The following is a 144,179-nucleotide window of genomic DNA, read 5'->3' as shown; positions in this document are numbered from 1 at the left end:
ACAGCAATTCACAAACTGGCAGAGTAATAAAGGACAACTATCGTCCAAAAATCTGTTGAGGGAAGGCAACGAGGCGGAATTGAAAGCAAGGCAAAATAGCAGGAAACAGATTTCAAGAGGTACGTTGGAATCGCCTTTAAAGCACAGGAAGAGGGGCACAACTTCGACAATGACGCACTTGGCCAAAAAGGGTGTATGCGTTTTCTCCTGAATATATTCAGGAGAAAACGCATACGCCCTTTTTGGCCAAGCAAGCAAGCGGGCAATGCAAATCTGCACTACAAAGAAGTATCACTTCCCACCGGTCAAAAGGGACATCCACAAAATGTGTAAAAACCAGAAAGGCAAGGCAGGACCTGCAGAACAGGGAGCCTTATTATGCTGATGGGCGGGATGTAAATTGCCCACTGCATCACTGGAGGAGAGCATTGTGTTCCCTAAAACAAGTAAACAACAGAGCTACTGAGCCAAGGGCACTTCCAGTCTAGGGAGTATACCTTGGGAAAACTGAAACTCAATAAGACAGAGCAACCCCCAAATTTAGGGCTGCACTGCTAACAAGAACCTCAACTTGGGTACACTTTAAATATCCCAGGAAATATAAAAATGTTTCAAAAAACTGTGGTATTTATGTACGATGGAATATCCCTCAGCCATGAAATAAATGTCATAAGACCAGGAGCAGCAAAGTGAGTGGATTCAGGTACGATGATTCTAAGTGAAATAAGTCACACAGAAAAAGAAACTTATCATAAATTATGACTTATGAAGATCCTGTAAACATGGCTACACATGAACTGAGTTAGGAAAGAGAACAGAGTCTCACATTTAGAAAACACTCTTTTGCCTGCTTAAGGGGAAAGGAGAGGTGGGGTGATGCATAAAACCAGAGTTTGATATAAGCACAGGTACCATTTCTAAAACCAACTGTCGAATAGACAAGAACTACACCTTCCTCAGTGAAAGGGACTCAAAACCCCATATTTCCCGCAGAGGAATAGATCTGACTAGTAAGAATCTTAAAACCTATGTATTGATATGTCTCTGTAAGGGAATCAAGTGTGTCTAGACTGGCATAAACATGGCAGCGAGAATCAGCTCAAACCCACTATAAAAAGGAATTTCAAAAACAAAACCAAAAACCAGGGAGATTCTTTACATTTCCTTCAGGGTCTGTGATGAAACCTGGAATGACCCTATCTACAATGACAGCTGGATGTGGCATAAGGCTGGACACTTGGGACTGAGAGGATTGGTGAGATTGGGTGATCAAATGCAGACCCTTTAAAGCAAAAATGCATGGCCCCCATTCCATGGGTCCCAACTCTCCATGTTGAAGGGAATATTACTACAGTTATAACATGTACGGGAAACCTAGAGAATGGACACACTGTGAATACAAAAGGTTTCTAAAACTCAACGAGTAGTCCCTCTCCTGGTGCTCCGGTTTGACTTTCCAACTGCTTTACTATCAATCTCCCAACTTGGAGAGACAACCCCTTTAACCTCCTGGGTCGCACAGGTTGCCAATTTGGCAGAGGATGGAAGGGAAGAGGGAGAACCAATGAGAGAGTAGCTGTTAGGCATTTGGGTGGGCACATGTCACTCTAATTTCCCGGCAGGAAGAAGAATTCACCAGAGTCTCAGCCAACCACCGGGAACAAGTATAGGTCCTGAACCAAAATTTTGGACTTGGGTACAGCTCACAAAATACGAGTTGAAAAAAGGAGCTCAGGGGCACAGCAATTCACAAACTGGCAGAGTAATAAAGGACAACTATGGTCCAAAAATCTGTTGAGGGTAGGCAACGAGGTGGACTTGAAAGCGAGGCAGAATAGCAGGAAACAGATTTCAAGAGGTACGATGGAATCGCCTTTAAAGCACAGGAAGAGGGGCACAACTTCGACAATGATGCACTTGGCCAAAAAGGGTGTATGCGTTTCTCCTGAATATATTCAGGAGAAAACGCATACGCCCTTTTTGGCCAAGCAAGCAAGCGGGCAATGCAAATCTGCACTACAAAGAAGTCTCACTTCCCACCGGTCAAAAGGGACATCCACAAAATGTGTAAAAACCAGAAAGGCAAGACAGGCCCTGGAGAAGAGGGAGCCTTGATATGCTGATGGGCGGGATGTAAATTGCCAACTGCCTCACTGGAGGAGTGCATTGCGTTCCCTAAAACAAGTAAACAACAGAGCTACAGAGCCAAGGGCACTTCCAGTCTCGGGAATATACCTTGGGAAAACTGAAAATCAATAAGACAGAGCCACCCACAAATTTAGGGCTGCACTGCTTACAAGAACCTCAACTTGGATACACCTTAAATATCCCAGGAAATATAAAAATGGTTCAAAAATCTGTGGTATTTATGTACGATGGAATATCCCTCAGCCATGAAATCAATGTCATAAGACCAGGAGCAGCAAAGTGAGTGGATTCAGGTACGATGATTCTAAGTGAAATAAGTCACACAGAAAAAGAAACTTATCATAAGATATCACTAACGAAGATCCTGTAACATGGCTACACATGAACTGAGGTAGGAAAGAGAACAGAGTCTCACATTTAGAAAACACTCTTATGCCTGCTTAAGGGGAAAGGACAAGTGGGGTGATGCATAAATCCAGAGTTTGATATAAGCACAGGTACCATTTCTAAAACCAACTGTGGAATAGACAAGACCTACACCTTCCTCAGTGCAAGGGACTCAAAACCCCATATTTCCCGCAGAGGAATAGATCTGACAAGTAAGAATCTTAAAACCTATGTATAGATATGTCTCTGTAAGGGAATCAAGTGTGTCTAGACTGGCATAAACATGGCAGCGAGAATAGGCTCAAACGCACTATAAAAAGGAATTTCAAAAATAAATCCAAAAAACTGGGAAATTCTTTCCATTTCCTTCAGGGTCTCTGATGAAACCTGGAATGACCCTATCTACAATGACAGTTGGATGTGGCATAAGTCTGGACACTTGGGACTGAGAGGATTGGTGAGATTGGGTGAGCAAATGCAGACCCTTTAAAGTAAAAATGCATGGCCCCCATTCCATGGGTCCCAACTCTCCATGTTGAAGGGAATATTACTACAGCTATAACATGTACGGGAAACCTAGAGAATGGACACACTGTGAATACAAAAGGTTTCTAAAACTCAACGAGTAGTCCCTCTCATGGTGCTCCGGTTTGACTTTCCAACTGCTTTACTATCAATCTCCCAACTTGGAGAGACAACCCCTTTAAACTCCTGGTCCGCACAGGTTGCCAATTTGGCAGAGGATGGAAGGGAAGAGGGAGAACCAATGAGAGAGTAGCTGTTAGGCATTTGGACGGGCATATGTCACTCTAATTTCCCGGCAGGAAGAAGAATTCACCAGAGTCTCAGCCACCCACCGGGAACCAGTATAGGTCCTGAACCAAAATTTTGGAGTTGCGTACAGCTCACAAAAAACGAGTTGAAAAATGGAGCTCAGGGGCACAGCAATTCACAAACTGGCAGAGTAATAAAGGACAACTATCATCCAAAAATCTTTTGAGGGAAGGCTACGAGGTGGACTTGAAAGCGAGGCAGAATTGCAGGAAACAGATTTCAAGAGGTACGTAGGAATCGCCTTTAAAGCACAGGAAGAGGGGCACAATTTCGACCATGATGCACTTGGCCAAAAAGGGCGTATGCGTTTTTTCCTGAATATATACAGGAGAAAACGCATACGCCCTTTTTGGCCAAGCAAGCAAGCGGGCAATGCAAATCTGCACTACAAAGAAGTATCACTTCCCACCGGTCAAAAGGGACATCCACAAAATGTGTAAAAACCAGAAAGGCAAGACAGGCCCCGGAGAACAGGGAGCCTTGTTATGCTGATGGGCGCGATGTAAATTGCCAACTGACTCACTGGAGGAGTGCATTGCGTTCCCTAAAACAAGTAAACAACAGAGCTACAGAGCCAAGGGCACTTCCAGTCTAGGGAATATACCTTGGGAAAACTGAAAATCAATAGGACAGAGCCACCCCCAAATTTAAGGCTGCACTGCTTACAAGAACCTCAACTTGGGTACACCTTAAATATCCTAGGAAATTTAATAATGGTTCAAAAAATTGTGGTATTTATGTACGATGGAATATCCTTCAGCCAGAAATCAATGTCATAAGACCAGGAGCAGCAAAGTGAGTGGATTCAGGTACGATGATTCTAAGTGAAATAAGTCACACAGAAAAAGAAACTTATCATAAGATATCACTTACCAAGATCCTGTAAACATGGCTACACATGAACTGAGTTAGGAAAGAGAATAGAGTATCACATTTAGAAAACACTCTGATGCCTGCTTAAGGGGAAAGGAGAGGTGGGGTGATGCATAAAACCAGAGTTTGATATAAGCACAGGTACCATTTCTAAAACCAACTGTGGAATAGACAAGACCTACACCTTCCTCAGTGAAAGGGACTCAAAACCCCATATTTCCCGCAGAGGAATAGATCTGACTAGTAAGAATCTTAAAACCTATGTATTGATATGTCTCTGTAAGGGAATCAAGTGTGTCTAGAATGGCATAAACATGGCAGCGAGAATCAGCTCAAACCCACTATAAAAAGGAATTTCAAAAACAAAACCAAAAAGCAGGGAAATTCTTTCCATTTCCTTCTGGGTCTCAGATGAAACCTGGAATGACCCTATCTACAGTGACAGCTGGATGTGACATAAGACTGGACACTTGGGACTGAGAGGATTGGTGAGATTGGGTGAGCAAATGTAGACCCTTTAAAGCAAAAATGCATGGCCCCCATTCCATGGGTCCCAACTCTCCATGTTGAAGGGAATATTACTACAGCTATAACATGTACGGGAAACCTAGAGAATGGACACACTGTGAATACAAAAGGTTTCTAAAACTCAACGAGTAGTCCCACTCCTGGTTCCCCGGTTTGACTTTCCAACTGCTTTACTATCAATCTCCCAACTTGGAGAGACAACCCCTTAAACCTCCTGATTCGCACAGGTTGCCAATTTGGCAGAGGATGGAAGGGAAGAGGGAGAACCAATGTGAGAGTTACTGTTAGGCATTTGGACGGGCACATGTCACTCTAATTTCCCGGCAGGAAGAAGAATTAACCAGAGTCTCAGCCACCCACCGGGAACCAGTATAGGTCCTGAACCAAAATTTTGGACTTGCGTACAGCTCACAAAAAACGAGTTGAAAAATGGAGCTCAGGGGCACAGCAATTCACAAACTGGTAGAGTAATAAAGGACAACTATCGTCCAAAAATCTGTTGAGGGAAGGCAACGAGGTGGACTTGAAAGCGAGGCAGAATAGCAGGAAACAGATTTCAAGAGGTACGTTGGAATCGCCTTTAAAGCACAGGAAGAGGGGCACAACGTCGACAATGATGCACTTGGCCAAAAAGGCCGTATGCGTTTTCTCCTGAATATATTCAGGAGAAAACGCATACACCCTTTTTGGCCAAAGAAGCAAGCGGGCAATGCAAATCTGCACTACAAAGAGGTATCATTTCCCACCGGTCAAAAGGGACATCAACATATGAGAAAAAACCAGAAAGGCAAGACAGGCACTGGAGAAGAGCGATCCTTGTTATGCTGATGGGCGGGATGTAAATTGCCAACTGCCTCACTGGAGGAGTGCATTGTGTTCACTAAAACAAGTAAACAACAGAGCTACAGAGCTAAAGGGACTTCCAGTCTAGGGAATATACCTTGGGAAAACTGAAAATCAGTAAGACAGAGCCACCCCCAAATTTAGGGCTGCACTGCTTACAAGAACATCAACGTGGGTACAACATAAATATCCCAGGAAATATAAAAGTGGTTCAAAAACTTGTGGTACTTACGTACGATGGTATATCCCTCAGCCATGAAATCAATGTCATAAGACCAGGAGCAGCAAAGTGAGTGGATTCAGGTACGATGATTCTAAGTGAAATAAGTTCCACGGAAAAAGAAACTTATCATTAGATATCACTTATGAAGATCCTGTAAACATGGCTACACATGAACTGAGTTAGGAAAGAGAACAGAGTCTCACATTTAGAAAACACACTTATGCATGCTTAAGGGGAAAGGAGAGGTGGGTTGATGCATAAAACCAGAGTTTGATATAAGCACAGGTACCATTTCTAAAACCAACTGTGGAATAGACAAGACCTACACCTTCCTCAGTGAAAGGGACTCTAAACCCCATATTTCGCGCAGAGGAATAGATCTGACTAGTAAGAATCTTAAAACTTATGTATTGATATGTCTCTGTAAGGGAATCAAGTGTGTCTAGACTGGCATAAACATGGCAGCGAGAAGCAGCTCAAACCCACTATAAAAAGGAATTTCAAAAACAAAACCACAAAACAGGGAAATTCTTTACATTTCCTTCAGGGTCTCTGATGAAACCTGGAATGACCCTATCTACAATGACAGCTGGATGTGGCATAAGGCTGGACACTTGGGACTGAGAGGATTGGTGAGATTGGGTGAGCAAATGCAGACCCTTTAAAGCAAAAATGCATGGCCCCCATTCCATGGGTCCGAACTCTCTATGTTGAAGGGACTATTACTACAGCTATAACATGTACGGGAAACCTAGACAATGGACACACTGTGAATACAAAAGGTTTCTAAAACTCAACGAATAGTCCCTCTCCTGGTGCTCCGGTTTGACTTTCCAACTGATTTGCTATCAATCTTCCAACATGGAGAGACAGCCCCTTTAAGCTCCTGGTATGCAAAGGTTGTCAATTTGGCAGAGGATGGAAGGCAAGAGGGAGAAACAATGAGAGAGTAGCTGTTAGGCATTTGGCCGGGCACATGTCACTCTAATTTCTCGCCAGGAAGAAGAATTAACCAAAGTCTCAGCCTCCCACCGGGAACCAGTATAGGTACTGTACCAAAATTTTGGACTTGGGTTCAGCTCACAAAAAAACGAGTTGAAAAATGGAGCTCAGGGGCACAGCAATTCACAAATTGGCAGAGTAATAAAGGGCAACTATCGTCCAAAAATCTGTTGACGGTAGGCAACGAGGCGGACTTGAAAGCGAGGCAGAATAGCAGGAAACAGATTTCAAGAGGTACGTTGGAATCGCCTTTAAAGCACATGTAGAGGGGCACTACTTCGACAATGATGCACTTGGCCAAAAAGGGCGTATGCGTTTTCTCCTGAATATATTCAGGAGAAAACGCATACGCCCTTTTTGGCCAACCAAGCAAGCGGGCAATGCAAATCTGCCCTACAAAGAAGTGTCACTTCCCACCGGTCAAAAGGGACATGCACAAAATGTGTAAAAACCAGAAAGGCAAGACAGGCCCTGGAGAACAGGGAGCCTTGTTATGCTGATGGGCGTAATGTAAATTGCCAACTGCCTCACTGGAGGAGTGCATTGTGTTCCCTAAAACAAGTAAACAACAGAGCTAGAGAGCCAAGGGCACTTCCAGTCTAGGGAATATACCTTGGGAAAACTGAAAATCAATAAGACAGAGCCACCCTCAAATTTATGGTTGCACTGCTTACAAGAACCTCAACTTGTGTACACCTTAAATATCCCAGGAAATATAAAAATGGTTCAAAAAATTGTGGTACTTATGTACGATGGAATAACCTTCACCCATGAAATCAATGTCATAAGACCAGGAGCAGCAAAGTGAGTGATTCAGGTACTATGATTCTAAGTGAAATAAGTCACACCGGAAAAGAAAGTTATCATAAGATATCACTTATGAAGATCCTGTAAACATGGCTCAACAGGAACTGAGTTAGGAAAGAGAACAGAGTCTCACATTTAGAAAACACTCTTATGCCTGCTTAAGAGGGAAGGAGAAGCGGGGTGATGCATAAAACCAGAGTGTGACATAAGCACAGCTACCATTTCTAAAATCAACTGTGGAATAGACAAGACCTACACCGTCCTCAGTGAAAGGGACTCAAAACCCCATATTTCCCGCAGAGGAATAGATCTGACTAGTAAGAATGTTAAAACCTATGTATTGATATGTCTCTGTAAGGGAATCAAGTGTGTCTAGACTGGCATAAACATGGCAGCGAGAATCAGCTCAAACCCACTATAAAAAGGAATTTCAAAAACAAAACCAAAAAACAGGGAAATTCTTTACAATTCCTTCAGGGTCTCTGATGAAACCTGGAATGACCCTATCTACAATGACAGCTGGATGTGGCATAAGGCTGGACACTTGGTTCTGAGAGGATTGGTGAGATTGGATGAGCAAATGCAGACCCTTTAAAGCAAAAATGCATGGCCCCCATTCCATGGGTCCCAACTCTCCATGTTGAAGGGACTATTACTACAGCTATAACATGTACGGGAAACCTAGAGAATGGACACACGGTGAATATAAAAGGTTTCTAAAACTCAACGAATAGACCCTATCCTGGTGCTCCGGTTTTACTTTCTAACTGATTTACTATCAATCTTCCAACTTGGAGAGACAGCCCCTTTAAGCTCCTGGTACGCACAGGTTGCCAATTTGGTAGAGGATTGTAGGGAAGAGGGAGAACCAATGAGAGAGTAGCGGTTAGGCTTTTGGACGGGCACATGTCAATCTAATTTCCCGGCAGGAAGAAGAATTAACCAAAGTCTCAGCCACCCACCGGGAACCAGTAGAGGTCCTGAACCAACATTTTGGACTTGAGTACTGCTCACAAAAAACGAGTTGAAAAATGGAGCTCAGGGGCACAGCAATTCACAAACTGGCAGAATAATAAAGACAACTATCGTCCAAAAATCTGTTGAGGGAAGGCAACGAGGTGGACTTGAAAGCGAGGCAGAATAGCAGGAAACAGATTTGAAGAGGTACGTTGGAATCGCCTTTAAAGCACAGGAAGAGGGGCACAATTTCGACAATGACAAACTTGGCCAAAAAGGGCGTATGCGTTTTCTCCTGAATATATTCAGGAGAAAACGCATACGCCCTTTTTGGCCAAGCAAGCAAGCAGGCAATGCAAATCTGCACTACAAAGAAGTATCACTTCCCACCGGTCAAAAGGGTCATCCACAATATGTGTAAAACCAGAAAGGCAAGACAGGCCCTTGAGAACAGGGAGCCTTGTTATGCTGATGGGCGGGATGTAAATTGCCAACTGACTCACTGGAGGAGTGCATTGTGTTCCCTAAAACAGGAAAACAACAGAGCTACAGAGCCAAGGGCACTTCCAGTCTAGGGAATATACCTTGGGAAAACTGAAAATCAATAAGACAGAGCCACCCCCAAATTTAGGGCTGCACTGCTTACAAGAACCTCAACTTGGGTACACCTTAAATATCCCAGGAAATATAAAAACGGTGAAAAAAATTGAGGTACTTACGTTCGATTGAATATCCCTCAGCCATTAAATCAATGTCATAAGACCAGGAGCAGCAAAGTGAGTGGATTCAGGTACGATGATTCTAAGTGAAATAAGTCACACCGCAAAAGAATCTTATCATAAGGTATCACTTATGAAGATCCTGTAAACATGGCGACACATGAACTGAGTTAGGAAAGAGAACAGAGTCTCACATTTAGAAAACACTCTTATGCCTATTTCAGGGGGAAAGAGAGGTGGGGTGAGGCATGAAAGCAGAGTTTGATATAAGCACAGGTATCGTTTCTAAAACCAACTGTGGAATAGACAAGACCTACACCTTCCTCAGTGAAAGGGACTCAAAACCCCATATTTCCCGCAGAGGAATAGATCTGACTAGTAACAATCTTAAAACCTATGTATTGATGTTTCTCTGTAAGGGAATCAAGTGTGTCTACACTGGCATAAACTTGGCAGAGACAATCAGCTCAAATCCACTATAAAAAGGAATTTCAAAAACAAAACCAAAAAAAACAGGGAAATTCTTTACAATTCATTCAGGGTCTCTGACAAAACCTGGAATGAACCCATCTACAATTACAGCTGGAATTGGCATAAGGCTGGACACTTGGGACTGAGAGGATTGGTGAGATTGGGTGAGCAAATGCAGACCCTATAAAGCAAAAATGCATGGCCCCCTTTCCATGGGTCCCAACTCTCCAGGTTGAAGGGAATATTACTACAGCTATAACATGTACGGGAATCCTAGAGAATGGACACACTGTGAATACAAAAGGTTTCTATAACTCAACGAATAATCCCTCTCCTGGTGCTCTGGTTTGACTTTCCAACTGCTTTACTATCAATCTTCCAACTTGGAGAGACAGCCCCTTTAAGCTCCTGGTTCGCACAGGTTGCCAATTTGGCAGAGGATGGAAGGGAAGAGGGAGAACCAATGAGAGAGTAGCTGTTAGGCATTTGTACGGGCACATGTCACTCTAATTTCCCGGCAGGAAGAAGAATTAACCAAAGTCCAGCCACCCACCGGGAACCAGTATAGGTACTGAACCGAAATTTTGGACTTGCGTTCAGCTCAAAAAAAACGAGTTGAAAAATGGATCTCAGGGGCACAGCAATTCACAAACTGGCAGAGTAATAAAGGACAACTATCGTCCAAAAATCTGTTCAGGGAAGGCAACGAGCCGGACTTGAAAGTGAGGCAGAATAGCAGGAAACAGATTTCAAGAGGTACATTGGAATCGCCTTTAAAGCACAGGAAGAGGGGCACAACTTCGACAATGACGCACTTGGCCAAAAAGGGCGTATATGTTTTCTCCTGCATGTATTCAGGAGAAAACGCATACGCCCTTTTTGGCCAAGCAAGCAAGCCGGCAATGCAAATCTGCACTAAAAAGAGGTATCACTTCCCACCATTCAAAAGGGACATCCACAATATGTGTAAAACCAGAAAGGCAAGACAGGCACTGGAGAACAGGGAAATTTGTTATGCTGATGAGCGGGATGTAAATTGGCAACTGCCTCACTGGAGGAGTGCATTGTGTTCCCTAAAAGAAGTAAAAAACAGAGCTACAGAGCCAAGAGCACTTCCAGTGTAGGGAAAATACCATGGGAAAACGGAAAATCAATAAGACAGAGCCACGCCCAAATTTTGGGCTGCACTGCTTACAAGAACCTCAACTTGGGTACACTTTAAATATCCCAGGAAATATAAAAATGGTTCAAAAAAATTGTTGTACTTATGTACGATGGAATATCCCTCAGCCATGAAATCAATGTCATAAGACCAGGAGCAGCAAAGTGAGTGGATTCAGGTACGATGATTCTAAGTGAAATAAGTCACACAGAAAAAGAAACTTATCATAAGATATCACTTATGAAGATCCTGTAAACATGGCTCCACATGAACTGAGTTAGGAAAGAGAACAGAGTCTCACATTTAGAAAACACTCTTATGCCTGCTTAAGGAGAGGTGGGGTGATGCATAAAACCAGACTTTCATATAAGCACAAGTACCGTTTCTAAAACCAACTGTGGAATAGTAAAGATCTATACCTTCCTCAGTGAAAGGGACTCAAAACCCCATATTTCCCGCAGAGGAATAGATTTGACTAGTAAGAATCTTAAAACCTATGTATTAATATGTCTTAGTAAGGCAATCAAGTGTGTCTAGACTGGCATAAACATGGCAGGGAATATCAGCTCAAACCCACTATAAAAAGCATTTCAAAAACAAAACCAAAAAACAGGGAAATTCTTTCCAATTCCTTCAGGGTCTCTGATGAAACCTGGAATGACCCTATCTACAATGACAGCTGGATGTGGCATAAGGCTGCACACTTGGGACTGAGAAGATTGGTGACATTGGGTTAGCAAATGCAGACACTTTAAAGCAAAAATGCATGGCCCCCATTCCATGTGTCCCAACTCTCCATGTTGAAGGGACTATTACTACAGCTATAACATGTACGGGAAACCTAGAGAATGGACACACTGTGAATACAAAAGGTTTCTAAAACTCAACGAATAGTCCCTCTCCTGATGCTCCGGTTTGACTTTCCAACTGATTTACTATCAATCTTCCAACTTGGAGAGACAGCCCCTTTAAGCTCCTGGTACGCACAGTTTGCCAAATTGGCAGAGGATGGAAGGGAAGAGGGAGAACCAATGAGAGAGTAGCTGTTAGGCATTTGGACGGGCACATGTCACTCTAATTTCTCAGCAGGAAGAAGAATTAACCAAAGTCTAGCCTCCCACCGGGAACCAGTATTGGTACTGAACCAAAATTTTGGACATGCGTTCAGCTCCCAAAAAAACGAGTTGAAAAATGGAGCTCAGGGGCACAGCAATTCACAAATTGGCAGAGTAATAAAAGACAACTATCCTCCAAAAATCTGTTGAGGGAAGGCAACGAGGCGGACTTGAAAGCGAGGCAGAATAGCAGGAAAGAGATTTCAAGAGGTACCTTGGAATCGCCTTTAAAGCACAGGAAGAGGGGCACAACTTCGACAATGACGCACTTGGCCATAAAGGGCGTATGCATTTTCTCCTGAATATATTCAGGAGAAAACGCATACGCCCTTTTTGGCCAAGCAAGCAAGCGGGCATTGCAAATCTGCACTACAATGAAGTATCACTTCCCACCGGTCAAAAGGGACATCCACAAAATGTGTAAAAACCAGAAAGGCAAGACAGTCCCTGGAGAACAGGGTGAATTTTTATGCTGATGGGCGGGATGTAAATTGCCAACTGCCTCACTGGAGGAGTGCATTGCGTTCCCTAAAAGAAGTAAACAACAGAGCTACAGAGCCAAGGGCACTTCCAGTCTAGGGAATATACATGGGGAAAACTGAGAATCAATAAGACAGAGCCACCCCCAAATTTTGGGCTGCACTGCTTACAAGAACCTCAACTTGGGTACACCTTAAATATCCTAGGAAATATAAAAGTGGTTCAAAAAATTGTGGTACATATGTACGATGGAATATCCCTAAGCCATGAAATCAATGTCATAAGACCAGGAGCAGCAAAGTGAGTAGATTCAGGTACGATGATTCTAAGTGAAATAAGTCACACAGAAAAATAAACTTATCATAAGATATCACATATGAAGATCCGATAAACATGGCTACACATGAACTGAGTTCGGAAAGAGAACAGAGTCTCACATTTAGAAAACACTCTTATGCCTGCTTAAGGGGGAAGGAGAGGTGGGGTGATGCATAAAACCAGAGTTTGATATAAGCACAGGTACCGTTTCTAAAACCAAATGTGGAATAGAAAAGATCTACACCTTCCTCAGTGAAAGGGACTCAAAACCCCATATTTCCCTCAGAGGAATAGATATGACTAGTAAGAATCTTAAAACCTATGTGTTGATATGTCTCAGCAAGGGAATCAAGTGTGTCTGGACTTGCATAAACATGGCAGCGAGAATCAGCTCAAACCCACTATAAAAAGGAATTTCAAAAACAAAACCAAAAAACAGGGAAATTCTTTACAATTCTTTCAGGGTCTCTGATGAAACCTGGAATGACCCTATCTACAATGAGAGCTGGATGTGGCATAAGGCTGGACACTTGGGACTGAGAGGATTGGTGAGATTGGGTGAGCAAATGCAGACCCTTCAAAGCAAAAATGCATGGCCCCCATTCCATGCGTCCCAACTCTCCATGTTGAAGGGAATATTACTACAGCTATAACATGTACGGGAATCCGAGAGAATGGACACACTGTGAATACAAAAGGTTTCTAAAACTCAAAGAATTTTCTGTCTCCTGGTGCTCCGGTTTGACTTTCCAACTGATTTACTAACAATCTTCCAACTTGGAGAGACAGCCCCTTTAGGCTCCTGTTTCGCACAGGTTGCCAATTTGGCAGAATAAGGAAGGGAATAGGGAGAACCAATGAGAGACGGGCTGTTAGGCATTTGGACGGGCACATGTCACTCTAATTTCCCGGCAGGAAGAAGAATTAACAAAATTCTCAGCCACCCAGCGGGAATAAGTATAGGTCCTGAACCAAAATTTTGGACATGAATTCAGCTCACAAAAAACGAGTTGAAAAATGGAGCTCAGGGCCACAGCAATTCACAAACTGGCAGAGTAATAAGGGACAACTATCGTCCAAAAATCTGTTGAGGGAAGGCAACGAGGCGGATTTGAAAGCGAGGCAGAATAGCAGGAAACAGATTTCAAGAGGTACGTTGGAATCGCCTTTAAAGCACAGGAAGATGGGCAAAATTTGGACAATGATGCACTTGGTCAAAAAGGGCGTATGCATTTTCTCCTGAATATATTCAGGAGAAAACGCATACGCCCTTTTTGGCCAAGCAAGCAAGTGGGCAATGCAAATCTGCACTACAAAGTAGTATCACTTCCCACCGGTCAAAAGGGACATCCACAAAATGTGTAAAAACCAGAAAGGAAAGGCAGGACCTGGATACCAGGGAGCATTGTTATGCTGATGGGCGGGATGTAAATTGCCAACTGCCTCACTGAAGGAGTGCATTGTGTTACCTAAAACAAGTAAACAACAGAGCTACAGAGCCAAGGACACTTCCAGCCTAGGGAATATACCTTGGGAAAACTGAAAATCAATAATACAGAGCCACCCCCAAATTTAGGGCTGCACTGCTTACAAGAACCTCAACTTTGGTACACCTTAAATATCCCAGGAAATATAAAAATGGTTCAAAAAGTTGTGGTACTTATGTACGGTGGAATATCCCTCAGCCATGAAATCAATGTCATAAGACCAGGAGCAGCAAAGTGAGTGGATTCAGGTACGATGATTCTAAGTGAAATAAGTCACGCAGAAAAAGAACCTTATCATAAGATATCACTTATGAAGATCCTGTAAACATGGCTACACATCAACTGAGTTAGGAAAGAGAACAGAGTCTCACTTTTAGAAAACATTCTTATGCCTCCTTAAGGGGGAAGGAGAGGTGGGGTGATGCATAAAACCAGAGTTTGATATAAGCACTAGTACCGTTTCTAAAACCAATTGTGGAATAGAAAAGATCTGTACCTTCCTCAGTGAAAGGGACTCAAAACCCCATATTTCCCACAGAGGAATAGATTTGACTAGTAAGAATCTTAAAACCTATGTATTAATATGTCTCAGTAAGGCAATCCAGTGTGTCTAGACTGGCTTACACATGGCAGCGAGAATCAGCTCAAACCCACTATAAAAAGGATTTCAAAAAGAAATTAAAAAACAGGGAAATTCTTTCCAATTCCTTCAGGGTCTCTGATGAAACCTGGAATGACCCTATGTACAATGACAGCTTGATGTGGCATAACGCTGGACACTTGGGACTGAGAGGATTGGTGAGATTGGGAGAGCAAATGCAGACCCTTTAAAGCAAAAATGCAAGGCCCCCATTCCATGGGTCCCAACTCTCCATATTGAAGGGAATATTACTACAGCTATAACATGTTCGGGAAACCTAGAGAATGGACACACTATGAATACAAAAGGTTTCTAAATCTCAACAAATAGTCACTCTCCTGGTGCTCCAGTTGGACTTTCCAACTGATTTACTATCAATCTTCCAACTTGAAGAGACAGCCCCTTTAAGCTCCTGGTACGCACAGGTTGCCAATTTGGCAGAGGATGGAAGGGAAGAGGGAGAACCAAAGAGAGAGTAGCTGTTAGGCATTTGGACGGGCACATGTCACTCTAATTTCCCTGCAGGAAGAAGAATTAACCAAAGTCTCAGCCTCCCACCGGAAACCAGTATAGGTACTGAACCAACATTTTGGACTTGCGTTCAGCTCACAAAAAAACGAGTTGAAAAATGGAGCTCAGGGGCACAGCAATTCACAAACGGGCAGATTAATAAAGGACAACTATCTTCCTAAAATCTGTTGAGGTAAGGGAACGAGGCGGAATTGAAAGCGAGGCAGAATAGCAGGAAACAGATTTCAAGAGGTACGTTGGAATTGCCTTTAAAGCACAGGAAGAGGGGCACAACTTCGACAATGATGCACTTGGCCATAAAGGGCGTATGCATTTTCTCCTGAATATATTCAGGAGAAAACGCATACGCCCTTTTTGGCCAAGCAAGCAAGCGGGCATTGCAAATCTGCACTACAATGAAGTATCACTTCCCACCGGTCAAAAGGGACATCCACAAAATTTGTAAAAACCAGAAAGGCAAGACAGTTCCTGGAGAACAGGGAGAATTTTTATGCTGAATGGGCGGGATGTAAATTGCCAACTGCCTCACTGGAGGAGTGCATTGCGTTCCCTAAAAGAAGTAAACAACAGAGCTACAGAGCCCAGGGCACTTCCAGTCTAGGGAATATACATGGGGAAAACTGAGAATCAATAAGACAGAGCCACCCCCAAATTTTGGGCTGCACTGCTTACAAGAACCTCAACTTGGGTACACCTTAAATATCCTAGGAAATATAAAAGTGGTTCAAAAAATTGTGGTACATATGTACGATGGAATATCCCTAAGCCATGAAATCAATGTCATAAGACCAGCAGCAGCAAAGTGAGTAGATTCAGGTACGGTGATTCTAAGTGAAATAAGTCACACAGAAAAATAAACTTATCATAAGATATCACATATGAAGATCCGATAAACATGGCTACACATGAACTGAGTTCGGAAAGAGAACAGAGTCTCACATTTAGAAAACACTCTTATGCCTGCTTAAGGGGGAAGGAGAGGTGGGGTGATGCATAAAACCAGAGTTTGATATAAGCACAGGTACCGTTTCTAAAACCAAATGTGGAATAGAAAAGATCTACACCTTCCTCAGTGAAAGGGACTCAAAACCCCATATTTCCCGCAGAGGAATAGATATGACTAGTAAGAATCTTAAAACCTATGTATTGATATGTCTCTGTAAGGGAAACAAGTGTGTCTGGATTTGCATAAACATGGCAGCGAGAATCAGCTCAAACCCACTATAAAAAGGAATTTCAAAAACAAAACCAAAAAACAGGGAAATTCTTTACAATTCTTTCAGGGTCTCTGATGAAACCTGGAATGACCCTATCTACAATGACAGCTGGATGTGGCATAAGGCTGGACACTTGGGACTGAGAGGATTGGTGAGATTGGGTGAGCAAATGCAGACCCTTCAAAGCAATAATGCATGGCCCCCATTCCATGGGACCCAACTCTCCATGTTGAAGGGACTATTACTACAGCTATAACATGTACGGGAATCCTAGAGAATGGTCACACTGTGAATACAAAAGGTTTCTAAAACTCAACGAATACTCCGTCTCCTGGTGCTCCGGTTTGACTTTCCAACTGATTTACTAACAATCCTCCAACTTGGACAGACAACCCCTTTAACGTCCTGGTTCGCACAGGTTGCCAATTTGGCAGAGGATGGAAGGGAAGAGGGAGAACCAATGAGAGAGTAGCTGTTAGGCATTTGGGTGGGCACATGTCACTCTAATTTCCCGGCAGGAAGAAGAATTAACCAGAGTCTCAATCACCCAGCGGGAACAAGTATAGTTCCTGAACCAATATTTTGGACTTGCATTCAGCTCACAAAAAACGAGTTGAAAAATGGAGCTCAGGGGCACAGCAATTCACAAACTGGCAGAGTAATAAAGGACAACTATCGTCCAAAAATCTGTTCAGGGAAGGCAACGAGGCGGATTTGAAAGCGAGGCAGAATAGCAGGAAAGAGATTTCAAGAGGTACGTTGGAATCGCCTTTAAAGCACAGGAAGAGGGGCAGAACTTCGACAATGACGCACTTGGCCAAAAAGGGCGTATGCGTTTTCTCCTGCATGCATTCCGGAGAAAACGCATACGCCCTTTTTGGCCAAGCCAGCAAGCAGGTAATGCAATTGTGCACTACAAGAACGATCACTTCCCACTGGTCAAAAGGGACATCCGATAAATGTGTAAAAACCAGAAAGGCAAGACAGGCCCTGGAGAACAGGGAGTCTTGTTAGGCTAATGGGCAGGATGTAAATTTCTAAATGCCTATCTGGTGGATTGCATTGTGTTCCCTAAAAGAAATGAAAAACAGAGCTACAGAGCCAATGGCAGTTCCAGTCTAGGGAATATACATTTGGAAAAATGAAAATCAGTAAGACAGAGCCACCCGAAAATTTAGGGCTGCACTGCTTACACGAACCTCAACTTGGGTAGACCTTAAATGTCTCAGGAAAGGAAAAAAATGGTTCAAGAAATTCTGGTACTTACGTACGTTTGAATATCCCGTAGCCATGAAATCAATGTCATAAGGCCAGTAGCAGCAAAATGAGTGGATTCAGGTACAATGATTCTAAGTGAAATAAGTCACATTGAAAATGAAACTTATCATAAGATATCACTTACAAAGGTCCTGTAACCATGGCTACGCATGAACTGAGTTAGGAAAGATAACAGAGTAACAAATATTATCAGAAGTTATCACTCATAAGGTGAATGTACACATGGCTACACATGAACTGGATTACAAACACAACAGAGTCACACATTTAGAAAACAATCTTCTGCCTGCTTAAGGGAAAGCCGAGGTGGGGTGATGCATAAAACCACAGTTTTAAATTAACACAGATACCGTTACCTAAACCAATTATGTAATAGACAACACCTACTCCCCGCACAATGAACTGGACTCAACACCCCCTATTCATTGCAGAGGAATATATCTGACTCTAAGAATTTTAAAACATATGTATTCTCATGTCTTCATAAAGAAAGCATATGTGTGTACAATGGCATGAACAGAGCACTGAAATTCAGCTAAACCCCCTTATAAAAATAAGTTTCAAAAGCAAAATGCAAAAACAGCGAAACAGAGGGAAATCTTAAAAATTACGTTCAGGGCCTGTGATCCAACCTGGATTGACCACCTTTACACCCACAGCTGGATGAGAAATAAGACTGGACACTTGGGGCTGACAAGATTGCTGAGGTTGTGTGAGCAAAAGAACGCCACTTAGAGCAATACTGTGTGCTACCCATTCTAGTGGTCCCAACTCTCCTGGTTTAAGGGAATCTTCCTACAGTTAAAACATGCATGGGAAACCCAGTGGATGGTACACTGTGTAATTGGGAAAGTTTTCTAAAAGGTACCTCATTTTTCCTTTCGTCGTGCTCGGCTTCACCATTCCATCTGTATTACTAAATATCTCCCCACTTGGAGTGTCAGCGCCTTTACCCTCCTTTTATGCACAGTTTGCAAATTGTGCAGAGGATGAACAGGAAGAGGGGAAACAAATGAGAGATTAGCTGTAGGTGTTTGGATGGGCAAATATCACTCTACTTTCCCATCAGGAAGAAGCATTAAACAAAGGCCCAGCCTGAAGCCCTGGAACCAGACTAGGGCCTAAAGCCATCCTGCGGTATTGCAGCCAGCTCACAAATAGGCGATTTGAAAAATGGATATCAGGGGCACAGCAATTCACAAACTTGCAGAGTTATAAAGGACAACTATCATCCAGAAATATATTGTGGTAAGGCCGTGAAGAGGATTTGAATGCAAGGCAGAATTGAAGGAAACAGATTTCAAGAGGTACATTGGAGTCATCTTTAAAGCACATGAAAAGCGACAGAACTCCAACAATGTTGCCCTTGGCAGAAAAGGGAGTATGTGTATTTTCTTGAATATATTCGGGAAAAAATGCATACGCCCTTTTTGGCCAAGCAAGCCATCAGGCATTGAAAATCCACTCTACATAGAAGTGTCCCTTACCTCCAGTCAAAAGGGCCATCCACAAATAGTGTAAAAACCACAAATGCAGGACAGGCCATGGAGAAAAGGGAGCCTGGTTACACCGATGAACAGGTTGCAAATTGCCAACAGCCTCTCTGGAGAACTGTATGTTGTTTTCTAAAACAGAGCTATAGAGCATAGCACACTTCCACTCATGGGCGTGTATTTTTGAAAACTAAAAATCCGCAACACACAGCCAGCGCAAAGTTTAGGGCTGCTCTGTTTACAAGAACCTCGACTTCGGTACACTTTAAATATCCCAGGAAAGGAAAAAAAATGGATATAGGTGTCATGGTACTTATATACAATGGAATGTCACTCAGACATAAAATCAATGTCATAAGGCCAATAGCAGCATAATGAGTGGCTTTAGGTACGATAACGCTAAGTGAAATGAGCCACAAAGAAACAGAAACTTATTGTAATATATCACTTATAGAGGGAATGTAAACATGGCTACACATGAACTGAATTTCAAAAGAGAACAGAGTTACACATTTAGAAAACACACTTATGCCTCCTTAAGGGGAAAGGTGACGTGGGGTGGTGTGTAAAAGCAGAGTTTGAAATTAGCACAGATACCATTCCATATACCAAATATGTAATAGACAAGACCTACTCCTTTCTCAATGAACTGGACACAAAACACCCTATTCACTGAAGAGGAATTTATCTGACTGGTAACAATCTTGAAACCTATGTATTTATATGTCTCCATAATGGAATCAAGTGTATGTAGATTGGCATAAACAAAGATCAATGGAACAGGACAGAAAGCCCAGAGAGAAACCTACATACCTATGGCTATCTCATCTATGACAAAGGAGCTAAGGATATACAATGGAGAAAAGACAGTCTCTTCAGTAATTGGTGCTGGGAAAACTGGACCCCTACACATAAAAGAATGAAATTAGAACACTCCATAACACCATACACAAAAATAAACTCTAAATGGATTAGAGATCTAAATATAAGACCAGACACTATAAAACACTTAGAGGAAACCATAGGCAGAACACTCTATGACATAAATCACAGCAGGATCCTTTTTGACACACCTTCTAGAGAAATGGAAATAAAAACAGAAATCAACAAATGGGACCTAATGAAACTTAAAAGCTTTTACACGGTACAGGAAAACATAAACAAGATGCAAAAACAACCCTCAGAATGGGAGAAAATATTTTCAAATGAAGCAATTGACAAAGGATTAATCTCCAAACTTTACAAGCACCTCATGTAGCTCAATATCACAAAAACAAACAACCCAATCCAAAAACGGCCAGAAGACCTAAATAGACATTTCTCCAAAGGAGATATACAGATTACCAAGAAACACATGAAAGGATGCTGAACATCACTAATCATTAGAGAAATGCAAATCATAACTATCGTGAGGTATCACCACACAGCAGTCAGAGTGGCAATCATCAAAAAAATCTACAAAACAATAAATGCTGGAGAGGCCTTTATTGGAGAAAAGGGAACACACTTGCACTGTGGGTGGGAATGTAAATTGATATGGGCACTAAGGAGAACAGTACGGAGGTTCCTCTAAATAACTATCAATAGAGGTACCATACGACACAACAATCCAACTACTGGGCATTTGCCTTGCGAAAACCATAATTCAAAAAGAGTTAGGTACAAAAAAGTTCATTGCAGCTCTATTTACAATAGCTTGGACATGGAAGCAACCTAAGTGTCCATCGACAGATGAATGGATAAAGAAGATCTGGCACATATATACAATGGAATATTACTCAGCCATAAAAAGAAGCAAAACTGAGTTATTTGTACTGAGGTGGATGGAATTAGAATCTGTCCTACACAGTGAAGTAAGTCAGAAAGTGAAAAACAAATACTGTATGTTAACAGAGATATACGGGATCTAATGAAGAAAAAAAAAAGATGTTGAAGAACCTAGTGGCAGGACAGGATTAAGGACACAGACGTAGAGAAAGGACTTGAGGACACCGGAAGCGGGATGGGTAAGCTGAGACGCAGTGACAGAGTGGCATGGACATAAATACATTACCAAATGTAACACCGATAGCTACTGAGAATCAGCCACATCGACCAGGGAGATCAGCTCGGTGCTTTGTGACCACATAAAGGGGTGGGATATGGAATGTGGGAGGGAGATGCAAGAGGGAGGGGATCTGGTGATATTTGTATATGTATAGATGATTCACTTTGTTATACAGCAGAAACTAACACTCCATTGTAAAACAATTATACTCCAATAAACGTGTAAAAGGAAAAAAAAAAGAAAGCCCAGGGATAAACCTACACACCTATGGTCAACTAATCTATGACAAAGGAGGCAAGACTATACAATGGAGATAAGACAGTCTCTTCAATCATTGGTGCTGGGAAATATGGACAGCTACATGTAAAAGAATGAAATTAGAACACTCCCCAACACCATACATAAAAATATATTCAAAATGGATTAGAGACCTTAATGTAAGACCGGACAGTATAAAATTCTGAGAGGAAAACTTACGAAGGATACTCTGACGTAAATCACAGCAAGATCTTTTTTGATCCACCTCCTATAGTAATGAAATAAAAAAGAAAACTAAACAGATGGGACATAATGAAATGTAAAAGCTTTTGCAAAGCAAAGGAAACTACAAACAAGACGGAAAGACAACCCTCAGAATGGCAGAACATATTTGCCAATGAATCAATGGACAAATGATTAATCTCCAATATATATAAACAGCTCATGCAGCTCAATATTAATAAAACAAGCAACCCCATACAAAAATGGAAGAAGATCTAAATAGACATTTCTTCCAAGAAGACATAGAGATGGCCAGTACGCACATGAAAATCTGCTCAACATCACTAATTATTAGAGAAATGGAAACCGAAAATACAATGAGGTATCACGTCACACCTGTTAGAATGGGCATAATCAGAAAATCTACAAACAACAAATGCTGGAGAGGGTGTGGAGAAAAGGAACCTTCTTCCACTATTGCTGTGAATGTAAATCGATATAGTCTCTATGGAGAATAGTATGGAGGTTCCTTAAAAAACTAAAAATAGAATTACCATATAATCCAGCAATCCCACTACTGGGCATATACCCAGAGAAAACCATAAGTCAAAAAGACACATTCACCACAATGTTCATTGCAGCACTATTTAAAATAGCCAGGTAATGAAAGCAACCTAAGTGCCCATAGAGAGATGAATGGATAAAGATGTGGTACATATATACAATGGAATATTACTCAGCCATACATCGGAATGAAATTGGGTCATTTGTAGAGACCTTGATGGATCTAGAGACTGTCATACAGAGTGAAGTAAGTCAGAAAGAGAAAAACAAATATTGTATGTTAATGCATATATGTGGAACCTAGAAAAATGGTACAGATGAACCAGTTTGCAGGGCAGAGATAGAGACACAGATGTAGAGAACAAACATATGGACACCAAGGGGGGAACGCCATGTGAGGGTGGTGGTGGGATGAATTGGGAGACTGGGATTCACATGTGCACACATAAGTATAAAATAGATATCCAGTAAGAACCTGCTGTATAAAAGAAATAAATAAATTTAAAAAAAATTAAAAATAAATAAATAACATTTAATAAAATAAACCAAAAAAAACGTTTTTCCCTTCACATAGACGTCTTTATATTAATGCATTATTTCCATGTTTATATCTCCAAATTTAAAAATAAAGAGGAATAAATAAAATCTACCTTGAACCAAAAAGAAAAAAAGAAAAAAAAAAACAAAAAACAAACAGAACCCACCAGTTATACAGAGGAAAATCGTATCAGGGCACTTGCTCCAGTTGTAAAAAATTCTTAAGTTGGTCAGAGGTGGGAAATCGTCTCCCATGCAGTGAGCAGCGCTCCTCGCCCCCACAAGGAACATCCTCATTGAAAAGCTGGGGGACTGTGTCGAGGCGTCTGTGAGTAAATGTGAGCTGAGCCCCAGTCCTGCTGCAGCTGAACTCTTCCCACCCTTTAAAGGTAAAACAGCTGAATATGTACAAGAACTTGCAAGCCTAGAGGAAGGGCTGTGGAGCCACACCAGCGACAGCACGCAGGCCGACTTGGTGCCTGCTGGCCAGCCAGGATGGTCCTGGCCCCAGATGCTCTTCTGGAAGCTTTCCATTTCCCTACCTGAGATACCCCTCCTGCCACGGCCCCCACTGCTTTTTTACTTCCTCACCTCTGCCTGGGGAGAAATTCCAGCGGCAGGTATGGGTGACACATCCTCTTCTTTAGCAGGTGGCAGCCTGGCAACTCCTGCAGAAAGTCCAGCAGAGCCCCACTCACACTAGGCCACCCACAAAGCCATGGACCCTCACTCCCTCCCACCACCCCAGCCCCGACACTGCTGACGGGGCAGAGAATATGGCGTCAGGCACAGCTACAGGGGCTCTTGCTGACTGGAGAGGAGTTTATATTGACCTTAACCCAGGCACACCTGGGGAGGGCTGGCAGGCAGTGTCAGGCTGCCCAAATCAGCCAATCCTCACCCCTCAGGGGTTCACAGTTGCAGAAAATGAACCTTGCTAAACAGGCCACGGCCAAGGAACAGGTGTGGGCTCTTGAGAGTCAGGATAGACAAGGGGCTTCAGCTGCGGCTTTTTTTCTCATCATTTTATCTGGTCCATGAGTGGAAAACAACTTCAAGAAGACCCTATACTAATGAGAGGAACCCAGGTGTCAGGGAGAGGAGTGATGGTGGGTGGAGACCGAGGCCTGGTGCCCTGGCTGCAGTGGAAGTGTCTGGAAGACCAGGCCGAGAGAGGCTGCACTGAGTGATAGCCAGGGTCACAGACCTGTCAGGGCTGCTGTTTGTTAGTTCAAGTCCTGCTCTGAGGCGTTCTGTGTCAGCTGTGAGCGACAGGTGAGATGGGGGTTCTCTGCAAGGTGGGCTATGTGCACAGTTCTTGTGTGTCCAGCCCTGCTTGGGTACCTGCCCAGGGGAGCTCCGTATCCTGGGAAGGGCCTGGATATGAGAGCCCAATGGGCTGCTGGGTAACTGCACAGGTGAGCTCCATACGCTGGGAGGGACATGACCACGAGGGCCCCGTGGGCTGAGGGGTGGGGGGTGCAGCCCAGGTGAGCTCCATATCCTGGGATTGGCCTGACCACGAGAGTCCCATTGGCTGCTGGAGACCTGGTAAAGGATATCAGGACAGTCAGTGAAGCCACCGAGGATATACATCCAGTAGCTCCTATTTCCTACACCCTGCTGGTCATTCTACCATCCACCAGGCCATGGCATTCTGTATTAGACTTCAATGATGCCTTCTTCTCTATTCCATTCATCTCAGAGTCACAAGAATTTTTGGCTTGTGAGTGGCAGGACACAACATGCAACCAAAGCAATAATGCTGGGCCATCCTTCCCCAATGGTTCAAAAATACCCACACCATCATTGGGGAAATGTCCTCTAAAGACCTAAAAGTTCTACCTCTGTAAAAGGGAACCCTCCTTCAATATGCAGAGGACATTCTGATCACCAGGCCTACTAAAGACGCCTCTGAACTACCTAGTCAAGAAAGGATAGAAGGTGTCCAAGAAAAAGGCTCAAATATCCCAGGCTAAGGTGACATGCCTGGGCTTCATTGTCACAGATATTCGGAGAAACACATCCCAGGATAGGGAAGAAGCCATTTGCAGCCTTACCTCTTCTAAAACTAGAAGACAGCTTAGGGGTTCCTGGGGAGGCCAAGGCTTTCTGCATCTGCATCCCTAACTACAATCTAATAGCTGGGCCTCTACATGAAACACTGACACGAAAAGATGATGATCCTTTTGAATAGAATCCAGAAGCAGCCTTTCAAGAATGGAAAGAGCAGTCAATTCAGACCCTTGCCCAGGATCTCCCTAATTTAGCTAAACCCTTGGACCTTTACATACCCAGTCATAGGTTAATCGCCCTTGGAGCCTTAGTGCAAAAACTGGGACCACTTGAAATGGAGCAACAAAAGAATGCCCTTCAGGTATGATAAACTATGGTCACCAAGGGCTTTGCCCACCGACTCATCAGGCCAGGATACTGGGGTATCTAAAAAGCTGAATCAGAAGCCTGCAAGGCCAGCTCCCTCCTAAGGGAAAAGGACCCCACGTGGTGATCCTAACCACCCATCATGCCCTGAAGTTGCAGGGGTCGCTCTGTGGACACACTGACCCCGAGTGAGGAGGCCCTCCAACTCCAACCTCCAGAGAGACAAACGGGGGCAACAGGCCCCCAAAATGACTCGTGTGACCATCACTTGACCTGGAGTTTCTCTCAGAAAACAACAAGACTGTGCCCCGAAAGAGCAGACTACTGCTTGCAGGACTTACTGCACCCAGAGGGGCGCTAATAAGCTTGGCGGGGGAAACATATATCATGCTTTCACCATAGAAAGCCCTACAGACACCGCGGTGATGATGGTCAATATGACCGGCTGGAATGCTGGATACTTCTAAAGGCCGTTGACTCAGTGGACGTCATGGTCCTGTATCACCACTGACCCTGGACTGTCTGGGAGTTGTGTGGGCAGGGCTCTGACACATGGTGCTGTTTGTACATTAATTCAGGGACCTAATTAAAGAAAGCACAGACTAGTGGTCAGAGCATCTAGGCTGGCAACAAACATCAGCCTAAGGTCGCCGAACAAATGTGGGGTGGGGTGAAACCTGCCACCGCAGCACTCTGCGCATCTCTTTCCTGGACACTTAAAGGTCATTAGAATCTATAACACTTCCAATGCTGGTGCTCAGGCGGACGAGAAGTGAGGCAGGAGGCCTTGGGACAATCAACCTCACCGGGAGGCTGGTGGGGAGACGTTTTGCCCCTCCCCCCATGTATCAGGGCTCCCACCACAGCATGAAGCAGTCACAAAAGAGGGGTCTGCACCCTCAACACCCCAAGAATGAGGAACGGAACAAAAAGCCGAGGAGGTGTTCATCTCCGGCAACGTTCATTAAAAACTCCTGGGAGATAAAAAGAGAATCTGGGCAATAAAATAAAGTCTAACCTGTTTTTCCTTTGTGCTTTGTCTAATTTCACGTGCTCCTAGGGTTCCGCATGCAGAGGTCCCACACCCGGCACTTCAGACCCGATTTCCTAGTGCAGAATGGCTGGGTCGACACCTCAGCTAGCGGGGTCCCATGCAGACTCCGCGGCATAGAGCCTGAGCTGCAGCCAACCCAGCCCTCGAGAGCTCCATCCCCTCCCTCCCACTGACGCTGCCGGGATCCCTACACAGCAGCCCAGCCCACAGCCCGTGGGGGAGTGCACGCTCTCACCTCTCCTTTCTGTTTTCAAAATAATGTTTCCTTTGCTTCTGAACCAAACTCAGTCTTGATCTGTTGGCTCCAATGACACTGGGCACCGGGACTCCTGTTGGGGTCCACTCTGGAGGATCAGTAACAGAAATTGAGAACATTGTAACTTCAATGAACAGATGTGTGAGCCAAACTGTAGTTAACATAGAGCAGTGTATAACGCTCGGGTAAAATAAGATGTTTCTAAGACTTACATTTGATATTTCCATCACTTTCCTATAAGCAAGTTCAGTGAAGACGTTTGTCTTATTTGTCAGGTCAACATTAGAGAAATGAAGGGATTTATTTCCATGGATGTACATCGAATACTCTTGGCTGAAGCTTCAATCGTGTTTTCAATGCTTTTCCATTGAAAACGATACCTCTCTTTCAGCTCCCCCATTTCTGAGAAGTATAAAATCTTATAATTTATTATTACCAAAGGGGAAAGGTAGGAGAAGGGATAAATTAACAGTTTGGGATTAACACATACACACTGCTATGTATAAAATAGATCATCAACAAGGAACTACTGTATAGCACAGGGAACGACACTGAATATTTTGCAATAACCTACAAGGGGAAATAATCTGAAAAAGAATAGATATTTTTATTGACATCATCTATCAATGACAGATAAAATGTAACCTAAGCAAGGCCAATGGTGAGCGCTTCTGACCCTGAAGATTTCAATCATCTAAAGTTTGGGCTCTGCCTATTTCCCAAGGCCCTTAATGGACATGCGTGTAGCCGTAGCTTAAAAATTCCCCAGTTTGGGGTTCGGGGAGGCACTGATTTGGAAAAATCCCTGGTGTTCTCCTTACATGCACGGGACCCTTCCTACAGCTAAAACATGCCTGTCACACCTAGAGGATGGTACACCATTTGATCGGAAAGAGTTTGGAAAATGCACCTCATCTCCTCCTAGCCTGGTGCTTGGGTTCACCCCTCCAGCATCTTTCCTAACAACCTCCTCACTTGGGCATATCAGCACCGTCAACATCCTGTTGCACACAGTTTGGAATTTGTCCAGAGGATGAAGCGGAAGGATGAGAAAAATTTAGAGACAAGTCTTAGGTATTCGGACAGGCACATGCCACTCTAATTTCCAATCTGGAAGACAAATTCATCAAAGGCTAGAATTGCCCACGGAAACAGAATAGGGCTAGAGGAAATCCCGCTGTTTTGTGTCCAGTTTCCATAAACACAAGTTGAATAATGGAACTCAGGGTCACTAAAATTCATGAAACTGCAGAGTTGAAAATATCTATCGTCGAAAAATGTCTTGAGGTAAGTCACAGAAAAGGACTTGTAAGCAAGGGAGAGTGGCAGGAAACATATTTGAACAGGTAGAAAGGACTCCCCGTTAAAGTACAAGAAAAGGGTCTGAACATCGCCAATGATGCTGTTGGCCAAAAAGGGCGTATGCATTTTTTCTGAATATATTCAAGTAAAGGCCATACACACTTTTTATCCAACCAAACAGGTGGACACTGGAAATCAATACTACAAAATGTATCACTTCACATCAGTCAGAAGGGCCATCCACGTAAAGTGTAAACACCAGAAATGCAGGACAGGGCGAGGAGAAAAGGGAGCCCTGTGAGGCTGATAGTGGAAATGCAATTTGCCAACAGCCACACTGGAGAAGAGTATTGTGTTTGCTAAAACATCTACAAAATGAGCTACAGAGCATAGGGCACTTGCACTCATGGGCGTATACCTTGGGAAAAACAAAAATCAACAGAAAACAGGCACCCCAACGTTTACCACCTCTCTGTTAAAAAGGGCCTCAACTTGGATATAACCTAAATGTCCCTGGAAGGATAAAATGGATAAAAGAGACGGGGTACTTATGTAGAGTGGAATATTACTCATCCAGAAATTAATGAAATAAGGCCAGTTGGAACAACTCTGGAGGAGTTACATACGATCATTCTAAGTGACATATGTCAGAAAGAAAAAGACACATATCATAAGATGTCACTTAAAGGTGGAATCAAAAATGGCTACACATGAAATAAATTACAATACAGAAACATAGTCAAATATGTAGAAAATAGACATAAGGCTGCTAAATGGGAAAGGTGGGGAATGGTGAGGTATTATCCAGGAGGTTGAAATTAGCAAAGATACCATTCCATGTACCAAATTGAATAACTGACAAGGCCTACACGGTACCTCAAAGAACTGCACTCAGCCCACTCAAGTCACTGGAAAATAATTCATATGACTGGTAAGCATCTGAAAAGGAATTTATTGTTGTCTCACAGTACATGAATCAAGTGGATGTACAGGAACAAAAAACAGAGCTTTGAAAATCAGCTGTAACCAATATAAAAATACATTTAAAAATATTTATAAAAAAAGTGAGACAGACAAAAATTCTTACAACTTTTGTTGAAGGTCTACGATGTAACATGAATTGAACACATGTAGACCCACAGCAGGATGATATATAAGGCTGGAAGCTATGCACGCTAAGAGATGTTAGAGAGGCTTGGTGAGAAAATGCAGACCTTTTAAAGTAATACTGCCTGGTACCCATTCCATGGGTCCCAAATCTGCAGGTTCAAGGGAATCTTCTGACAGTGAAAACATGCCTGGGAAACCGAGATGAATGTACACCATGTGCTCAGGAAAAGGTGTCTACAATGCACCTCATTTTTGATCTCCTGGTGCTGAGGTTCGCCATTCCAGCCACATTACTAACAATCTCTCCACTTGGAGAATCAGCACCTTTAACCTCCTGTTTTACACAGTTTTCAATTTGTGCAGAGGATAAATGGGAAGAGGGGGAACCAATGAGAGGTTAGCTGTAGGAGTTTTGACAGGCACATGCCACTCTATTTTCCCATCAGGAAGAAGAATTATCCAAAGGCTCAGCCTTCCTCCCCAGAACCAGAATAGGGCCGGAAGCAATCCAATGGTTTGGCATACAGCACACAAAAAAAGCGAGTTGCAAAATGCAGCTCAGGAGCAGACAATTCAAAGACCTGCAAAGATATAAATGATAACCAACGTCCAAAAATATATTCAGGTAAGGCAACGAAGAGGATCTGAATGAGAGGCAGAATTGCAGGAAACAGATTTCAAAAGGTAGATTCTACTCACATTTAAATCACATGAAAAGCAGCAGAATTTCTAAAATGATGCAGTTGGGCAAAAGGGTGTATGTGTTTTTTTTCGTGAATATCTTCAGGAAAAAAACACAGACAGAGTTTTTGGCCAACCAAGCAAGAGGGAAATGCATATCCGCACAACAAAGAAGTCTCAATTTCCACTGCTCAGAAAGGCCATCCAAAAAATGTGTACAAACCAGAAATGCAGGAGAGGCCATGGGAAACAGGGAGCCAAGTCACGCTGATGGGTGGGGTATAAATATCCAAGAGCCACTCTGAAGAAGTGTATGCTGTTTCCTAAAACATCTAAAATACAAAGCCCCCGAGCAAAGGGGACTTCAACTCATGGGCATATAACTTGGGAAGACTAAATATCAATAAGACACAGGCACCCCAAAGTTTAGGGCTGCTCTGCATACAAGAACCTCAACTTTGGTACACCTAAAATATCCCAGGAAAAAGAGAAATGCATAAAGAACTTGTGGTATTTTGTACAACAGAATATCACTCAGACGTGAAATCAATGTATATAAGGCCAGTAGCAGCATAATGAGTGGATTTAAGTATGATGATTCTAAGGGAAATTAGTCACACAGAAAAAGAATCTTATCATAAGATATCACTTATAGAGGAAATGTCAATATCACAACACATGAAGTGAATTAGGAAAGAGAAGAGAGTCTCACACTTAGAAAAAAAAATCTTATGCCTGCTTCAGGAGAAAGGAGAGGTGGGGTGATGCATAAAACCAGAGTTTGATATTAACACAGGTACCATTCCATAAACCAAATACAGAATAGACAAGACCTACAACTTCCTCAGTGAACGGGACTCAACACCCCTATTTCCCGCATAGGTATATATCTGACTAGTAAGAATCTTAAAACCTATGTATTAATATGTCTTCGTAAGGGAACCAATTGTGTCTAGACCGGCATAAACAAGTCAGTGATAATCAGCTCAACCCCATTATAAACATGAATTTCAAAAACAAAACCAAAAAACAGCGAAATTCTTATGCAATTCCTTCAAAGGTTCTGTTGAAACCTGGAATGACCCTATCGGCAAAGACAGCTGGATGAGACATAAGGCTGGAGACTTGGGACTGAGAGGACTGGTGAGATTGGGAGAGAAAATGCAGACCCTTAAAGTAGTAATGCATGCAACCATTCCATGGGTCCCAAATCTCCAGGTAGAAGGGAATATCACTACAGTTATAACATGTATGGGAAACCTAGAGAATGGACAACCTGTCATGGCAAAAGGTTTCTAAAACTCTCCTAATTTTTCTTCTCCTTGTATTCCAGTTTGGTATTCCAACTGCTTTACTATCAATCTCGCAACTTAGCAGAGTCAGCCCCTATAACCTCCTGGTTCACACAGTTTGCTAATTGTGCAGAGGATGAAATGGAAGAGGGAGAATCTATCAGAGAGTAGATGTAGGCATTTGGATGGGCACATGTCACTCTAATTTCCCGTCAGGAAGAAGAATTAACCAAAGCCTCAGCCACCCACAGGGAACCAATATAGCCACCCCTGGAACCAGTATAGGTCCTGAAGCAAAATTGTGGATTTGCGGCCAGCTCTCAAAAATGGGATTTGAAAATTGGGACTCAGGGGCACAGCAATTCACCAACCTGCAGAGTTATAAAGGACTACTCTCTTCCAAAATCTGTTGAGGGAAGGTAAAGAAGGGGACTTGAAAATGAGGCAGAATTGCACAAAACATATTTCAAGAGGTAAATTGGAATCGCCTTTAAAGCATAGGAAAAGCATCACAACTTGGACAGTGATGCCCTTGGCCAAAAAGGGCGTATGCCTTTCCTCCTGAATATATTCAGGAGAAAACGCATACGCCCTTTGTGGCCAATTAAGCAAGGCACACAATGCAAATCCACACTACAAAGAATTGTCACTTCCCACCGGTCAAAAGGGACATCTGAATATCTGTAAAAACCAGAAAGGCAAGAGAGAGTTGACAAGGGCATGAAGCAATGTGATCCCAATGGTTATGGAGGAATGTGATGACAAGCGCATGGAGCATTGTGATGACAAGATTATGTAGCATTTTGCTGACAAAGGCAAGGAGCATTGTGATGACAAGGTTCATGGAGCACTGTGATGACAAGCGTCACGGAGCATTGTGATTACAGGGATCATGGAGCATTGGGGTGACAAGGGCATGGATCACTGTGATGACAAGTCTCATAGAGCATTCTGATGAAAAGGGGCATGGAGCATTGTGATGACAGTGGTCTTGGAGCATTGTGATGACAAGGACATGAAGCATTAGGATGAGAAGGCCATGGAGCGTTCTGATGACATGCATCATGGAGCTTTGTGATGACAAGGGCATGGAGCATTGTGATTACAGGGTTCTTGGAGCACTGTGATGAAAAGGGTATGGATCATTGTCATGAAAAAGGCATGGAACCTTGTCATGACAGGGTTCAAGGAGCATACTGATGGCAAGTGTCTGGGAGCACTGTGATGACAAGGGTATTGAGAATTGTGATGACAAAGGTCATGGAGCATTGTGATGAGAAGACAATGGATAATTGTTATGACAAGTGTCATGGGGCGTTGTGATGATAAGTGTTATGGAACATTGTGATCACAAGGATTTGGAGCATTGTGATGACAGAGGTCATGGAGCATTTTGATTTCATTGTGATGACAATAGCCTGAACCATTATGATGTTGCACATGGTGCATTGTGATGACAGGGTTCATGGAGCATTGAGATGAAAAGGGGCATGGAGTATTGTTATTACAGGAGTCTTGGAGCATTGTGATGACATGGGCATGGAGCATCATGAATGAGAAAGCCATGGAGCATTCTGATGACATGCGTCATGGAGCTTTGTGATGACAAGGGCATGTAGCATTGTGATTACAGGGTTCTTGGAGCATTGTGATGACAAGGGTCATTGAGCCTTGTGATGACAAGGCTGTGGAACATTGTGATGGAAGTGGTCATGAAGCATTGTTATGACAGGTGTAATGGAGCATTGTGATGAGAAGGGCATGGAGCATTGGTCTGAAATGTTTCATGGATTATTGTGATGAGAGTGGGCATGGAGCATTGTGATGACAAGGGCACTGAACACTGTGATACATGGGTCATGGTGGATTGTAATGACAAGGGCATGGAGCAATGTGATGAGAAGGGCATCGGGCATTGTGATGACAAGCATCATGGGGCTTTGTGATGACAAGGACATGGAACAATGTGATGAGAGTGTTCATGGAGCATTGTGATGAAAAAGACTTGGAGCATTTTGATGACAGGGGCATGGAGGATTGGTCTGATAAATTTCATGGATAATTGTGTTGAGAGTGGGCATGGCACATTGTGATGACAAGGGCATGGAGCATTGGGAAGACAAGGTCATGGAATATTGTGAAGACAGGTGTCTGGGAGCATTGTGATGACATATTTCATGGACCATTGTGATGACAATGGCATGGATCATTGTGATGCCAAGTGTTATGGAGGATTGTGATGACAAAGGTAATGGAACATTGTGATGACACGGGCTTGGAGCATTGTGATGACAAGGGCAATCAGCATTGTGATGACAATGGTCATTGAGAATTTTGATGAAGAGGTCGTGAAGCATTGTGATGACAAAGGCATGGAGGTTGCTATGACAGGGGTCATGGGACATTGCAATGACAAGTGCATGGAGAATTGTGATGACAAGAGCATGTAACATTGTGATGAGAACTGTCATGGAGCAGTGTGATGAGAACTGTCATGGTGCATTGTGATGACAAGGACGAGGAGAATTGTGATAACAAGGGACACGGAGTATTGTGATGATCAGGGCATGGAGCATTGTGATGGCAAGACCGTGGAGCACTGTGATGAGAAGACCATGGATAATTGTGATGACGAGCATCATGGAGCACTGTAATGACAAGGGACATGGAGCATTGTGATGACAGGTGTCATGGAGCATTGTGATGACAGGGGTCAGGGATCATTGTGATGACAAGTGTCACAGAGCATTCTGATGACAAGCTTGTGGAGTATTGTGATGACAATGGCATGGAGCATTGTGATGAAAAGGGCATGGATCATTGTGATGAAAAATGCATGGAGACATGTCATGACAGGTTTCAAGGAGCATAGTGACGAAAAGTGTCAGGGAGCATTGTGATGACAAGTGTATTGAGAATTGTGATGACAAAGGTCATGGAGCATTGTGATGAGAAGTCCATGGATAATTGTGATGACCAGCGGCATGGGGCGTTGTGATGGCAAGTGTTATGGAACATTGTGATCACAAGGGTTTGGAGCATTGTGATGACAGAGGTCATGGAGAATTTTGATTTCACTGTGATGACAATAGCATGAAGCATTATGATAGTGGGCATGGTGCATTGTGATGACAGGGTTCATGGAGCAATGTGATGAAAAGGTGCATGGAGCATGGTGATTACAGGGGTCTTGGAGCATTGTGGTGGCAAGGGTCATGGAGCCTTGTGATGACAAGGCCGTGGAACATGGTGATGGAAGGGATCATGGAGCATTGTTATGACAGGGGTAATGGAGCATTGTGATGAAAAGGCCATGGAGCATTGGGCTGAAAATATTCATGGAGTATTGTGATGACAGGGGACATGGAGCATTGTGATGACAATGGAATGGAGCACTGTGATGACAAGTTCCTGGAGCATTGTGATGAGAAAACCATGGAGCCTTATAATGAAAAGTCTCATGGAACATTCTGATGAAAAGGGGCATGGAGCATTATGATTACAGTGGTCTTGGAGCATTGTGATGACAAGGGCATGGAGCACTGTGATGAGAAGGCAATGGAGCATTCTAACAGGCGTCATGGAGTTTTGTGATGACAAGGGCATGAGCATTGTGATTACAGGGCTCTTGGAGCATTATGATGAAAAGAGCATGGATCATTCTTATGAAAAATACATGGAGCCTTGGCATGACAGGTTTCAAGGAGCATACAGACAACAAGTGTCAGGGAGCATTTTGATGACCAGTGTATTGAGCACTGTGATGACAAAGGTCATGGAGCATTGTGACGATAAAGACATGGAGTATTGTGATGACAAGCACATGGAGCTTGCTATGACAGGGGTCATGGAGCATTGCGATGACAAGTGCATTGAGAATTGTGATGACAAAGCATGTAACAATTTGATGAGAAGTGTCATGGAACATAGTGATGCCAGGAACGTGGAGAATTGTGATGACAGGGACATGGAGCAGTGTGATGACCAGGGCATGGAGCATTGTGATGGCAAGACCGTGGAGCATTGTGATGAGAAGACCATGGATAATTTTGATGACAAGCCTCATGGAGCACTGTAATGACAAGGGGTGTGGAGCATTGTGATGACAGGGATCATGGAGCATTGTTATGACAGGGGTAATGGAGCATTGTGATGAGAAGTGCATGGAGCATTGGTCTGAAATATTTCATGGATTATTGTGATGAGAGTGGGCATGGAACATTGTGATGAAAAGGGCACGGAACACAGTGATACATGTGTCATGGAGGATTGTAATGACAAGGGCATGGAGCATTGTGATGAAAAGGGCATCGAGTAGTGTGATGACAAGTGTCATGGAGCTTTTTGATGACAATTGCATGGATCAATGTGATGAGAGGGTCCATGGATCATTGTGGTGGCAATGGCATGGAGCATTGTGATGCCAAGGGTCATGGAGCTTTGTGATGACAAAGGTCATGGAGCATTTTGATGACAAGGGTGTGGTGCATTGTGATGAGAAGGGCAGGGAGCATTGTGATGACAGGTTCATGGAGCAATTTGATGAAAAGGCTCATGGAACATTTTGATGACAATGGTTATGGAACATTGTGATGTCAGGGGTCATGGAACATTTTGATGAAAACGGTCATGGAGCATTTTGATGACAGGGGTTATGGAGCACTGTGATGTCAGGGGTCATCGAACATTGTGATGATAAGAGCATGTAGCATTGTGATGACAGGAGTCATGGAACACTGTGATGACAGCGGTGAGGGAGTACTGTGATGAATAGTGATGTAACATTGTGATATCAGTGGTGAGAGAGCATTTTGATGAGAAGTGCATGGAGCATTGTGATGACAAGGTATAAGGAGCATTGTGATGACAAGATTGTGGAGCACTGTGATGACAAGCACATGGCACATTGTGATGACAAGGGTCATGGAGCATTGTGCTGACAAGCCCATGGAGCATTGTGATGACAAGGGTCATGGAGCATTGTGTTGAGAAAGGCATAGAGCATTGTGATGACATGGGTCAAAGAGCATTGTGATGAAAACTTCATGGAGCACTGTGGTTAAAAAGTCATAGAGACTGTTGATGACGAAGGCATGGACCATTGTGATGACAAAGGTCATGAAGCATTGTGATGACTGGAGACATGGAGCATTGTGATGACACGGTCATGGAGCATTGTGATGACAAGGGCATGGAGCATTGGCCTAATAAGTTTCATGGATTATTGCGATGAGGGTTGGAATGGCGCACTGTGGTGGCAAGGGAATGGAGAATTGTGATGACAAGGTCATGCAGTATTATGAAGACAGGTGCCAGGGAGCATTGTGATGACATATGTAATGGCCCATTGTGATGACAGTGGCATGGAGCATTGTGATGCCAAGTGTCATGGAGGATTATGATGACAAATATAATGGAGCACTGTGATGACAATGGCTTGGAGTATTGTGATGACAAGGGTCAGGGAGCATTGTGCCAACAAGTACATGGAGAATTGTGATGACAAGGGTCATGGAGCATTCTGATGACAATCTTGTGGAGTATTTTGATGACAATGGCATGGAGCATTGTGATGAAAATGGCATGGGACATTGTGATGAAAAAGGCATGGAGCCTTTTTGTGACAGGTTTCAAGGAGCATTCTGACGGGGAGCATCGTTATGACAAATGTCATGGAGCATTGTGACAATAAGGGCATGGAGTATTGAGATGACAGGCGTCATGGAGAGTTGTGATGACAAGTGTTATGGAACATTGTGATCACAAGAGTTTGGAGCATTGTGATGACAGAGGTCATGGATCATTTTGATTTCAAGGAGCATGGAGCATTGTGATGACAAGGGCATGAAGCAATGTGATCCCAAGTTCCATGGAGGATCGTGATGACAATGGTAATGGAGTATTGTGATGAGAAGTGCATGGAGTATTGTGATGACACGAGCATATAACATTGTGATGAGAAGTGCCATGGAGCACTGTGATGACAAGGACGTGGAGAATTGTGAGGACAAGGGACATTGAGCTGCGAGATGACCAGGGCATGGAGCATTCTGATGGCAAAACCGTGGAGCATTGTGATGAGAAGACCTTGAGTAATTGTGATGACGAGCATCATGGAGCACTGTAATGAAAAGGGGCATGAAGCACTGTGATGACTGGTGTCAGGGAGCATTGAGATGACAGGGGTCATGGAGCATTGTGATAAGAAGAGCATGTAATGTTGTGATGAGAAGTGTCATGTAGCATCGTGATGACAAGGACGAGGAGAATTGTGATGACAAGGGACATGGAGCATTTTGATAACTAGGACACGGTGCAATGTGATGACAGGGGTCAAGGAGCATTATTATGACAAGGGCCATGGTGCATTCTCACATAAGATATCACCTATAAAGGGAATGTAAACATGGCTGAATATGAACTGAATGAGGAAACAGAACAGAGTCTCAGATTTAGAAAACACACTTATGCTTGCTTAAGGGGAAAGGAGAGGTGGGGAGATGCACAAAACCAGAGTTTGATATTAGCACAGGTACCGTTCCATAATCCAAATACAGAATAGACAAGAACTACTCCTTCCGTAGTGAACGGGACTCAAAAACCCTATTTCCAGCAGAGGAATATATCTGACTAGTAAGAATCTTAAAATCAGTGTATTTATATGTCTCTGTAAGGGAATCAATTTTGTCTAGACTGGCAAAAAAAAGTCAGGGATAACCAGCTCAACCCCATTATAAAACTGAATTTGAAAAACAAAACAAAATAAAAAAACAGCAATATTCTTACACAATTCCTTCAAGGGCTCTGATGCAACCTGGAATGACTGTACCTACAACAACAGCTTGAAGAGACATAAGGCTGGACACATGGGACTGAGGGGATGAGTGAGATTGGTGGCGAAAATGCAGTCCCTTTAAAGCCATAATGCGTGCCACCCATTCGATGGGTGCCAACTCTCCATGTTGAAGGTAATATTACTACAGCTATAAAATGTACGGAAAACCTAGAGAGTGGACACACTGTGAATACGAAAGTTTTCTAAAACAAAACGAACAGTCCCTCTCCTGGTGCTCCGGTTTGAATTGCAAAATGCTTTACTATCAATCTCCCAACTTGGAGAGACAGCCCCTTTAACCTCCTGGTTCCCACTGGTTGCCAATTTGGCTGAGGATGAAAGGGAAGAAGGAGGACCAATGAGAGAGTAGCTGTTAGACATTTGGACGGGCACATGTCACTCTAATTTCCCGGTAGGAAGAAGAATTAACCAAAGTCTCAGCCACCCACCGGGAACCAGTGTAGTTCCTGAACCAAAATTTGGACGTGCATACAGCTCAGAAAAAAACGAGTTGAAAAATGGAGCTCAGGGGCACAGCAATTCACAAACTGGCAGAGTAATAAAGGACAACTATCATCCAAAAATCTGTTGAGGGAAGGCAACGAGGCCAACTTGAAAGCGAGGCAGAATAGCAGGAAACAGATTTCAAGAGGTATGTAGGAATTGCCTTTAAAGCACAGGAAGAGGGGCACAACTTCGACAAAGATGCACTTGCCCAAAAAGGGCGTATGAGTTTTCTCCTGAATATATACAGGAGAAAATGCATACGCCCTTTTTGGCCAAGCAAGCCAGCGGGCAATGCAAATCTACACTACAAAGAAGTATCTCTTCCCACCGGTCAAAAGGGACATCAACAAAATGTGTAAAAACCAGAGGGCAAAACAGGCCCTGGAAAACAGCAGCCTTGTTAGCTGATGGGCGGGATGTATATTGCGAACTGCCTCACTGGAGGAGTGCATTGTGTTCCCTAAAAAAGTAAACAACAGAGCTACAGAGCCAAGGGCATTTCCAGTCTAGGGAATATACCTTGGGAAACCTGAAAATCAATATGGCAGAGCCACCCCCGAATTCAGGGCTGCACTGCTTACAAGAACCTCAACTTGGGTACACCTTAAATATCCCAGGAAATATAAAAATGTTTCAAAAAATTGTGGTACATATGTACGATGGAATAACCCTCAGCCATGAAATCAATGTCATAAGACCAGGAGCAGCAAATTGAATGGATTCAGATACGATGATTCTAAGTGAAATAAGTCACACAGAAAAAGAAACTTATCATAAGATATCACTTATGAACAACATGTGAACATGGCTACACATGAACTGACTTAGGAAAGAGAACAGAGTCTCACATTTAGAAAACACTCTTATGCCTGCTTAAGGGGGAAGGAGAGGTGGGGTGATGCATAAATCCAGAGTTTGATATAAGCACTCTACAATTCCAAAAACCAATTATGGAATAGACAACACCGACACCTTCCATTGAAAGGGACTCAAAACCCCATATTTCCCGCAGAGGAATAGATCTCACTAGTAAGAATCTTAAAACCTATGTATTGATATGTCTCCGTAAGGGAATCAAGTGTGTCTAGACTGGCATAAACATGGCAGCGAGAATCAGCTCAAAACCACTATAAAAAGGAATTTCAAAAACAAAACCAAAAAACAGGGAAATTCTTTCCATTTCCTTCAGGGTCTCTGATGAAACCTGGAATGACCCTATCTACAATGACAGCTGGATGTGGCATAAGGCTGGACACTTGGGACTGAGAGGATTGGTGAGATTGGGTGAGCAAATGCAGACCCTTTAAAGCAAAAATGCATGGCCCCCATTCCATGGGTCCCAACTCTCCAGGTTGAAGGGAATATTACTACAGCTATAACATGTACGGGAAACCTAGAGAATGGACACATTGTGAATACAAAAGGTTTCTAAAACTCAACGAGTAGTCCCTCTCCTGGTGCTCCGGTTTGACTTTCCAACTGCTTTACTATCAATCTCCCAACTTGGAGAGACAGCCCCTTTAACCTCCTGGTTCGCACAGGTTGCCAATTTGGCAGAGGTTGGAAGGGAAGAGGGAGAACCAATGAGAGAGTTACTGTTAGGCATTTGGACAGGCATATGTCACTCTAATTTCCTGGCAGGAAGAAGAATTAACCAGAGTCTCAGCCACCCACCGGGAACCAGTATAGGTCCTGAACCAAAATTTTGGACTTGCGTACAGCTCACAAAAAACGAGTTGGAAAATGGAGCTCAGGGCCACAGCAATTCACAAACTGGCAGAGTAATAAAGGACAACTATCATCCAAAAATCTGTTGAGGGAAGGCAATGAGGTGGACTTGAAAGCGATGCAGAATAGCAGGAAACAGATTTCAAAAGGTACGTTGGAATCGCCTTTAAAGCACAGGAAGAGGGGCACATCTTCGACAATTACGCACTTGGCCAAAAAGGGCGTATGTGTTTTCTCCTGAATATATTCAGGAGAAAACGCATACGCCCTTTTTGGCCAAGCAAGCAAGCGGGCAATGCAAATCTGCACTACAAAGAAGTATCACTTCCCACCGGTCCAAAGGGACATCCACAACATGTGTAAAAACCAGAAAGGCAAGACAGGCCCTGGAGAACAGGGAGCCTTGTTATGCTGAACGAAGGGATTTAAATTGCCAACTGCCTCACTGGAGGAGTGCATTGCGTTCCCTAAAACAAGTAAACAACAGAGCTACAGAGGCAAGGGCACTTCCAGTCTAGGGAATATACCTAGGGAAAACTGAAAATCAATAAGACAGAGCCAGCCCCAAATTTAGGGCTGCAATGCTTACAAGAACCTCAACTTGGGTACACTTTAAATATCCCAGGAAATATAAAAATGGTTCAAAAAACTGTGGTATTTATGTCCGATGGAATATCCCTCAGCCATGAAATCAATGTCATAAGACCAGGAGCAGCAAAGTGAGTGGATCCAGGTACGATGATTCTAAGTGAAATAAGTCACACAGAAAAAGAAACTTATAATAAGATATGACTTATGAAGATCCTGTAAACATGGCTACACATGAACTGATTTAGGAAAGAGAACAGAGTCTCACATTTTGAAAACACTCTTATGCCTGCTTAAGGGGAAAGGAGAAGTGGGGTGATGCATAAAACCAGAGTTTGATATAAGCACAGGTACCATTTCCAAAATCAACTGTGGAATAGACAAGACCTACACCTTCCTCAGTTAAAGGGACTCAAAACCCCATATTTCCCGCAGAGGAATAGATCTGACCTGTAAGAATCTTAAAACCTATGTATTGATATGTCTCTGTAAGGGAAACAAGTGTGTCTAGACTGGCATAAACATGTCAGCGAGAATCAGCTCAAACCCACTATAAAAAGGAATTTAAAAACAAATAAAAAAAAACAGGGAAATCCTTTACAATTCCTTCAGGGTCTCTGACGAAACCTGGAATGCCCCTATCTACAATGACAGTTGGATGTGGCATAAGGCTGGACACTTGGGACTGAGAGGATTGGTGAGATTTTGTGAGCAAATGCAGACCCCTTAAAGCAATAATGCAAGGCCCTCATTCCATGGGTCCCATCTCTACATGTTGAAGGGAATATTACTAAAGCTATAACAAGTACGGGAAGCCTAGAGAATGAACACACTGTGAATACAAAAGGTTTCTAAAACTCATCGAATAGTCCCTCTCCTGGTGCTCCGGTTTGACTATCCAACTGCTTTACTATCAATCTCCCAACTTGGAAAGACAGCCCCTTTAAGCAACTGCTTCGCACAGGTTGCCATTTTGGCAGAGGATGTAAAGGAAGAGGGAGAATCATTGAGACAGTAGTTGTTAGGCATTTGGACGGACACATTTCACTCTAATTTCCAGGCAGGAAGAAGAATTAACCAAAGTCTCAGCCACCCACTGGGAACCAGTATAGGTCCTGAGCCAAAATTTTGGACTTGAATTCAGCTCACAAAAAACGAGTTGAAAAATAGAGCTCCGGGGCACCGAAATTCACAAACTGGCAGAGTAATAAAGGACAACTATCGTCCAAAAGTCTGCAGAGAGAAGGCAACGAGGTGGACTTGAAAGCGAGGCAGAATAGCAGGAAACAGATTTAAAGAGGTACGTAGGAATCGCCTTTAAAGCACAGGAAGAGGGGCACAACTTCGACAATGACGCACTTGGCCAAAAAGGGCGTATGCGTTTTCTCCTGAATATATACAGGAGAAAACGCATACGCCCTTTTTGGACAAGCAAGCAAGCGGGCAATGCAAATCTGCACTACAAAGAAGTATCACTTCCCACCGGTCAAAAGGGACATCCACAAAATGTGTAAAAACCAGAAAGGCAAGACAGGCCTTGGAAAACAGGGAGCCTTGTTATGCTGATGGGCGGGATATAAATTGCCAACTGCCTCACTGGAGGAGTGCATTGTGTTCCCTAAAACAAGTAAACAACAGTGCTTCAGAGCCAAGGGCACATCCAGTCTAGGGAATATACCTTGTGAAAACTGAAAGTCAATAAGACAGAGCCACACCCAAATTTAGGGCAGCACTGCTTACAAGAACCTCAACTTGGGTACACCTTAAATATCCCAGGAAATATAAAAATGGTTCAAAAAACTGTGGTATTTATGTACGATGGAATATCCCTCAGCTATGAAATCAATGTCATAAGGCCAGGAGTAGCAAAGTGAGTGGATTCAGGTTCGATTATTCTAACTGAAATAAGTCACACAGGAAAAGAAACTTATCATAAGATATCACTTATGAAGATCCTGTAAACATGGCTCCACATGAACTGAGTTAGGAAAGAGAAAAGAGTCTCACATTTAGAAAACACTCTTAGGCCTGCTTAAGCGGAAAGGAGAGGTGGGGTGATGCATAAAACCAGAGTTTGATATAAGCACAGGTACCATTTCTAAAACCAACTGTTTGATAGACAAGACCTACACCTTCCTCAGTGAAAGGGACTCAAAACCCCATATTTCCCGCAGAGGAATATATCTGACTAGTAAGAATCTTAAAACCTATGTATTGATATGTCTCTGTAAGGGAATCAAGTGTGTCTAGACTGGCATAAACATGGCAGCGAGAATCAGCTCAAACCCACTATAAAAAGGAATTTCAAAAACAAAACCAAAAAACAGGGAAATTCTTTACATTTCCTTCAGGGTCTCTGATGAAACGTGGAATGACCCTATCTACAATGACAGCTGGATGTTTCATAATGCTGTACACTTGGGACTGAGAAGATTGGTGAGATTGGGTGTGCAAATGCAGACCCTTTGAAGCAAAAATGCATGGCCCCCATTCCATGGGTCCCAACTCTCCATGTTGAAGAGAATATTACTACAGCTATAACATGTACGGGAAACCTAGAGAATGGACACACTATGAATACAAAAGGTTTCTAAAACTCAACGAGTAGTCGCTCTCCTGGTGCTCCGGTTTGACTTTCCAACTGCTTTACTATCAATCTCCCAACTTGGAGAGACAGCCCCTTTAACCTCCTGGTTCGCACAGGTTGCCAATTTGGTAGAGGATGGAAGGGAAGAGGGAGAAACAATCAGAGAGTAGCTGTTAGGCATTTGGACGCTCACATGTCACCCTAATTTCCCGGCAGGGAGAAGAATTAACCAGAGTCTCAGCCACCCACTGGGAACCAGTATAGGTCCTGAACCAAAATTTTGGACTTGCGTACAGCTCACAAAAAACGAGTTGAAAAATGGAGCTCAGGGGCACAGCAATTCACAAACTGGCAGAGTAATAAAGGACAACTATCGTCCAAAAATCTGTTGAGGGAAGGCAACGAGGCGGACTTGAAAGCGAGGCAGAATAGCAGGAAACAGATTTCAAGAGGTACCTTGGAATCGCCTTTAAAGCGCAGGAAGAGGGGCACAACTTCGTCAATGACGCATTTGGCCTAAAAGGGCGTATGCGATTTCTCCTGAATATATTCAGGAGAAAACGCATATGCCCTTTTTGGCCAAGCAAGCAAGCGGGCAATTCAAATCTGCACTACAAAGAAGTATCACTTCCCACCGGTCAAAAGGGACATCCACAACATGTGTAAAAACCAGAAAGGCAAGACATGCCCTGGAGAACAGGGAGCCTTGTTATGCTGATGGGCGGGATGTAAATTGCCAACTGCCTCACTGGAGGAGAGCATTGCGTTCCCTAAAACAAGTAAACAACAGAGCTACAGAGCCAAGGGCACTTCCAGTCTAGGGAATATACCTTGGGAAAACTGAAACTCAATAAGACATAGCCGCCCCCAAATTTAGGGCTGCACTGCTTACAAGAACCTCAACTTGGGTACACCTTAAATATCCCAGGAAATATAAAAATCGTTCAAAAACTGTGGCATTTATGTACGATGGAATATCCCTCAGCAGTGAAATCAATGTCATAAGAACAGGAGCAGCAAAGTGAGTGGATTCAGGTACGATGATTCTAAGTGAAATAAGTCACACAGAAAAAGAAACTTATCATAAGATATCACTTATGAAGATCCTGTAAACATGGCTACACATGAACTGAGTTAGGAAAGAGAACAGAGTCTCACATTTAGAAAACACTCTTATGCCTGTTTAAGGGGAAAGGAGAGGTGGGGTGATGCATAAAACCAGAGTTTGATATAAGCACAGGGACCATTTCTAAAACCAACTGTGGAATAGACAAGACCTACACCTTCCTCAGTGAAAGGGACTCAAAACCCCATATTTCCCGCAGAGGAAGAGATCTGACTAGTAAGAATCTTAAAACCTATGTATTGATATGTCTCTGTAAGGGAATCAAGTGTGTCTAGAATGGCATAAACATGGCAGCGAGAATCAGCTCAAACCCACTATAAAGCGGAATTTCAAAAACAAAACCAAAAAACAGGGAAATTCTTTACATTTCCTTCAGGGTCTCTGATGAAACCTGGAATGACCCTATCTACAATGACAGCTGGATATGGCATAAGGCTGGACACTTGGGACTGAGAGGATTGGTGAGATTGGGTGAGCAAATGCAGACCCTTTAAAGCAAAAATGCATGGCCCCCATTCCATGGGTCCCAACTCTCCATGTTGAAGGGAATATTACTACAGCTATAACATGTACGGGATACCTAGAGAATGGACACACTGTGAATACAAAAGGTTTCTAAAACTCATCGAGTAGTCCCTCTCCTGGTGCTCCGATTTGACTTTCCAACTGCTTTACTATCAATCTCCCAACTTGGAGAGACAACCCCTTTAACCTCCTGTTTCGCACAGGTTGCCAATTTGGCAGAGGATGGAAGGGAAGAGGGAGAACCAATGAGAGAGTCGCTGTTAGGCATTTGGACGGGCACATGTCACCCTAATTTCCCGGAAGGAAGAAGAATTAACCAGAGCCTCAGCCACCCACCGGGAACCAGTATAGGTCCTGAACCAAAATTTTGGACTTGCGTACAGCTCACAAAAAACGAGTTGAAAAATGGAGCTCAGGGGCACAGCAATTCACAAATTGGTAGAGTAATAAAGGACAACTGTCGTCCAAAAATCTGTTGAGGGAAGGCAACGAGGCGGACTTGAAAGCGAGGCACAATAGCAGGAAACAGATTTCAAGTGGTACGTTGGAATCGCCTTTAAAGCACAGGAAGAGGGGCACAACTTCGACAATGACGCACATGGCCAAAAAGCGCGTATGTGTTTTCTCCTGAAAATATTCAGGAGAAAACGCATACGCCCTTTTTGGCCAAGCAAGCAAGTGGGCAATGCAAATCTGCACTACAAAGAAGTATCACTTCCCACCGGTCAAAAGGGACATCCACAAAATGTGTAAAAACCAGAAAGGCAAGACAGGCCCTGGAGAACAGGGACCCTTGTTATGCTGATGGGCGGGATGAAAATTGCCAAATGCCTCTCTGGAGAAGTGCATTGCGTTCCCTAAAACAAGTAAACAACAGAGCTTCAGAGTGAAGGGCACATCCAGTCTAGGGAATATACCTTGGGAAACTGAAAATCAATAAGACAGAGCCACCCCCAAATTTAGGGCTTCACTGCTTACAAGAACCTCAACTTGGGTACACCTTAAATATCCCAGGAAATATAAAAATGGTTCAAAAAACTGTGGTATTTATGTACGATGGAATATCCCTCAGCCATGAAATCAATGTCATAAGACCAGGAGCAGCAAAGTGAGTGGATTCAGGTACGATGATTCTAAGTGAAATAAGTCTCACAGAAAAAGAAACTTATCATAAGATATCACTTATGAAGATCCTGTAAAATTGGCTACACATGAACTGAGTTAGGAAAGAGAACAGAGTCTCACATTTAGAAAACACTCTTATGCCTGCTTAAGGGGAAAGGAGAGGTGGGGTGATGCATAAAACCAGAGTATGATATAAGAACAGGTACCATTTCTAAAACCAACTGTTTAATAGGCACGACCTACACCTTCCTCAGTGAAAGGGACTCAAAACCCCATATTTCCCGCAGAGGAATAGATCTGCCTAGTAAGAATGTTAAAACCTATGTATTAATATGTCTCTGTAAGGGAATCATGTGTGTCTAGACTGGCATAAAAATGGCAGGGAGAATCAGCTCAAACCCACTATAAAAAGGAATTTCTGAAACAAAACCAAAAAACAGGGAAATTCTTTCCATTTCCTTCAGGGTCTCTGATGAAACCTGGAATGACCCTATCTACAATGACAGCTGGATGTGGCATAAGGCTGGACACTTGGGACTGAGAGGATTGGTGAGATTGGGTGAGCAAATGCAGACCCTTTAAAGCAAAAAAGCATGGCCCCCATTCCATGGGTCCCAACTCTCCATGTTGAAGGGAATATTACTACAGCTATAACATGTACGGGAAACCTAGAGAATGGACACACTGTGAATACAAAAGGTTTATAAAACTCAACGAGTAGTCCCTCTCCTGGTGCTCCGGTTTGACTTCCCAACTGCTTTACTATCAATCTCCCAACTAGGAGAGACAGATCCTTTAAGCTCCTGGTTCGCACAGGTTGCCAATTTTGCAGAGGATGGAAGGGATGAGGGAGAACCAATGAGAGAGTAGCTGTTAGGCATTTGGACGGGCACATGTCACTCTAATTTCCCGGCAGGAAGAAGAATTAACCAGAGTCTCAGCCACCCAACTGGAACCAGTATAGGTCCTGAACCAAAATTTTGGAATTGCGTACAGCTCACAAAAAACGAGTTGAAAAATGGAGCTCAGGGGCACAGCAATTCACAAAATGGCAGACTAATAAAGGACAACTATCGTCCAAAAATCTGTTGAGGGAAGGCAACGAGGCGGACTTGAAAGCGAGGCAGAATAGCAGGAAACAGATTTCAAGAGGTACGTTGGAATCGCCTTTAAAGCACAGGAAGAGGGGCACAACTTCGACAATGACGCACTTGGCCAAAAAGGGCGTATGTGTTTTCTCCTGAATATATTCTGGAGAAAACGCATACCACATTTTTGGCCAAGCAAGAAAGTGGGCAATGCAAATCTGAACTACAAAGTAGTATCACTTCCCACCGGTCAAAAGGGACATCCACAAAATGTGTAAAAACCAGAAAGGCAAGACAGGCCTTGGAAAACAGGGAGCCTTGTTATGCTGATGGGCGGGATATAAATTGCCAACTGCCTCACTGGAGGAGTGCATTGTGTTCCCTAAAACAAGTAAACAACAGTGCTTCAGAGCCAAGGGCACATCCAGTCTAGGGAATATACCTTGTGAAAACTGAAAGTCAATAAGACAGAGCCACACCCAAATTTAGGGCAGCACTGCTTACAAGAACCTCAACTTGGGTACACCTTAAATATCCCAGGAAATATAAAAATGGTTCAAAAAACTGTGGTATTTATGTACGATGGAATATCCCTCAGCTATGAAATCAATGTCATAAGGCCAGGAGTAGCAAAGTGAGTGGATTCAGGTTCGATTATTCTAACTGAAATAAGTCACACAGGAAAAGAAACTTATCATAAGATATCACTTATGAAGATCCTGTAAACATGGCTCCACATGAACTGAGTTAGGAAAGAGAAAAGAGTCTCACATTTAGAAAACACTCTTAGGCCTGCTTAAGCGGAAAGGAGAGGTGGGGTGATGCATAAAACCAGAGTTTGATATAAGCACAGGTACCATTTCTAAAACCAACTGTTTGATAGACAAGACCTACACCTTCCTCAGTGAAAGGGACTCAAAACCCCATATTTCCCGCAGAGGAATATATCTGACTAGTAAGAATCTTAAAACCTATGTATTGATATGTCTCTGTAAGGGAATCAAGTGTGTCTAGACTGGCATAAACATGGCAGCGAGAATCAGCTCAAACCCACTATAAAAAGGAATTTCAAAAACAAAACCAAAAAACAGGGAAATTCTTTACATTTCCTTCAGGGTCTCTGATGAAACGTGGAATGACCCTATCTACAATGACAGCTGGATGTTTCATAATGCTGTACACTTGGGACTGAGAAGATTGGTGAGATTGGGTGTGCAAATGCAGACCCTTTGAAGCAAAAATGCATGGCCCCCATTCCATGGGTCCCAACTCTCCATGTTGAAGAGAATATTACTACAGCTATAACATGTACGGGAAACCTAGAGAATGGACACACTATGAATACAAAAGGTTTCTAAAACTCAACGAGTAGTCGCTCTCCTGGTGCTCCGGTTTGACTTTCCAACTGCTTTACTATCAATCTCCCAACTTGGAGAGACAGCCCCTTTAACCTCCTGGTTCGCACAGGTTGCCAATTTGGTAGAGGATGGAAGGGAAGAGGGAGAAACAATCAGAGAGTAGCTGTTAGGCATTTGGACGCTCACATGTCACCCTAATTTCCCGGCAGGGAGAAGAATTAACCAGAGTCTCAGCCACCCACTGGGAACCAGTATAGGTCCTGAACCAAAATTTTGGACTTGCGTACAGCTCACAAAAAACGAGTTGAAAAATGGAGCTCAGGGGCACAGCAATTCACAAACTGGCAGAGTAATAAAGGACAACTATCGTCCAAAAATCTGTTGAGGGAAGGCAACGAGGCGGACTTGAAAGCGAGGCAGAATAGCAGGAAACAGATTTCAAGAGGTACCTTGGAATCGCCTTTAAAGCGCAGGAAGAGGGGCACAACTTCGTCAATGACGCATTTGGCCTAAAAGGGCGTATGCGATTTCTCCTGAATATATTCAGGAGAAAACGCATATGCCCTTTTTGGCCAAGCAAGCAAGCGGGCAATTCAAATCTGCACTACAAAGAAGTATCACTTCCCACCGGTCAAAAGGGACATCCACAACATGTGTAAAAACCAGAAAGGCAAGACATGCCCTGGAGAACAGGGAGCCTTGTTATGCTGATGGGCGGGATGTAAATTGCCAACTGCCTCACTGGAGGAGAGCATTGCGTTCCCTAAAACAAGTAAACAACAGAGCTACAGAGCCAAGGGCACTTCCAGTCTAGGGAATATACCTTGGGAAAACTGAAACTCAATAAGACATAGCCGCCCCCAAATTTAGGGCTGCACTGCTTACAAGAACCTCAACTTGGGTACACCTTAAATATCCCAGGAAATATAAAAATCGTTCAAAAACTGTGGCATTTATGTACGATGGAATATCCCTCAGCAGTGAAATCAATGTCATAAGAACAGGAGCAGCAAAGTGAGTGGATTCAGGTACGATGATTCTAAGTGAAATAAGTCACACAGAAAAAGAAACTTATCATAAGATATCACTTATGAAGATCCTGTAAACATGGCTACACATGAACTGAGTTAGGAAAGAGAACAGAGTCTCACATTTAGAAAACACTCTTATGCCTGTTTAAGGGGAAAGGAGAGGTGGGGTGATGCATAAAACCAGAGTTTGATATAAGCACAGGGACCATTTCTAAAACCAACTGTGGAATAGACAAGACCTACACCTTCCTCAGTGAAAGGGACTCAAAACCCCATATTTCCCGCAGAGGAAGAGATCTGACTAGTAAGAATCTTAAAACCTATGTATTGATATGTCTCTGTAAGGGAATCAAGTGTGTCTAGAATGGCATAAACATGGCAGCGAGAATCAGCTCAAACCCACTATAAAGCGGAATTTCAAAAACAAAACCAAAAAACAGGGAAATTCTTTACATTTCCTTCAGGGTCTCTGATGAAACCTGGAATGACCCTATCTACAATGACAGCTGGATGTGGCATAAGGCTGGACACTTGGGACTGAGAGGATTGGTGAGATTGGGTGAGCAAATGCAGACCCTTTAAAGCAAAAATGCATGGCCCCCATTCCATGGGTCCCAACTCTCCATGTTGAAGGGAATATTACTACAGCTATAACATGTACGGGATACCTAGAGAATGGACACACTGTGAATACAAAAGGTTTCTAAAACTCATCGAGTAGTCCCTCTCCTGGTGCTCCGATTTGACTTTCCAACTGCTTTACTATCAATCTCCCAACTTGGAGAGACAACCCCTTTAACCTCCTGTTTCGCACAGGTTGCCAATTTGGCAGAGGATGGAAGGGAAGAGGGAGAACCAATGAGAGAGTCGCTGTTAGGCATTTGGACGGGCACATGTCACCCTAATTTCCCGGAAGGAAGAAGAATTAACCAGAGCCTCAGCCACCCACCGGGAACCAGTATAGGTCCTGAACCAAAATTTTGGACTTGCGTACAGCTCACAAAAAACGAGTTGAAAAATGGAGCTCAGGGGCACAGCAATTCACAAATTGGTAGAGTAATAAAGGACAACTGTCGTCCAAAAATCTGTTGAGGGAAGGCAACGAGGCGGACTTGAAAGCGAGGCACAATAGCAGGAAACAGATTTCAAGTGGTACGTTGGAATCGCCTTTAAAGCACAGGAAGAGGGGCACAACTTCGACAATGACGCACATGGCCAAAAAGCGCGTATGTGTTTTCTCCTGAAAATATTCAGGAGAAAACGCATACGCCCTTTTTGGCCAAGCAAGCAAGTGGGCAATGCAAATCTGCACTACAAAGAAGTATCACTTCCCACCGGTCAAAAGGGACATCCACAAAATGTGTAAAAACCAGAAAGGCAAGACAGGCCCTGGAGAACAGGGACCCTTGTTATGCTGATGGGCGGGATGAAAATTGCCAAATGCCTCTCTGGAGAAGTGCATTGCGTTCCCTAAAACAAGTAAACAACAGAGCTTCAGAGTGAAGGGCACATCCAGTCTAGGGAATATACCTTGGGAAACTGAAAATCAATAAGACAGAGCCACCCCCAAATTTAGGGCTTCACTGCTTACAAGAACCTCAACTTGGGTACACCTTAAATATCCCAGGAAATATAAAAATGGTTCAAAAAACTGTGGTATTTATGTACGATGGAATATCCCTCAGCCATGAAATCAATGTCATAAGACCAGGAGCAGCAAAGTGAGTGGATTCAGGTACGATGATTCTAAGTGAAATAAGTCTCACAGAAAAAGAAACTTATCATAAGATATCACTTATGAAGATCCTGTAAAATTGGCTACACATGAACTGAGTTAGGAAAGAGAACAGAGTCTCACATTTAGAAAACACTCTTATGCCTGCTTAAGGGGAAAGGAGAGGTGGGGTGATGCATAAAACCAGAGTATGATATAAGAACAGGTACCATTTCTAAAACCAACTGTTTAATAGGCACGACCTACACCTTCCTCAGTGAAAGGGACTCAAAACCCCATATTTCCCGCAGAGGAATAGATCTGCCTAGTAAGAATGTTAAAACCTATGTATTAATATGTCTCTGTAAGGGAATCATGTGTGTCTAGACTGGCATAAAAATGGCAGGGAGAATCAGCTCAAACCCACTATAAAAAGGAATTTCTGAAACAAAACCAAAAAACAGGGAAATTCTTTCCATTTCCTTCAGGGTCTCTGATGAAACCTGGAATGACCCTATCTACAATGACAGCTGGATGTGGCATAAGGCTGGACACTTGGGACTGAGAGGATTGGTGAGATTGGGTGAGCAAATGCAGACCCTTTAAAGCAAAAAAGCATGGCCCCCATTCCATGGGTCCCAACTCTCCATGTTGAAGGGAATATTACTACAGCTATAACATGTACGGGAAACCTAGAGAATGGACACACTGTGAATACAAAAGGTTGATAAAACTCAACGAGTAGTCCCTCTCCTGGTGCTCCGGTTTGACTTCCCAACTGCTTTACTATCAATCTCCCAACTAGGAGAGACAGATCCTTTAAGCTCCTGGTTCGCACAGGTTGCCAATTTTGCAGAGGATGGAAGGGATGAGGGAGAACCAATGAGAGAGTAGCTGTTAGGCATTTGGACGGGCACATGTCACTCTAATTTCCCGGCAGGAAGAAGAATTAACCAGAGTCTCAGCCACCCAACTGGAACCAGTATAGGTCCTGAACCAAAATTTTGGAATTGCGTACAGCTCACAAAAAACGAGTTGAAAAATGGAGCTCAGGGGCACAGCAATTCACAAAATGGCAGACTAATAAAGGACAACTATCGTCCAAAAATCTGTTGAGGGAAGGCAACGAGGCGGACTTGAAAGCGAGGCAGAATAGCAGGAAACAGATTTCAAGAGGTACGTTGGAATCGCCTTTAAAGCACAGGAAGAGGGGCACAACTTCGACAATGACGCACTTGGCCAAAAAGGGCGTATGTGTTTTCTCCTGAATATATTCTGGAGAAAACGCATACCACATTTTTGGCCAAGCAAGAAAGTGGGCAATGCAAATCTGAACTACAAAGTAGTATCACTTCCCACCGGTCAAAAGGGACATCCACAAAATGTGTAAAAACCGGATAGGCAAGACAGGCCCTAGAGAACAGGGAGCCTTGTTATGCTGATGGGCGGGATGTAAATTGCCAACTGCCTCACTGTAGGAGTGCATTGCGTTCCCTAAAACAAGTAAACAACAGAGCTACAGAGCCAAGGGCACTTCCAGTCTAGGGAATATACCTTGGGAAAACTGAAAATCAATAAGACAGAGCCACCCCCAAATTTTGGGCTGCACTGCTTAGAAGAACCTCAACTTGGGTACACCTTAAATATCCCAGGAAATATAAAAATGGTTCAAAAAACTGTGGTATTTATGTACGATGGAATATCCCTCAGCTATGAAATCAATGTCATAAGGCCAGGAGTAGCAAAGTGAGTGGATTCAGGTTCGATTATTCTAACTGAAATAAGTCACACAGGAAAAGAAACTTATCATAAGATATCACTTATGAAGATCCTGTAAACATGGCTCCACATGAACTGAGTTAGGAAAGAGAAAAGAGTCTCACATTTAGAAAACACTCTTAGGCCTGCTTAAGCGGAAAGGAGAGGTGGGGTGATGCATAAAACCAGAGTTTGATATAAGCACAGGTACCATTTCTAAAACCAACTGTTTGATAGACAAGACCTACACCTTCCTCAGTGAAAGGGACTCAAAACCCCATATTTCCCGCAGAGGAATATATCTGACTAGTAAGAATCTTAAAACCTATGTATTGATATGTCTCTGTAAGGGAATCAAGTGTGTCTAGACTGGCATAAACATGGCAGCGAGAATCAGCTCAAACCCACTATAAAAAGGAATTTCAAAAACAAAACCAAAAAACAGGGAAATTCTTTACATTTCCTTCAGGGTCTCTGATGAAACGTGGAATGACCCTATCTACAATGACAGCTGGATGTTTCATAATGCTGTACACTTGGGACTGAGAAGATTGGTGAGATTGGGTGTGCAAATGCAGACCCTTTGAAGCAAAAATGCATGGCCCCCATTCCATGGGTCCCAACTCTCCATGTTGAAGAGAATATTACTACAGCTATAACATGTACGGGAAACCTAGAGAATGGACACACTATGAATACAAAAGGTTTCTAAAACTCAACGAGTAGTCGCTCTCCTGGTGCTCCGGTTTGACTTTCCAACTGCTTTACTATCAATCTCCCAACTTGGAGAGACAGCCCCTTTAACCTCCTGGTTCGCACAGGTTGCCAATTTGGTAGAGGATGGAAGGGAAGAGGGAGAAACAATCAGAGAGTAGCTGTTAGGCATTTGGACGCTCACATGTCACCCTAATTTCCCGGCAGGGAGAAGAATTAACCAGAGTCTCAGCCACCCACTGGGAACCAGTATAGGTCCTGAACCAAAATTTTGGACTTGCGTACAGCTCACAAAAAACGAGTTGAAAAATGTAGCTCAGGGGCACAGCAATTCACAAACTGGCAGAGTAATAAAGGACAACTATCGTCCAAAAATCTGTTGAGGGAAGGCAACGAGGCGGACTTGAAAGCGAGGCAGAATAGCAGGAAACAGATTTCAAGAGGTACCTTGGAATCGCCTTTAAAGCGCAGGAAGAGGGGCACAACTTCGTCAATGACGCATTTGGCCTAAAAGGGCGTATGCGATTTCTCCTGAATATATTCAGGAGAAAACGCATATGCCCTTTTTGGCCAAGCAAGCAAGCGGGCAATTCAAATCTGCACTACAAAGAAGTATCACTTCCCACCGGTCAAAAGGGACATCCACAACATGTGTAAAAACCAGAAAGGCAAGACATGCCCTGGAGAACAGGGAGCCTTGTTATGCTGATGGGCGGGATGTAAATTGCCAACTGCCTCACTGGAGGAGAGCATTGCGTTCCCTAAAACAAGTAAACAACAGAGCTACAGAGCCAAGGGCACTTCCAGTCTAGGGAATATACCTTGGGAAAACTGAAACTCAATAAGACATAGCCGCCCCCAAATTTAGGGCTGCACTGCTTACAAGAACCTCAACTTGGGTACACCTTAAATATCCCAGGAAATATAAAAATCGTTCAAAAACTGTGGCATTTATGTACGATGGAATATCCCTCAGCAGTGAAATCAATGTCATAAGAACAGGAGCAGCAAAGTGAGTGGATTCAGGTACGATGATTCTAAGTGAAATAAGTCACACAGAAAAAGAAACTTATCATAAGATATCACTTATGAAGATCCTGTAAACATGGCTACACATGAACTGAGTTAGGAAAGAGAACAGAGTCTCACATTTAGAAAACACTCTTATGCCTGTTTAAGGGGAAAGGAGAGGTGGGGTGATGCATAAAACCAGAGTTTGATATAAGCACAGGGACCATTTCTAAAACCAACTGTGGAATAGACAAGACCTACACCTTCCTCAGTGAAAGGGACTCAAAACCCCATATTTCCCGCAGAGGAAGAGATCTGACTAGTAAGAATCTTAAAACCTATGTATTGATATGTCTCTGTAAGGGAATCAAGTGTGTCTAGAATGGCATAAACATGGCAGCGAGAATCAGCTCAAACCCACTATAAAGCGGAATTTCAAAAACAAAACCAAAAAACAGGGAAATTCTTTACATTTCCTTCAGGGTCTCTGATGAAACCTGGAATGACCCTATCTACAATGACAGCTGGATGTGGCATAAGGCTGGACACTTGGGACTGAGAGGATTGGTGAGATTGGGTGAGCAAATGCAGACCCTTTAAAGCAAAAATGCATGGCCCCCATTCCATGGGTCCCAACTCTCCATGTTGAAGGGAATATTACTACAGCTATAACATGTACGGGATACCTAGAGAATGGACACACTGTGAATACAAAAGGTTTCTAAAACTCATCGAGTAGTCCCTCTCCTGGTGCTCCGATTTGACTTTCCAACTGCTTTACTATCAATCTCCCAACTTGGAGAGACAACCCCTTTAACCTCCTGTTTCGCACAGGTTGCCAATTTGGCAGAGGATGGAAGGGAAGAGGGAGAACCAATGAGAGAGTAGCTATTAGGCATTTGGACGGGCACATGTCACCCTAATTTCCCGGAAGGAAGAAGAATTAACCAGAGCCTCAGCCACCCACCGGGAACCAGTATAGGTCCTGAACCAAAATTTTGGACTTGCGTACAGCTCACAAAAAACGAGTTGAAAAATGGAGCTCAGGGGCACAGCAATTCACAAATTGGTAGAGTAATAAAGGACAACTGTCGTCCAAAAATCTGTTGAGGGAAGGCAACGAGGCGGACTTGAAAGCGAGGCACAATAGCAGGAAACAGATTTCAAGTGGTACGTTGGAATCGCCTTTAAAGCACAGGAAGAGGGGCACAACTTCGACAATGACGCACATGGCCAAAAAGCGCGTATGTGTTTTCTCCTGAAAATATTCAGGAGAAAACGCATACGCCCTTTTTGGCCAAGCAAGCAAGTGGGCAATGCAAATCTGCACTACAAAGAAGTATCACTTCCCACCGGTCAAAAGGGACATCCACAAAATGTGTAAAAACCAGAAAGGCAAGACAGGCCCTGGAGAACAGGGACCCTTGTTATGCTGATGGGCGGGATGAAAATTGCCAAATGCCTCTCTGGAGAAGTGCATTGCGTTCCCTAAAACAAGTAAACAACAGAGCTTCAGAGTGAAGGGCACATCCAGTCTAGGGAATATACCTTGGGAAACTGAAAATCAATAAGACAGAGCCACCCCCAAATTTAGGGCTTCACTGCTTACAAGAACCTCAACTTGGGTACACCTTAAATATCCCAGGAAATATAAAAATGGTTCAAAAAACTGTGGTATTTATGTACGATGGAATATCCCTCAGCCATGAAATCAATGTCATAAGACCAGGAGCAGCAAAGTGAGTGGATTCAGGTACGATGATTCTAAGTGAAATAAGTCTCACAGAAAAAGAAACTTATCATAAGATATCACTTATGAAGATCCTGTAAAATTGGCTACACATGAACTGAGTTAGGAAAGAGAACAGAGTCTCACATTTAGAAAACACTCTTATGCCTGCTTAAGGGGAAAGGAGAGGTGGGGTGATGCATAAAACCAGAGTATGATATAAGAACAGGTACCATTTCTAAAACCAACTGTTTAATAGGCACGACCTACACCTTCCTCAGTGAAAGGGACTCAAAACCCCATATTTCCCGCAGAGGAATAGATCTGCCTAGTAAGAATGTTAAAACCTATGTATTAATATGTCTCTGTAAGGGAATCATGTGTGTCTAGACTGGCATAAAAATGGCAGGGAGAATCAGCTCAAACCCACTATAAAAAGGAATTTCTGAAACAAAACCAAAAAACAGGGAAATTCTTTCCATTTCCTTCAGGGTCTCTGATGAAACCTGGAATGACCCTATCTACAATGACAGCTGGATGTGGCATAAGGCTGGACACTTGGGACTGAGAGGATTGGTGAGATTGGGTGAGCAAATGCAGACCCTTTAAAGCAAAAAAGCATGGCCCCCATTCCATGGGTCCCAACTCTCCATGTTGAAGGGAATATTACTACAGCTATAACATGTACGGGAAACCTAGAGAATGGACACACTGTGAATACAAAAGGTTTATAAAACTCAACGAGTAGTCCCTCTCCTGGTGCTCCGGTTTGACTTCCCAACTGCTTTACTATCAATCTCCCAACTAGGAGAGACAGATCCTTTAAGCTCCTGGTTCGCACAGGTTGCCAATTTTGCAGAGGATGGAAGGGATGAGGGAGAACCAATGAGAGAGTAGCTGTTAGGCATTTGGACGGGCACATGTCACTCTAATTTCCCGGCAGGAAGAAGAATTAACCAGAGTCTCAGCCACCCAACTGGAACCAGTATAGGTCCTGAACCAAAATTTTGGAATTGCGTACAGCTCACAAAAAACGAGTTGAAAAATGGAGCTCAGGGGCACAGCAATTCACAAAATGGCAGACTAATAAAGGACAACTATCGTCCAAAAATCTGTTGAGGGAAGGCAACGAGGCGGACTTGAAAGCGAGGCAGAATAGCAGGAAACAGATTTCAAGAGGTACGTTGGAATCGCCTTTAAAGCACAGGAAGAGGGGCACAACTTCGACAATGACGCACTTGGCCAAAAAGGGCGTATGTGTTTTCTCCTGAATATATTCTGGAGAAAACGCATACCACATTTTTGGCCAAGCAAGAAAGTGGGCAATGCAAATCTGAACTACAAAGTAGTATCACTTCCCACCGGTCAAAAGGGACATCCACAAAATGTGTAAAAACCGGATAGGCAAGACAGGCCCTAGAGAACAGGGAGCCTTGTTATGCTGATGGGCGGGATGTAAATTGCCAACTGCCTCACTGTAGGAGTGCATTGCGTTCCCTAAAACAAGTAAACAACAGAGCTACAGAGCCAAGGGCACTTCCAGTCTAGGGAATATACCTTGGGAAAACTGAAAATCAATAAGACAGAGCCACCCCCAAATTTTGGGCTGCACTGCTTAGAAGAACCTCAACTTGGGTACACCTTAAATATCCCAGGAAATATAAAAATGGTTCAAAAAACTGTGGTATTTATGTACGATGGAATATCCCTCAGCCATGAAATCAATGTCATAAGACCAGGAGCAACAAAGTGAGTGGATTCAGGTACGTTGATTCTAAGTGAAATAAGTCACACAGAAAAAGAAACTTATCATAAGATATCACTTATGAAGATCCTGTAAACATGGCTACACATGAACTGAGTTAGGAAAGAGAACAGAGTCTCACATTTAGAAAACACTCTTATGCCTGCTTAAGGGGAAAGGAGAGGTGGGGTGATGCATAAAACCAGAGTTTGATATAAGCACAGGTACCATTTCTAAAACCAACTGTGGAATAGACAAGACCTACACCTTGCTCAGTGAAAGGGACTCAAAACCCCATATTTCCCGCAGAGGAATAGATCTGACCAGTAAGAATCTTAAAACCTATGTATTGGGCTTCCTTGGTGGCGCAGTGGTTGAGAGTCCGCCTGCCGATGCAGGGGACACGGGTTCGTGCCCCTATCCCGGAAGATCCCACATGCCGCGCAGCGGCTGGGCCCGCGAGCTATGGCCGTGGAGCCTGTGTGTCCGGAGCCTGTGCTCCGCAACGGGAGAGGACATAGCAGTGAGAGGCCCGCGTACAGCAAAAAAAAAAACAAAAAACTATGTATTGATATGTCTCTGTAAGGGAATCAAGTGTGTCTAGACTGGCATAATCATGACAGCGAGAATCAGCTCAAACCCACTATCAAAAGGAATTTCAAAAACAAAACCAAAAAACAGGGAAATTCTTTACATTTCCTTCAGGGTCTCTGATGAAACCTGGAATGACCCTATCTACAATGACAGCTGGATGTTGCATAATGCTGGACACTTGAGACTGAGAGGATTGGTGAGATTGGGTGAGCAAATGCAGACCCCTTAAAGCAAAAATGCATGGCCCCCATTCCATGGGTCCCAACTCTCCATGTTGAAGGGAATATTACTACAGCTATAACATGTACGGGATACCTAGAGAATGGACACACAGTGAATACAAAAGGTTTCTAAAACTCAACGAGTAGTCCCTCTCCTGGTGCTCCGGTTTGACATTCCAACTGCTTTACTATCAATCTCCCAATTTGGAGAGACAACCCCTTTAACCTCCTGGTTCGCACAGGTTGCCAATTTGGCAGAGGATGGAAGGGAAGAGGGAGAACCAATGAGAGAGTAGCTGTTAGGCATTTGGACGGGCACATGTCACTCTAATTTCCCGGAAAGAAGAAGAATTAACCAGAGTCTCAGCCACCCACCGGGAACCAGTATAGGTCCTGAACCAAAATTTTGGACTTGCGTACAGCTCACAAAAAACGAGTTGAAAAATGGAGCTCAGGGGCACAGCAATTCACAAACTGGCAGAGTAATAAAGGACAACTATCATCCAAAAATTTGTTGAGTGAAGGCAACGAGGCGGACTTGAAAGCGTCGCAGAATAGCAGGAAACAGATTTTAGAGGTATGTTGGAATCGCCTTTAAATCACAGGAAGAAGGGCACAACTTCGACAATGACGCACTTGGCCAAAAACAGCGTATGCCTTTTCTCCTGAATATATTCAGGAGAAAACGCATACGCCCTTTTTGGCCAAGCAAGCAAGCGCGCAATGCAAATCTGCACTACAAAGTAGTATCACTTCCCACCGGTCAAAAGGGACATCCACTACATGTGTAAAAAACCAGAAAGGCAAGACAGGCGCTGGAGAACAGGGAGCCTTGTTATGCTGAAGGAAGGGATGTAAATTGCCAACTGCCTCACAGGAGGAGTGCATTGCGTTCCCTAAAACAAGTAAACAACAGAGCTACAGAGCCAAGGGCACTTCCAGTCTAGGGAATATACCTAGGGAAAACTGAAAATCAATAAGACAGAGCCACCCCCAAATTTAGGGCTGCACTGCTTACAAGAACCTCAACTTGCGTACACCTTAAATATCCCAGGAAATATAAAAATGGTTCAAAAATCTGTGGTATTTATGTACGATGGAATATCCCTCAGCAATGAAATCAATGTCATAAGACCAGGAGCAGCAAAGTGAGTGGATTCAGGTACGATGATTCTAAGTGAAATAAGTCACACAGAAAAAGAAACTTATCATAAGATATCACTTATGAAGATCCTTTAAACATGGCTACACATGAACTGAGTTAGGAAAGAGAACAGAGTCTCACATTTAGAAAACACTCTTATGCCTGCTTAAGGGGAAAGGAGAGGTGGGGTGATGCATAAAACCAGAGTTTGATATAAGCACAGGTACCATTTGTAAAACCAACTGTGGAATAGACAAGACCTACACCTTCCTCAGTGAAAGGGACTCAAAACCCCATATTTCCCGCAGAGGAATAGATCTGACCAGTAAGAATCTTAAAACCTATGTATTGATATGTCTCTGTAAGGGAATCAAGTGTGTCTAGACTGGCATAAACATGGCAGCGAGAATCAGCTCAAATCCACTATCAAAAGGAATTTCAAAAACAAAACCAAAAAACAGGGAAAATCTTTACATTTCCTTCAGGGTCTCTGATGAAACCTGGAATGACCTTATCTACAATGACAGCTGGATGTGGCATAAGGCTGGACACTTGGGACTGAGAGGATTGGTGAGATTGGATGAGCAAATGCAGACCCTTTAAAGCATAAATGCATGGCCCGCATTCCAAGGGTCCCAACTCTCCATGTTGAAGGGAATATTACTACAGCTATAACATGTACGGGAAACCTAGAGAATGGACACACTGTGAATACAAAAGTTTTCTAAAACCCAACGAGTAGTCCCTCTCCTGGTGCTCCGGTTTGACTTTCCAACTGCTTTACTATCAATCTCCCAACTTGGAGAGACAACCCCTTTAACCTCCTGGTTCGCACAGGTTGCCAATTTGGCAGAGGATGGAAGGGAAGAGGGAGAACCAATGAGAGAGTAGCTGTTAGGCATTTGGACGGGCACATGTCACTCTAATTTCCCGGAAAGAAGAAGAATTAACCAGAGTCTCAGCCAACCACCGGGAACCAGTATAGGTCCTGAACCAAAATTTTGGACTTGCGTACAGCTCACAAAAAACGAGTTGAAAAATGGAGCTCAGGGGCACAGCAATTCACAAACTGGCAGAGTAATAAAGGACAACTATCATCCAAAAATTTGTTGAGGGAAGGCAACGAGGCGGACTTGAAAGCGACGCAGAATAGCAGGAAACAGATTTCAAGAGGTACGTTGGAATCGCCTTTAAAGCACAGGAAGAGGGGCACAACTTCGACAATGACGCACTTGGCCAAAAACGGCGTATGCGTTTTCTCCTGAATATATTCAGGAGAAAACGCATATGCACTTTTTGGCCAAGCAAGCAAGCGGGCAATGCAAATCTGCACTAGAAAGAAGTATCACTTCCCACCGGTCAAAAGGGACATCCACAACATGTGTAAAAAACCAGAAAGGCAAGACAGGCCCTGGAGAACAGGGGACTTGTTATGCTGAAGGAACGGATGTAAATTGCCAACTGCCTCACAGGAGGAGTGCTTTGCCTTCCCTAAAACAAGTAAACAACAGAGCTACAGAGCCAAGGGCACTTCCAGTCTAGGGAATATACCTAGGGAAAACTGAAAATCAATAAGACAGAGCCACCCCCAAATTTAGGGCTGCACTGCTTACAAGAACCTCAACTTGGGTACACCTTAAATATCCCAGGAAATATAAAAATGGTTGAAAAAACTGTGGTATTTATGTACGATGGAATATCCCTCAGCCATGAAATCAATGTCATAAGACAAGGAGCAGCAAAGTGAGTGGATTCAGGTACGATGATTCTAAGTGAAATAAGGCACACAGAAAAAGAAACTTATCATAAGATATCACTTAAGATGTTCCTGTAAACATGGCTACACATGAACTGAGTTAGGAAAGAGAACAGAGTCTCACATTTAGAAAACACTCTTATGCCTGCTTAAGGGGAAAGGAGAGGTGGGGTGATGCATAAAACCAGAGTTTGATATAAGCACAGGTAGCATTTGTAAAACCAACTGTGGAATGGACAAGACCTCCACCTTCCTCAGTGAAAGGGTCTCAAAACACCATATTTCCCGCAGAGGAATAGATCTCACTGGTAAGAATCTTAAAACCTATGTATGGATATGTCTCTGTAAGGGAATCAAGTGTGTCTAGACTGGCATAAACATGGCAGCGAGAATCAGCTCAAACCCACTATAAAAAGGAATTTCAAAAACAAAACCAAAAAACAGGGAAATTCTTTACATTTCCTTCAGGGTCTCTGATGAAACCTGGAATGATCCTATCTACAATGACAGCTGGATGTGGCATAAGGCTGGACACTTGGGACTGAGAGGATTGGTGAGATTGGATGAGCAAATGCAGACCCTTTAAAGCAAAAATGCATGGCCCCCATTCCATGGGTCCCAACTCTCCATGTTGAAGGGAATATTACTACAGCTATAACATGTACGGGAAACCTAGAGAATGGACACACTGTGAATACAAAAGTTTTCTAAAACTCAACGAGTATTCCCTCTCCTGATGCACCGGTTTGACTTTCCAACTGCTTTACTATCAATCTCCCAACTTGGAGAGACAAACCCTTTAACCTCCTGGTTCGCACAGGTTGCCAATTTGGCAGAGGATGGAAGGGAAGAGGGAGAACCAATGAGAGAGTAGCTGTTAGGCATTTGGACGGGCACATGTCACTCTAATTTCCCGACATGAAGAAGACTTAACCAGAATCTCAGCCACCCACCGGGAACCAGTATAGGTTCTGAACCAAAATTTTGGACTTGCGTACAGCTCACAAAAAACGAGTTGAAAAATGAAGCTCAGGGGCACAGCAATTCACAACCTGGCAGAGTAATACAGGACAACTATCATCCAAAAATCTGTTGAGGGAAGGCAACGAGGCGGACTTGAAAGCGAGGCAGAATAGCAGGAAACAGATTTCAAGAGGTACCTTGGAATGGCCTTTAAAGCACAGGAAGAGGGGCACAACTTCGACCATGACGCACTTGGCCAAAAAGGGCGTATGCGTTTTCTACTGAATATATTCAGGAGAAAACGCATACGCCCTTTTTGGCCAAGCAAGCAAGCGAGCAATGCAAATCTGCCCTACAAAGAAGTATCACTTCCCACCGGTCAAAAGGGACATCCACAAAATGTGTAAAAACCGGAAAGGCAAGACAGGCCATGGAGAACAAGGAGCCTTGTTATGCTGATGGGCGGGATGTCAATTGCCAACTGCCTCACTGGAGGAGTGCATTGCGTTCCCTAAAACAAGAAAACAACAGAGCTACAGAGCCAAGGGCACTTCCAGTCTAGGGAATATACCTTGGGAAAACTGAAAATCAATAAGACAGAACCACCCCCAAATTTAGGGCTGCACTGCTTACAAGAACCTCAACTTGGGTACACCTTAAATATCCCAGGAAATATAAAAATGGTTCAAAAAACTGTGGTATTTATGTACGATGGAATATCCCTCAGCCATGAAATCAATGTCATAAGACCAGGAGCAGCAAAGTGAGTGGATTCAGGTACGATGATTCTAAGTGAAATAAGTCACACAGAAAAAGAAACTTATCTTAAGATATCACTTATGAAGATCCTGTAAACATGGTTACACATGAACTGAGTTAGGAAAGAGAACAGAGTCTCACATTTAGAAAACACTCTTATGCCTGCTTAAGGGGAAAGGAGAGGTGGGGTGATGCATAAAACCAGAGTTTGATATAAGCACAGGTACCATTTCTAAAAGCAACTGTGGAATAGACAAGACCTACACCTTCCTCAGTGAAAGGGACTCAAAACCCCATATTTCCCGCAGAGGAATAGATCTGACAAGTAAGAATCTTAAAACCTAGGTATTGATATGTCTCTGTAAGGGAATCAGGTGTGTCTAGACTGGCATAAACATGGCAGCGAGAATCAGCTCAAACCCACTATAAAAAGGAATTTCAAAAAGAAAACCAAAAAACAGGGAAAGTCTTTACATTTCCTTCAGGGTCTCTGATGAAACCTGGAATGACCTTATCTACAATGACAGCTGGATGTGGCATAAGGCTGGACACTTGGGACTGAGAGGATTGGTGAGATTGGGTGAGCAAATGCAGACACTTTATAGCAAAAATGCATGGCCCCCATTCCATGGGTCCCAACACTCCATGTTGAAGGGAATATTACTACAGCTATAACATGTATGGGAAACCTAGAGAATGGACACACAGTGAATACAAATGGTTTCTAAAACTCAACGAGCAGTCCCTCTCCTGGTGCTCCGGTTTGACTTCCCAACTGCTTTACTATCAATCTCCCAACTTGGAGAGACAACCCCTTTAACCTCCTGGTTCGCACTGTTTGCCAATTTGGCAGAGGATGGAAGGGAAGAGGGAGAACCAATGAGAGAGTAGCTGTTAGGCATTTGGACGGGCACATGTCACTCTAATTTCCCGGAAGGAAGAAGAATTAACCAGAGTCTCAGCCACACACCGGGAACCAGTATAGGTCCTGAACCAAAATTTTGGACTTGCGTACAGCTCACAAAAAACGAGTTGAAAAATGGAGCTCAGGGGCACAGCAATTCACAATCTGGCAGAGTAATAAAGGACAACTATCATCCAAAAATTTGTTGAGGGAAGGCAACGGGGCGGACTTGAACGTGAGGCAGAATAGCAGGAAACAGATTTCAAGAGGTACGTTGGAATCGCCTTTAAAGCACAGGAAGAGGGGCACAACTTCGACAATGACGCACTTGGCCAAAAACGGCGTATGCCTTTTCTCCTGAATATATTCAGGAGAAAACGCATACGCACTTTTTGGCCAAGCAAGCAAGCGTACAATGCAAATCTGCACTACAAAGTAGTATCACTTCCCACCGGTCAAAAGGGACATCCACTACATGTGTAAAAAACCAGAAAGGCAAGACAGGCCCTGGAGAACAGGGAGCCTTGTTATGCTGAAGGAAGGGATGTAAATTGCCAACTGCCTCACAGGAGGAGTGCATTGCGTTCCCTAAAACAAGTAAACAACAGAGCTACAGAGCCAAGGGCACTTCCAGTCTAGGGAATATACGTAGGGAAAACTGAAAATCAATAAGACAGAGCCACCCCCAAATTTAGGGCTGCACTGCTTACAACATCCTCAACTTGGGTACACCTTAAATATCCCAGGAAATTTAATAATGGTTCAAAAAACTGTGGTATTTATGTACGACGGAATATCCCTCAGCCATGAAATCAATGTCATAAGACCAGGAGCAGCAAAGTGAGTGGATTCAGGTACGATGATTCTAAGTGAAATAAGGCACACAGAAAAAGAAACTTATCATAAGATATCACTTATGAAGATCCTGTAAACATGGCTACACATGAACTGAGTTAGGAAATAGAACAGAGTCTCACATTTAGAAAACACTCTTATGCCTGCTTAAGGGGAAAGGAGAGGTGGGGTGATGCATAAAACCAGAGTTTGATATAAGCACAGGTACCATTTGTAAAACCAACTGTGGAATAGACAAGACCTACACCTTCCTCAGTGAAAGGGACTCAAAACCCCATATTTCCCGCAGAGGAATAGATCTGACCAGTACGAATCTTAAAACCTATGTATTGATATGTCTCTGTAAGGGAATCAAGTGTGTCTAGACTGGCATAAACATGGCAGCGAGAATCAGCTCAAACCCACTATAAAAAGGAATTTCAAAAACAAAACCAAAAAACAGGGAAAATCTTTATATTTCCTTCAGGGTCTCTGATGAAACCTGGAATGACCCTATCTACAATGACATCTGGATGTGGCATAAGGCTGGACACTTGGGACTGAGAGGATTGGTGAGATTGGTTGAGCAAATGCAGAACTTTAAAGCAAAAATGCATGGCCCCCATTCCATGGGTCCCAACTCTCCATGTTGTAGGGAATATTACTACAGCTATAACATGTATGGGAAACCTAGAGAATGGACACACTGTGAATACAAATGGTTTCTAAAACTCAACGAGTATTCCCCCTCCTGGTGCTCCGGTTTGACTTCCCAACTGCTTTACTATCAATCTCCCAAATTGGAGAGACAACCCCTTTAACCTCCTGGTTCGCACAGGTTGCCAATTTGGCAGAGGATGGAAGGGAAGAGGGAGAACCAATGAGAGAGTAGCTGTCAGGCACTTGGACGGGCACATGTCACTCTAATTTCCCGGAAAGAAGAAGAATTAACCAGAGTCTCAGCCACCCACCAGGAACCAGTATAGGTCCTGAACCAAAATTTTGGACTTGCGTACAGCTCACAAAAAACGAGTTGAAAAATGGAGCTCAGGGGCACAGCAATTCACAAACTGGCAGAGTAATAAAGGACAACTATCATCCAAAAATTTGTTGAGGGAAGGCAACGAGACGGACTTGAAAGCGACGCAGAATAGCAGGAAACAGATTTCAAGAGGTACGTTGGAATCGCCTTTAAAGCACAGGAAGAGGGGCACAACTTCCACAATGACGCACATGGCCAAAAACGGCGTATGCGTTTTCTCCTGAATATATTCAGGAGAAAACGCATACGCCCTTTTTGGCCAAGCAAGCAAGCGCGCAATGCAAATCTGCACTACAAAGAAGTATCACTTCCCACCGGTCAAATGGACATCCACAACATGTGTAAAAAACCAGAAAGGCAAGACAGGCCCTGGAGAACAGGGAGCCTTGTTATTCTGAAGGAAGGGATGTAAATTGCCAACTGCCTCACAGGAGGAGTCCATTGCGTTCCCTAAAACAAGTAAACAACAGAGCTACAGAGCCAAGGGCACTTCCAGTCTAGGGAATATACGTAGGGAAAACTGAAAATCAAGAAGACAGAGCCACCCCCAAATTTAGGGCTGCACTGCTTACAAGAACCTCAACTTGGGTACACCTTAAATATCCCAGGAAATATAAAAATGGTTCAAAAAACTGTGGTATTTATGTACGATGGAATATCCCTCAGCCATGAAATCAATGTCATATGACCAGGAGCAGCAAAGTGAGTGGATTCAGGTACGATGATTCTAAGTGAAATAAGGCACACAGAAAAAGAAACTTATCATAAGATATCACTTATGAAGATCCTGTAACATTGGCTACACATGAACTGAGTTAGGAAAGAGAACAGAGTCTCACTTTTAGAAAACACTCTTATGCCTGCTTAAGGGGAAAGGAGAGGTGGGGTGATGCATAAAACCAGAGTTTGATATAAGCTCAGGTACCATTTCTAACACCAACTGTGGAATAGACAAGACCTACACCTTCCTCAGTGAAAGGGACTCAAAACCCCATATTTCCCGCAGGTGAATAGATCTGACTAGTAAGAATCTTAAAACCTATATATTGATATGTCTCTGTAAGGGAATCAAGTGTGTCTAGACTGGCATAAACATGGCAGCGAGAATCAGCACAAACCCACTATAAAAAGGAATTTCAAAAACAAAATCAAAAAACAGGGAAATTCGTTACATTTCCTTCATGGTCCCTAAGGAAACCTGGAATGACCCTATCTACAATGACAGCTGGATGTGGCATAAGGCTGGACACTTGGGACTGAGAGGATTGGTGAGATTGGGTGAGCAAATGCAGACACTTTATAGCAAAAATGCATGGCCCCCATTCCATGGGTCCCAACACTCCATTTTGAAGGGAATATTACTACAGCTATAACATGTATGGGAAACCTAGAGAATGGACACACTGTGAATACAAAAGGTTTCTAAAACTCAACGAGTAGTCCCTCTCCTGGTGCTCCGGTTTGACTTCCCAACTGCTTTACTATCAATCTCCCAACTTGGAGAGACAACCCCTTTAACCTCTTGGTTCGCACTGTTTGCCAATTTGGCAGAGGATGGAAGGGAAGAGGGAGAACCAATGAGAGAGTAGCTGTTAGGCATTTGGACGGGCACATGTCACTCTAATTTCCCGGAAGGAAGAAGAATTAACCAGAGTCTCAGCCACCCACCGGGAACCAGTATAGGTCCTGAACCAAAATTTTGGACTTGCGTACACTCAGAAAAAACGAGTTGAAAAATGGAGCTCAGAGGCACAGCAATTCACAAACTGGCAGAGTAATAAAGGAAAACTATCATCCAAAAATTTGTTGAGGGAAGGCAACGAGGCGGACTTGAAAGCGACGCAGAATAGCAGGAAACAGATTTCAAGAGGTACGTTGGAATCGCCTTTAAAGCACAGGAAGAGGGGCACAACTTCGACAATGACGCACTTGGCCAAAAACGGCGTATGCGTTTTCTCCTGAATATATTCAGGAGAAAACGCATACGCCCTTTTTGGCCAAGCATGCAAGCGTGCAATGCCAATCTGCACTACAAAGAAGTATCACTTCCCACCGGTCAAAAGGGACGTCCACAACATGTGTAAAAAACCAGAAAGGCAAGACAGGCCCTGGAGAACAGGGAGCCTTGTTATTCTGAAGGAAGGGATGTAAATTGCCAACTGCCTCACAGGAGGAGTGCATTGCGTTCCCTAAAACAAGTAAACAACAGAGCTACAGAGCCAAGGGCAATTCCAGTCTAGGGAATATACCTAGGGAAAACTGAAAATCAATAAGACAGAGCCACCCCCAAATTTAGGGCTGCACTGCTTACAAGAACCTCAACTTGGGTACACCTTAAATATCCCAGGAAATATAAAAATGGTTGAAAAAACTGTGGTATTTATGTACGATGGAATATCCCTCAGCCATGAAATCAATGTCATAAGACCAGGAGCAGCAAAGTGAGTGGATTCAGGTACGATGATTCTAAGTGAAATAAGGCACACAGAAAAAGAAACTTTTCATAAGATATCACTTAAGAAGTTCCTGTAAACATGGCTACACATGAACTGAGTTAGGAAAGAGAACAGAGTCTCACTTTTAGAAAACACTCTTATGCCTGCTTAAGGGGAAAGGATAGGTGGGGTGATGCATAAAACCAGAGTTTGATATAAGCACAGGTACCATTTCTAAAACCAACTGTGGAATGGACAAGACCTACACCTTCCTCAGTGAAAGGGACTCAAAACCCCATATTTCCCGCAGAGGAATAGATCTGACTAGTAAGAATCTTAAAACCTATATATTGATATGTCTCTGTAAGGGAATCAAGTGTGTCTAGACTGGCATAAACATGGCAGCGAGAATCAGCACAAACCCACTATAAAAAGGAATTTCAAAAACAAAATCAAAAAACAGGGAAATTCTTTCCATTTCCTTCAGGGTCCCTAAGGAAACCTGGAATGACCCTATCTACAATGACAGCTGGATGTGGCATAAGGCTGGACACTTGGGACTGAGAGGATTGGTGAGATTGGGTGAGCAAATGCAGACACTTTATAGCAAAAATGCATGGCCCCCATTCCATGGGTCCCAACACTCCATGTTGTAGGGAATATTACTACAGCTATAACATGTATGGGAAACCTAGAGAATGGACACACTGTGAATACAAAAGGTTTCTAAAACTCAACGAGTAGTCCCTCTCCTGGTGCTCCGGTTTAACTTTCCAACTGCTTTACTATCAATCTCCCAAGTTGGAGAGACAACCCCTTTAACCTCCTGGTTCGCACAGTTTGCCAATTTGGCAGAGAATGGAAGGGAAGAGGGAGAACCAATGAGAGAGTAGCTGTTAGGCATTTGGACGGGCACATGTCACTCTAATTTCCCGGAAGGAAGAAGAATTAACCAGAATCTCAGCCACACACCGGGAACCAGTATAGGTCCTGAACCAAAATTTTGGACTTGCGTACAGCTCACAAAAAACGAGTTGAAAAATGGAGCTCAGGGGCACAGCAATTCACAAACTAGCAGAGTAATACAGGACAACTATCATCCAAAAATCTGTTGAGGGAAGGCAACGAGGCGGACTTGAAAGCGACGCAGAATAGCAGGAAACAGATTTCAAGAGGTACGTTGGAATCGCCTTTAAAGCACAGGAAGAGGGGCACAACTTCGACAATGACGCACTTGGCCAAAAACGGCGTATGCGTTTTCTCCTGAATATATTCAGGAGAAAACGCATACGCCCTTTTTGGCCAAGCAAGCAAGCGGGCAATGCAATTCTGCACTACAAAGAAGTATCACTTCCCACCGGTCAAAAGGGACATCCACAAAATGTGTAAAAACCGGAAAGGCAATACAGGCCCTGGAAAACAGGGAGCCTTGCTATGCTGATGGGCGGGATGTAAATTGCCAACTGCCTCACTGGAGGAGTGCATAGCGTTCCCTAAAACAAGTAAACAAGAGAGCTACAGAGGCAAGGGCACTTCCAGTCTAGGGAATGTACCTTGGGAAAACTGAAAATCAATTAGACAGAGGCACCCACAAATTTAGGGCTGGACTGCTTACAAGAACCTCAACTTGGGTACGCCATAAATATCCCAGGAAATATAAAAATGGTTCAAAAAACTGTGGCATTTATGTACGATGGAATATCTCTCAGCCATGAAATCAATGTCATAAGACCAGGAGCAGCAAAGTGAGTGGAATCAGGTACGATGATTCTAAGTGAAATAAGTCACAGAGAAAAAGAAAGTTATCATAAGATATCACTTATGAAGATCCTGTAAACATGGCTACTCATGAACTGAGTTAGGAAAGAGAACAGAGTCTCACATTTAGAAAACACTCTTATGCCTGCTTAAGGGGAAAGGAGAGGTGGGGTGATGCAAAAACCAGAGTTTGATATAAGCACAGGTACCATTTATAAAACCAACTGTGGAATAGACAATACCTACACCTTCCTCAGTGAAAGGGACTCAAAACCCCATATTTCCCGCAGAGGAATAGATCTGACGAGTAAGAATCTTAAAACCTAGGTATTGATATGTCTCTGTAAGGGAATCAGGTGTGTCTAGACTGGCATAAACATGGCAGTGAGAATCAGCTCAAACCCACTATAAAAAGGAATTTCAAAAAGAAAACCAAAAAACAGGAAAATTCTTTACATTTCCTTCAGGGTCTCTGATGAAACCTGGAATGACCCTATCTACAATGACAGCTGGATGTGGCATAATGCTGGACACTTGGGACTGAGAGGATTGGTGAGATTGGGTGAGCAAATGAAGAAACTTTAAAGCAAAAATGCATGGCCCCCATTCCATGGGTCCCAACTCTCCATGTTGAAGGGAATATTACTACAGCTATAACATGTACGGGAAACCTAGAGAATGGACACACTGTGAATACAAAAGGTTTCTAAAACTCAACTAGTAGTCCCTCTCCTGGTGCTCCGGTTTGACTTTCCAACTGCTTTACTATCAATCTCCGAACTTGGAGAGACAACCTCTTTAACCTCCTGGTTCGCACAGGTTGCCAATTTGGCAGAGGATGGAAGGGAAGAGGGAGAACCAATGAGAGAGTAGCTGTCAGGCATTTGGACGGGCACATGTCACTCTAATTTCCCGGAAAGAAGAAGAATTAACCAGAGTCTCAGCCACCCAACGGGAACCAGTATAGGTCCTGAACCAAAATTTTGGACTTGCGTACAGCTCACAAAAAACGAGTTGAAAAATGGAGCTCAGGGGCACAGCAATTCACAATCTGGCAGAGTAATAAAGGACAACTATCATCCAAAAATTTGTTGAGGGAAGGCAACGAGGCGGACTTGAACGCGAGGCAGAATAGCAGGAAACAGATTTCAAGAGGTACGTTGGAATCACCTTTAAAGCACAGGAAGAGGGGCACAACTTCGATAATGACGCACTTGGCCAAAAACGGCGTATGCGTTTTCTCCTGAATATCTTCAGGAGAAAACGCATACGCCCTTTTTGGCCAAGCAAGCAAGCCGGCAATGCAAATCTGCACTACAAAGAAGTATCACTTCCCACCGTTCAAAAGGAACATCCTCAACATGTGTAAAAAACCAGAAAGGCAAGATAGGCCCTGGAGAACAGGGTGCCTTGTTATGCTGAAGGAAGGGATGTAAATTGCCAACTGCCTCACAGGAGGAGTGCATTGCGTTCCCTAAAACAAGTAAACAACAGAGCTACAGAGCCAAGGGCACTTCCAGTCTAGGGAATATACCTAGGGAAAACTGAAAATCAACAAGACAGAGCCACCCCCAAATTTAGGGCTGCACTGCTTACAAGAACCTCAACTTGGGTACACCTTAAATATCCCAGGAAATATAAAAATGGTTGAAAAAACTGTGGTATTTATGTACGATGGAATATCCCTCAGCCATGAAATCAATGTCATAAGACCAGGAGCAACAAAGTGAGTGGATTCAGATACGATGATTCTAAGTGAAATAAGGCACACAGAAAAAGAAACTTATCATAAGATATCACTTATGAAGATCCTGTAAACATGGCTACACATGAACTGAGTTAGGAAAGAGAACAGAGTCTCACATTTAGAAAACACTCTTATGCCTGCTTAAGGGGAAAGGAGAGGTGGGGTGATGCATAAAAAAAGAGTTTGATATAAGCACAGGTACCATTTCTAAAACCAACTGTGGAATAGACAAGACCTACACTTTCTTCAGTGAAAGGGACTCAAAACCCCATATTTCCCACAGAGGAATAGATCTGACTAGTAAGAATCTTAAAACCTATGTATTGATATGTCTCTGTAAGGGAATCAAGTGTGTCTAGACTGGCATAAATATGGCAGCGAGAATCAGCTCAAACCCACTATAAAAAGGAATTTCAAAAACAAAAACAAAAAACAGGGAAATTCTTTACATTTCCTTCAGGGTCTCTGATGAAACCTGGAATGACCCTATCTACAATGACAGCTGGATGTGGCATAAGGCTGGACACTTGGGACTGAGAGGATTGGTGAGATTGGATGAGCAAATGCAGACCCTTTAAAGCAAAAATTCATGGCCCCCATTCCATGGGTCACAACTCTCCATGTTGAAGGGAATATTACTACAGCTATAACATGTACGGGAAACCTAGATAATGGACACACTGTGCATAGAAAAGGTTTCTAAAACTCAACGAGTAGTCCCTCTCCTGATGCTCCGGTTTGACTTTCCAACTGCTTTACTATCAAGCTCCCAACAGGGATAGACGAACCCTTTAACCTCCTGGTTCGCACAGGTTGCCAATTTTGCAGAGGATGGAAGGGAAGAGGGAGAACCAATGAGAGAGTAGCTGTTAGGCATTTGGACGGGCATATGTCACTCTAATTTCCCGGCATGAAGAAGAATTAACCAGAATCTCAGCCACCCACCGGGAACCGGTATAGGTCCTGAACCAGAATTTTGGACTTGCGTACAGCTCACAAAAAACGAGTTGAAAAATGGAGCTCAGGGGCACAGCAATTCACAAACTGGCAGAGTAATAAAGGACAACTATCATCCAAAAATCTGTTGAGGGAAGGCAACGAGGCGGACTTGAACGCGAGGCAGAATAGCAGGAAACAGATTTCAAGAGGTACGTTGGAATCGCCTTTAAAGCACAGGAAGAGGGGCACAACTTCGACAATGACGCACTTGGCCAAAAAGGGCGTATGCGTTTTCTCCTGAATATATTCAGGAGAAAACGCATACGCCCTTTTTGGCCAAGCAAGCAAGTGGGCAATGCAAATCTGCACTACAAAGAAGTATCACTTCCCACCGGTCAAAAGGGACATCCACAAAATGTGTAAAAACCGGAAAGGCAAGACAGGCCATGGAGAACAAGGAGCCTTGTTATGCTGATGGGCGGGATGTAAATTGCCAACTGCCTCAATGGAGGAGTGCATTGCGTTACCTAAAACAAGTAAACAACAGAGCTACAGAGCCAAGGGCACTTCCAGTCTAGGGAATATACCTTGGGAAAACTGAAAATCAATAAGATAGAGCCACCCCCAAATTTAGGGCTGCACTGCTTACAAGAACCTCAACTTGGATACACCTTAAATATCCCAGGAAATATAAAAATGGTTCAAAAATCTGTGGCATTTATGTTCGATGGAATATCCCTCAGCCATGAAATCAATGTCATAAGACCAGGAGCAGCAAAGTGAGTGGATTCAGGTACGATGATTCTAAGTGAAATAAGTCACACAGAAAAAGAAACTTATCATAAGATATCACTTATGAAGATCCTGTAAAAATGGCTACACATGAACTGAGTTAGGAAACAGAACAGAGTCTCACATTTAGAAAACACTCTTATGCCTGCTTAAGGGGAAAGGAGAGGTGGGGTGATGCATAAAACCAGAGTTTGATATAAGCACAGGTACCATTTCTAAAACCAACTGTGGAATAGACAAGACCTACACCTTCCTCAGTGAAAGGGACTCAAAACCCCATATTTCCCGCAGAGGAATAGATCTGACTAGTAAGAATCTTAAAACCTATGTATTGATTTGTCTCTGTAAGGGAATCAAGTGTGTCTAGACTGGCATAAACATGGCAGCGAGAATCAGCTCAAACCCACTATAAAAAGGAATTTCAAAAACAAATCCAAAAAACAGGGAAATTCTTTACATTTCCTTCAGGGTCTCTGATGAAACCTGGAATGACCCTATCTACAATGACAGTTGGATGTGGCATAAGGCTGGACACTTGGGACTGAGAGAATTGGTGAGATTGGGTGAGCAAATGCAGAGCCCTTAAAGCAAAAATGCATGGCCCCCATACCATGGGTCACAACTCTCCATGTTGAACGGAATATTACTACAGCTATAACATGTATGGGAAACCTAGAGAATGGACACACTGTGAATACAAAAGGTTTCTAAAACTCAACGAGTAGTCCCTCTCCTGGTGCTCCGGTTTGACTTTCCAACTGCTTTACTATCAATCTCCCAACTTGGAGAGACAACCCCTTTAACCTCCTGGTTCGCACAGTTTGCCAATTTGGCAGAGGATGGAAGGGAAGAGGGAGAAGCAATGAGAGAGTAGCTGTTAGGCATTTGGACGGGCACATGTCACTCTAATTTCCCGGAAGGAAGAAGAATTAACCAGAGTCTCAGCCACCCACTGGGAACCAGTATAGGTCCTGAACCAAAATTTTGGACTTGTGTACAGCTCACAAAAAACGAGTTGAAAAATGAAGCTCAGGGGCACAGCAATTCACAACCTGGCAGAGTAATACAGGACAACTATCATCCAAAAATCTGTTGAGGGAAGGCAACGAGGCGGACTTGAAAGCGAGGCAGAATAGCAGGAAACAGATTTCAAGAGGTACGTTGGAATCGCCTTTAAAGCACAGGAAGAGGGGCACAACTTCGACAATGACGCACTTGGCCAAAAATGGCGTATGCGTTTTCTCCAGAATATATTCAGGAGAAAACGCATACGCCATTTTTGGCCAAGCAAGCAAGCGGGCAATGCAAATCTGCACTACAAAGAAGTATCACTTCCCACCGGTCAAAAGGGACATCCACAAAATGTGTAAAAACCGGAAAGGCAATACAGGCCCTGGAAAACAGGGCGCATTGCTATGCTGATGGGCGGGATGTAAACTGCCAACTGCTTCACTGGAGGAGTGCATTGCGTTCCCTAAAACAAGTAAACAACAGAGCTACAGAGCCAAGGGCACTTCCAGTCTAGGGAATGTACCTTGGGAAAACTGAAAATCAATTAGACAGAGCCACCCCCAAATTTAGGGCTGAACTGCTTACAAGAACCTCAACTTGTGTACACCTTAAATATCCCAGGAAATATAAAAATGGTTCAAAAAACTGTGGCATTTATGTACGATGGAATATCCCTCAGCCATGAAATCAATGTCATAAGACCAGGAGCATCAAAGTGAGTAGATACAGGTACGATGATTCTAAGTGAAATAAGTCACACAGAAAAAGAAACTTATCATAAGGTATCACTTATGAAGATCCTGTAAACATGGCTACACATGAACTGAGTTAGGAAAGAGAACAGAGTCTCACATTTAGAAAACAATCTTATGCCTGCCTAAGGGGAAAGGAGAGGTGGGGTGATGCATAAAACCAGAGTTTGATATAAGCACAGGTACCATTTCTAAAACCAACTGTGGAATAGACAAGACCTACACCTTCCTCAGTGAAAGGGACTCAAAACCCCATATTTCCCGCAGAGGAATAGATCTGACTAGTAAGAATCTTAAAACCTATGTATTGATTTGTCTCTGTAAGGGAATCAAGTGTGTCTAGACTGGCATAAACATGGCAGCGAGAATCAGCTCAAACCCACTATAAAAAGGAATTTCAAAAAGAAAACCAAAAAACAGGGAAATTCTTTACATTTCCTTCAGGGTCTCTGATGAAACCTGGAATGACCCTATCTACAATGACAGCTGGATGTGGCATAATGCTGGACACTTGGGACTGAGAGGATTGGTGAGATTGGGTGAGCAAATGCAGACACTTTAAAGCAAAAATGCATGGCCCCCATTCCATGGGTCCCAACTCTCCATGTTGAAGGGAATATTAGTACAGCTATAACATGTACGGGAAACCTAAAGAATGGACACACTGTGAATACAAAAGGTTTCTAAAACTCAACGAGTAGTCCCTCTCCTTGTGCTCCGGTTTGACGTTCCAACTGCTTTACTATCAATCTCCCAACTTGGAGAGACAACCCCTTTAACCTCCTGGTTCGCACAGGTTGCCAATTTGGCAGAGGATGGAAGGGAAGAGGGAGAACCAATGAGAGAGTAGCTGTTAGGCATTTGGAAGGGCACATGTCACTCTAATTTCCCGGAAAGAAGAAGAATTAACCAGAGTCTCAGCCACCCACCGGGAACCAGTATAGGTACTGAACCAAAATTTTGGACTTGCGTACAGCTCACAAAAAACGAGTTGAAAAATGGAGTTCAGGGGCTCAGCAATTCAAAAACTGGCAGAGTAATAAAGGACAACTATCGTCCAAAAATCTCTTGAGGGAAGGCAACGAGGCGGACTTGAAAACGACGCAGAATAGCAGGAAACAGATTTCAAGAAGTACGTTGGAATCGCCTTTAAAGCACAGGAAGAGGGGCACAACTTCGACAATGACGCAGTTGGCCAAAAAGGGCGTATCCGTTTTCTCCTGAATATATTCAGGAGAAAACGCATACGCCGTTTTTGTTCAAGCAAGGAAGCGGCCAATGCAAATCTGCAGTACAAAGAAGTATCACTTCCCACGGGTCAAAAGGGACATCCACAACATGTGTAAAAACCAGAAAGGCAAGACAGGCCATGGAGAACAAGGAGCCTTGTTATGCTGATGGGAGGGATGTAAATTGCCAACTGCCTCACTGGAGGAGTGCATTGCGTTCCCTAAAACAAGAAAACAACAGAGCTACAGAGCCAAGGGCACTTCCAGTCTAGGGAATATACGTTGGGAAAACTGAAAATCAATAAGACAGAGCCACCCCGAAATTTAGGGCTGCACTGCTTACAAGAACCTCAACTTGGGTACACCTTAAATATCCCAGGAAATATAAAAATGGTTCAAAAAATTGTGGTATTAATGTTCGATGGAATATCCCTCAGCCATGAAATCAATGTCATAAGACCAGGAGCAGCAAAGTGAGTGGATTCAGGTACGATGATTCTAAGTGAAATAAGGCACACAGAAAAAGAAACTTATCATAAGATATCACTTATGAAGATCCTGTAAACATGGCTACACATGAACTGAGTTAGGAAAGAGAACAGAGTCTCACATTTAGAAAACACTCTTATGCCTGCTTAAGGGGAAAGGAGAGGTGGGGTGATGCATAAAACCAGAGTTTGATATAAGCACAGGTACCATTTCTAAAACAAACTGTGGAATAGACAAGACCTACACCTTCCTCAGGGAAAGGTACTCAAAACCCCATATTTCCCGTAGAGGAATAGATCTGACTAGTAAGAATCTTAAAACCTATGTATTGATATGTCTCTGTAAGGGAATCTAAGTTTGTATAGACTTTCATAAACATGGCAGCGAGAATCAGCTCAAACCCACTATAAAAATGAATTTTAAAAACAAAACCAAAAAACAGGGAAATTCTTTACATTTCCTTCAGGGTCTCTGACGAAACCTGGGATGACCCTATCTACAATGACAGCTGGATGTGGCATAAGGCTGGACACTTGGGACTGAGAGGATTGGTGAGATTGGGTGAGCAAATGCAGACCCTTTAAAGCAAAAATGCATGGCCCCCATTCCATGGGCCCCAACTCTCCATGTTGAACGGAATATTACTACAGCTATAACATGTATGGGAACCCTAGAGAATGGACACACTGTGAATACAAAAGGTTTCTAAAACTCAACGAGTAGTCCCTCTCCTGGTGCTCCGGTTTGACTTTCCAACTGCTTTACTATCAATCTCCCAACTTGGAGAGACAACCCCTTTAACCTCCTGGTTCGCACTGGTTGCCAATTTGGCAGAGGATGGAAGGGAAGAAGGAGAACCAATGAGAGAGTAGCTGTGAGGCATTTGTACGGGCACATGTCACTCTAATTTCCCGGAAGGAAGAAGAATTAAGCAGAGTCTCAGCCACCCACCGGGAACCAGTATAGGTCCTGAACCAAAATTTTGGACTTGCGTACAGCTCACAAAAAACGAGTTGAGAAATGGAGCTCAGGGGCACAGCAATACACAAACTGGCAGAGTAATAAAGGACAACTATCATCCAAAAATCTGTTGAGGGAAGGCAACGAGGCGGACTTGAAAGCGAGGCAGAATAGCAGGAAACAGATTTCAAGAGGTACGTTGGAATCGCCTTTAAAGCACAGGAAAAGGGGCACAACTTCGACAATGACGCACTTGGCCAAAAAGGGCGTATGCGTTTTCTCCTGAATATATTCAGGAGAAAACGCATACGCCGTTTTTGGTCAAGCAAGCAAGCGGCCAATGCAAATCTGCAGTACAAAGAAGTATCACTTCCCACGGGTCAAAAGGGACATCCACAACATGTGTAAAAACCAGAAAGGCAAGACAGGCCCTGGAGAACAGGGAGCATTGTTATGCTGAAGGAAGGGATGTAAATTGACAACTGCCTCACTGGAGGAGTGCATTGCGTTCCCTAAAACAAGTAAACAACAGAGCTACAGAGCCAAGGGCACTTCCAGTCTAGGGAATATAACTACGGAAAACTGAAAATCAATAAGACAGAGCCACTCCCAAATTTAGGGCTGCACTGCTTACAAAAACCTCAACTTGGGTACACCTTAAATATCCCAGGAAATATAAAAATGGTTCAAAAAACTGTGGTATTTATGTACGATGGAATATCCCTCAGCCATGAAATCAATGTCATAAGACCAGGAGCAGCAAAGTGAGTGGATTCAGATACGATGATTCTAAGTGAAATAAGGCACACAGAAAAAGAATCTTATCATAAGATATCACTTATGATGATCCTGTAAACATGGCTACACATGAACTGAGTTAGGAAAGAGAACAGAGTCTCACATTTAGAAAACACACTTATGCCTGCTTAAGGGGAATGGAGAGGTGGGGTGATGCATAAAACCAGAGTTTGATATAAGCACAGGTACCATTTGTAAAACCAACTGTGGAATAGACAAGACCTACACCTTCTTCAGTGAAAGGGACTCAAAACCCCATATTTCCCGCAGAGGAATAGATCTGACTAGTAAGAATCTTAAAACCTATGTATTGATATGTCTCTGTAAGGGAATCAAGTGTGTCTAGACTGGCATAAACATGGCAGCGAGAATCAGCTCAAACCCACTATAAAAAGGAATTTCAAAAACAAAACCAAAAAACAGCGAAATTATTTACATTTCCTTCAGGGTCTCTGATGAAACCTGGAATGACCCTATCTACAATGACAGCTGGATGTGGCATAAGGCTGGACACTTGGGACTGAGAGGATTGGTGAGATTGGGTGAGCAAATGCAGACCCTTTAAAGCAAAAATGCATGGCCCCCATTCCATGGGTCCCAACTCTCCATGTTGAAGGGAATATTACTACAGCTATAACAGGTACGGGAAACCTAGAGAATGGACACACTGTGAATACAGAAGGTTTCTAAAACTCAACGAGTAGTCCCTCTCCTGATGCTCCGGTTTGACTTTCCAACTGCTTTACTATCAATCTCCCAACTTGGAGAGACATCCCATTTAACCTCCTGGTTCGCACAGGTTGCCAATTTGGCAGAGGATGGAAGGGAAGAGGGAGAACCAATGAGAGAGTAGCTCTTAGGCATTTGGATGGGCACATGTCACTCTAATTTCCCGGCATGAAGAAGAATTAACCAGAATCTCATCCACCCACCGGGAACCAGTATAGTTCGTGAACCAAAATTTTGGACTTGCGTACAGCACACAAAAAACGAGTTGAAAAATGGAACTCAGGTGCACAGCAATTCACAAACTGGCAGATTAATAAAGGAAAACTATCGTCCAAAAATCTGTTGAGGGAAGGCAACGAGGCGGACTTGAAAGCGAGGCAGAATAGCAGGAAACAGATTTCAAGAGGTACGTTGGAATCGCCTTTAAAGCACAGGAAGAGGGGCACAACTTCGACAATGACGCTCTTGGCCAAAAAGGGCGTATGCATTTTCTCCTGAATATAATCAGGAGAAAACGCATACGCCCTTTTTGGCCAAGCAAGCAAGCGGGCAATGCAAATCTGCACTACAAAGAAGTATCACTTCCCACCGGTCAAAAGGGACATCCACAAAATGTGTAAAACCCAGAAAGGCAAGATAGGCCCTAGAGAACAGGGAGCCTTGTTATGCTGATGGGCGGGATGTAAATTGCCAACTGCCTCACTGGAGGAGTGCATTGCGTTCCCTAAAACAAGTAAACAACAGAGCTACAGAGCCAAGGGCACATCCATTCTAGGGAATATACCTTGGGAAATCTGAAAATCAATAAGACAGAGCCACCCCCAAATTTAGGGCTGCACTGCTTACAAGAAACTCAACTTGGGTACACCTTAAATATCCCAGAAAATATAAAAAATGGTTCAAAAAATTGTGGTATTTATATACGACGGAATATTCCTCAGCCATGAAATCAATGTCATAAGACCAGGAGCAGCAAAGTGAGTGGATTCAGGTACGATGATTCTAAGTGAAATAAGGCACACAGAAAAAGAAACTTATCATAAGATATCACTTATGAAGATCCTGTAAACATGGCTACACATGAACTGAGTTAGGAAAGAGAACAGAGTCTCACATTTAGAAAATACTCTGATGCCTGCTTAAGGGGAAAGGAGTGGTGCGGTGATGCATAAACCCAGAGTTTTTTATAAGCACAGGTAGCATTTTTAAAACCAACTGTGGAATAGACAAGACCTACACCTTCCTCAGTGAAAGGGACTCAAAACCCCATATTTCCCGCAGAGGAATAGATCTGACTAGTAAAAATCTTAAAACCTATGTATGGATATGTCTCTGTAAGGGAATCAAGTGTGTCTAGACTGGCATAAACATGGCAGCGAGAATCAGCTCAAACCCACTATGAAAAGGAATTTCAAAAACAAATGCAAAAAACAGGGAAATTCTTTACATTTCCTTCAGGGTCTCTGATGAAACCTGGAATGACCCTATCTACAATGACAGCTGGATGTGGCATAAGGGTGGACACTTGGGACTGAGAGGATTGGTGAGATTGGATGAGCAAATGCAGACCCTTTAAAGCAAAAATGCATGGCCCCCATTCCATGGGTCCCAACTCTCCATGTTGAAGGGAATATTACTACAGCTATAACATGTACGGGAAACCTAGAGAATGGACGCACTGTGAATACAAAAGGTTTCTAAAACTCAACGAGTATTCCCTCTTTTGATGCTCCGGTTTGACTTTCCAACTGCTTTACTATCAATCTCCCAACATGGAGAGACAAACCCTTTAACCTCCTGGTTCGCACAGGTTGCCAATTTGGTAGAGGATGCAAGGGAAGAGGGAGAACCAATGAGAGAGTAGCTTTTAGGCATTTGGACGGGCACATGTCACTCTAATTTCGCGACATGAAGAAGAATTAACCAGAATCTCAGCCACCCACCGGGAACCAGTATAGGTCCTGAACCAAAATTTTGGACTTGCGTACAGCTCACAAAAAACGAGTTGAAAAATGGAGCTCAGGGGCACAGCAATTCACAAACTGGCAGAGTAATAAAGGACAACTATCGTCCAAAAATCTGTTGAGGGAAGGCAACGAGGTGGACTTGAAAGCGTGGCAGAATATCAGGAAAGAGATTTCAAGAGGTACGTTGGAATGGCCTTTAAAGCACAGGAAGAGGGGCACAACTTCGACAATGACGCATTGGCCAAAAAGGGCGTATGCGTTTTCTCCTGAATATATTCAGGAGAAAACGCATACGCCCTTTTTGGCCAAGCAAGGAAGCGGGCAATGCAAATCTGCACTACAAAGAAGCATCACTTCCCACCGGTCAAAAGGGACATCCACAAAATGTGTAAAAACCGGAAAGGCAATACAGGCCCTGGAAAACAGGGAGCCTTGCTATGCTGATGGGCGGGATGTAAATTGCCAACTGCCTCACTGGAGGAGTGCATTGCGTTCCCTAAAACAAGTAAACAAGAGAGCTACAGAGCCAAGGGCACTTCCAGTCTAGGGAATGTACCTTGGGAAAACTGAAAATCAATTAGACATAGGCACCCACAAATTTAGGGCTGGACTGCTTACAAGAACCTCAACTTGGGTACAACTTAAATATTCCAGGAAATATAAAAATGGATCAAAAAACTGTGGCATTTATGTACGATGGAATATCTCTCAGCCATGAAATCAATGTCATAAGACCAGGAGCAGCAAAGTGAGTGGATTCAGGTACGATGATTCTAAGTGAAATAAGTCACACAGAAAAAGGAACTTATCATAAGATATCACTTATGAAAATCCTGTAAACATGGCTACACATGAACTGAGTTAGGTAAGAGAACAGAGTCTCACATTTAGAAAACACTCTTATGCCTGCTTAAGGGGAAAGGAGAGGTGTTGTGATGCATAAAACCAGAGTTTGATATAAGCACAGGTACCATTTCTAAAACCATCTGTAGAATAGACAATACCTACACCTTCCTCAGTGAAAGGACTCAAAACCCCATATTTCCCGCAGAGGAATAGATCTGACGAGTAAGAATCTTAAAACCTATGTATTGATTTGTCTCTGTAAGGGAATCAAGTGTGTCTAGACTGGCATAAACATGGCAGCGAGAATCAGCTCAAACCCACTATAAAAAGGAATTTCAAAAAGAAAACCAAAAAACAGGGAAATTCTTTACATTTCCTTCAGGGTCTCTGATGACACCTGGAATGACCCTATCTACAATGACAGCTGGATGTGGCATAATGCTGGACACTTGGGACTGAGAGGATTGGTGAGATTGGGTGAGCAAATGCAGACCATTTAAAGCAAAAATGCATGGCCCCCATTCCATGGGTCCCAACTCTCCATGTTGAAGGGAATATTACTACAGCTATAACATGTACGGGAAACCTAGAGAATGGACACACTGTGAATACAAAAGGTTTCTAAAACTCAACGAGTAGTCCCTCTCCTGGTGCTCCCGTTAGACATTCCAACTGCTTTACTATCAATCTCGGAACTTGGAGAGACAACCCCTTTAACCTCCTGGTTCGCACAGGTTGCCAATTTGGCAGAGGATGGAAGGGAAGAGGGAGAACCAATGAGAGAGTAGCTGTCAGGCATTTGGACGGGCACATGTCACTCTAATTTCCCGGCAGGAAGAAGAATTAACCAGAGTCTCAGCCACCCACCGGGAACAAGTATAGGTCCTGAACCAAAATTTTGGACTTGCGTACAGCTCACAAAAAACGAGTTGAAAAATGGAGCTCAGGGGCACAGCAATTCACAAACTGGCAGAGTAATAAAGGACAACTATCGTCCAAAAATCTGTTGACGGAAGGCAACGAGGCGGACTTGAATGCAAGGCAGAATAGCAGGAAACAGATTTCAAGAGGTACGTTGGAATCGCCTTTAAAGCACAGGAAGAGGGGCACAACTTCGATAATGACGCACTTGGCCAAAAAGGGCCTATGCGTTTTCTCCTGAATATATTCAGGAGAAAACGCATACGCCCTTTTTGGCCAAGCAAGCAAGCGGGCAATGCAAATCTGCACTACAAAGAAGTATCACTTCCCACCGGTCAAAAGGGACATCCACAAAATGTGTAAAAACCAGAAAGGCAAGGCAGGCCCTGGAGAACAGGGAGCCTTGTTATGCTGATGGGCGGGATGTAAATTGCCCACTGCCTCACAGGAGGAGTGCATTGTGTTACCTAAAACAAGTAAACAACAGAGCAACATAGCCAAGGGCACTTCCAGTGTAGGGAATATACCTTGGGAAAACTGAAAATCAATAAGACAGAGCCACCCCCAAATTTAGGGCTGCACTGCTTACAAGAACCTCAACTTGGGTACACCTTAAATATGCCAGTAAATATAAAAATGCTTCAAAAAACTGTGGTATTTATGTACGATGGAATATCCCTCAGCCATAAAATCAATGTCAAAAGACCAGGAGTAGCAAAGTGAGTGGACTCAGGTACGATGATTCTAAGTGAAATAAGTCACACAGAAAAAGAAACTTATCATAAGATATCACTTATGAAGATCCTGTAAAAATGGCTACACATGAACTGAGTTAGGAAAGAGAACAGAGTCTCACATTTAGAAAACACTCTTATGCCTGCTTAAGGGTAAAGGAGAGGTGGGGTGATGCATAAAACCAGAGTTTGATATAAGCACAGGTACCATTTCTAAAACCAACTGTGGAATAGACAAGACCAACACCTTCCTCAGTGAAAGGGACTCAAAACCCCATATTTCCCGCAGAGGAATAGATCTGACTAGTAAGAATCTTAAAACCTATGTATTGATATTTCTCTGTAAGGGAATCAAGTGTGTCTAGACTGGCATAAACATGGCAGCGAGAATCAGCTCAAACCCACTATAAAAAGGAATTTCAAAAACAAAACCAAAAACCAGGGAAATTCTTTACATTTCCTTCAGGGTCTGTGATGAAACCTGGAATGACCCTATCTACAATGACAGCTGGATGTGGCATAAGGCTGGACACCTGGGACTGAGAGGATTGGTGAGATTGGGTGAGCAAATGCAGACCATTTAAAGCAAAAATGCATGGCCCCCATTCCATGGGTCCCAACTCTCCATGTTGAAGGGAATATTACTACAGCTATGACATGTACGGGAGACCTAGAGAATGGACACACTGTGAATACAAATGGTTTCTAAAACTCAACGAGTAGTCCCTCTCCTGGTGCTCCGGTTTGACAATCCAACTGCTTTACTATCAATCTCCCAACTTGGAGAGACAACCAATTTAACCTCCTGGTTCGCACAGGTTGCCAATTTGGCAGAGGATGGAAGGGAAGAGGGAGAAGCAATGAGAGAGTAGCTCTTAGGCATTTGGACGGGCACATGTCACTCTAATTTCCCGGCTGGAAGAAGAATTAACCAGAGTCTCAGCCACCCACCGGGAAAAAGTATAGGTCCTGAACCAAAATTTTGGACTTGCGTACAGCTCACAAAAAACGAGTTGAAAAATGGAGCTCAGGGGCACAGCAATTCACAAACTGGCAGAGTAATAAAGGACAACTATCGTCCAAAAATCTGTTGAGGGAAGGCAACGAGGCGGACTTGAATGCAAGGCAGAATAGCAGGAAACAGATTTCAAGAGGTACGTTGGAATCGCCTTTAAAGCACAGGAAGAGGTGCACAACTTCGACAATGACGCACTTGGCCAAAAAGGGCGTATGCGTTTTCTCCTGAATATATTCAGGATAAAACGCCTACGCCCTTTTTCGCCAAGCAAGCAAGCGGGCAATGCAAATCTGCACTACAAAGAAGTATCACTTCCCACCGGTCAAAAGGGACATCCACAAAATGTGTAAAAACCAGAAAGGCAAGACAGGCCCTGGAGAACAGGGAGCCTTGTTATGCTGATGGGCAGGAAGTAAATTGCCAACTGCCTCAATGGAGGAGTGCATTGCGTTCCCTAAAACAAGTAAACAACAGAGCTACAGAGCCAAGGGCACTTCAAGTCTAGGGAATATACCTTGGGAAAACTGAAACTCAATAAGACAGTGCCACCCCCAAATTTAGGTCTGCACTGCTTACAAGAACCTCAACTTGGGTACACCTTAAATATGCCAGTAAATATAAAAATGCTTCAAAAAACTGTGGTATTTATGTACGATGGAATATCCCTCAGCCATGAAATCAATGTCAAAAGACCGGGAGTAGCAAAGTGAGTGGACTCAGGTACGATGATTCTAAGTGAAATAAGTCACACAGAAAAAGAAGCTTATCATAAGATATCACTTATGAAGATCCTGTAAACATGGCTACACATGAACTGAGTTAGGAAAGAGAACAGAGTCTCACATTTAGAAAACACTCTTATGCCTGCTTAAGGGGAAAGGAGACGTGGGGAGATGCGTAAAACCAGAGTTTGATATAAGCACAGGTACCATTTCTAAAACCAAGTGTGGAATAGACAAGACCTACACCTTCCTCAGTGAAAGGGATTCAAAACCCCATATTTCCCGCAGAGGAATAGATCTGACTAATAAGAATCTTAAAACCTATGTATTGATATGTCTCTGTAAGGTAATCAAGTGTGTCTAGACTGGCATAAACATGGCAGCGAGAATCAGCTCAAACCCACTATAAAAAGGAATTTCAAAAACAAAACCAAAAAACAGGGAAATTCTTTACATTTCCTTCAGGGTCGCTGAGGAAACCTGGAATGACCCTATCTACAATGACAGCTGGATGTGGCATAAGGCTGGACACTTGGGACTGAGAGGATTGGTGAGATTGGGTGAGCAAATGCAGACCCTTTAAAGCAAAAATGCATGGCCCCCTTTCCATGGGTCCCAACTCTCCATGTTGAAGGGAATATTACTACAGCTATAACATGTATGGGAAAACTAGAGAATGGACACACTGTGAATACAAAAGGTTTCTAAAACTCAACGCGTAGTCCCTCTCCTGGTGCTCCGGTTTGACATTCCAACTGCTTTACTATCAATCTCCCAACTTGGAGAGACAACCCCTTTAACCTCCTGGTTCGCACAGGTTGCCAATTTGGCAGAGGACGGAAGGGAAGAGGGAGAACCAATGAGAGAGTAGCTGTTAGGCATTTGGACGGGCACATGTCACTCTAATTTCCCGGCAGGAAGAAGAATTAACTAGAGTCTAAGCCACCCACCGGGAGCAAGTACAGGTCCTGAACCAAAATTTTGGACTTGCGTACAGCTCACAAAATACGAGTTGAAAAATGGAGCTCAGGGGCACAGCAATTCACAAACTGGCAGAGTAATAAAGGACAACTATCGTCCAAAAATCAGTTGAGGGAAGGCAACCAGGCGGAATTGAAAGCAAGGCAGAATAGCAGGAAACAGATTTCAAGAGGTACGTTGGAATCGCCATTAAAGCACAGGAAGAGGGGCACAACTTCGACAATGATGCACTTGGCCAAAAAGGGCGTATGCGTTTTCTCCTGAATATATTCAGGAGAAAACGCATACGCCCTTTTTGGCCAAGCAAGCAAGCGGGCAATGCAAATCTGCACTACAAAGAAGTATCACTTCCCACCGGTCAAAAGGGACATCCACAAAATGTGTAAAAACCAGAAAGGCAAGACAGGCCCTGGAGAACAGGGAGCCTTGTTATGCTGATGGGCAGGAAGTAAATTGCCAACTGCCTCACTGGAGGAGTGCATTGCGTTCGCTAAAACAAGTAAACAACAGAGCTACAGAGCCAAGGGCACTTCCAGTCTAGGGAATATACCTTGGGAAAACTGAAACTCAAAAAGACAGAGCCACCCCCAAATTTAGGGCTGCACTGCTTACAAGAACCTCAACTTGGGTACACCTTAAATATGCCAGTAAATATAAAAATGCTTCAAAAAACTGTGGTATTTATGTACGATGGAATATCCCTCAGCCATGAAATCAATGTCAAAAGACCAGGAGTAGCAAAGTGAGTGGACTCAGGTACGATGATTCTAAGTGAAATAAGTCACACAGAAAAAGAAACTTATCATAAGATATCACTTATGAAGATCCTGTAAACATGGCTACACATGAACTGAGTTAGGAAAGAGAACAGAGTCTCACATTTAGAAAACACTCTAATGCCTGCTTAAGGGGAAAGGAGAGGTGGGGAGATGCCTAAAACCAGAGTTTGATATAAGCACAGGTACCATTTCTAAAACCAACTGTGGAATAGACAAGACCTACACCTTCCTCAGTGAAAGGGATTCAAAACCCCATATTTCCCGCAGAGGAATAGATCTGACTAATAAGAATCTTAAAACCTATATATTGATACGTCTCTGTAAGGGAATCAAGTGTGTCTAGGCTGGCATAAACATGGCAGTGAGAATCAGCTCAAACCCACTATAAAAAGGAATTTCAGAAACAAAACAAAAAACAGGGAAGTTCTTTACATTTCCTTCAGGGTCGCTGAGGAAACCTGGAATGACCCTATCTACAATGACAGCTGGATGTGGCATAACGCTGGACACTTGGGACTGAGAGGATTGGTGAGATTGGGTGAGCAAATGCAGACCCTTTAAAGCAAAAATGCATGGCCCCCATTCCATGGGTCCCAACTCTCCATGTTGAAGGGAATATTACTACAGCTATGACATGTACGGGAGACCTAGAGAATGGACACACTGTGAATACAAAAGGTTTCTAAAACTCAACGAGTAGTCCCTCTCCTGGTGCTCCGGTTTGACATTCCAACTGCTTTACTATCAATCTCCCAACTTGGAGAGACAACCAATTTAACCTCCTGGTTCGCACAGGTTGCCAATTTGGCAGAGGATGGAAGGGAAGAGGGAGAAGCAATGAGAGAGTAGCTCTTAGGCATTTGGACGGGCACATGTCACTCTAATTTCCCGGCTGGAAGAAGAATTAACCAGAGTCTCAGCCACCCACCGGGAAAAAGTATAGGTCCTGAACCAAAATTTTGAACTTGCGTACAGCTCACAAAAAACGAGTTGAAAAATGGAGCTCAGGGGCACAGCAATTCACAAACTGGCAGAGGAATAAAGGACAACTATCGTCCAAAAATCTGTTGAGGGAAGGCAACGAGGCGGACTTGAATGCAAGGCAGAATAGCAGGAAACAGATTTCAAGAGGTACGTTGGAATCGCCTTTAAACACAGGAAGAGGTGCACAACTTCGACAATGACGCACTTGGCCAAAAAGGGCGTATGCGTTTTCTCCTGAATATATTCAGGAGAAAACGCCTACGCCCTTTTTCGCCAAGCAAGCAAGCGGGCAATGCAAATCTGCACTACAAAGAAGTATCACTTCCCACCGGTCAAAAGGGACATCCACAAAATGTGTAAAAACCAGAAAGGCAAGACAGGCCCTGGAGAACAGGGAGCCTTGTTATGCTGATGGGCAGGAAGTAAATTGCCAACTGCCTCACTGGAGGAGTGCATTGCGTTCCCTAAAACAAGTAAACAACAGAGCTACAGAGCCAAGGGCACTTCAAGTCTAGGGAATATACCTTGGGAAAACTGAAACTCAATAAGACAGAGCCACCCCCAAATTTAGGGCTGCACTGCTTACAAGAACCTCAACTTGGGTACACCTTAAATATGCCAGTAAATATAAAAATGCTTCAAAAAACTGTGGTATTTATGTACGATGGAATATCCCTCAGACATGAAATCAATGTCAAAAGACCGGGAGTAGCAAAGTGAGTGGACTCAGGTACGATGATTCTAAGTGAAATAAGTCACACAGAAAAAGAAGCTTATCATAAGATATCACTTATGAAGATCCTGTAAACATGGCTACACATGAACTGAGTTAGGAAAGAGAACAGAGTCTCACATTTAGAAAACACTCTTATGCCTGCTTAAGGGGAAAGGAGACGTGGGGAGATGCGTAAAACCAGAGTTTGATATAAGCACAGGTACCATTTCTAAAACCAAGTGTGGAATAGACAAGACCTACACCTTCCTCAGTGAAAGGGATTCAAAACACCATATTTCCCGCAGAGGAATAGATCTGACTAATAAGAATCTTAAAACCTATGTATTGATATGTCTCTGTAAGGTAATCAAGTGTGTCTAGACTGGCATAAACATGGCAGCGAGAATCAGCTCAAACCCACTATAAAAAGGAATTTCAAAAACAAAACCAAAAACCAGGGAAATTCTTTACATTTCCTTCAGGGTCTGTGATGAAACCTGGAATGACCCTATCTACAATGACAGCTGGATGTGGCATAAGGCTGGACACCTGGGACTGAGAGGATTGGTGAGATTGGGTGAGCAAATGCAGACCATTTAAAGCAAAAATGCATGGCCCCCATTCCATGGGTCCCAACTCTCCATGTTGAAGGGAATATTACTACAGCTATGACATGTACGGGAGACCTAGAGAATGGACACACTGTGAATACAAATGGTTTCTAAAACTCAACGAGTAGTCCCTCTCCTGGTGCTCCGGTTTGACAATCCAACTGCTTTACTATCAATCTCCCAACTTGGAGAGACAACCAATTTAACCTCCTGGTTCGCACAGGTTGCCAATTTGGCAGAGGATGGAAGGGAAGAGGGAGAAGCAATGAGAGAGTAGCTCTTAGGCATTTGGACGGGCACATGTCACTCTAATTTCCCGGCTGGAAGAAGAATTAACCAGAGTCTCAGCCACCCACCGGGAAAAAGTATAGGTCCTGAACCAAAATTTTGGACTTGCGTACAGCTCACAAAAAACGAGTTGAAGAATGGAGCTCAGGGGCACAGCAATTCACAAACTGGCAGAGTAATAAAGGACAACTATCGTCCAAAAATCTGTTGAGGGAAGGCAACGAGGCGGACTTGAATGCAAGGCAGAATAGCAGGAAACAGATTTCAAGAGGTACGTTGGAATCGCCTTTAAAGCACAGGAAGAGGTGCACAACTTCGACAATGACGCACTTGGCCAAAAAGGGCGTATGCGTTTTCTCCTGAATATATTCAGGATAAAACGCCTACGCCCTTTTTCGCCAAGCAAGCAAGCGGGCAATGCAAATCTGCACTACAAAGAAGTATCACTTCCCACCGGTCAAAAGGGACATCCACAAAATGTGTAAAAACCAGAAAGGCAAGACAGGCCCTGGAGAACAGGGAGCCTTGTTATGCTGATGGGCAGGAAGTAAATTGCCAACTGCCTCAATGGAGGAGTGCATTGCGTTCCCTAAAACAAGTAAACAACAGAGCTACAGAGCCAAGGGCACTTCAAGTCTAGGGAATATACCTTGGGAAAACTGAAACTCAATAAGACAGTGCCACCCCCAAATTTAGGTCTGCACTGCTTACAAGAACCTCAACTTGGGTACACCTTAAATATGCCAGTAAATATAAAAATGCTTCAAAAAACTGTGGTATTTATGTACGATGGAATATCCCTCAGCCATGAAATCAATGTCAAAAGACCGGGAGTAGCAAAGTGAGTGGACTCAGGTACGATGATTCTAAGTGAAATAAGTCACACAGAAAAAGAAGCTTATCATAAGATATCACTTATGAAGATCCTGTAAACATGGCTACACATGAACTGAGTTAGGAAAGAGAACAGAGTCTCACATTTAGAAAACACTCTTATGCCTGCTTAAGGGGAAAGGAGACGTGGGGAGATGCGTAAAACCAGAGTTTGATATAAGCACAGGTACCATTTCTAAAACCAAGTGTGGAATAGACAAGACCTACACCTTCCTCAGTGAAAGGGATTCAAAACCCCATATTTCCCGCAGAGGAATAGATCTGACTAATAAGAATCTTAAAACCTATGTATTGATATGTCTCTGTAAGGTAATCAAGTGTGTCTAGACTGGCATAAACATGGCAGCGAGAATCAGCTCAAACCCACTATAAAAAGGAATTTCAAAAACAAAACCAAAAAACAGGGAAATTCTTTACATTTCCTTCAGGGTCGCTGAGGAAACCTGGAATGACCCTATCTACAATGACAGCTGGATGTGGCATAAGGCTGGACACTTGGGACTGAGAGGATTGGTGAGATTGGGTGAGCAAATGCAGACCCTTTAAAGCAAAAATGCATGGCCCCCTTTCCATGGGTCCCAACTCTCCATGTTGAAGGGAATATTACTACAGCTATAACATGTATGGGAAAACTAGAGAATGGACACACTGTGAATACAAAAGGTTTCTAAAACTCAACGCGTAGTCCCTCTCCTGGTGCTCCGGTTTGACATTCCAACTGCTTTACTATCAATCTCCCAACTTGGAGAGACAACCCCTTTAACCTCCTGGTTCGCACAGGTTGCCAATTTGGCAGAGGACGGAAGGGAAGAGGGAGAACCAATGAGAGAGTAGCTGTTAGGCATTTGGACGGGCACATGTCACTCTAATTTCCCGGCAGGAAGAAGAATTAACTAGAGTCTAAGCCACCCACCGGGAGCAAGTACAGGTCCTGAACCAAAATTTTGGACTTGCGTACAGCTCACAAAATACGAGTTGAAAAATGGAGCTCAGGGGCACAGCAATTCACAAACTGGCAGAGTAATAAAGGACAACTATCGTCCAAAAATCAGTTGAGGGAAGGCAACCAGGCGGAATTGAAAGCAAGGCAGAATAGCAGGAAACAGATTTCAAGAGGTACGTTGGAATCGCCATTAAAGCACAGGAAGAGGGGCACAACTTCGACAATGATGCACTTGGCCAAAAAGGGCGTATGCGTTTTCTCCTGAATATATTCAGGAGAAAACGCATACGCCCTTTTTGGCCAAGCAAGCAAGCGGGCAATGCAAATCTGCACTACAAAGAAGTATCACTTCCCACCGGTCAAAAGGGACATCCACAAAATGTGTAAAAACCAGAAAGGCAAGACAGGCCCTGGAGAACAGGGAGCCTTGTTATGCTGATGGGCAGGAAGTAAATTGCCAACTGCCTCACTGGAGGAGTGCATTGCGTTCGCTAAAACAAGTAAACAACAGAGCTACAGAGCCAAGGGCACTTCCAGTCTAGGGAATATACCTTGGGAAAACTGAAACTCAAAAAGACAGAGCCACCCCCAAATTGAGGGCTGCACTGCTTACAAGAACCTCAACTTGGGTACACCTTAAATATGCCAGTAAATATAAAAATGCTTCAAAAAACTGTGGTATTTATGTACGATGGAATATCCCTCAGCCATGAAATCAATGTCAAAAGACCACGAGTAGCAAAGTGAGTGGACTCAGGTACGATGATTCTAAGTGAAATAAGTCACACAGAAAAAGAAACTTATCATAAGATATCACTTATGAAGATCCTGTAAACATGGCTACACATGAACTGAGTTAGGAAAGAGAACAGAGTCTCACATTTAGAAAACACTCTAATGCCTGCTTAAGGGGAAAGGAGAGGTGGGGAGATGCCTAAAACCAGAGTTTGATATAAGCACAGGTACCATTTCTAAAACCAACTGTGGAATAGACAAGACCTACACCTTCCTCAGTGAAAGGGATTCAAAACCCCATATTTCCCGCAGAGGAATAGATCTGACTAATAAGAATCTTAAAACCTATATATTGATACGTCTCTGTAAGGGAATCAAGTGTGTCTAGGCTGGCATAAACATGGCAGTGAGAATCAGCTCAAACCCACTATAAAAAGGAATTTCAGAAACAAAACAAAAAACAGGGAAGTTCTTTACATTTCCTTCAGGGTCGCTGAGGAAACCTGGAATGACCCTATCTACAATGACAGCTGGATGTGGCATAACGCTGGACACTTGGGACTGAGAGGATTGGTGAGATTGGGTGAGCAAATGCAGACCCTTTAAAGCAAAAATGCATGGCCCCCATTCCATGGGTCCCAACTCTCCATGTTGAAGGGAATATTACTACAGCTATGACATGTACGGGAGACCTAGAGAATGGACACACTGTGAATACAAAAGGTTTCTAAAACTCAACGAGTAGTCCCTCTCCTGGTGCTCCGGTTTGACATTCCAACTGCTTTACTATCAATCTCCCAACTTGGAGAGACAACCAATTTAACCTCCTGGTTCGCACAGGTTGCCAATTTGGCAGAGGATGGAAGGGAAGAGGGAGAAGCAATGAGAGAGTAGCTCTTAGGCATTTGGACGGGCACATGTCACTCTAATTTCCCGGCTGGAAGAAGAATTAACCAGAGTCTCAGCCACCCACCGGGAAAAAGTATAGGTCCTGAACCAAAATTTTGAACTTGCGTACAGCTCACAAAAAACGAGTTGAAAAATGGAGCTCAGGGGCACAGCAATTCACAAACTGGCAGAGGAATAAAGGACAACTATCGTCCAAAAATCTGTTGAGGGAAGGCAACGAGGCGGACTTGAATGCAAGGCAGAATAGCAGGAAACAGATTTCAAGAGGTACGTTGGAATCGCCTTTAAACACAGGAAGAGGTGCACAACTTCGACAATGACGCACTTGGCCAAAAAGGGCGTATGCGTTTTCTCCTGAATATATTCAGGAGAAAACGCCTACGCCCTTTTTCGCCAAGCAAGCAAGCGGGCAATGCAAATCTGCACTACAAAGAAGTATCACTTCCCACCGGTCAAAAGGGACATCCACAAAATGTGTAAAAACCAGAAAGGCAAGACAGGCCCTGGAGAACAGGGAGCCTTGTTATGCTGATGGGCAGGAAGTAAATTGCCAACTGCCTCACTGGAGGAGTGCATTGCGTTCCCTAAAACAAGTAAACAACAGAGCTACAGAGCCAAGGGCACTTCAAGTCTAGGGAATATACCTTGGGAAAACTGAAACTCAATAAGACAGAGCCACCCCCAAATTTAGGGCTGCACTGCTTACAAGAACCTCAACTTGGGTACACCTTAAATATGCCAGTAAATATAAAAATGCTTCAAAAAACTGTGGTATTTATGTACGATGGAATATCCCTCAGACATGAAATCAATGTCAAAAGACCGGGAGTAGCAAAGTGAGTGGACTCAGGTACGATGATTCTAAGTGAAATAAGTCACACAGAAAAAGAAGCTTATCATAAGATATCACTTATGAAGATCCTGTAAACATGGCTACACATGAACTGAGTTAGGAAAGAGAACAGAGTCTCACATTTAGAAAACACTCTTATGCCTGCTTAAGGGGAAAGGAGACGTGGGGAGATGCGTAAAACCAGAGTTTGATATAAGCACAGGTACCATTTCTAAAACCAAGTGTGGAATAGACAAGACCTACACCTTCCTCAGTGAAAGGGATTCAAAACCCCATATTTCCCGCAGAGGAATAGATCTGACTAATAAGAATCTTAAAACCTATGTATTGATATGTCTCTGTAAGGTAATCAAGTGTGTCTAGACTGGCATAAACATGGCAGCGAGAATCAGCTCAAACCCACTATAAAAAGGAATTTCAAAAACAAAACCAAAAAACAGGGAAATTCTTTACATTTCCTTCAGGGTCGCTGAGGAAACCTGGAATGACCCTATCTACAATGACAGCTGGATGTGGCATAAGGCTGGACACTTGGGACTGAGAGGATTGGTGAGATTGGGTGAGCAAATGCAGACCCTTTAAAGCAAAAATGCATGGCCCCCTTTCCATGGGTCCCAACTCTCCATGTTGAAGGGAATATTACTACAGCTATAACATGTATGGGAAAACTAGAGAATGGACACACTGTGAATACAAAAGGTTTCTAAAACTCAACGCGTAGTCCCTCTCCTGGTGCTCCGGTTTGACTTTCCAACTGCTTTACTATCAATCTCCCTACTTGGAGAGACAATCCCTTTAACCTCCTGGTTCGCACAGGTTGCCAATTTGGCAGAGGATGGAAGGGAAGAGGGAGAACCAATGAGAGAGTAGCTGTTAGGCATTTGGACGGGCACATGTCACTCTAATTTCCCGGCACGAAGAAGAATTAACCAGAGTCTCAGCCACCCACCGGGAACAAGTATAGGTCCTGAACCAAAATTTTGAACTTGCGTACAGCTCACAAAAAACGAGTTGAAAAATGGAGCTCAGGGGCACAGCAATTCACAAACTGGCAGAGTACTAAAGGACAACTATCGTCCAAAAATCTGTTGATGGAAGGCAACGAGGCGGACTTGAATGAAAGGCAGAATAGCAGGAAACAGATTTCAAGAGGTACGTTGGAATCGCCTTTAAAGCACAGGAAGAGGGGCACAACTTCGACAATGATGCACTTGGCCAAAAAGGGCGTATGCGTTTTCTCCTGAATATATTCAGGAGAAAACGCATACGCCCTTTTTGGCCAAGCAAGCAAGCGGGCAATGCAAATCTGCACTACAAAGAAGTATCACTTCCCACCGGTCAAAAGGGACATCCACAAAATGTGTAAAAACCAGAAAGGCAAGACAGGCCCTGGAGAACAGGGAGCCTTGTTATGCTGATGGGCAGGAAGTAAATTGCCAACTGCCTCACTGGAGGAGTGCATTGCGTTCCCTAAAACAAGTAAACAACAGAGCTACAGAGCCAAGGGCACTTCAAGTCTAGGGAATATACCTTGGGAAAACTGAAACTCAATAAGACAGAGCCACCCCCAAATTTAGGGCTGCACTGCTTACAAGAACCTCAACTTGGGTACACCTTAAATATGCCAGTAAATATAAAAATGCTTCAAAAAACTGTGGTATTTATGTACGATGGAATATCCCTCAGCCATGAAATCAATGTCAAAAGACCAGGAGTAGCAAAGTGAGTGGACTCAGGTACGATGATTCTAAGTGAAATAAGTCACACAGAAAAAGAAACTTATCATAAGATATCACTTATGAAGATCCTGTAAACATGGCTACACATGAACTGAGTTAGGAAAGAGAACAGAGTCTCACATTTAGAAAACACTCTAATGCCTGCTTAAGGGGAAAGGAGAGGTGGGGAGATGCCTAAAACCAGAGTTTGATATAAGCACAGGTACCATTTCTAAAACCAACTGTGGAATAGACAAGACCTACACCTTCCTCAGTGAAAGGGATTCAAAACCCCATATTTCCCGCAGAGGAATAGATCTGACTAATAAGAATCTTAAAACCTATATATTGATACGTCTCTGTAAGGGAATCAAGTGTGTCTAGGCTGGCATAAACATGGCAGTGAGAATCAGCTCAAACCCACTATAAAAAGGAATTTCAGAAACAAAACAAAAAACAGGGAAGTTCTTTACATTTCCTTCAGGGTCGCTGAGGAAACCTGGAATGACCCTATCTACAATGACAGCTGGATGTGGCATAACGCTGGACACTTGGGACTGAGAGGATTGGTGAGATTGGGTGAGCAAATGCAGACCCTTTAAAGCAAAAATGCATGGCCCCCATTCCATGGGTCCCAACTCTCCATGTTGAAGGGAATATTACTACAGCTATGACATGTACGGGAGACCTAGAGAATGGACACACAGTGAATACAAAAGGTTTCTAAAACTCAACGAGTAGTCCCTCTCCTGGTGCTCCGGTTTGACATTCCAACTGCTTTACTATCAATCTCCCAACTTGGAGAGACAACCAATTTAACCTCCTGGTTCGCACAGGTTGCCAATTTGGCAGAGGATGGAAGGGAAGAGGGAGAAGCAATGAGAGAGTAGCTCTTAGGCATTTGGACGGGCACATGTCACTCTAATTTCCCGGCTGGAAAAAGAATTAACCAGAGTCTCAGCCACCCACCGGGAAAAAGTATAGGTCCTGAACCAAAATTTTGAACTTGCGTACAGCTCACAAAAAACGAGTTGAAAAATGGAGCTCAGGGGCACAGCAATTCACAAACTGGCAGAGGAATAAAGGACAACTATCGTCCAAAAATCTGTTGAGGGAAGGCAACGAGGCGGACTTGAATGCAAGGCAGAATAGCAGGAAACAGATTTCAAGAGGTACGTTGGAATCGCCTTTAAACACAGGAAGAGGTGCACAACTTCGACAATGACGCACTTGGCCAAAAAGGGCGTATGCGTTTTCTCCTGAATATATTCAGGAGAAAACGCCTACGCCCTTTTTCGCCAAGCAAGCAAGCGGGCAATGCAAATCTGCACTACAAAGAAGTATCACTTCCCACCGGTCAAAAGGGACATCCACAAAATGTGTAAAAACCAGAAAGGCAAGACAGGCCCTGGAGAACAGGGAGCCTTGTTATGCTGATGGGCAGGAAGTAAATTGCCAACTGCCTCACTGGAGGAGTGCATTGCGTTCCCTAAAACAAGTAAACAACAGAGCTACAGAGCCAAGGGCACTTCAAGTCTAGGGAATATACCTTGGGAAAACTGAAACTCAATAAGACAGAGCCACCCCCAAATTTAGGGCTGCACTGCTTACAAGAACCTCAACTTGGGTACACCTTAAATATGCCAGTAAATATAAAAATGCTTCAAAAAACTGTGGTATTTATGTACGATGGAATATCCCTCAGACATGAAATCAATGTCAAAAGACCGGGAGTAGCAAAGTGAGTGGACTCAGGTACGATGATTCTAAGTGAAATAAGTCACACAGAAAAAGAAGCTTATCATAAGATATCACTTATGAAGATCCTGTAAACATGGCTACACATGAACTGAGTTAGGAAAGAGAACAGAGTCTCACATTTAGAAAACACTCTAATGCCTGCTTAAGGGGAAAGGAGAGGTGGGGAGATGCCTAAAACCAGAGTTTGATATAAGCACAGGTACCATTTCTAAAACCAACTGTGGTATAGACAAGACCTACACCTTCCTCAGTGAAAGGGATTCAAAACCCCATATTTCCCGCAGAGGAATAGATCTGACTAATAAGAATCTTAAAACCTATATATTGATACGTCTCTGTAAGGGAATCAAGTGTGTCTAGGCTGGCATAAACATGGCAGTGAGAATCAGCTCAAACCCACTATAAGAAGGAATTTCAGAAACAAAACAAAAAACAGGGAAGTTCTTTACATTTCCTTCAGGGTCGCTGAGGAAACCTGGAATGACCCTATCTACAATGACAGCTGGATGTGGCATAACGCTGGACACTTGGGACTGAGAGGATTGGTGAGATTGGGTGAGCAAATGCAGACCCTTTAAAGCAAAAATGCATGGCCCCCATTCCATGGGTCCCAACTCTCCATGTTGAAGGGAATATTACTACAGCTATGACATGTACGGGAGACCTAGAGAATGGACACACTGTGAATACAAAAGGTTTCTAAAACTCAACGAGTAGTCCCTCTCCTGGTGCTCCGGTTTGACATTCCAACTGCTTTACTATCAATCTCCCAACTTGGAGAGACAACCAATTTAACCTCCTGGTTCGCACAGGTTGCCAATTTGGCAGAGGATGGAAGGGAAGAGGGAGAAGCAATGAGAGAGTAGCTGTTAGGCATTTGGACGGGCACATGTCACTCTAATTTCCCGGCACGAAGAAGAATTAACCAGAGTCTCAGCCACCCACTGGGAACCAGTATAGGTCCTGAACCAAAATTTTGGACTTGCGTACAGCTCACAAAATACGAGTTGAAAAATGGAGCTCAGGGGCACAGCAATTCACAAACTGGCAGAGTAATAAAGGACAACTATCGTCCAAAAATCTGTTGAGGGAAGGCAACGAGGCGGACTTGAAAGCAAGGCAGAATAGCAGGAAACAGATTTCAAGAGGTACGTTGGAATCGCCTTTAAAGCACAGGAACAGGGGCACAACTTCGACAATGACGCACTTGGTCAAAAAGGGCGTATGCGTTTTCTCCTGAATATATTCAGGAGAAAACGCATATGCCCTTTTTGGCCAAGCAAGCAAGCGGGCAATGCAAATCTGCACTACAAAGAAGTATCACTTCCCACCGGTCAAAAGGGACATCCACAAAATGTGTAAAAACCAGAAAGGCAAGGCAGGCCCTGGAGAACAGGGAGCCTTGTTATGCTGATGGGCGGGATGTAAATTGCCCACTGCCTCACTGGAGGTGTGCATTGCGTTCCCTAAAACAAGTAAACAACAGAGCTACTGAGCCAAGGGCACTTCCAGTCTAGGGAATATACCTTGGGAAAACTGAAACTCAATAAGGCAGAGCCACCCCCAAATTTAGGGCTGCACTGCTTACAAGAACCTCAACTTGGGTACACTTTAAATATCCCAGGAAATATAAAAATGATTCAAAAAACTGTGGTATTTATGTACGATGGTATAACCCTCAGCCATGAAATCAATGTCATAAGACCAGGAGCAGCAAAGTGAGTGGATTCAGGTACGATGATTCTAAGTGAAATAAGTCACACAGAAAAAGAAACTTATCATAAGATATCACTTATGAAGATCCTGTAAACATGGCTACACATGAACTGAGTTAGGAAAGAGAACAGAGTCTCACATTTAGAAAACACTCTTATGCCTGCTTAAGGGGAAAGGAGAGGTGGGGTGATGCATAAAACCAGAGTTTGATATAAGCACATGTACCATTTCTAAAACCAACTGTGGAATAGACAAGACCTACACCTTCCTCAGTGAAAGGGACTCAAAACCCCATATTTCCCGCAGAGGAATGGATCTGACTAGTAAGAATCTTTAAACCTATGTATTGATATGTCTCTGTAAGGGAATCAAGTGTGTCTAGACTGGCATAAACATGGCAGCGAGAATCAGCTCAAACCCACTATAAAAAGGAATTTCAAAAAGAAAACCAAAAACCAGGGAAATTCTTTACATTTCCTTCAGGGTCTGTGATGAAACCTGGAATGACCCTATCTACAATGACAGCTGGATGTGGCATAAGTCTGGACACTTGGGACTGAGAGGATTGTTGAGATTGGGTGAGCAAATGCAGACCCCTTAAAGCAAAAATGCATGGCCCCCTTTCCATGGGTCCCAACTCTCCATGTTGAAGGGAATATTACTACAGCTATAACATGTATGGGAAAACTAGAGAATGGACACACTGTGAATACAAAAGGTTTCTAAAACTCAACGCGTAGTCCCATTCCTGGTGCTCTGGTTTGACTTTCCAACTGCTTTACTATCAATCTCCCTACTTGGAGAGACAATCCCTTTAACCTCCTGGTTCGCACAGGTTGCCAATTTGGCAGAGGATGGAAAGGAAGAGGGAGAACCAATGAGAGAGTAGCTGTTAGGCATTTGGACGGGCACATGTCACTCTAATTTCCCGGCACGAAGAAGAATTAACCAGAGTCTCAGCCACCCACAGGGAACCAGTATAGGTCCTGAACCAAAATTTTTGACTTGCGTACAGCTCACAAAATACGAGTTGAAAAATGGAGCTCAGGGGCACAGCAATTCACAAACTGGCAGAGTAATAAAGGACAACTATCGTCCAAAAATCTGTTGAGGGAAGGCAACGAGGCGGACTTGAAAGCAAGGCAGAATAGCAGGAAACAGATTTCAAGAGGTACGTTGGAATCGCCTTTAAAGCACAGGAACAGGGGCACAACTTCGACAATGACGCACATGGTCAAAAAGGGCGTATGCGTTTTCTCCTGAATATATTCAGGAGAAAACGCATATGCCCTTTTTGGCCAAGCAAGCAAGCGGGCAATGCAAATCTGCACTACAAAGAAGTATCACTTCCCACCGGTCAAAAGGGACATCCACAAAATGTGTAAAAACCAGAAAGGCAAGGCAGGCCCTGGAGAACAGGGAGCCTTGTTATGCTGATGGGCGGGATGTAAATTGCCCACTGCCTCACTGGAGGTGTGCATTGTGTTCCCTAAAACAAGTAAACAACAGAGCTACTGAGCCAAGGGCACTTCCAGTCTAGGGAATATACCTTGGGAAAACTGAAACTCAATAAGGCAGAGCCACCCCCAAATTTAGGGCTGCACTGCTTACAAGAACCTCAACTTGGGTACACTTTAAATATCCAAGGAAATATAAAAATGTTTCAAAAAACTGTGGTATTTATGTACGATGGTATAACCCTCAGCCATGAAATCAATGTCATAAGACCAGGAGCAGCAAAGTGAGTGGATTCAGGTACGATGATTCTAAGTGAAATAAGTCACACAGAAAAAGAAACTTATCATAAGATATCACTTATGAAGATCCTGTAAACATGGCTCCACATGAAGTGAGTTAGGAAAGAGAACACAGTCTCACATTTAGAAAACACTCTTATGCCTGCTTAAGGGGAAAGGAGAGGTGGGGTGATGCATAAAACCAGAGTTTGATATAAGCACAGGTACCATTTCTAAAACCAACTGTGGAATAGACAAGACCTACACCTTCCTCAGTGAAAGGGACTCAAAACCCCATATTTCCCGCAGAGGAATAGATCTGACTAGTAAGAATCTTAAAACCTATGTATTGATATGTCTCTGTAAGGGAATCAAGTGTGTCTAGACTGGCATAAACATGGCAGCGAGAATCAGCTCAAACCCACTATAAAAAGGAATTTCAAAAACAAAACCAAAAACCAGGGAAATTCTTTACATTTCCTTCTGGGTCTGTGATGAAACCTGGAATGACCCTATCTACAATGACAGCTGGATGTGGCATAAGGCTGGACACTTGGGACTGAGAGGATTGGTGAGATTGGGTGAGCAAATGCAGACCATTTAAAGCAAAAATGCATGGCCCCCATTCCATGGGTCCCAACTCTCCATGTTGAAGGGAATATTACTACAGCTATGACATGTACGGGAGACCTAGAGAATGGACACACTGTGAATACAAATGGTTTCTAAAACTCAACGAGTAGTCCCTCTCCTGGTGCTCCGGTTTGACATTCCAACTGCTTTACTATCAATCTCCCAACTTGGAGAGACAACCAATTTAACCTCCTGGTTCGCACAGGTTGCCAATTTGGCAGAGGATGGAAGGGAAGAGGGAGAAGCAATGAGAGAGTAGCTCTTAGGCATTTGGACGGGCACATGTCACTCTAATTTCCCGGCTGGAAGAAGAATTAACCAGAGTCTCAGCCACCCACCGGGAACAAGTATAGGTCCTGAACCAAAATTTTGGACTTGCGTACAGCTCACAAAAAACGAGTTGAAAAATGGAGCTCAGGGGCACAGCAATTCACAAACTGGCAGAGGAATAAAGGACAACTATCGTCCAAAAATCTGTTGAGGGAAGGCAACGAGGCGGACTTGAATGCAAGGCAGAATAGCAGGAAACAGATTTCAAGAGGTACGTTGGAATCGCCTTTAAAGCACAGGAAGAGGTGCACAACTTCGACAATGACGCACTTGGCCAGAAAGGGCGTATGCGTTTTCTCCTGAATATATTCAGGAGAAAACGCATACGCCCTTTTTCGCCAAGCAAGCAAGCGGGCAATGCAAATCTGCACTACAAAGAAGTATCACTTCCCACCGGTCAAAAGGGACATCCACAAAATGTGTAAAAACCAGAAAGGCAAGACAGGCCCTGGAGAACAGGGAGCCTTGTTATGCTGATGGGCAGGAAGTAAATTGCCAACTGCCTCACTGGAGGAGTGCATTGCGTTCCCTAAAACAAGTAAACAACAGAGCTACAGAGCCAAGGGCACTTCAAGTCTAGGGAATATACCTTGGGAAAACTGAAACTCAATAAGACAGAGCCACCCCCAAATTTAGGGCTGCACTGCTTACAAGAACCTCAACTTGGGTACACCTTAAATATGCCAGTAAATATAAAAATGCTTCAAAAAACTGTGGTATTTATGTACGATGGAATATCCCTCAGCCATGAAATCAATGTCAAAAGACCGGGAGTAGCAAAGTGAGTGGACTCAGGTACGATGATTCTAAGTGAAATAAGTCACACAGAAAAAGAAGCTTATCATAAGATATCACTTATGAAGATCCTGTAAACATGGTTACACATGAACTGAGTTAGGAAAGAGAACAGAGTCTCACATTTAGAAAACACTCTTATGCCTGCTTAAGGGGAAAGGAGAGGTGGGGAGATGCGTAAAACCAGAGTTTGATATAAGCACAGGTACCATTTCTAAAACCAACTGTGGAATAGACAAGACCTACACCTTCCTCAGTGAAAGGGATTCAAAACCCCATATTTCCCGCAGAGGAATAGATCTGACTAATAAGAATCTTAAAACCTATGTATTGATATGTCTCTGTAAGGTAATCAAGTGTGTCTAGACTGGCATAAACATGGCAGCGAGAATCAGCTCAAACCCACTATAAAAAGGAATTTCAAAAAGAAAACCAAAAACCAGGGAAATTCTTTACATTTCCTTCTGGGTCTGTGATGAAACCTGGAATGACCCTATCTACAATGACAGCTGGATGTGGCATAAGGCTGGACACTTGGGACTGAGAGGATTGGTGAGATTGGGTGAGCAAATGCAGACCCTTTAAAGCAAAAATGCATGGCCCCCTTTCCATGGGTCCCAACTCTCCATGTTGAAGGGAATATTACTACAGCTATAACATGTATGGGAAAACTAGAGAATGGACACACTGTGAATACAAAAGGTTTCTAAAACTCAACGCGTAGTCCCTCTCCTGGTGCTCCGGTTTGACTTTGCAACTGTTTTACTATCAATCTCCCTACTTGGAGAGACAATCCCTTTAACCTCCTGGTTCGCACAGGTTGCCAATTTGGCAGAGGATGGAAGGGAAGAGGGAGAACCAATGAGAGAGTAGCTGTTAGGCATTTGGACGGGCACATGTCACTCTAATTTCCCGGCACGAAGAAGAATTAACCAGAGTCTCAGCCACCCACCGGGAACAAGTATAGGTCCTGAACCAAAATTTTGGACTTGCGTACAGCTCACAAAAAACGAGTTGAAAAATGGAGCTCAGGGGCACAGCAATTCACAAACTGGCAGAGTACTAAAGGACAACTATCGTCCAAAAATCTGTTGATGGAAGGCAACGAGGCGGACTTGAATGAAAGGCAGAATAGCAGGAAACAGATTTCAAGAGGTACGTTGGAATCGCCTTTAAAGCACAGGAAGAGGGGCACAACTTCGACAATGATGCACTTGGCCAAAAAGGGCGTATGCGTTTTCTCCTGAATATATTCAGGAGAAAACGCATACGCCCTTTTTGGCCAAGCAAGCAAGCGGGCAATGCAAATCTGCACTACAAAGAAGTATCACTTCCCACCGGTCAAAAGGGACATCCACAAAATGTGTAAAAACCAGAAAGGCAAGACAGGCCCTGGAGAACAGGGAGCCTTGTTATGCTGATGGGCAGGAAGTAAATTGCCAACTGCCTCACTGGAGGAGTGCATTGCGTTCCCTAAAACAAGTAAACAACAGAGCTACAGAGCCAAGGGCACTTCCAGTCTAGGGAATATACCTTGGGAAAACTGAAACTCAAAAAGACAGAGCCACCCCCAAATTTAGGGCTGCACTGCTTACAAGAACCTCAACTTGGGTACACCTTAAATATGCCAGTAAATATAAAAATGCTTCAAAAAACTGTGGTATTTATGTACGATGGAATATCCCTCAGCCATGAAATCAATGTCAAAAGACCAGGAGTAGCAAAGTGAGTGGACTCAGGTACGATGATTCTAAGTGAAATAAGTCACACAGAAAAAGAAACTTATCATAAGATATCACTTATGAAGATCCTGTAAACATGGCTACACATGAACTGAGTTAGGAAAGAGAACAGAGTCTCACATTTAGAAAACACTCTAATGCCTGCTTAAGGGGAAAGGAGAGGTGGGGAGATGCCTAAAACCAGAGTTTGATATAAGCACAGGTACCATTTCTAAAACCAACTGTGGAATAGACAAGACCTACACCTTCCTCAGTGAAAGGGATTCAAAACCCCATATTTCCCGCAGAGGAATAGATCTGACTAATAAGAATCTTAAAACCTATATATTGATACGTCTCTGTAAGGGAATCAAGTGTGTCTAGGCTGGCATAAACATGGCAGTGAGAATCAGCTCAAACCCACTATAAAAAGGAATTTCAGAAACAAAACAAAAAACAGGGAAATTCTTTACATTTCCTTCAGGGTCGCTGAGGAAACCTGGAATGACCCTATCTACAATGACAGCTGGATGTGGCATAACGCTGGACACTTGGGACTGAGAGGATTGGTGAGATTGGGTGAGCAAATGCAGACCCTTTAAAGCAAAAATGCATGGCCCCCATTCCATGGGTCCCAACTCTCCATGTTGAAGGGAATATTACTACAGCTATGACATGTACGGGAGACCTAGAGAATGGACACACTGTGAATACAAAAGGTTTCTAAAACTCAACGAGTAGTCCCTCTCCTGGTGCTCCGGTTTGACATTCCAACTGCTTTACTATCAATCTCCCAATTTGGAGAGACAACCAATTTAACCTCCTGGTTCGCACAGGTTGCCAATTTGGCAGAGGATGGAAGGGAAGAGGGAGAAGCAATGAGAGAGTAGCTCTTAGGCATTTGGACGGGCACATGTCACTCTAATTTCCCGGCAGGAAGAAGAATTAACCAGAGTCTCAGCCACCCACCGGGAACAAGTATAGGTCCTGAACCAAAATTTTGGACTTGCGTACAGCTCACAAAAAACGAGTTGAAAAATGGAGCTCAGGGGCACAGCAATTCACAAACTGGCAGAGTAATAAAGGACAACTATCGTCCAAAAATCTGTTGAGGGAAGGCAACGAGGCCGACTTGAATGCAAGGCAGAATAGCAGGAAACAGATTTCAAGAGGTACGTTGGAATCGCTTTTAAAGCACAGGAAGAGGGGCACAACTTCGACAATGACTCACTTGGCCAAAAAGGGCGTATGCCTTTTCTCCTGAATATATTCAGGAGAAAACGCATACGCCCTTTTTGGCCAAGCAAGCAAGCGGGCAATGCAAATCTGCACTACAAAGAAGTCTCACTTCCCACCGGTCAAAAGGGACATCCACAAAATGTGTAAAAACCAGAAAGGCAAGACAGGCCCTGGAGAACAGGGAGCCTTGTTATGCTGATGGGCGGGATGTAAATTGCCAACTGCCTCACTGGAGGAGTGCATTGCGTTCCCTAAAACAAGTAAACAACAGAGCTACAGAGCCAAGGGCACATCCAGTGTAGGGAATATACCTTGGGAAAACTGAAACTCAATAAGACAGAGCCACCCCCAAATTTAGGGCTGCACTGCTTACAAGAACCTCAACTTGGGTACACCTTAAATATGCCAGTAAATATAAAAGTGCTTCAAAAAACTGTGGTATTTATGTACGATGGAATATCCCTCAGCCATGAAATCAATGTCAAAAGACCAGGAGTAGCAAAGTGAGTGGACTCAGGTACGATGATTCTAACTGAAATAAGTCACACAGAAAAAGAAACTTATCATAAGATATCACTTATGAAGATCCTGTAAAAATGGCTACACATGAACTGAGTTAGGAAAGAGAACAGAGTCTCACATTTAGAAAACACTCTTATGCCTGCTTAAGGGGAAAGGAGAGGTGGGGTGATGCATAAAACCAGAGTTTGATATAAGCACATGTACCATTTCTAAAACCAACTGTGGAATAGACAAGACCTACACCTTCCTCAGTGAAAGGGACTCAAAACCCCATATTTCCCGCAGAGGAATGGATCTGACTAGTAAGAATCTTAAAACCTATGTATTGATATGTCTCTGTAAGGGAATCAAGTGTGTCTAGACTGGCATAAACATGGCAGCGAGAATCAGCTCAAACCCACTATAAAAAGGAATTTCAAAAAGAAAACCAAAAACCAGGGAAATTCTTTACATTTCCTTCAGGGTCTGTGATGAAACCTGGAATGACCCTATCTACAATGACAGCTGGATGTGGCATAAGTCTGGACACTTGGGACTGAGAGGATTGTTGAGATTGGGTGAGCAAATGCAGACCCCTTAAAGCAAAAATGCATGGCCCCCTTTCCATGGGTCCCAACTCTCCATGTTGAAGGGAATATTACTACAGCTATAACATGTATGGGAAAACTAGAGAATGGACACACTGTGAATACAAAAGGTTTCTAAAACTCAACGAGTAGTCCCATTCCTGGTGCTCTGGTTTGACTTTCCAACTGCTTTACTATCAATCTCCCTACTTGGAGAGACAATCCCTTTAACCTCCTGGTTCGCACAGGTTGCCAATTTGGCAGAGGATGGAAAGGAAGAGGGAGAACCAATGAGAGAGTAGCTGTTAGGCATTTGGACGGGCACATGTCACTCTAATTTCCCGGCACGAAGAAGAATTAACCAGAGTCTCAGCCACCCACTGGGAAACAGTATAGGTCCTGAACCAAAATTTTGGACTTGCGTACAGCTCACAAAATACGAGTTGAAAAATGGAGCTCAGGGGCACAGCAATTCACAAACTGGCAGAGTAATAAAGGACAACTATCGTCCAAAAATCTGTTGAGGGAAGGCAACGAGGCGGACTTGAAAGCAAGGCAGAATAGCAGGAAACAGATTTCAAGAGGTACGTTGGAATCGCCTTTAAAGCACAGGAACAGGGGCACAACTTCGACAATGACGCACTTGGTCAAAAAGGGCGTATGCGTTTTCTCCTGAATATATTCAGGAGAAAACGCATACGCCCTTTTTGGCCAAGCAAGCAAGCGGGCAATGCAAATCTGCACTACAAAGAAGTATCACTTCCCACCGGTCAAAAGGGACATCCACAAAATGTGTAAAAACCAGAAAGGCAAGGCAGGCCCTGGAGAACAGGGAGCCTTGTTATGCTGATGGGCGGGATGTAAATTGCCCACTGCCTCACTGGAGGTGTGCATTGTGTTCCCTAAAACAAGTAAACAACAGAGCTACTGAGCCAAGGGCACTTCCAGTCTAGGGAATATACCTTGGGAAACCTGAAACTCAATAAGGCAGAGCCACCCCCAAATTTAGGGCTGCACTGCTTACAAGAACCTCAACTTGGGTACACTTTAAATATCCCAGGAAATATAAAAATGTTTCAAAAAACTGTGGTATTTATGTACGATGGTATAACCCTCAGCCATGAAATCAATGTCATAAGACCAGGAGCAGCAAAGTGAGTGGATTCAGGTACGATGATTCTCAGTGAAATAAGTCACACTGAAAAAGAAACTTATCATAAGATATCACTTATGAAGATCCTGTAAACATGGCTCCACATGAACTGAGTTAGGAAAGAGAACACAGTCTCACATTTAGAAAACACTCTTATGCCTGCTTAAGGGGAAAGGAGAGGTGGGGTGATGCATAAAACCAGAGTTTGATATAAGCACAGGTACCATTTCTAAAACCAACTGTGGAATAGACAAGACCTACACCTTCCTCAGTGAAAGGGACTCAAAACCCCATATTTCCCGCAGAGGAATAGATCTGACTAGTAAGAATCTTAAAACCTATGTATTGATATGTCTCTGTAAGGGAATCAAGTGTGTCTAGACGGGCATAAACATGGCAGCGAGAATCAGCTCAAACCCACTATAAAAAGGAATTTCAAAAAGAAAACCAAAAACCAGGGAAATTCTTTACATTTCCTTCTGGGTCTGTGATGAAACCTGGAATGACCCTATCTACAATGACAGCTGGATGTGGCATAAGGCTGGACACTTGGGACTGAGAGGATTGGTGAGATTGGGTGAGCAAATGCAGACCATTTAAAGCAAAAATGCATGGCCCCCATTCCATGGGTCCCAACTCTCCATGTTGAAGGGAATATTACTACAGCTATGACATGTACGGGAGACCTAGAGAATGGACACACGGTGAATACAAAAGGTTTCTAAAACTCAACGAGTAGTCCCTCTCCTGGTGCTCCGGTTTGACATTCCAACTGCTTTACTATCAATCTCCCAACTTGGAGAGACAACCAAATTAACATCCTGGTTCGCACAGGTTGCCAATTTGGCAGAGGATGGAAGGGAAGAGGGAGAAGCAATGAGAGAGTAGCTCTTAGGCATTTGGACGGGCACATGTCACTCTAATTTCCCGGCAGGAAGAAGAATTAACCAGAGTCTCAGCCACCCACCGGGAACAAGTATAGGTCCTGAACCAAAATTTTGGACTTGCGTACAGCTCACAAAAAACGAGTTGAAAAATGGAGCTCAGGGGCACAGCAATTCACAAACTGGCAGAGTAATAAAGGACAACTATCGTCCAAAAATCTGTTGAGGGAAGGCAACGAGGCGGACTTGAATGCAAGGCAGAATAGCAGGAAACAGATTTCAAGAGGTACGTTGGAATCGCTTTTAAAGCACAGGAAGAGGGGCACAACTTCGACAATGACGCACTTGGCCAAAAAGGGCGTATGCCTTTTCTCCTGAATATATTCAGGAGAAAACGCATACGCCCTTTTTGGCCAAGCAAGCAAGCGGGCAATGCAAATCTGCACTACAAAGAAGTATCACTTCCCACCGGTCAAAAGGGACATCCACAAAATGTGTAAAAACCAGAAAGGCAAGACAGGCCCTGGAGAACAGGGAGCCTTGTTATGCTGATGGGCAGGAAGTAAATTGCCAACTGCCTCAATGGAGGAGTGCATTGCGTTCCCTAAAACAAGTAAACAACAGAGCTACAGAGCCAAGGGCACTTCCAGTGTAGGGAATATACCTTGGGAAAACTGAAACTCAATAAGACAGTGCCACCCCCAAATTTAGGGCTGCACTGCTTACAAGAACCTCAACTTGGGTACACCTTAAATATGCCAGTAAATATAAAAATGCTTCAAAAAACTGTGGTATTTATGTACGATGGAATATCCCTCAGCCATGAAATCAATGTCAAAAGACCAGGAGTAGCAAAGTGAGTGGACTCAGGTACGATGATTCTAAGTGAAATAAGTCACACAGAAAAAGAAACTTATCATAAGATATCACTTATGAAGATCCTGTAAAAATGGCTACACATGAACTGAGTTAGGAAAGAGAACAGAGTCTCACATTTAGAAAACACTCTTATGCCTGCTTAAGGGGAAAGGAGAGGTGGGGTGATGCATAAAACCAGAGTTTGATATAAGCACATGTACCATTTCTAAAACCAACTGTGGAATAGACAAGACCTACACCTTCCTCAGTGAAAGGGACTCAAAACCCCATATTTCCCGCAGAGGAATAGATCTGACTAGTAAGAATCTTAAAACCTATGTATTGATATGTCTCTGTAAGGGAATCAAGTGTGTTTAGACTGGCATAAACATGGCAGCGAGAATCAGCTCAAACCCACTATAAAAAGGAATTTCAAAAAGAAAACCAAAAACCAGGGAAATTCTTTACATTTCCTTCAGGGTCTGTGATGAAACCTGGAATGACCCTATCTACAATGAAAGCTGGATGTGGCATAAGGCTGGACACTTGGGACTGAGAGGATTGGTGAGATTGGGTGAGCAAATGCAGACCATTTAAAGCAAAAATGCATGGCCCCCATTCCATGGGTCCCAACTCTCCATGTTGAAGGGAATATTACTACAGCTATGACATGTACCGGAGACCTAGAGAATGGACACACTGTGAATACAAAAGGTTACTAAAACTCAACGTGTAGTCCCTCTCCTGGTGCTCCGGTTTGACATTCCAACTGCTTTACTATCAATCTCCCAACTTGGAGAGACAACCAATTTAACCTCCTGGTTCGCACAGGTTGCCAAATTGGCAGAGGATGGAAGGGAAAAGGGAGAAGCAATGAGAGAGTAGCTCTTAGGCATTTGGACGGGCACATGTCACTCTAATTTCCCGGCAGGGAGAAGAATTAACCAGAGTCTCAGCCACCCACCGGGAACAAGTATAGGTCCTGAACCAAAATTTTGGACTTGCGTACAGCTCACAAAAAACGAGTTGAAAAATGGAGCTCAGGGGCACAGCAATTCACAAACTGGCAGAGTAATAAAGGACAACTATCGTCCAAAAATCTGTTGAGGAAAGGCAACGAGGCGGACTTGAATGCAAGGTAGAATAGCAGGAAACAGATTTCAAGAGGTACGTTGGAATCGTCTTTAAAGCACAGGAAGAGGGGCACAACTTCGACAATGATGCACTTGGCCAAAAAGGGCGTATGCGTTTTCTCCTGAATATATTCAGGAGAAAACGCATACGCCCTTTTTGGCCAAGCAAGCAAGCGGGCAATGCAAATCTGCACTACAAAGAAGTATCACTTCCCACCGGTCAAAAGGGACATCCACAAAATGTGTAAAAACCAGAAAGGCAAGACAGGCCCTGGAGAACAGGGAGCATTGTTATGCTGATGGGCAGGAAGTAAATTGCCAACTGCCTCACTGGAGGAGTGCATTGCATTCCCTAAAACAAGTAAACAACAGAGCTACAGAGCCAAGGGCACTTCCAGTCTAGGGAATATACCTTGGGAAAACTGAAACTCAATAAGGCAGAGCCACCCCCAAATTTAGGGCTGCACTGCTTACAAGAACCTCAACTTGGGTACACTTTAAATATCCCAGGAAATATAAAAATGTTTCAAAAAACTGTGGTATTTATGTACGATGGTATAACCCTCAGCCATGAAATCAATGTCATAAGACCAGGAGCAGCAAAGTGAGTGGATTCAGGTACGATGATTCTAAGTGAAATAAGTCACACAGAAAAAGAAACTTATCATAAGATATCACTTATGAAGATCCTGTAAACATGGCTACACATAAACTGAGTTAGGAAAGAGAACAGAGTCTCACATTTAGAAAACACTCTTATGCCTGCTTAAGGGGAAAGGAGAGGTGGGGTGATGCATAAAACCAGAGTTTGATATAAGCACAGGTACCATTTCTAAAACCAACTGTGGAATAGACAAGACCTACACCTTCCTCAGTGAAAGGGACTCAAAACCCCATATTTCCCGCAGAGGAATAGATCTGACTAGTAAGAATCTTAAAACCTATGTATTGATATGTCTCTGTAAGGGAATCAAGTGTGTCTAGACTGGCATAAACATGGCAGCGAGAATCAGCTCAAACCTACTATAAAAAGGAATTTCAAAAACAAAACCAAAAACCAGGGAGATTCTTTACATTTCCTTCAGGGTCTGTGATGAAACATGGAATGACCTTATCTACAATGACAGCTGGATGTGGCATAAGGCTGGACACTTGGGACTGAGAGGATTGGTGAGATTGGGTGAGCAAATGCAGACCATTTAAAGCAAAAATGCATGGCCCACATTCCATGGGTCCCAACTCTCCATGTTGAAGGGAATATTACTACAGCTATTACATGTACGGGAGACCTAGAGAATGGACACACTGTGAATACAAAAGGTTTCTAAAACTCAACGAGTAGTCCCTCTCCTCGTGCTCCGGTTTGACATTCCAACTGCTTTACTATCAATCTCCCAACTTGGAGAGACAGTCCCTTTAACCTCCTGGTTCGCACAGGTTGCCAATTTGGCAGAGGATGGAAGGGAAGAGGGAGAAGCAATGAGAGAGTAGCTCTTAGGCATTTGGACGGGCACATGTCACTCTAATTTCCCGGCAGGAAGAAGAATTAACCAGAGTCTCAGCCACCCACTGGGAACCAGTATAGGTCCGGAACCAAAATTTTGGACTTGCGTACAGCTCATAAAATACGAGGTGAAAAATGGAACTCAGGGGCACAGCAATTCACAAACTGGCAGAGTAATAAAGGACAACTATCGTCCAAAAATCTGTTGAGGGAAGGCAACGAGGCGGAATTGAAAGCAAGGCAGAAAAGCAGGAAACAGATTTCAAAAGGTACGTTGGAATCGCCTTTAAAGCACAGGAAGAGGGGCACAACTTTGACAATGACGCACTTGGCCAAAAAGGGCGTATGCGTTTGCTCCTGAATATATTCAGGAGAAAACGCATACGACCTTTTTGGCCAAGCAAGCAAGCGGGCAATGCAAATCTGCACTACAAAGATGTATCACTTCCCACCAGTCAAAAGGGACATCCACAAAATGTGTAAAAACCAGAAAGGCAAGGCAGGCCCCGGAGAACATGGAGCCTTGTTATGCTGATGGGCGGGATGTAAATTGCCCACTGCCTCACTGGAGGAGTGCATTGGGTTCCCTAAAACAAGTAAACAACAGAGCTACTGAGCCAAGGGCACTTCCAGTCTAGGGAATATACCTTGGGAAAACTGAAACTCAATAAGACAGAGCCACACCCAAATTTAGGGCTGCACTGCTTACAAGAACCTCAACTTGGGTACACTTTAAATATCCCAGGAAATATAAAAATGTTTCAAAAAACTGTGGTATTTATGTACGATGGAATATCCCTCAGCCATGAAATCAATGTCATAAGACCAGGAGCAGCAAAGTGAGTGGATACTGGTACGATGATTCTAAGTGAAATAAGTCACACAGAAAAAGAAACTTATCATAAGATATCACTTATGCAGATCCTGTAAACATGGCTACACATGAACTGAGTTAGGAAAGAGAACAGAGTCTCACATTTAGAAAACACTCTTATGCCTGGTTAAGGGGAAAGGAGAGGTGGGGTGATGCATAAAACCAGAGTTTGATATAAGCACAGGTACCATTTCTAAAACCAACTGTGGAATAGACAAGACCTACACCTTCCTCAGTGAAAGGGACTCGAAACCCCATATTTCCCGCAGAGGAATAGATCTGACTAGTAAGAATCTTAAAACCTATTTATTGATATGTCTCTGTAAGGGAATCAAGTGTGTCTAGACTGGCATAAACATGGCAGCGAGAATCAGCTCAAACCCACTATAAAAAGGAATTTCAAAAACAAAACCAAAAACCAGGGAAATTCTTTACATTTCCTTCAGGGTCTGTGGTGAAACCTGGAATGACCCTATCTACAATGACAGCTGGATGTGGCATAAGGCTGGACACTTGTGACTGAGAGGATTGGTGAGATTGGGTGAGCAAATGCAGACCCTTTAAAGCAAAAATGCATGGCCCCCATTCCATGGGTCCCAACTCTCCATGTGGAGGGGAATATTACTACAGCTATGACATGTACGGGAAACCTAGAGAATGGACACACTGTGAATACAAAAGGTTTCTAAAACTCAACGAGTAGTCCCTCTCCTGGTGCTCCGCTTTGACATTCCAACTGCTTTACTATCAATCTCCCAACTTGGAGAGACAGTCCCTTTTACCTCCTGGTTCGCACAGGTTGCCAATTTGGCAGAGGATGGAAGGGAAGAGGGAGAAGCAATGAGAGAGAAGCTCTTAGGCATTTGGACGGGCACATGTCACTCTAATTTCCCGGCAGGAAGAACAATTAACCAGAGTCTCAGCCACCCACCGTGAACAAGTATAGGCCCTGAACCAAAATTTTGGACTTGCGTACAGCTCACAAAATACGAGTTGAAAAATGGAGCTCAGGGGCACAGCAATTCACAAACTGGCAGAGTAATAAAGGACAACTATGGTCCAAAAATCTGTTGAGGGAAGGCAACGAGGTGGACTTGAAAGCGAGGCAGAATAGCAGGAAACAGATTTCAAGAGGTACGTTGGAATCGCCTTTAAAGCACAGGAAGAGGGGCACAACTTCGACAATGATGCACTTGGCCAAAAAGGGCGTATGCGTTTTCTCCTGAATATATTCAGGAGAAAACGCATACGCCCTTTTTGGCCAAGCAAGCAAGCGGGCAATGCAAATCTGCACTACAAAGAAGTCTCACTTCCCACCGGTCGAAAGGGACATCCACAAAATGTGTAAAATCCAGAAAGGCAAGACAGGCCCTGGAGAACAGGGAGCCTTGTTATGCTGATGGGCGGGATGTAAATTGCCAACTGCCTCACTGGAGGTGTGCATTGCGTTCCCTAAAACAAGTAAACAACAGAGCTACAGAGCCAAGGGCACTTCCAGTCTAGGGAATATACCTTGGGAAAACTGAAAATCAAAAAGACAGAGCCACCCCCAAATTTAGGGCTGCACTGCTTACAAGAACCTCAACTTGGGTACACCTTAAATATCCCAGGAAATTTAATAATGGTTCAAAAAATTGTGGTATTTATGTACGATGGAATATCCTTCAGCCAGAAATCAATGTCATAAGACCAGGAGCAGCAAAGTGAGTGGATTCAGGTATGATGATTCTAAGTGAAATAAGTCACACAGAAAAAGAAACTTCTCATAAGATATCACTTACGAAGATCCTGTAAACATGGCTACACATGAACTGAGTTAGGCAAGAGAATAGAGTCTCACATTTAGAAAACACTCTGATGCCTGCTTAAGGGTAAAGGAGAGGTGGGGTGATGCATAAAACCAGAGTTTGATATAAGCACAGGTACCATTTCCAAAACCAACTGTGGAATAGACAAGACCTACACCTTCCTCAGTGAAAGGGACTCAAAACCCCATATTTCCCGCAGAGGAATAGATCTGACTAGTAAGAATCTTAAAAGCTATGTATTGATATGTCTCTGTAAGGGAATCAAGTGTGTCTAGACTTGCATAAACATGGCAGAGAGAATCAGCTCAAACCCACTATAAAAAGTAATTTAAAAATAAAACCGAAAAAAAGGGAAATTCTTTACATTTCCTTCAGGGTCTCTGATGAAACCTTGAAAAACCCTGTCTACAATGACAGCTGGATGTGGCATAAGGCTGGACACTTGGGACTGAGAGGATTGGTGAGATTGGGGAGCAAATGCAGACCCTTTAAAGCAAAAATGCATGGCCCCCATTCCATGGGTCCCAACTCTCCATGTTGAAGGGAATATTACTACAGCTATAACATGTACGGGAAACCTAGAGAATGGACACACTGTGAATACAAAAGGTTTCTAAAACTCAACGAGTAGTCCCTCTCCTGGTGCTCCGGTTTGACTTTCCAACTGCTTTACTATCAATCTCCCAACTTGGAGAGACAACCCCTTAAACCTCCTGGTTCGCACAGGTTGCCAATTTGGCAGAGGATGGAAGGTAAGAGGGAGAAGCAATGAGAGAGTAGCTGTTAGGCATTTGGACGGGCATATGTCACTCTAATATCCCGGCAGGAAGAAGAATTCACCAGAGTCTCAGCCACCCACCGGGAACCAGTATAGGCCCTGAACCAAAATTTTGGACTTGCGTACAGCTCACAAAAAACGAGTTGAAAAATGGAGCTCAGGGGCACAGCAATACACAAACTGGCAGAGTAATAAAGGACAACTATCGTCCGAAAATCTGTTGAGGGAAGGCAACGAGGTGGACTTGAAAGCGAGGCAGAATAGCAGGAAACAGACTTCAAGAGGTACGTTGGAATCGCTTTAAAGCACAGGAAGAGGGGCACAACCTCGACAATGATGCACTTGGCCAAAAAGGGCGTATGCGTTTTCTCCTGAATATATTCAGGAGAAAACGCATACGCCCTTTTTGGCCAAGCAAGCAAGCGGGCAATGCAAATCTGCACTACAAAGAAGTCTCACTTCCCACCGGTCAAAAGGGACATCCACAAAATGTGTAAAAACCAGAAAGGCAAGACAGGCCCTGGAGAACAGGGAGCCTTGTTATGCTGATGGGCGGGATGTAAATTGCCAACTGCCTCACTGGAGGAGTGCATTGCGTTCCCTAAAACAAGTAAACAACAGAGCTACAGAGCCAAGGGCACTTCCAGTCTAGGGAATATACCTTGGGAAAACTGAAATTCAATAAGACAGGGCCACACCCAAATTTAGGGCTGCACTGCTTACAAGAACCTCAACTTGGGTACACCTTAAATATCCCAGGAAATTTAATAATGGTTCAAAAAATTGTGTTATTTATGTACGATGGAATATCCTTCAGCCAGAAATCAATGTCATAAGACCAGGAGCAGCAAAGTGAGTGGATTCAGGTACGATGATTCTAAATGAAATAAGTCACACAGAAAAAGAAACTTCTCATAAGATATCACTTACGAAGATCCTGTAAACATGGCTACACATGAACTGAGTTAGGCAAGAGAATAGAGTCTCACATTTAGAAAACACTCTGATGCCTGCTTAAGGGTAAAGGAGAGGTGGGGTGATGCATAAAACCAGAGTTTGATATAAGCACAGGTACCATTTCTAAAACCAACTGTGGAATCGACAAGACCTACACCTTCCTCAGTGAAAGGGACTCAAAACCCCATATTTCCCGCAGAGGAATAGATCTGACTAGTAAGAATCTTAAAACCTATGTATTGATATGTCTCTGTAAGGGAATCAAGTGTGTCTAGACTGGCATAAACATGGCAGCGAGAATCAGCTCAAACCCACTATAAAAAGGAATTTCAAAAACAAAACCAAAAAACAGGGAAATTCTTTCCATTTCCTTCAGGGTCTCTGATGAAACCTGGAATGACCCTATCTACAATGACAGCTGGATGTGGCATAAGGCTGGACACTTGGGACTGAGAGGATTGTTGAGATTGGGTGATCAAATGCAGACCCTTTAAAGCAAAAATGCATGGCCCCCATTCCATGGGTCCCAACTCTCCATGTTGAAGGGAATATTACTACAGCTATAACATGTACGGGAAACCTTGAGAATGGACACACTGTGAATACAAAAGGTTTCTAAAACTCAACAAGTAGTCCCTCTCCTGGTGCTCCGGTTTGACTTTCCAACTGCTTTACTATCAATCTCCCAACTTGGAGAGACAACCCCTTTAACCTCCTGGTTCGCACAGGTTGCCAAATTGGCAGAGGATGGAAGGGAATAGGGAGAACAAATGAGAGAGTAGCAGTTAGGCATTTGGAAGGGCATATGTCACTCTAATTTCCCGGCAGGAAGAAGAATTCAGCAGAGTCTCAGCCACCCACCGGGAACCAGTATAGGTCCTGAACCAAAATTTTGGACTTGCGTACAGCTCACTAAAAACGAGTTGAAAAATGGAGCTCATGGGCACAGCAATTCACAAACTGGCAGAGTAACAAAGGACAACTATCGTCCGAAAATCTGTTGAGGGAAGGCAACGAGGTGGACTTGAAAGCGAGGCAGAATAGCAGGAAACAGATTTCAAGAGGTTCGTTGGAATCGCCTTTAAAGCACAGGAAGAGGGGCACAACTTCGACAATGATGCACTTGGCCAAAAAGGGCGTATGCGTTTTCTCCTGAATATATTCAGGAGAAAATGCATACGCCCTTTTTGGCCAAGCAAGCAAGCGGGCAATGCAAATCTACACTACAAAGAAGTCTCACTTCCCACCGGTCAAAAGGGACATCCACAAAATGTGTAAAAACCAGAAAGGCTAGACAGGCCCTGGAGAACAGTGAGCCTTGTCTTGCTGATGGGCGGGATGTAAATTGCCAACTGCCTCACTGGAGGAGTGCATTGCATTCCCTAAAACAAGTAAACAACAGAGCTACAGAGCCAAGGGCACTTCCAGTCTAGGGAATATACCTTGGGAAAACTGAAACTCAATGAGACAGAGCCACCCCCAAATTTAGGGCTGCACTGCTTACAAGAACCTCAACTTGGGTACACCTTAAATATCCCAGGAAATTTAATAATGGTTCAAAAAATTGTGGTATTTATGTACGATGGAATATCCTTCAGCCAGAAATCAATGTCATAAGACCAGGAGCAGCCAAGTGAGTGGATTCAGGTACGATGATTCTAAGTGAAATAAGTCACACAGAAAAAGAAACTTATCATAAGATATCACTTACGAAGATCCTGTAAACATGGCTACACAAGAACTCAGTTAGGAAAGAGAATAGAGTCTCACATTTAGAAAACACTCTGATGCCTGCTTAAGGGGAAAGGAGAGGTGGGGTGATGCATAAAACCAGAGTTTGATATAAGCACAGGTACCATTTCTAACACCAACTGTGGAATAGACAAGACCTACACCTTCCTCAGTGAAAGGGACTGAAAACCCCGTATTTCCTGCAGAAGAATAGATCTGACTAGTAAGAATCTTAAAATCTATGTATTGATATGTCTCTGTAAGGGAATCAAGTGTGCCTAGACTGACATAAACATGGCAGCGAGAATCAGCTCAAACCCACTATAAAAAGGAATTTCAAAAACAAAACCAAAAAACAGGGAAATTCTATCCATTTCCTTCAGGGTCTCTGATGAAACCTGGAATGACCCTATCTACAATGACAGCTGGATGTGGCATAAGGCTAGACACTTGGGACTGAGAGGATTGGTGAGATTGGGTGAGCAAATGCAGACCCTTTAAAGCAAAAATGCATGGACCCCATTCCATGGGTCCCAACTCACCATGTTGAAGGGAATATTACTACAGCTATAACATGTACGGGAAACCTAGAGAATGGACACACTGTGAATACAAAAGGTTTCTAAATCTCAACGAGTAGTCCCTCTCCTGGTGCTCCGGTTTGACTTTCCAACTGCTTTACTATCAATCTCCGAACTTGGAGAGACAACCCCTTTAACCTCTTGGTTCGCACAGGTTGCCAATTTGGCAGAGCTGGAAGGGAAGAGGGAGAACCAATTAGAGAGTAGCTGTTAGGCATTTGGACGGGCACATGTCACTCTAATTTCCCCGCGGGAAGAAGAATTAACCAGAGTCTCAGCCACCCCCCGGGAACCAGTGTAGGTCCTGAACCAAAATTTTGGACTTTCGTACAGCTCACAAAAAACGAGTTGAAAAATGGAGCTCAGGGGCACAGCAATTCACAATCTGGCAGAGTAATAAAGGACAACTATCTTCCAAAAATCTCTTGAGGGAAGGCAACAAGGCGGACTTGAAAGCGAGGCAGAATAGCAGGAAACAGATTTTAAGAGGTACGTTGGAATCACCTTTAAAGCACAGGAAGAGGGGCACAACTTCGACAATGACGCACTTGGCCAAAAAGGGCGTATGCGTTTTCTCCTGAATATATTCAGGAGAAAACGCATACGCCCTTTTTGGCCAAGCAAACAATCGGGCAATGCAAATCTGCACTACAAAGAAGTATCACTTCCCACCGGTCAAAAGGGACATTCACAAAATATGTAAAAACCAGAAAGGCAAGACAGGCCCTGGAGAACAAGGAGCCTTGTTATGCTGATGGGCGGGATGTAAACTGCCAACTGCCTCACTGGAGGAGTGCGTTGCGTTCCCTAAAACCAGTAAACAACAGAGCTACAGAGCCAAGGGCATTTCCAGTCTCGGGAATATACCTTGGGAAAACTGAAAATCAATAAGAGAGAGCCACCCCCAAATTTAGGGTTGCACTGCTTACAGAAACTCAACTTGGGTACAACATAAATATCCCAGGAAATATAAAAATGGTTCAAAAAACTGTGGTATTTATGTACGATGGAATATCCCTCAGCCATGAAATCAATGTCATAATACCAAGAGCAGCAAAGTGAGTGGATTCAGGTACGATGATTCTAAGTGAAATAAGTCACACAGAAAAAGAAACTTATCATAAGGTATCACTTATGAAGATCCTGTAAACTTGGCTCCACAGGAACTGAGTTAGGAAAGAGAACAGAGTCTCACATTTAGAATACACTCTTATGCCTGCTTAAGGGGAAAGGAAAGGTGGGGTGATGCATAAAACCAGAGTTTGATATAAGCACAGGTACCATTTCTAAAACCAACTGTGGAATAGACAAGACCTACACCTTCCTCAGTGAAAGGGACTCAAAACCCCATATTTCCCGCAGAGGAATAGATCTGACTAGTAAGAATCTTAAAACCTATGTATTGATATGTCTCTGTAAGGGAATCAAGTGTGTCTAGACAGGCATAAACATGGCAGCGAGAATCAGCTCAAAACCACTATAAAAAGGAATTTCAAAAACAAAACCAAAAAACAGGGAAATTCTTTCCATTTCCTTCAGGGTCTCTGATGAAACCTGGAATGACCCTATCTACAATGACAGCTGGATGTGGCATAAGGCTGGACACTTGGGACTGAGAGGATTGGTGAGATTGGGTGAGCAAATGCAGACCCTTTAAAGGAAAAATGCATGGCCCCCATCCATGGGTCCCAACTCTCCATGTTGAAGTGAATATTACTACAGCTATAACATGTACAGGAAACCTAGAGAATGGACACACCGTGAATACAAAAGGTTTCTACAACTCAACGAGTAGTCCCTCTCCTGGTGCTCCGGTTTGACTTTCCAACTGCTTTCCTATCAATCTCCCAAATTGGAGAGACAACCCCTTTAACCTCCTTGTTCGCACAGGTTGCCAATTTGGCAGAGGATGGAAGGGAGGAGGGAGAACCAATGAGAGAGTAGCTGTTAGGAATTTGGACGGGCACATGTCCCTCTAATTTCCCGGCAGGAAGAAGAATTCGCCAGAGTCTCAGCCACCCTCCGGGAACCAGTATAGGTCCTGAACCAAAATTTTGGACTTGCGTACAGCTCACAAAAAACGAGTTGAAAAATGGAGCTCAGGGGCACAGCAATTCACAATCTGGCAGAGTAATAAAGGACAACTATCTTCCAAAAATCTCTTGAGGGAAGGCAACAAGGCGGACTTGAAAGCGAGGCAGAATAGCAGGAAACAGATTTTAAGAGGTACGTTGGAATCACCTTTAAAGCACAGGAAGAGGGGCACAACTTCGACAATGACGCACTTGGCCAAAAAGGGCGTATGCGTTTTCTCCTGAATATATTCAGGAGAAAACGCATACGCCCTTTTTGGCCAAGCAAACAATCGGGCAATGCAAATCTGCACTACAAAGAAGTATCACTTCCCACCGGTCAAAAGGGACATTCACAAAATATGTAAAAACCAGAAAGGCAAGACAGGCCCTGGAGAACAAGGAGCCTTGTTATGCTGATGGGCGGGATGTAAACTGCCAACTGCCTCACTGGAGGAGTGCGTTGCGTTCCCTAAAACCAGTAAACAACAGAGCTACAGAGCCAAGGGCATTTCCAGTCTCGGGAATATACCTTGGGAAAACTGAAAATCAATAAGAGAGAGCCACCCCCAAATTTAGGGTTGCACTGCTTACAGAAACTCAACTTGGGTACAACATAAATATCCCAGGAAATATAAAAATGGTTCAAAAAACTGTGGTATTTATGTACGATGGAATATCCCTCAGCCATGAAATCAATGTCATAATACCAAGAGCAGCAAAGTGAGTGGATTCAGGTACGATGATTCTAAGTGAAATAAGTCACACAGAAAAAGAAACTTATCATAAGGTATCACTTATGAAGATCCTGTAAACTTGGCTCCACAGGAACTGAGTTAGGAAAGAGAACAGAGTCTCACATTTAGAATACACTCTTATGCCTGCTTAAGGGGAAAGGAAAGGTGGGGTGATGCATAAAACCAGAGTTTGATATAAGCACAGGTACCATTTCTAAAACCAACTGTGGAATAGACAAGACCTACACCTTCCTCAGTGAAAGGGACTCAAAACCCCATATTTCCCGCAGAGGAATAGATCTGACTAGTAAGAATCTTAAAACCTATGTATTGATATGTCTCTGTAAGGGAATCAAGTGTGTCTAGACAGGCATAAACATGGCAGCGAGAATCAGCTCAAAACCACTATAAAAAGGAATTTCAAAAACAAAACCAAAAAACAGGGAAATTCTTTCCATTTCCTTCAGGGTCTCTGATGAAACCTGGAATGACCCTATCTACAATGACAGCTGGATGTGGCATAAGGCTGGACACTTGGGACTGAGAGGATTGGTGAGATTGGGTGAGCAAATGCAGACCCTTTAAAGCAAAAATGCATGGCCCCCATTCCATGGGTCCCAACTCTCCATGTTGAAGTGAATATTACTACAGCTATAACATGTACAGGAAACCTAGAGAATGGACACACCGTGAATACAAAAGGTTTCTACAACTCAACGAGTAGTCCCTCTCCTGGTGCTCCGGTTTGACTTTCCAACTGCTTTCCTATCAATCTCCCAAATTGGAGAGACAACCCCTTTAACCTCCTTGTTCGCACAGGTTGCCAATTTGGCAGAGGATGGAAGGGAGGAGGGAGAACCAATGAGAGAGAAGCTGTTAGGAATTTGGACGGGCACATGTCCCTCTAATTTCCCGGCAGGAAGAAGAATTCGCCAGAGTCTCAGCCACCCTCCGGGAACCAGTATAGGTCCTGAACCAAAATTTTGGACTTGCGTACAGCTCACAGAAAACGAGTTGAAAAATGGAGCTCAGGGGCACAGCAATTCACAAACTGGGAGAGTAATAAAGGACAACTATCGTCCAAAAATCTGTTGAGGGAAGGCAACGAGGCAGTCTTGAAAGCGAGGCAGAATAGCAGGAAACAGATTTCAAGAGGTACGTTGGGATCGCCTTTAAAGCACAAGAAGAGGGGCACAACTTCTACAATGATGCCTTTGGCCAAAAAGGGCGTATGCGTTTTCTCCTGAATATATTCAGGAGAAAACGCATACGCCCTTTTTGGCCAAGCAAGCAAGCGGGCAATGCAAATCTGCACTACAAAGAAGTATCACTTCCCACCGGTCAAAAGGGACATCCACAAAATGTGTAAAAACCAGAAAGGCAAGACAGGCCCTGGAGAACAGGGAGCCTTGTTATGCTGATGGGCGGGATGTAAATTGCCAACTGCCTCACTGGAGGAGTGCATTGCGTTCCCTAAAACAAGTAAACAACAGAGCTACAGAGCCAAGTGCACTTCCTGTCTCGGGAATATACCTTGGGAAAACTGAAAATGAATAAGACAGAGCCACCCCCAAATTTAGGGCTGCACTGCTTACAAGAACCTCAACTTGGGTACACCATAAATATCCCAAGAAATATAAAAATGGTTCAAAAAAATGTGGTATTTAGGTACGATGTAATATCCCTCAGCCATGAAATCAATGTCATAAGAACAGGAGCAGCAAAGTGAGTGGATTCAGGTACGATGATTCTAAGTGAAATAAGTCAAACAGAAAAAGAAACTTATCATAATATATCACTTACGAAGATCCTGTAAACATGGCTACACATGAACTGAGTTAGGAAAGAAAACAGTGTCTCACATTTAGAAAACACTCTTATGCCTGCTTAAGGGGAAAGGAGAGGTGGGGTGATGCATAAAACCAGAGTTTGATATAAGCACAGGTACCATTTCTAACACCAACTGTGGAATAGACAAGACCTACACCTTCCTCAGTGAAAGGGACTGAAAACCCCATATTTCCCGCAGAGGAATAGGTCTGACTAGTAAGAATCTTAAAATCTATGTATTGATATGTCTCTGTAAGGGAATCAAGTGTGCCTAGACTGACATAAACATGGCAGCGAGAATCAGCTCAAACCCACTATAAAAAGGAATTTCAAAAACAAAACCAAAAAACAGGGAAATTCTTTCCATTTCCTTCAGGGTCTCTGATGAAAGCTGGAATGACCCTATCTACAATGACAGCTGGATGTGGCATAAGGCTGGACACTTGGGACTGAGAGTATTGGTGAGATTGGGTGAGCAAATGCAGACCCTTTAAAGCAAAAATGCATGGCCCCCATTCCATGGGTCCCAACTCTCCATGTTGAAGGGAATATTACTACAGCTATAACATGTACGGGAATCCTAGAGAATGGACACACTGTAAATACAAAAGGTTTCTAAATCTCAACGAGTAGTCCCTCTCCTGGTGCTCCGGTTTGACTTTCCAACTGCTTTACTATCAATCTCCCAACTTGGAGAGAAAACCCCTTAAACCTCCTGGTTCGCACAGGTTGCCAATTTGGCAGAGGATGGAAGGGAAGAGGGAGAACCAATGAGAGAGTAGCTGTTAGGCATTTGCACGGGCATATATCACTCTAATTTCCCGGCAGGAAGAAGAATTCACCAGAGTCTCAGCCACTCACCGGGAACCATTATAGGTCCTGAACCAAAATTTTGGACTTGCGTTCAGCTAACAAAAACGAGTTGAAAAATGGAGCTCAGGGCACAGCAATTCACAAACTGGCAGAGTAATAAAGGACAACTCTCTTCCGAAAATCTGTTGAGGGAAGGCAACGAGGTGGACTTGAAAGCGAGGCAGAATAGCAGGAAACAGATTTCAAGAGGTACGTTGGAATCGCCTTTAAAGCACAGGAAGAGGGGCACAACTTCGACAATGATGCACTTGGCCAAAAAGGCCGTATGCGTTTTCTCCTGAATATATTCAGGAGTAAAAGCATACGCCCTTTTTGGCCAAGCAAGCAAGGGGGAATGCAAATCTGCACTACAAAGAAGTATCACTTCCCACCGGTCAAAAGGGACATCCACAAAATGTGTAAAAACCAGAAAGGCAAGACAGGCCCGGGAGAACACTGAGCCTTGTTATGCTGATGGGCGGGATGTAAATTGCCAACTGCGTCACTGGAGGAGTGCATTGCGTTCCCTAAAACAAGTAAACAACAAAGCTACAGAGCCAAGGGCACTTCCAGTCTAGGGAATATACCTTCGGAAAACTGAAAATCAATAAGACAGAGCCACCCCCAAATTTAGGGCTGCACTGCTTACAAGAACCTCAACTTGGGTACACCTTAAATATCCCAGGAAATATAAAAATGGTTCAAAAAACTGTGGTATTTATGTACGATGGAATATCCCTCAGCCATGAAATCAATGTCATAAGACCAGGAGCAGCAAAGTGAGTGAATTCAGGTACGATGATTCTAAGTGAAATAAGTCACACAGAAAAAGAAACTTATCATAAGATATCACTTATGAAGATCCTGTAAACATGGCTCCACAGGAACTGAGTTAGGAAAGAGAACAGAGTCTCACATTTAGAAAACACTCTTATGCCTGCTTAAGCGGAAAGGAAAGGTGGGGTGATGCATAAAACCAGAGTTTGATATAAGCACAGGTACCATTTCTAAAACCAACTGTGGAATAGACAAGACCTACACCTTCCTCAGTGAAAGGGACTCAAAACCCCATATTTCCCGCAGAGGAATAAATCTGACTAGTAAGAATCTTAAAACCTATGTATTGATATGTCTCTGTAAGGGAATCAAGTGTGTCTAGACTGGCATAAACATGGCAGCGAGAATCAGCTCAAAACCAGTATAAAAAGGAATTTCAAAAACAAAACCAAAAAACAGGGAAATTCTTTCCATTTCCTTCAGGGTCTCTGATGAAACCTGGAATGACCCTATCTACAATGACAGCTGGATGTGGCATAAGGCTGGACACTTGGGACTGAGAGGTTTGGTGAGATTGGGTGAGCAAATGCAGACCCTTTAAAGCAAAAATGCATGGCCCCCATTCCATGGGTCCCAACTCTCCATGTTGAAGGGAATATTACTACAGCTATGACATGTACGGGAGACCTAGAGAATGGACACACGGTGAATACAAAAGGTTTCTAAAACTCAACGAGTAGTCCCTCTCCTGGTGCTCCGGTTTGACATTCCAACTGCTTTACTATCAATCTCCCAACTTGGAGAGACAACCAAATTAACATCATGGTTCGCACAGGTTGCCAATTTGGCAGAGGATGGAAGGGAAGAGGGAGAACCAATGAGAGAGTAGCTGTTAGGCTTTTGCACGGGCATATATCACTCTAATTTCCCGGCAGGAAGAAGAATTCACCAGAGTCTCAGCCACTCACCGGGAACCAGTATAGGTCCTGAACCAAAATTTTGGACTTGCGTTTTAGCTCACAAAAACGAGTTGAAAAATGGAGCTCAGGGCACAGCAATTCACAAACTGGCAGAGTAATAAAGGACAACTATCGTCCGAAAATCTGTTGAGGGAAGGCAACGAGGTGGACTTGAAAGCGAGGCAGAATAGCAGGAAACAGATTTCAAGAGGTACGTTGGAATCGCCTTTAAAGCACAGGAAGAGGGGCACAACTTCCACAATGATGCACTTGGCCAAAAAGGCCGTATGCGTTTTCTCCTGAATATATTCAGGAGAAAAAGCATACGGCCTTTTTGGCCAAGCAAGCAAGCGGGCAATGCAAATCTGCACTACAATGAAGTATCACTTCCCACCGGTCAAAAGGGACATCCACAAAATGTGTAAAAACCAGTAAGGCAAGACAGGCCCTGGAGAACAGTGAGCCTTGTTATGCTGATGGGCGGGATGTAAATTGCCAACTGCCTCACTGGAGGAGTGCATTGCGTTCCCTAAAACAAGTAAACAACAGAGCTACAGAGACAAGGGCACTACTAGTCTAGGGAATATACCTTGGGAAAACTGAAAATCAATAAGACAGAGCCACCCCAAAATTTAGGGCTGCACTGCTTACAAGAACTTCAACTTGGGTACACCTTAAATATCCCAGGAAATATAAAAATGGTTCAAAAAACTGTGGTATTTATGTACGATGGAATATCCCTCAGCCATGAAATCAATGTCATAAGACCAGGAGCAGCAAAGTGAGTGGATTCAAGTACGATGATTCTAAGTGAAATAAGTCACACAGAAAAAGAAACTTATCATAAGATATCACTTATGAAGATCCTGTAAACATGGCACCACAGGAACTGAGTTAGGAAAGAGAACATAGTCTCACATTTAGAAAACACTCTTATGCCTGCTTAAGCGGAAAGGAAAGGTGGGGTGATGCATAAAACCAGAGTTTGATATAAGCACAGGTACCATTTCTAAAACCAACTGTGGAATAGACAAGACCTACACATTCCTCAGTGAAAGGGACTCAAAACCCCGTATTTCCCGCAGAGGAATAGATCTGACTAGTAAGAATCTTAAAACCTATATATTGATATGTCTCTGTAAGGGAATCAAGTGTGTCTAGACTGGCATAAACATGGCAGCGAGAATCAGCTCAAAACCACTATAAAAAGGAATTTCAAAAACAAAACCAAAAAACAGGGAAATTCTTTCCATTTCCTTCAGGGTCTCTGATGAAACCTGGAATGACCCTATCTACAATGACAGCTGGATGTGGCATAAGGCTGGACACTTGGGACTGAGAGGATTTTTGAGTTTGGGTGAGCAAATGCAGACCCTTTAAAGCAAAAATGCATGGCCCCCATTCCATGGGTCCCAACTCTCCATGTTGAAGGGAATATTAATACAGCTATAACATGTACAGGAAACGTAGAGAATGGACACACTGTGAATACAAAAGGTTTCTAAAACTCAACGAGTAGTCCCTCTCCTGGTGCTCCGGTTTGACTTTCCAACTGCTTTACTATCAATCTCCCAACTAGGAGAGACAACCCCTTTAACCTCCTGGTTCGCACAGGTTGCCAATTTGGCAGAGGATGGAAGGGAGGACGTAGAACCAATTAGAGAGTAGCTGTTAGGTATTTGGACGGGCACATGTCACTCTAATTTCCCGGCGGGAAGAAGAATTAACCAGAGTCTCAGCCAGCCACCGGGAACAAGTACAGGTCCTGAACCAAAATTTTGGACTTGCGTACAGCACACAAAAAACGAGTTGAAGAATGGAGCTCAGGGGCACAGCAATTCACAAACTGGGAGAGTAATAAAGGAAAACTATTGTCCAAAAATCTGTTGAGGGAAGACAACGAGGCGGACTTGAAAGCGAGGCAGAATAGCAGGAAACAGATTTCAAGAGGTACGTTGGAATCGCCTTTAAAGCACAGGAAGAGGGGCACAACTTCGACAATGATGCACTTGGCCAAAAAGGGCGTATGCGTTTTCTCCTGAATATATTTAGGAGAAAATGCATACGCCCTTTTTGGCCAAGCAAGCAAGCTGGCAATGCAAATCTGTACTACAAAGAAGTATCACTTCCCACCGGTCAAAAGGGACATCCACAAATGTGTAAAAACTAGGAAGGCAAGACAGGCCCTGGAGAAAAGGGAGCCTTGTTATGCTGATGGGCGGGATGTAAATTGCCAACTGCATCACTGGAGTAGTGCATTGTGTTCCCTAAAACCAGTAAACAACAGAGCTACAGAGCCAAGGGCACTTCCAGTCTAGGGAATATACCTTGGGGAAATTGAAAATCAATAAGACAGAGCCACCCCCTAATTTAGGGCTGCACTGCTTACAAGAACCTCAACTTGGGTACACCTTAAATATCCCAGGAAATATAAAACTGTTTCAAAAAACTGTGGTATTTATGTACGATGGAATATCCCTCAGCCATGAAATCAATGTCATAAGACCAGGAGCAGCAAAGTGAGTGGATTCAGGTACGATGATTCTAAGTGAAATAAGTCACACAGAAAAAGAAACTTATCATAAGATATCACTTATGATGATCCTGTAAACATGGCTCCACAGGAACTGAGTTAGGAAAGAGAACAGAGTCTCACATTTAGAAAACACCCTTATGCCTGCTTAAGAGGAAAGGAGAGGTGGGGTGATGCATAAAACCAGAGTTTGATATAAGCACAGGTACCATTTCTAACACCAACTGTGGAATAGACAAGACCTACACCTTATTCAGTGAAAGGGACTGAAAACCCCATATTTCCCGCAGAGGAATAGATCTGACTAGTAAGAATCTTAAAATCTATGTATTGATATGTCTCTGTAAGGGAATCAAGTGTGCCTAAACTGACATAAACATGGCAGCGAGAATCAGCTCAAACCCACTATAAAAAGGGATTTCAAAAAGAAAACCAAAAAACAGGGAAATTCTTTACATTTCCTTCAGGGTCTCTGATGAAACCTGGAATGACCCTATCTACAATGACAGCTGGATGTGGCATAAGGCTGGACACTTGGGACTGAGAGGATTGTTGAGATTGGGTGAGCAAATGCAGACACTTTATAGCAAAAATGCATGGCCCCCATTCCATGGGTCCCAACACTCCATGTTGAAGGGAATATTACTACAGCTATAACATGTATGGGAAACCTAGAGAATGGACACACTGTGAATACAAAAGGTTTATAAAACTCAACGAGTAGTCCCTCTCCTGGTGCTCCGGTTTGACTTTCCAACTGCTTTACTATCAATCTCCCAACCTGGAGAGACAACCCCTTTAACCTCCTGGTTCGCACAGGTTGCCAATTTGGCAGAGGATGGAAGGGAGGAGGGAGAACCAATGAGAGAGTAGCTGTTAGGCATTTGGACGGGCAAATGTCACTCTAATTTCCCGGCATGAAGAAGAATTAACCAGAGTCTCAGCCACCCACCAGGAACCAGTATAGGTCCTGAACCAAAATTTTGGACTTGCGTACAGCTCACAAAAAACGAGTTGAAAAATGGAGCTCAGGGGCACAGCAATTCACAAACTGGCAGAGTAATAAAGGACAACTATCGTCCAAAAGTTTGCAGAGAGAAGGCAACGAGGTGGACTTGAAAGCGAGGCAGAATAGCAGGAAACAGATTTCAAGAGGTACGTTGTAATCGCCTTTAAAGCACAGGAAGAGGGGCACAACTTCGACAATGATGCACTTGGACAAAAAGGGCGTATGCGTTTTCACCTGAATATATTCAGGAGAAAACGCATACGCCCTTTTTGGCCAAGCAAGCAAGCGGGCAATGCAAATCTGCACTACAAAGAAGTCTCACTTCCCACCGGTCAAAAGGGACATCCAAAAAATGTGTAAAAACCAGAAAGGCAAGACAGGCCCTGGAGAACAGGGAGCCTTGTTATGCTGATGGGCGGGATATAAATTGCCAACTGCCTCACTGGAGGAGTGCATTGCGTTCCCTAAAACAAGTAAACAACAGAGCTACAGAGCCAAGGGCACTTCCAGTCTAGGGAATATACCTTTGGAAAACAGAAAATCAATAAGAAAGAGCCACCCCCAAATTTAGGGCTGCACTGCTTACAAGAACATCAACCTGGGTACACCTTAAATATCCCAGGAAATTTAATAATGGTTCAAAAAATTGTGGTATTTATGTACGATGGAATATCCTTCAGCCAGAAATCAATGTCATAAGACCAGGAGCAGCAAAGTGAGTGGATTCAGGTACGATGATTCTAAGTGAAATAAGTCACACAGAAAAAGAAACTTATCATAAGATATCACTTATGAAGATCCTGCAAACTTGGCTCCACAGGAACTGAGTTAGGAGAGAGAACAGAGTCTCACATTTAGAAAACACTCTTATGCCTGCTTAAGCGGAAAGGAAAGGTGGGGTGATGCATAAAACCAGTGTTTGATATAAGCACATGTACGGTTTCTAAAACCAACTCTGGAATAGAGAAGACCTACACCTTCCTCAGTGAAAGGGATTCAAAACCCCATATTTCCCGCAGAGGAATAGATCTGACTAGTAAGAATCTTAAAACCTATGTATTGATATGTCTCTGTAAGGGAATCAAGTGTGTCTAGACTGGCATAAACATGGCAGCGAGAATCAGCTCAAAACCACTATAAAAAGGAATTTCAAAAACAAAACCAAAAAACAGGGAAATTCTTTCCATTTCCTTCAGGGTCTCTGATGAAACCAGGAATGACCCTATCTACAATGACAGTAGGATGTGGCATAAGTCTGGACACTTGGGACTGAGAGGATTGGTGAGATTGGGTGAGCAAACGCAGAACCTTTAAAGCAAAAATGCATGGCCCCCATTCCATGGGTCCCAACTCTCCATATTGAAGGGAATATTACTACAGCTATAACATGTACAGGAAACCTAGAGAATGGACACACTGTGAATACAAAAGATTTCTAAAACTCAACGAGTAGTCCCTGTCATGGTGCTCCGGTTTGACTTTCCAACTGCTTTACTATCAATCTCCCAACCTGGAGAGACAACCCCTTTAACCTCCTGGTTCGCACAGGTTGCCAATTTGGCAGAGGATGGAAGGGAGGAGGGAGAACCAATGAGAGAGTAGCTGTTAGGCATTTGGACGGGCATATGTCACTCTAATTTCCCGGCAGGAAGAAGAATTCACCAGAGTCTCAGCCACCCACCGGGAACCAGTATAGGTCCTGAACCAAAATTTTGGCCTTGCGTACAGCTCACAAAAACGAGTTGAAAAATGGAGCTCAGGGCACAGCAATTCACAAACTGGCAGAGTAATAAAGGACAACTATCGTCCGAAAATCTGTTGAGGGAAGGCAACGAGGTGGACTTGAAAGCGAGGCAGAATAGCAGGAAACAGATTTCAAGAGGTACGTTGGAATCGCCTTTAAAGCACAGGAAGAGGGGCACAACTTCGACAATGATGCACTTGGCCAAAAAGGGCGTATGCGTTTTCTCCTGAATATATTCAGGAGAAAACGCATACGCCCTTTTTGGCCAAGCAAGCAAGCGGGCAATGCAAATCTGCACTACAAAGAAGTCTCACTTCCCACCGGTCAAAAGGGACATCCACAAAATGTGTAAAAACCAGAAATGCAAGACAGGCCCTGGAGAACAGGGAACCTTGTTATGCTGATGGGCGGGATGTAAATTGCCAACTGCCTCACTGGAGGAGTGCATTGCGTTCCCTAAAACCAGTAAACAACAGAGCTACAGAGCCAAGGGCACTTCCTGTCTCGGGAATATACCTTGGGAAAATTGAAAATCAATAAGACAGAGCCACCCCCAAATTTAGGGCTGCACTGCTTACAAGAACCTCAACTTGGGTACACCATAAATATCCCAGGAAATATAAAAATGGTTCAAAAAATTGGGTATTTATGTACGATGGAATATCCCTCAGCCATGAAATCAATGTCATAAGACCAGGAGCAGCAAAGTGAGTGGATTCAGGTACGATGATTCTAAGTGAAATAAGTCACACAGAAAAAGAAACTTATTATAAGATATCACTTACGAAGATCCTGTAAACATGGCTACACATGAACTGAGTTAGGAAAGAGAACAGAGTCTCACATTTAGAAAACACTCTTATGCCTGCTTAAGGGGAACGGAGAGGTGGGGTGATGCATAAAACCAGAGTTTGGTATAAGAACAGGTACCATTTCTAACACCAACTGTGGAATAGTCAAGACCTACACCTTCCTCAGTGAAAGGGACTCAAAACCCCATATTTCCCGCAGAGGAATAGATCTGACTAGTAAGAATCATAAAACCTATGTATTGATATGTCTCTGTAAGGGAATCAAGTGTGCCTAGACTGACATAAACATGGCAGCGAGAATCAGCTCAAACCCACTATAAAAAGGAATTTCGAAAACAAAACCAAAAAATAGGGAAATTCTTTCCATTTCCTTCAGGGTCTGTGATGAAACCTGGAATGACGCTATCTACAATGACAGCTGGATGTGGCATAAGCCTGGACACTTGGGACTGAGAGGATTGGTGAGATTGGGTGAGCAAATGAAGACCCTTTAAAGCAAAAATGCATGGCCCCCATTCCATGGGTCCCAACTCTCCATGTTGAAGGGAATATTAATACAGCTATAACATGTACAGGAAACGTAGAGAATGGACACACTGTGAATACAAAAGGTTTCTAAAACTCAACGAGTAGTCCCTCTCCTGGTGCTCCGGTTTGACTTTCCAACTGCTTTACTATCAATCTCCCAACTTGGAGAGACAACCCCTTAAACCTCCTGGTTCGCACAAGTTGCCAATTTGGCAGAGGATGGAAGGGAAGAGGGAGAACCAATGAGAGAGTAGCTGTTAGGCATTTGGACGGGCATATGTCACTCTAATTTCCCGGCAGGAAGAAGAATTCACCAGAGTCTCAGCCACCCACCGGGAACCAGTATAGGTCCTGAACCAAAAATTGGACTTGCGTACAGCTCACAAAAAACGAGTTGAAAAATGGAGCTCAGGGGCACAGCAATTCACAAACTGGCAGAGTAATAAAGGACAACTATCGTCCGAAAATCTGTTGAGGGAAGGCAACGAGGAGGACTTGAAAGCGAGGCAGAAGAGCAGGAAACACATTTCAAGAGGTTCGTTGGAATCGCCTTTAAAGCACAGGAAGAGGGGCACAACGTCGACAATGATGCACTTGTCCAAAAAGGGCGTAAGCTTTTTCTCCTGAATATATTCAAGAGAAAATGCATTCGCCCTTTTTGGCCAAGCAAGCAAGCGAGCAATGCAAATCTGCACTACAAAGAAGTATCACTTCCCACCGGTCAAAAGGGACATCCACAAAATGTGTAAAAACCAGAAAGGCAAGACAGGCCCTCGAGAACAGGGAGCCTTGTTATGCTGATGGGCGGGATGTAAATTGCCAACTGCCTCACTGGAGGAGTGCATTGCGTTCCCTAAAACCAGTAAACAACAGAGCTACAGAGCCAAGGGCACTTCCTGTCTCGGGAATATACCTTGGGAAAATTGAAAATCAATAAGACAGAGCCACCCCCAAATTTAGGGCTGCACTGCTTACAAGAACCTCAACTTGGGTACACCATAAATATCCCAGGAAATATAAAAATGGTTCAAAAAACTGTGGTACTTATGTACGAAGGAATATCCCTCAGCCATGAAATCAATGTCATAAGACCAGGAGCAGCAAAGTGAGTGGATTCAGGTACGATGATTCTAAGTGAAAGAAGTCACACATAAAAAAAAAATTATCATAAGATATCACTTACGAAGATCCTGTAAACATGGCTACACATGAACTGAGTTAGGAAAGAGAACAGAGACTCACATTTAGAAAACACTCTTATGCCTGCTTAAGAGGAAAGGAGAGGTGGGGTGATGCATAAAACCAGAGTTTGATATAAGCACAGGTACCATTTCTAAAACCAACTGTGGAATAGACAATACCTACACCTTCCTCAGTGAAAGGGACTGAAAACCCCATATATCCCGCAGGGGAATAGATCTGACTAGTAAGAATCTTAAAACCTATGTATTGATATGTCTCTGTAAGGGAATCAAGTGTGCCTAGACTGACATAAACATGGCAGCGAGAATCAGCTGAAACCCACTATAAAAAGAAATTTCAAAAAGAAAACCAAAAAACAGGGTAATTCTTTCCATTTCCTTCAGGGTCTCTGATGAAACCTGGAATGACCCTATCTACAATGACAGCTGGATGTGGCATAAGGCTGGACACTTGGGACTGAGAGGATTGGTGAGATTGGGTGAGCAAATGCAGACCCTTTAAAGCAAAAATGCATGGCCCCCATTCCATTGGTCCCAACTCTCCATGTTGAAGGGAATATTACTACAGCTATAACATGTACGGGAAACCTAGAGAATGGACACACTGTGAATACAAAAGGTTTCTAATACTCAACGAGTAGTCCCTCTCCTGGTGCTCCGGTTTGACTTTCCAACTGCTTTACTATCAATCTCCCAACTTGGAGAGACAACCCCTTTAACCTCCTGGTTCGCACAGGTTGCCAATTTGGCAGAGGATGGAAGGGAAGAGGGAGAAGCAATGAGAGAGTAGCTGTTAGGCATTTGGACGGGCATATGTCACTCTAATTTCCCGGCAGGAAGAAGAAATCACCAGAGTCTCAGCCACCCACCGGGAACCAGTATAGGTCCGGAACCAAAATTTTGGACTTGCGTACAGCTCACAAAAAACGTGTTGAAAAATGGAGCTCAGGGGCACAGCAATTCGCAAACTGGCAGAGTAATAAAGGACAACTATCGTCCGAAAATCTGTTGAGGGAAGGCAACGAGGTGGACTTAAAATCGAGGCACAATAGCAGGAAACAGATTTCAAGAGGTACGTTGGAATCGCCTTTAATGCACAGGAAGAGGGGCACAACTTCGACAATGATGCACTTGGCCAAAAAGGGCGTATGCGTTTTCTCCTGAATATATTCAGGAGAAAACGCATACGCCCTTTTTGGCCAAGCAAGCAAGCGGGCAATGCAAATCTGCACTACAAAGAAGTATCACTTCCCACCGGTCCAAAGGGACATCCACAACATGTGTAAAAACCAGAAAGGCAAGACAGGCCCTGGAGAAAAGGGAGCCTTGTTATGCTGAAGGAAGGGATTTAAATTGCCAACTGCCTCACAGGAGGAGTGCATTGCATTCCCTAAAACAAGTAAACAACAGAGCTACAGAGGCAAGGGCACTTCCAGTCTAGGGAATATACCTAGGGAAAACTGAAAATCAATAAGACAGAGCCACCCCCAAATTTAGGGCTGCACTGCTTACAAGAACCTCAACTTGGGTACACCTTAAATATCCCAGGAAATATAAAAATGGTTCAAAAAACTGCGGTATTTATGTACGATGGAATATCCCTCAGCCATGAAATCAATGTCATAAGACCAGGAGCAGAAAAGTGAGTGGATTCAGGTACGATGATTCTAAGTGAAATAAGGCACACAGAAAAAGAAACTTATCATAAGATATCACTTATGAACATCCTGTAAACATGGCTACACATGAACTGATTTAGGAAAGAGAACAGAGTCTCACATTTAGAAAACACTCTTATGCCTGCTTAAGGGGAAAGGAGAGGTGGGGTGATGCATAAAACCAGAGTTTGATATAAGCACAGGTACCATTTCTAAAACCAACTGTGGAATACACAAGACCTACACCTTCCTCAGTGAAAGGGACTCAAAACCCCATATTTCCCGCAAAGGAATAGATCTGACTAGTAAGAATCTTAAAACCTATGTATTGATATGTCTCTGTAAGGGAATCAAGTGTGTCTAGACTGGCATATACATGGCAGCGAGAATCAGCTCAAACCCACTATAAAAAGGAATTTCAAAAACAAAACCAAAAACCAGGGAAATTCTTTACATTTCCTTCAGGGTCTCTGATGAAACCAGGAATGACCCTATCTACAATGACAGCTGGATGTGGCATGAGGCTGGACACTTGGGACTAAGAGGATTGGTGAGATTGGATGAGCAAATGCAGACCCTTTAAAGCAAAAATGCATGGCCACAATTCCATGGGTCCCAACTCTCCATGTTGAAGGCAATATTACTACAGCTATGACAGGTACAGGAAACCTAGAGAATGGACACACTGTGAATACAAAAGGTTTCTAAAACTCAACGAGTAGTCCCTCTCCTGATGCTCCGCTTTGACTTTCCAACTGCTTTACTATCAATCTCCCAACTTGGAGAGACAAACCCTTTAACCTCCTGGTTCGCACAGGTTGCCAATTTGGCAGAGAATGGAAGGGAAGAGGGAGAACCAATTAGAGAGTAGCTGTTAGGCATTTAGAGGGGCACATGCCACTCTAATTTCCCGGAAAGAAGAAGAATTAACCAGAGTCTCAGCCACCCACCGGGAACCAGTATAGGTCCTGAACCAAAATTTTGGACTTGCCTACAGCTCACAAAAAACGAGTTGAATAGTGGAGCTCAGGGGCACAGCAATTCTCAAACTGGCATAGTAATAAAGGACAACTATCATCCAAAAATCTTTTGAGGGTAGGCAACGAGGCGGACTTGAAAGCGATGCAGAATAGCAGGAAACAGATTTCAAGAGGTATGTTGGAATCGCCTTTAAAGCACAGGAAGAGGGGGACAACTTCCACAATGACGCACTTAGCCAAAAACGCCGTATGCGTTTTCTCCTGAATATATTCAGGAGAAAACGCATACGCCCTTTTTGGCCAAGCAAGCAAGCGGGCAATGCAAATCTGCACTAAAAAGAAGTATCACTTCACACCTGTCAAAAGGGACATCCACAAATGTGTAAAAACCAGAAAGGCAAGACAGGCCCTGGAGAACAGGGAGCCTTGTTATGCTGATGGGTGGGATGTAAATTGCCAACTGCCTCACGGGAGGAGTGCATTGTGTTCCCTAAAACAAGTAAACAACAGAGCTACAGAGCCAAGGGCACAACCTGTCTAGGGAATATACCTTGGGAAAACTGAAAATCAATAAGACAGAACCACCCCCAAATTTAGGTCTGCACTGCTTACAAGAACCTCAACTTGGGTCCACCTTAAATATCCCAGGAAATATAAAAATGGTTCAAAAAACTGTGGTATTTATGTACGATGGAATATCCCTCAGCCATGAAATCAATGTCATAAGACCAGGAGCAGCAAAGTGAGTGGATTCAGGTACGATGATTCTAAGTGAAATAAGTCACACAGAAAAAGAAACTTATCATAAGATATCACTTATGAAGATCCTGTAATCATGGCTACACATGAACTGAGTTAGGAAAGAGAACAGAGTTTCACATTTAGAAAACACTCTTATGCCTGCTTAAGGGGAAAGGAGAGGTGGGGTGATGCATAAAACCAGAGTTTGATATAAGCACAGGTAACATTTCTAAAACCCACTGTGGAATAGACAAGACCTACACCTTCCTCAGTGAAAGGGACTCAAAACCCCATATTTCCCGCAGAGGAATAGATCTGACTAGTAAGAATATTAAAACCTATTTATTGATATGTCTCTGTAAGGGAATCAAGTGTGTCTAGACTGCCATAAACATGGCAGCGAGAATCAGCTCAAACCCACTATAAAAAGGAATTTCAAAAACAAAACCAAAAAAACACTGAAATTCTTTCCATTTCCTTCAGGGTCTCTGATGAAACCTGGAATGACCATATCTACAATGACAGCTGGATGTGGCATAAGGCTGGACACTAGGGACTGAGAGGATTGGTGAGATTGGGTGAGCAAATGCAGACCCTTTAAAGCAAAAATGCATGGCCCCCATTCCATGGGTCCCAACTCTACATGTTGAAGGGAATATTACTACAGCTATAACATGTACGGGAAACCTAGAGAGTGGACACACTGTGAATACAAAAGGTTTCTAAAACTCAACGAGTAGTCCCTCTCCTGGTGCTCCAGTTTGACTTTCCAACTGCTTTACTATCAATCTCCCTACTTGGAGAGACAGCCCCTTTAACCTCCTGGTTCGCACAGGTTGCCAAATAGGCAGAGGATGGAATTGAAGAGGGAGAACCAATGAGAGAGTAGCTGTTAGGCATTTGGACGGGCACATGTCACTCTAATTTCCCGGCAGGAAGAAGAATTAACCAGAGTCTCCGCCACCCACCGGGAACCAGTATAGTCCTGAACCAAAATTTTGGACTTGCGTACAGCTCACAAAAAACGAGTTGAAAAATGGAGCTCAGGGGCACAGCAATTCACAAACTGGCAGAGTAATAAAGGACAACTATCGTCCAAAAATCTGTTGAGGGAAGGCAACGAGGCCGACTTGAAAGCGAGGCAGAATAGCAGGAAACAGATTTCAAGAGATACGTTGGAATCGCCTTTAAAGCAAAGGAAGAGGGGCACAACTTCGACAATGACGCACTTGGCCAAAAAGGGCGTATGCGTTTTCTCCTGAATATATTCAGGAGAAAACGCATACGCCCTTTTTGGCCAAGCAAGCAAACGGCATTGCAAATCTGCTCTACAAAGAAGTATCACTTCCCACCGGTCGAAAGGGACATCCATAAATGTGTAAAAACCAGAAAGTAAAGACAGGCCCTGGAGAACAGGGAGCCTTGTTATGCTGATGGGCGGGATGTAAATTGCCAACTGCCTCACTGGAGGAGTGCATTGCGTTCCCTAAAACAAGTAAACAACAGACCTACAGAGCCAAGGGCACATCCAGTCTAGGGAATATACCTTGGGAAAACTGAAAATCAATAAGACAGAACAACCCCCAAATTTAGGGCTGCACTGCTTACAAGAACCTCAACTTGGGTACAACTTAAATATCCCAGGAAATATAAAAATGGTTCAAAAAACTGTGGTATTTATGTACGATGGAATATCCCTCAGCCATGAAATCAATGTCATAAGACCAGGACCAGCAAAGTGAGTGGATTCAGGTACGATGATTCTAAGTGAAATAAGTCACACAGAAAAAGAAACTTATCATAAGATATCACTTACGAAGATCCTGTAAACATGGATACACTTGAACTGAGTTAGGAAAGAGAACAGAGTCTCACATTTAGAAAACACTCTTATGCCTGCTTAAGGGGAAAGGAGAGGTGGGGTGATGCATAAAACCAGAGTTTGATATAAGCACAGGTACCATTTCGAAAACCAACTGTGGAATAGACAAGACCTACACCTTCCTCAGTGAAAGGGATTCAAAACCCCATATTTCCCGCAGAGGAATAGATCTGACTAGTAAGAATCTTAAAACCTATGTATTGATATGTCTCTGTAAGGGAATCAAGTGTGTCTAGACTGGCATAAACATGGCAGCGAGAATCAGCTCAAACCCACTATATAAAGGAATTTCAAAAACAAAACCAAAAAACAGGGAAATTCTTTCCATTTCCTTCAGGGTCTCTGATGAAACCTGGAATGACCCTATCTACAATGACAGCTGGATGTGGCATAAGGCTGGACACTTGGGACTGAGAGGATTGGTGAGATTGGGTGAGCAAATGCAGACCCTTTAAAGCAAAAATGCATGGCCCCCATTCCATGGGTCCCAACTCTCCATGTTGAAGGGAATATTACTACAGCTATAACATGTACGGGAAACCTAGAGAATGGACACACTGTGAATACAAAAGGTTTCTAAAACTCAACGAGTAGTCCCTCTCCTGGTGCTCCGGTTTGACTTTCCAACTGCTTTACTATCAATCTCCCAACTTGGAGAGACAGCCCATTTAACCTCCTGGTTCGCACAGGTTGCCAATTTGGCAGAGGATGGAAGGGAAGAGGGAGAACCGATGAGAGAGTAGCTGTTAGGCATTTGGACGGGCACATGTCACTCTAATTTCCGGGCAGGAAGTAGAATTAACCAGAGTCTCAGCCCCCCAATGGGAACCAGTATAGGTCCTGAACCAAAATTTTGGACTTGGGTACAGCTCACAAAAAACGAGTAAAAATGGAGCTCAGGGGCTCAGCAATTCACAAACTGGCAGAGTAATAAAGGACAAATATCGTCCAAAAATCTGTTGAGGGAAGGCAACGAGGCGGACTTGAAAGCGAGGCAGAATAGCACGAAACAGATTTCAAGAGGTACGTTGGAATCGCCTTAAAAGCACAGGAAGAGGGGCACAACTTCGACAATGAGGCACTTGGCCAAAAAGTGCATATGTGTTTTTTCCTGAATATATTCAGGAGAAAACGCATACGCCCTTTTTGGCCAAGCAAGCAAGCGGGCAATGCAAATCTGGACTACAAAGTAGTATCACTTCCCACTGGTCAAAAGGGACATCCAGAAAATGTGTAAAAACCAGAAAGGCCAGACAGGACCTGGAGAACAGGGAGCCTTGTTAGCTGATGGTCGGTATGTAAATTGCCAACTGCCTTACGGGAGGAGTGCATTGCGTTCCCTAAAACAAGTAAACAACAGAGCTACAGAGCCAAGGGCACTTCCAGTCTCGGGAATATACCTTGGGAAAACTGAAAATCAATAAGACAGAGGCACCCCCAAATTTAGGGCTGCACTGCTTACAAGAACCTCAACTTGGGTACACCTTAAATATCCCAGGAAATATAAAAATGGTTCAAAAAACTGTGGTATTTATGTACGATGGAATATCCCTCAGCCATGAAATCAATGTCATAAGACCAGGAGCAGCAAAGTGAATGGATTCAAGTACGATGATTCTAAGTGAAATAATTCACACAGAAAAATAACCTTATCATAAGATATCAATTATGAAGATCCTGTAAACATGGCTCCACATGAACTGAGTTAGGAAAGAGAACACAGTCTCACATTTAGAAAACACTCTTATGCCTGCTTAAGGGGATAGGAGAGGTGGGGTGCTGCATAAAACCAGAGTTTGATATACGCACAGGTATCATTTCTATAACCAACTGTGGAATAGACAAGACCTACACCTTCCTCAGTGAAAGGGACTCAAAACCCCATATTTCCCGCAGAGGAATAGATCTGACTAGTAAGAATCTTAAAACCTATGAATTGATATGTCTCTGTAAGGGAATCAAGTGTGTCTAGACTGGCATAAACATGGCAGCGAGAATCAGCTCAAACCCACTATAAAAAGGAATTTCAAAAACAAAACCAAAAAACAGGGAAATTCTCTACATTTCCTTCAGGGTCTCTGATGAACCCTGGAATGACCCTATCTACAATGACAGCTGGATGTGGCATAAGGCTGGACACTTGTGACTGAGAGGATTGGTGAAATTGGGTGAGCAAATGCAGACCCTTTAAAGCAAAAATGCATGGCACCCATTCCAAGGGTCCCAACTCTCCATGTTGAAGGGAATATTACTACAGCTATAACATGTACGGGAAACCTAGAGAATGGACACACTGTGAATACAAAAGGTTTCTAAAACTCAACGAGTAGTCCCTCTCCTGGTGCTCCGGTTTGACTTTCCAACTGCTTTACTATCAATCTCCAAACTTGGAGAGACAAAACCTTTAACCTCCTGGTTCGCACAGGTTGCCAATTTGGCAGAGGATGGAAGGGAAAAGGGAGAACCAATGAGAGAGTAGCTGTTAGGCCTTTGGACGGGCACATGTCACTCTAATTTCTCGGCAGGAAGAAGAATTAACCAGAGTCTCAGCCACCCACCGGGAACCAGTATAGGTCCTGAACCAAAATTTTGGACTTGCGTGCAGCTCACAAAAAACGAGTTGAAAAATGGAGCTAAGGGGAACAGCAATTCACAAACTGGCAGAGTAATAAAGGACAACTGTCGTCCAAAAAAATGTTGAGGAAACGCAAGGAGGCGCACTTGAAAGGGAGGCAGAATAGCAGGAAACAGATTTCAAGAGGTACGTTGGAATCGCCTTTAAAGCACAGGAAGAGGGGCACAACTTCGACAATGATTCACTTGGCCAAATAGGGCGTATGCGTTTTCACCTGAATATATTCAGGAGAAAACGCATACGCCCTTTTTGGCCAAGCAAGCAAGCGTGCAATGCAAATCTGCACTACAAAGTAGTCTCACTTCCCACCAGTCAAAAGGGACATCCAGAAAATGTGTAAAAACCTGAAAGGCAAGACAAGCCCTGGAGAACAGTGAGCCTTGTTATGCTGATGGGCGGGATGTATATTGCCAACTGCCTCACTGGAGGAGTGCATTGCGTTCCCTAAAATAAGTAAACAACAGAGCTACAGAGTGAAGGGCACTTCCAGTCTAGGGAATATACCTTGGGAAAACTGAAAATCAATAAGACAGAGCCACCCCCAAATTTAGGGCTGCACTGCTTAGAAGAACCTCAACTTGGGTTCACCATAAATATCCCAGGAAATATAAAAATGGTTCAAAAAACTGTGTTATTTATGTACGATGGAATATCCCTCAACCATGAAATCAATGTCATAAGACCAGGAGAGGCAAAGTGAGTGGATTCAAGTACGATGATTCTAAGTGAAATAAGTCACAGAGAAAAAGAAACTTATCATAAGATATCACTTATGAAGATCCTGTAAACATGGCTACAGATGAACTGAGTTAGGAAAGAGAACAGAGTCTCTCATTTAGAAAACACTCTTATGCCTGCTTTAGAGGAAAGGAGAGGTGGGGTGATGCATAAAACCAGAGTTTGATATAAGCACAGGTACCATTTCTAAAACCAACTGTGGAATAGACAAGACCTACACCTTCCTCATTGAAAGGGACTCAAAACCCCATATTTCCCGCAGAGGAATAGATCTGACTAGTAAGAATCAGAAAACCTATATATTGATATGTCTCTGTAAGGGAATGAAGTGTGTCTAGACTGGCATAAAC

Source organism: Mesoplodon bidens (assembly GCF_964165515.1).
Source record: "Mesoplodon bidens genome assembly, contig: HAP1_SCAFFOLD_172, whole genome shotgun sequence".
In the NCBI taxonomy this organism is placed as follows: Eukaryota; Metazoa; Chordata; class Mammalia; order Artiodactyla; family Ziphiidae; genus Mesoplodon; species Mesoplodon bidens.
Note: the sequence above shows the minus strand (reverse complement) of the source record.